The sequence below is a fragment of the Dermacentor silvarum genome, chromosome 6, assembly GCF_013339745.2.
Source record: "Dermacentor silvarum isolate Dsil-2018 chromosome 6, BIME_Dsil_1.4, whole genome shotgun sequence".
In the NCBI taxonomy this organism is placed as follows: Eukaryota; Metazoa; Arthropoda; class Arachnida; order Ixodida; family Ixodidae; genus Dermacentor; species Dermacentor silvarum.
Window position 1 is genome coordinate 119,167,273 of NC_051159.1, and position 144,179 is coordinate 119,311,451.

A 144,179-nucleotide genomic window follows, 5' to 3' on the forward strand; every position below is an offset into this window, starting at 1 on the left:
GACCACCTGGGGTTCTTTAACGTGCACCACAACGCAAGCACACGGGCGTTTTTGCATTTCGCGTCCATCGAAATGCGGCCGCCGCTTCCGGGATTCGTTCCCGCTACCTCGTGCTCAGCAGAGCAACGCCTTAGCTGACTGAGCCACCCCGGCGGGTCAAAGCAATGTTTACACAAGGTTACCGCAAAAAGACATGTCAGCTAATTAGCTTACTTTGATTATGCAAAATATCACATATTCGTTTTAGGCATAAGTTTGATGGGAGAAGTTCTAGAGCGTGCTGAGAAACAACAAATGAAGGTATTTTCCCGAGGTCCTTTTGCGGTTTTCATTTTTCCGGGCTGCGAGAAAAGTCATCCAAATAAATAATAATAATAATAATAATGTCACCGCACACTTGAGCGCTTATAGTCTGCAGCGCTGTCAACCATCTTTTCATCTAACGTAACCCGCATGCCTGTTGTAATAGAAGCCAATGACTGTCTAGATAAGTCATTAGCACCGGCATATCGCTTGTCATTTCAGACCGTTGCAAACTTCTATCTTTAAAACGATGGTGCTGAAGTGGCTACCTGTACGCCACCTCCGATTGCTTCTCACAGCGGACATGCGGCCTCGGTTCTTTAGAAACGCAAGTTAGATCTCAGCAAACAATTGAGAGTTTCAGATTAGGGGGACGAAAGCGTTGGGGTCCCCTAATCTAAAACTCTCTAATACGTGCAACCCAGAAGTGATTTCTATTGTGTATTGCGAAGCATTATTCGCCTCATTCCAGGCACTTAGTTGTAGGTAGGCAGGTAGCTTCCTGTCCCGACTTGTTTTGGACCTCAGTATTAAAACGAGATGCGTGATTGACAGTGGAATGGAACGTCTGCCTTTGAGCCTACGTTCGATTCCACTGTCAATCATTCACTTCGGCTTTGCGATGTTGGAGTGCACCTAAATACAGCAAATTTTAGTTGTGAAGGATGATTCGATATATAAAGAGCATGCTTGACCTAGGAGACAAGGATTGAGATCAAAAACAAATGGTCCCCCCCTTCTTGAGTCCACGATCATTGGGAACGCGCGCCATGTTTTTTTCTGTTCCTTTTTTCAAGTGTAATATGCTAGGAACAGCTTGACAAAGCCTGGTCCTCCTTTGTACAGTTCAACGCACAATGTCTGACATCGGGAAGGCGTGATAAAAGGTGTCCTGGAAAAAATGGTGCCCCTCATTATGTCAGTAAACGTGAATAAAAAAATCGTCCTGCACAACTTATCACTGCGTTCTGCGTTTATGTAAGTCATCAAAGTGACAGAATAAGTTTGATGGACAGACACAACGGTGTAAGAATATTTTGTATTCTTCTGCTTTACTCGAATCAGAATAGTGTAGGAAGAATGAAATATTTTTGGAAATCGGGGATATTATTTATTGAAGGCAAACGTTGCTTTTATCGCTGCGTGCGTTGTCGTGAGCCGCCTAACACGTGGGCAGCTGTAGTGAAGCTAATTGCAACGGTCCCGACCATACAGAATACATGCTGTAGGCTAGTATTCGCAGTATATTGCTGCACCATGCTTACTGAAAATAGCGCCAGGTTTGGCCCTGAAAAAGCAATCTTATTCCTAACTTGAAGAAGAATCACGTAAACACGACGATGCGAAATCTCGCTTATGTAGTCCTCATACACTAAAGAGCGTTGTTTACCAATATTTTTTTTTCAAAGAAGCCTAGAGTGTGACTGAACCATTGCTCTGTCTTCGGGAGAGGGGATCCCATGACAGGCTAAAAGTCTGTCATGCGGTATTAAATATATTTTGCGTTTACGTCATTTATTTGTGATTTGAAACCACACAGCTAACACATGTCTGCAATTTTAAAGGCTGTAGATATTAGAGACATTACAAGCAACAACGCACTACAAAGGTAACAGGCCGTAAAGTGTTTGTTCTTGTGCAGAAAAAATGCGAAACATCTTCGGTAGCGTTATTAAAATATCAAGTATATATTTTTGGCTACTAGGCATCCATGTGAAAGTAGTAAACCATTAGGAGAAAGCCTTTCGTTTACTGAATTGTAGAAATGGAATGGATCAGCGTAGCTGTTCCGGGAGTGGGAATAGAATGGAGCGTCCAACTTCACAACTCCCCTTGATAAACGCAGAACTACACGTTTTCGTGCATGCGCCAACTGTTCTAAGCCACCAATTCTTATGTGACAGAAGAAATACACTTGCAAGGCAAACTAAAATTACCCGTCCTATTGCATAAAAAACAAATAACATGCTATTGATTACGTTAGAGATTCTGTTCTGCAGCGCTATACCATGATTAAAAAAAAGAGTGTTCAGTGTTATCCCCTCTATTGCGACAGATCCGCCATTCCCCCGCATTTCGTTTCTATGACGTGTCCATGCTATAGCTATTTAAGCATACTATCTTAGAAGTACCACGAGCGTGCGTTTAGGTTCAAGAATAGTTAGTTACGCGCACAAAAACGTTCCTTTATGTTGCAGTGCACAAGGATCTCCTGGTCAAAAACGTTCTATAGATGCACGTACCTGTAATTCTGGATTCGCGTTACCTCAGTAGAATGCACGGAAATAGCAGAGCACACACAATAGACTATTTACAATGTGGCAACAGGTGGCAAGTTGGCAGAAATGAGATTACATGCATGGAGAAAAAGAAACCTGCCTCTCTCTCCGTGCTGAGCAGTCAAGTGCGCCCAGACAATATGCCCAAGTGGTCGCTTATTTTACGCGCAAATGGATAGTCGCAGCACATAATACAGCACTAACAGTACCCTTTCGGCACTTAATAAAGCACTTCAAGCAGACTAACAAAACACTTGCTATATGAAAGCAGCATCGTAAATGCCGTTAAGCCTCAGCAGAATAGTTTTCGCAAAGTCAGGAATTATAGTGCCAACACCGCTACTCACCTTTTGATGGCTGTCCAATTTGCAATGGTGGCGTAGATTTGCACATATGCGTTTCATTAGGCAGCTTTGTTGTCTCGGGGCGGATAACGCTTTCACTATCGGTTCCACTGCGTAATTACCAAGGTATCCTATGTTGCAGCCTATACCAAACGTTAGGAACAGCGTACTTCGAGGCTCTGGATAGCACTAAGCACTGCCACAAGCAGGACGGAAGCAAAAGCAAAATGCGACACCTTGCCCAGACATCTTTTGTTTCAGAAAAGGCATGGAGCAGAGTGTCGCTCTTCGTGGCCTCGTTACTAGACCGGCTCTGACAAGACTGCGTCAGTCAAGCATGTGTCACGCGCGCGCAACACGTCAGGCAAGTCACGCCATATGGTCGGGTTAGCAAAAGCCAAAAGAGCGCCGGCGCATGGCCAGCGTAACAGGGGACAACAGGGCCAAGCGCACTGACGTTCTCTTATCTAGATTGAGTTGGTGAACGCAGCTACGTTCGCACACAAAAGGCCAAGACTGTAAGCACAGCAACAATCTATTTCACATTATTTTGTTATCACCAATAGCCCCAAGTGGCCGATCCTGTCAGTAAAGGTGGCATAGTGGCATCGGAGCCATGGACGAAGGGCAAAAAAGAATGACTGGATATAAAATAGGGCAATTGCTCGCATAAAATTTTAGAAGTGTTTAGTGAGCTTTTACAATGCAACGCCCGAGCAACTAAAAGCGATAGAGTGTGGAGACGTCACTCTTGGGCAAATGGTTGTCTTTTCAGGAAGAGTAAGTTGGCTAGTTCAAGTAAAACAGCATGCCTTGCGCAGCGCTCATCACAACATCCGATTGCATTTGCATATTTTAGACTGATATGACGAAACCTGTGGGTTTTTTTCCCTGCAACGAACGTTGTTGCACGCGTGCCGGATTCTTTCCAGTGGGAAAGCCCACAAAAATGCATCTCTTCGGCACCATGCCTTATTCTATGAACAAGAAAGAATCGGAATATGGCGGAAAAACCCTGTTAAGGACAGGGCTCATCAGGCACCCATCCTTCCCCTCTTTTTGAAGAAAAGAAACATGCATTGGGTCAATTTTATGGTTACCTTTCAGAAAAGTAAATGCGAGCTCGACACAATGTACGAGGGTTGATCGAGAAATAAGGTTCCCAAAGAGCTCCAGCTGCAGGGGAAGGTGCGAGGCGAAATACGGCAACACCGCTACGCGCGGCAGTTCCCCCACTCTCTATTCCGCCCGGCCGCGCTACGCTGCGCCGCTCAGTCTTAGCTCAGCAGCCGTAGGGACTTCACCCGTGGATATTCATCGTCAGTTGACAGAGGTGTAAGGGGACAAGTGTATGTCTGTTCAACACGTCCGAAAGTGGTGCAGGGAGTTTAGTGCAGGTGGGAAGGTCGTCCACGATGAAGAACGGAGTGGAAGACCGTCCGTTTCGGAGGCGATTATCGAGATGGTCCAACGCGAAGTACTTCAAAACAGGAGGATCACCGTCCGTGGACTTGTTGCTCGGATTCCTGGGAGTTCTTACGGTAGAGTGAAAAGAGCTTTGACCGAAAAATTGGGGTATCACAAATGTTGTGCTCGATGGGAACCGCGTCTGTTGACAACAGAACACAAAAAGAAACGCCTTGCCTGTGTTAGCCAGTTTCTTCAACACTGTCAAGAAGATAAGGAAGGATTGTTGGACTCCATTGTTGCGGGAGACGAAACGTGGGTGTTTCATTTCACTCCCGAAACGAAAGTCCAAACAATAGCGTCACTCGAGGTCACCAGTCGCAAAGAAGTTCAAACAAACTCCTTCTGCTGGAAATGTAATGGCCAGTGTGTTTTGGGATCGTAAGGGCTGATCAATTTCATGGAACCTGGGACAACAATAAACTGAGAAAACTCAGGCGAGCTATCCAGAACCGCCGTCAAGGACTACTGACAGCCGGTGTAACGCTGCTTCACGACAACGCCCGACCTCAAGTCTCCCGTCAAACCCAGGACCTTTCGACAAACTTTGGGGGTACTGTCATGCCCCACCCACCGTACAGTCCTGACCATGCGCCTAGTGATTATCACTTGCTCGCCAAGTTAACGGAACACTTGAGCGGCCAACGCTTCCGTGGCGACGACGAAGTCAAAGAAGAGGTGAAACGCTCCCTCAACGGGTTGGCGGCGAAGTACTACGACATTGAGATACTGAAGTTGGAGCACCGTCTACAAAAATGCGTACAACAAAGTTCTCCTTTCCAACGATGTACATTGCTATCAGAATATACAATTTTGTCTATTTGTAACATTGATGGGAACCTTATTTCTGGATCAACCCTCGCACTTTGTGGGCATCGAACAATTTTTTTACCAGTGAACGAGAGGGAGTCAGTTCTTCCTGTGTAAATGCGTATTCTTTAAAGGCCAGATGCAACGAAATTTTGGCCGCATAGAAAGCATAATTTAAGGTCATTCAGGTATAAAGGAGCCTGGGTGCAAAACTTTACGTTTGAAAGATGAGCGGTAGCGTCAGGTAAAGCTGTCAAATCGCCGTTTTAAAAGCGGACCTATTTAAGCCGACCGTCAGTCCATTACGCGTTAACAAAAAAACTTGCCTAGCGAAGACGTCGCTGCGCGTTGCCTAGCAACCACCTCGCAGAGCGAGGTGTGCTTTGCCCCGTTTCCGTGCCGTGCACATGTTGCCTTGACATAGGACGTTAAGGAGAGGGAAGGAAAGCATGCGCGCGACGCAGTGCTATGCTCGGGAGAGAGAAAGAAGGAATGAGAGAGAGAGAGAAAATGTAGCAGCACATACGAGGCACTGCGCAGAGCTGCTGCTGACGCCGTCCGCGCAGTGCTGCAGCCGGCGCCTCTGGCGGTGGCTTGGCAGGTTTCGACCAGCCACGCCCCGGCAAGGGGGGAGGTGCAGCTTGGCCGTGTCATGACCGGGGAGATAAAGTTGGAGCCGCCGCGAGGGCGGCAGAACTCTCGTTGACTCTATGGCGAGTATATGTAGCCTTGACATGGGACGACCAAAGAAGATCAGGACACCCGAAGAAGAAGCCGATCATCTTGAAGCGCGTCGCGCGGCCAAGCGAGAATCTGCGCGTCGGCGGCTTGCCGAATCGGAATACCAGTGCCTAGCAGACACTAAGCATTTCCTAGCAAAACTTAGCCAAGCCTAGTAAAACCTGGAAGAAGCTAGGTTGATCATCAGCTCCGCTGTTTACTTCAGCCTTGCACCACTAGTGCAAGATTCCCAAATTTTTTCTGGTATTGAAACTGAAAAAAGATTAAAAAAACGAAAAGCACTGCCATTACTCATGCTCGGTGGAAGTAACGCGTGTCCTAACGCGCGCATCCTCGACAGGACCTTCTGCAATTTCGAAGGTCGCGCTGCTACGTAGGGTATGTACACCGCGGCGGTCACGAAGTGCGGCGACAAGCCCTCACTCCGCTCTCACTGTAGTAGACACTCGGACTCTCGGACTAGCTGTAGTAGACACACTGTGGTTTTCCAAGCGTGGCTAAGCGAGCCAGCGCAAACGCCCCGTGCCCGCGGCTGCCTGCGATGCGCTGAATTCGGACATGACATGCTGGGACTTACCTCATTGCGGCACCGCCAGGTGCACGCATCGTTTCCTTAGGTGCTGTTTGCAGGCTGCTTACAAAGCAAGCACAGAATTACCAGCTCAGCGGATTTGCTAAGACATGTTCAGTGGTATTTACCACGCATTTATAACGAATTTAGCCAAAGTGATACTTCGTTTCAGTTGGCTCTAAATCTGTATTTTTGATAGTTTTACGTAGAAACGTCCTTGAAGCTATTTATTTGTACAATTGATCGACCACTCGAGATTTGAATTTGCAAGAGCTTGCCTAGGGTATCGCACCTGATTAGTATATTCCGTTTGCCTGCAGTGCCCCCCGTCAGCTTTGTTTATTTTTCGGTCTGCAGATTTTTCTCTCGTACTTACGATAGTAGCTTGAAGTTTATTCCTCAAAGGGAGGTGTGCGAACTTCGTTCACTGAGAAAACCACAGCAAATCAGCTTGAAAGGACATCTTGCGATCATAGTATTGGCTTGCCTTTCACTGGTTCTCAAAGGCAATGGTGCGCCTTCCTTCAGCATAGTCGCGAAAGAGTTAACATGACCTCTGTCGGGAGATTGTTCATGTCCATCTTCTAAAACAAAGGAACACGTTTGTAATAGGCACTTATTTGTCGGCGACATTAAAAATTTGTTCAAGAATAAAACCTCTCTCAAGATAGGACATGGACACCACCTATTTCCGTAAAGCCCAATGCTCAATTGTTGAAAAGCCCAAGGTTCAGAAACTAGTGTAAAGCCCAATGTTGAGAGACTGGAATTTCGTCGCAACACAATTGGCCAGTAGGCCATTCACAATCCGAATACGTATCGTTACACATTTGTCTCATAAAAAAAGCCGGCAGATCCCACGCCCTGTGGGAATCGATGTTATGCGAAGCAGTGTGCGGGGAGCCTACCAAGCTAACGAAACGACCATGAGAGCACCAAGACGTAGGCGGCTCTTTCATGACCTACATGACACGCATGTCACGACATTCGCCAACCCATAGCCCAAGTTATCTACCATGCTTGGGCCACTAGGTATGTGCTCGTGTTTGCGATGCCGTCGTGGTCATTGCGTCGTCGTCATTCAGGCTTTGTCATGCGGATATCGTCATGCTGCCATCTTAACGACTATCGTGCTCCCGCCATCGTCGCCACACAGTAGTCGCGCATTAGTTCTCGAACCGCCGTCATGGTGCCGTCATGGTCGTTCTATTGGCGTCATTCTAGCTTCCTCATCAGACTATCGTCATGTCGTCATCTTAACGTCATCGTCATACCATAACTCTAATGCCGCCGCCCTCACGCTGTCATTCCACGATCGTCACCGCTCAAGCAACACCATGCCATTATCATCCTCGTCATGCCGTCTTCATCGTTGTACTGACGTCAGTCATTCTATTGCAATCATAGTGGATTCTATTCTATGCTATTCTATTCTATACTGTGGTCATTCAATCCGGATAGTGCCGCCGATGTCATGTCATTGTCGTCAAACAGTCCCCCTCATGCATCCGCTGTCATATCATCGTCCTCATAAGCTCGCTGTGATCCCACTGTCCTCATGTTGTCCCCGTCACGCTATTTTTATTATACCATCGTCATTATTTTACAATCAAATGGTTGCCGACAAAAACAAATTCGCTGCTGCCATTTATGAAGACGGGAGCTGCGCATCTAAAGCTTCCTCCTAAATGCATCGAAGGTGTAGGTGCGGACGAAAGTAATTAGAACACCGGAGCTGCAGCTGAACTGCAGTCTAATGCCCTCTAGCAGTCGTAAGGCTATCGGAGAGTATTCGAATTGTGCGTCTATGATCGCCAGTCTGCGCGAATGCGCAATCCAATTTCTCGATTACCACTGATTCTGCCAGAGAGCATTGCATTGCATTGTGACCAAAGCTCTCGTGTTCCAATTATTTTTGTCCGCACCTGTACATAATAGTACAGAATAGGTAAGCCTCTCAAGACCAAGCGACAAGGAGCAACAGCGAAACTCCTAACATATTCTTGTCACGCTGTTTAGGCCAGCTATTAGCCACACCGACTTGTTCTTTGTGATAGAACGCACACATCGCTCGCTATCATCGCTATTTTGGCAGTGCCAAATGGCTGCGCCGTTTACATAGAAATATTAGTGTTCTGGTTTGTCTGCAAACTTCTTTTCTCCAGTAGCGCTGTAGACTAAATGTGGTTACGGCAATAGTAGATCTGCGTTAGTCTGGTTGAGCCCTGGGTAACCAGCTGGCGGCACCAACTCGGCTGCTCGCGTATTCGTTTCCGGTAACCCGGAAACTATAGGATAGTAATTCGAGTTTGCGGATAAATTAAAAACTTTTTATTGAACGGACACATTTCCAGGACCACTTGGATCGTTTAGCAGATGCTTTCCTTGCGATCGGCTCTAATTCTAAACACAGAGTGTGAAATTGCGCCAAATTCATGAATTCATACTCGCCTGAGCTGCGCCTCGGCTTGCACGTGATATTCAGTCTTGCATATACCACTTTAATGACAGCCATCTACCACTAGAGAATGAAGATGGAGCTCTGACAGAGCACGCCAACTGAGCCAATTAATTTAGCTTTTCTATGTGTCTCCTTGAATGGGCCAGAATTATTAGAATAAAAACAGCTCACCTCTGGGTTACGTTGAAGTTATGGGGGTTTTATGTGCCGAAACCAAGATCTGATTATGAGGCACGCCGTAGTGGGGAACTCCGGAAATTTGGACCACCTGAGGTTTTTTAACGTGCACCTAAATCTAAGTACACGGGTGTTTTTGCATTTTGCCCCCATCGAAATGCCGCCGCCGTGGACGGGATTCGCGATCCCGCGACCTGGTGCTCAGCAGCCCAACACCATAGTAGCTGAGCAAACACGGCGGGTAAACCTCTGGGTAACGTGGTTGAGAGATACACGGAATCTGCGTCGAAGAAAAATAAAAAGGAAACCCCTGGCTTTCTTTTTTTTTTTTGAATAAACACGAGACAACTCGGAACATTAGCATATCGGTTCATATAATTTATTGTGTTCAACATGAATAGAAACAAAATGAAGGACGTTGAGTTGGGCTCTGTGATAACAGCGTTCCTTTGATAGGCCACTCGTTTTGTTTGCAGACTATGCTATGCAGGGTTGTGTGTGGTGAAATTGTATCGTGAAAGAGCCACTTCATCCAAAAAACATTCATAAGACAGAAGAGGACATACTGTCTGGCTCTTTGTTGTCAATAATGCACCTTATTTTGTGGTGTGATGAACAATTACAAATATTCTTGGATGACTTCCCGAATAAAAAAAACTATAACGTCTACCAGTACCTCCATACCACTAATATTTTATGTTGAAATAGAAGAAAAGTATACACATGAGCAACTGTGCTGTTGATGTGAACGGTCAATGAAAGGTGCATGAAATAATACCACATTAGTCCTCATTCCGTGTTTTAACTGCGGAGTGATACTATTTAAGTGTTTCCTTTTTCTTGATAGAAGTTTTTAATAGTAGCTGTCTGCGTATGCTAACACCAGCAGTCCATTTCTTTCGTACTTTCTTCCATGGAAGTTCCAGCAGCTGCTATCTCAGAATCAAAACATCATGTTCTGCAAAATCAAGAAAAAACGAACAAGGCATCAGGGCACCACAATTAAACCACCTTATTTTACTGTTACCTGTGTATCACTGAGATCGAAGAATAAATTTTTAATTTACGAATTCTGGGAAAAACAATATAATCAAGAAATTAACACAGCAAGTCAAATATGTTTTCAGCACGGAATATCGCTACGTTATAAAATGATTGCTTGTTTTTGTACGCAGCTCATAACTTAGGTTACTTCGTCAAACGACCTGCAAATGAAACAAAAATATGAATAAGTGAATAACCGGACATATAACTTGTTCTGATTGTCAAGTGCATTTTTGAAATTCACGGCTGTCATATGCGTCTCATAAAAATACAGAACATATGGTTCTACAGAAAGCCTGGATGGTAATTCAAATTTCCAGGGCTTTATTAGTCTAAGAACTTTCCATTTTCATAGTCATCACTGTAATCATTGTTCGCAGTACTTTTATGCAATAACACGGATAGCAAATGGAAACACTTTTTGAAGTAGAGTATGCTAACAAGATTGATACTACTGCATTTCTTTGATTAATGTTACATGTCTGAGCATAACATGGAGTAACTGTGATGTTTCTTTTAAAACATTTAGCCAATGAATAATTTCTGGACAGTTTCTGAAAAGTTATATACTTTCGTGATTTTCGTATTGGAAATGGCGCCACAGTCAAAAAAGAAAACATCGCAGACACGAAAGCACAAGATAACACAAGCTACAACTCTCAACTCAGGTTTATTCGCGACAAACAGAAAAATATACAAGACGTGGTTAAACGAAGTGAGAAGAGAGTCGATCAAAAACAATAGTTTCTTCTTATGCAACGAAATTGTAGGAAATCCGATATATGTATCTTTCTCGCGCTATATGTGTCATGCCTGACTCGATCATCTCCCATGCTGTCTTGCTATCCTAGTTAACGACCACATGAACCTGACTAAATCCAGGGGAGCAGTCGCATTTTTCGCAGTGCAACGCATGCGCCACTAACAGTTGACCCATGAAGACTACTCGTGCTCCCTTAACTTTATATTTACACAGCGTGCGGTCTCTCAGATATCGACAGAACCACACTAAAGCGGAAAATTGCGCACTATTTTTGTGGCGCATAGAATTGCTGCTATATTGACTATGTGAGTCCGTGTGGGTTCTTTGCGACTAAAAAGCAAGGACTTACTGAAGAGGTCCGATCAGTAGCCAATGTGTTAGTTTGATTCCCTGTTACCAAAAGTTAGGCGTAAATATCTTGAATTCACTAGTAATCAATCAAGGAGCAGATAACACATATACATTTTATAAGAATATTTGCAATTCGATATCAAAAAGGTTAAGCTAAGAGTACACACGCACAAGTACAATAAAAAAAAAGCTCAGCAGATGAACCACTTTCAAAAGGTAGGAAAGAACGCACACAAAGGTGCTTTCTTTAATTACAATTAGAGTCCTGTTTCCACGTAGATACCTTTCACGTTAGATAAAGGTACGCTGTGCAGACAGACACCTGTAGAGGTAAATGGATCACAACCACACAACCTGGAAAACCTTTCAGAGATCGATGAGTATCTGCGGGCACCTACAGGTGATCCGCCACCCTGAGTTTCCTCTATTCTTTCTTTTTACAGCGTAAGCTATTATGGACTGATTATGGGTTGGTGATGTAGTCTGCCGCCGCCGCTGCCTCCGGTGTTTGTCGCAGCTATTGCAAGGAATGAGAAAGAAAATACCCATTTCCAGCCGCAATCCAACGCAGGCACAGTACGCGGGAGTCAACTGCTCTATCTCTGCTCCACGCCAGCACTTGCTATCTGTTGCGGAACCATGCCCTGTGCACGCGTCCTAGTGCGCGAGGAGTCACGATGATGATGATTTAATGGCATCCCCTTTGAAACGGGGCGGTGACAAATAGTACCTAGCCTGCTTGATTTATTCAGGTATTATATAGATGTCTTTTTATCTAGCATTTTGGCATCATGCTCATCATCAGCCTATATTTATGTCCACTGCAGAACGAAGGCCTCTCCCTGCGCTCTCCAATTACCGCTGTCTTGCGCTAGCTGATTCCGAACTTAGCCCAGCAAATTTCCTAACTTCATCACCCCACCTAGTTTTCTGCCGTCCTCAACTGCGCTTCCCTTCTCTTGGTACTGATTCTGTAACTCTAATGCTCCACCGGTTATCTACCCTACGCATCACATGGCCTGGCCAGCTCCATTCTTTCTCTTAATGTCAGCTAGAATATCGGTTATCCCCGTTTGCTCTCTGATCCACACGGCTCTCTTGATGTCTCTTACCATTAGGCCAGACATTTTTGTTCCATCGCTCTTTGTGCGGTCCTTAACTTGTTCTCGACATTCATTATTAACCTCCAAGTTTCTGCCCCCCTATGTTAGCACCAGTAGAATGCAATGACTGTACACTTTTCTTTTCAACGACAGTGGTAAGCTCCGAGTCAGGATTTGGTAATGTCTGCCGTATGCACTCTAACCCAATTTTATTCTTCTGTAAATTTCCTTAGCATGATCAAGGTCCCCCGTGAGTCATTGACCTAGATAAACGTACTTCTTTACAGACTCTAGAGGCTGACTGACGATCCTGAATTCTTGTTCTCTTGCGAGGCTATTAACCATTACCTTTGTTTTCTGCATGCTAACCTTCAACCCCACTCTTACACTTTCTCGGTTAAGGTCCTCAATCATTTGTTGTAATTCGTCCCCATTATTGCTGGATAGGGCAATGTCATTTGCAAACCGAAGGCATTTTTGTATACGTCACCTAAATCTCTTTTTTTCCCCTTCAAAATCTACCTTGTACCGCTACCTATGACTAAGAGATCCGGTTATACCAATCTCTTCCCTGCTCTTTTTCCACCAATACTCCAAACATCTCTTGCTTATCTCTACTGCTGAGTGGTTGACTTTAAATCAATGCGCCTCTGCAAGGTGTACGCGATGTGAGACGCACCGCGTAACGTCGATACGTGCACATTTCCCACTGCAGTTATATATTACTGTACCATGTGGAACGCCATGTAGCAGTTACTTTATCATCAGCCTATATTTATGTAGACTGCAGGATGAAGGCCTCTCCCTGTGATCTCCAATTATCCCTGTCTTGCGCTAGCTGATTCCTACTTGCGCCTGCACATTTCATAACTTCATCACCCCACCTAGTTTCCTGCCGTCCTCGACTGCGCTTACCTTCTCTCGGTATCCATTCTGTAACTCTAATGGTCCACTGGTTACCCATCCTACGCTTTACATGGCCTGCCCAGCTCCATTTTTTCCGCCTAATGTCAACTAGCATTTATTAGCAGCAGCAGTTACTTAGCTAGCGGTAAATAGACACGATAGACGATAGACAAGACAAGTGAGACAAGGTAGACAAGAAATAGACAAGGCAGGATAGACAAGATTTGAGGAACAAAAAAGATAAGGAGATGAATACAAAAATGCTACAATGAAACAGGTGTATAGCATATCTGAATAAATCAAGCAGGCTAGGTGACTATTTCTTACTGCCCCGTTTCAAAGGGGATGCCGATAAATGAATCATCATCAGCAGCAGTATCCTATCCTGCCACTTGTCACGCGATGTGAGATGCGCGCCGCGTAACATAGATGAGTGCAAACTTTGCATTACAGATGCATTGTATTGCACCAGGGGTCACGACATGTAGCACTTGCATCGTATCGTACAATGTATCAAGGGATGTGACATATGCGCCCCACGTAGTTTCGATACCTCTGTTAACTTTTTGGTACATGTTATGGCGCCTCCTCGCAGGGTACGGACCGCTGCTGACGAAGCGAATCGTAGAGCTATACGCGCGTGGCTGCAACAAGCCAACGCCTGGCTCGGCAGACCGTTGTGCAGAGACCAGCACAGGCCGCAGCTCGCCGTCGACGACGGGTGGATAGTTCAGTTTGTTCTTGTGCAAACGACGCAAGAGACTTTGCCGTGAAGACTCTCTAGTGCGTGCTGTGACTGTGCTGCTTGTGCCGCGCAGGCCTGTGACTTTCTTCCGTTCATTCTTTCATTTCATCCCTTAGGCCCGTTTCCCTAATTAGACTTTACTCCCTCCTAGGTATCTTTCTCCTTTTGTTCAGAGCTTTAGCAACAGGGACGCCTCTGTAAGTAAGACAAGCCATGTACCAGTAAAATTGAAGGATTGTATCAACATCCCTCGCGGTTTCAGAAGTTGGCCTTGTGGAAGGCTTATGTACTTGACATGCCAATGAAGCAAGAAATAATCGAATTCTACGTTTTGTGATTTGGTAGCGGATAATCTAAAATATACAGGAAAAAATTAAGTTTCATTTTTCAGATTTCTCTACAGCCTGATTATGATAGGTTACTTTATGTCAGTTCATGTCACGGTACGTTTTGCGGGACCGACCTCGATATTATGCCAATGATGATGCTGCGTAATTATTACCGCGAAGTCTGTCTCGTCCATGTAGAGTCTAACAATACCGGACGAATGCATTTTTGTGGAGTTTACTTCGCCAAAGAAAAAAGCAACCCTTCTTGTTTCAAGGTGCCCCGTAAATCATACGATGAGCCGGTGCCACTTTACTGTATCGCGTATGCGCAACGAGACAAAATGTGGCGATCGCTCAAAAAAGTCACAGGCCTGCGCGGCACACGCAGCACAGTCACAGCGTAAGCTGGTTGAGCAGCGCAAGAGTAGCTCCAATTTCGGCACCACGCACAACGAGGTCTTCGCGGCAAAGTGTCTTCGCCTCGATTTTGACGAGAAAGATTTGAACTGCCCGGCCGGCGACGACGGCGAGCTGCGGCTTCTAATGCTCTCTGCACAGTAGTCTGCTGAGCCCGATGATGCCTGGTTGTAACCGCGCACGTAGCTCTACGATTCGCTTCTTCAGCAGCGGTTCGTACCTTGCGAGGAGACGCCATAACGTGTACCGAAGAGGTACCCAGAATACGTGGCGCACATCTAACATAGGGATAGCATTGATTGCGCGCCTCGTCTGAATCGCATCTAGTCGCACGCGGCGGTTGCAGGCACATCAACTAGATGGCGCCACCATCCATCGTCTGCGCCTGCGCGCCTGCCTAGGGCGCGTTTATAGGGCCTTTTTCTGACGCTGATAGCAAGCGCTTGCGTGGCTCAGTGGTAAACTATCCGACTCCCACGCAGCGGGCCTGGGTTAGATACCGCCGGAGAGCGGGTGCTTTTTTTCGCGTCCGGCGATAGCGGCTACGGGGCGGCGGCGGCGGCATCATCGCGACCAGAAACGGCTATTGGAATGAATCCATAACAGCTTACGCTGTAAAAGTGACTGCTGATCCCTACACAAGCGATGTGCGATAGTTGGCGCACATCGACTTAGTCGGCCAGCATGACGTTACACAGGCACACAGAGACGCACATCGACGGAGTGGTGTTCTTGTTTTCTTTCTGTGTGCCCGTGCGACGTTACACCGGTCGAATCAGTCGGGTGATACTTCGCCGCGCAAATAGAACAAGAGAAAGGATGGTAGTGGATACCCGCGTTTCCGCTGATGCAGGCACAGTGTTGCCGGGCCGTCGCGGCCCGGTGACATCAATTGAGTTCCGGGACTTGCGCCGGGATCCAGGCCCTTCCTTGGCTCCGGCTGCGGTCCCATTGTCAGACAAGGACCCGTCCACGGAGCTGAGCACGGCGGCGCTCGGAGGTGGCGATCCAGCGTCGGCCATACGATCACCACTGGAGGGACCGAAACGGGCTCTGCGGCGTGGCGAACATACACACGTCGGCGACCCCATTCGCACATAAATTTTCAGGGAGACGATCCCACCATTGAGTATATTTGGTGGAATTTCAACAACTACGGAAGGCGGCATGTAATCGGTCCAGATGGACAGTTCTGTATCATCTCGAAGGTTACACGAAGCCACGAACCTTTGCTAAGCAGGATTCGCTCCGGGCGTTGCCTTAACCCGGAGCTACCTAGGCGCACCTCATAGCCCGGGCGAATGGGCCTGTCTGCGATCACGACTAGACTCCCGAAGCATTGGAACCAATACTAACTGATTGCACAGCATATAAGCGGCAGAGATGGACGCTGAACAGTTTTGCTGAACAGTTCTGCCATCACTGCTGAACTACGCAGTGATGGCAGCCAACCACTGTCGGTGGACGCTGTTCTCGGCCCATAGCCTGACACTATAGCCGCATGGCAGACCACTAATACGTCTCTGAAGCTCTTGCATACCACAGGACTGGACGAGTGGCTATAGCACAGGACCACTATGTAATGTACATATATACGGCTTCTCTACTGCTTCCCTACTCCTTATCATCATCTATCACAATGCTCTCAAGACCCCTTATTCTTCCGCATTGCACAGTAGCAGGATAGAGCACAACAGTTCCGCCCGACCTCTCTGCCTTTCCTGCCAATAAATTATGCACACAATGGCTATTCAAGTAAAATGAGAGTATTCGATTTTTTTGTAAAAAAATGATGCTTATGTATATTTTTATAAATGGAAGTAATCGCGTTTTGGGCAGGACAGCAGCTCAGCGGGGGAGCTTGAAAATGAAAAGCAGTTCCCTTCAGCTATCTGGTGCACTGTGACAATGACAACAATAACACAAACGAACAGCAGGTGAGACGATGCACGTAGTGTGGTATTCGTTCAAGAAGTGAATAGTGGTACTATACAGGGTGTCCCAACTATCATGCACCAAGATTTAAAAATATGCAAATGCCACGTAGCTGGACAGAACCAAGGTAATATCATCTGCTGTCGCTTGGAGATACTCGGATTATATTTTGCATTCCGCCTAATTACACAATTAACCTTAATTTATGAATCAACTTCTCAAACATTATACTTAGATGAAACAGTAGGGCAACATGAAAACATTCTCGATAGAGCTTTCTGTTGCTCAATATGTGCTACATAAAAGCGTTTTTCCGAGCGTGAAAGAAGGCTGCGAATACACGCAAAGTGCCTCGAGCGGCCAGACGCGCGGCAATCTATTATAATAGTCTGAAGCGAATTCGTAGCTCCGGCACACACTGCGCTGCATTTAGATTTATTATCGACCACGCCGCCGCCGCCAACCTTCATCGCCACACGAAAACCGCTGTGGAGCTTCCGTTTAACAGCATGGTTGTGAAATTTGTCAGATTGTCCGAGGCGGCCAAGCATTGAAAGTGATGAGACGCTTGTCTAGCTATACGCGGGGGAGACATGGTGCAATTGACGCACCCTGGCAACGCAACTGCTGCTTCTGGGCAGGACTAATAGCGCCCCGGTAACCACTAAGCGTCTCGCAACGCTGACGCGATGAACAACATTGCCAGTGGGCGTTGCGGGTGTCGCATCTCGATTAAGAGCGAGATGAGACCGATGGAAAATTCTTGGCATTTAGGAAGCGCGCAGTGAAATATTAGATCATCTTATCTCCACTTCAATTCCCCACCCAGACCGAAATTTACCAAATTTTCTTTAAATTTCTTTAATTATTGGCTTTGAGCGATTAATTCACTTTGTTTACAGGAACCTCCCTAAGTAATTTGAAGTCATTAGGACCAGTTTCGACGCGTTTTTACTCTGCGCCGTAGGCCATTTCTGGTACCATCGATCGGTCACGCCACCGACGTCGACGGATTTTCGCATAATGGGCCAAATGATGTTTTTGCATTAAAAAATTGCTGCAGTGGAAATGACGTCTCAAAAGTCAAGCCGGACAGTCGTCATCTTACCGCAGGCACAAAAAGACGTTAGCGAATAGCGGGGATTATACGAAGCGCTTTGTTCCTACTTCATGCTATTTAGGGTGGTTAATTTTAGTAGTTACTCAAGAAAAGAATGGTTGTAAATTAAATATTTAGGATGACTAATTTTAATTTCACCGTACAAATCTTGTTCGACGTCTTTAGTTGTGCCACTAGTTTAAGAATTAGGGAGCCTAAAGGTCTTGTCAAATGTTATGTCATACCGTGACATCAATACCCAGCCAATTAAAGGCAACATGTTAGCAAGAAACTATACGAACTTTTAGTTTCCAGTTAGGCTAAAATTTATTATAACTGAGCTGTGAACGGATTTCAGATGTTGCGGCCCTCTTTCAAGGAAGAAGTATAGGCAAACTCTGGCTTCACCTCTGCTGTTAAGTAGGGAGCCTACATTAAAGCGTTGCATGCAGGCTGCCTACTGTTAAAAAACTGCGGGCGCTGCCACTCCAGGAATTTTAGATGCGAAGCAGCTTATGATCGGGGCTAAGTCACTCCCTCCCTCCATCCGCCGTGCGGCGTCCACACCCGCACTGCGCATGCGCATCCTCCTCGCCCTCCTCTACTACTACTACTGGTGTTTATTATACATAAGAAAGAGGCGCTTAATTCTGCAACCCATCAGGGAGCACGGCGCAGCGTCGTAGGGGAGAGGGGGAGTAGGAGGTAAAGAAAAAAGTTGTCGCAGTTTCACCTGAAAGGCGAAACATCATTTGCGATAGCAAATTTGTAGAGAGCTATACGGAGTAATGATAGTAGCTTTATCAGGTGTATAACCTTGGACATGCAGCAGCACCGGCAACACGCAGAACTGTTGTCGACGCCGTCGGCGTTTTGCCCGCGTTCGCACAAAATGCGTACGGCGTTGGTGACTGTTGCCGGAGCCTCTGATATAATAGGCACTTGATGCCGCAGCTAAACGTCGCCTCCCTTCCCCTCCCCGCCACGGCCTTTCGCGCGTCGGAAGAAGGCGCGTTTGTTCTACATATATGGTGATTGTAAAGGAGGAAAGAGACGCCTACTTCTGCAGCCCTTAAGGGAGCACGGCGCAGAACGCGCGTTTGTTCTTCGCCGTGCGTTCACTCCCCGTGAAAGCGCTCGTCCCTCGCGCCCTTTCAATCGCACATACAGCGTTCGGCGGCGCGCGGCGACGATTTCATCTCCACTGACGTCATACAGAACCTCACGGCAACGGCGACGGCGACGCCGACGCCGACGGCAGAAATCTGCTTTGGAGTGTCCATATAATTGCTATCGCAATAAAAGAGAAGAGATAGTTCAGGCACGGCCGCTGGATAAAAAAAAGTTGTCGCAGTTTCACCTGAAAGGCGAAGCATCAATTGCGATAGCAAATTTGAAGAGAGCTATACGGAGTAATGATAGCAGCTTTATCAGCTGTATAAACTTGGACATGCAGCAGCACCGGCAACACGCAGAACTGTTGTCGACGCCGCCGGCGTTTTGCCCGCGTTCGCTCAAAATGCGTGCGGCGTTGGTGACTGTTGCCGGAGCCTCTGATATAAATAGGCACTTGGTGCCGCAGCTAAACGTCGCCTCCCTTCTCTGCCCCTCCCCCCCCCCTCTCCCACAACCTTTCGCGCGTCGGAAGAAGGTACGTTTACTCTACATATATGGTGATTGTAGAGGAGGAAAGAGACGCCTACTTCTGCAGCCCTTAAGGCAGCACAGCGCAGAACGCGCGTTTCTTCTCCGCCGTGATAAGTGGTTCTTGAGGGAAAGGGAAATGTTGGCGCTATCTTCTGCAGCCCTGCAGCCCAGGAAGCACGGCTCAGCGTCAAATGTGCGTTCACTCCCCGTGAAAGCGCGCGTCCCTAGCGCTCTTTCACTCGCACATACAGCGTTCGGCGGCGCGCGGCGACGATTTCATCTCCATTGACGTCATACGGAACCTCACGGCGACGGCGACGGCGACGGCGACGCCGAAGGCAGAAATCTGCTTTTGAGTGTCCATATAATTGCTATCGCAATAAAAAGTTGCAGTGGCTTAGCTCGGCTATGCCAGGATATACGTAGCGTTAGTAAAGGTTCAGCTGATTATTCATAGCTTTCCTGGTTGTCTAGATTGTCAAGGATTAGTTTGAGAGCAGCATTTGCGCTCTCCTTCTCCATGGCTATACCACGCTGGCAAACGCCAGTCAGAAGCGCAGCGGCTCCAGCGCAGTGTCAGACGGCGACTGCACAGCGAGCGCGCGCCGGCGCCAGTGCGTCTACCACGTCTACGACGTCACTCCTCTGGAATGCGCAGACCGGCGGCGGTGAGTCGCGCGCGGCGGCGGCGGAGTGCGCGAGAGGTGCCGGCTCCGGTGGCTCCGGTGCGCAAGCCGTGTGACATCACTGATCCTTGCGCATGCGCAGCACGGCTCTTGATGTGCCGCGCGAAATGGGCTTGGCTAGGCCAGTGTAGCTAACGCTACAAAAGGTGCCCTTCTTTTATCCAGCGGCCGTGGTTCAGGGGGCTCGTCCGCACATGGGTAGGCAGCAGAGGCGGCAGGGGCCGGCACATCCGCCTCCTCTCGCGTCCACACCCGCACTGCGCATGCGCATCCTCCTCCCCCTCCTCTCCTTGTCTCATCTCCTCTCCTCTCGGCATTCCTCCTCTCCTCTCCGACGCTCGTCTCCTCTCCGGATTGCGCAACGAATGGCAACACCTGCGGTTTCGTGCGATAATGCGAAGCAGCTTAGGTTAGACGCGCGACGGTAGGCGCTGCATACTCTGCTGGGGGCCGCCACAACGCGCATAACTGTTGTCGACGCCGTCGGCGTTTTATTGCGATAGCAATTATATGGACACTTCTACCGGATTTCTGCCGTCGCCGTCGTCGTCGCCGTCGCCGTGAGGTTCCCTATAGATAAAATCTTCGCCGCGCGCCGTATGCCCGAGCGGAAGCGTGCGGGGACGCGCGCTATCTCCCACGCGCAAGCAAGGAAGCGGAAAGCCAGCGCCGGAGGGAGCAGGGGGGGGGGGGGCACTTCTCTGCCAACAACCGTGCTCGTCGCTCGTCCGCACAGTCTCTTATCTCTCCCACGCGCAAGCAAGGAAGCGGGAATCCAGCGCCGGAGGGAGCGCGGGGGGGGGGGGGGGGGTCACTTCTACGCTGCCAACAACCGCGCTCGTCGCTCGTCCGCACCGTCTCTTATCTCCACACGGCTCTGACCTTTCTGCGCCGTGCATTCGCCGCTGAGTTTCCGTTGAAGCGATAGACCGCACGTACCTTCGCCCGCTGCTGCGGCGTATATATGCGCTTGCTGCCAGCGTTTTGACAGTCGTTGTCTGCAGTCATTCAGTGTGATCTATTCATGTTTGTTTGTGCGCGCTCACACCACGCTTGTTCATTCAGTTAGTAACAGTCGGGCCACATTTTCCAAAGCACGCTACACATGCAATGCTGCCCGGATCGGCAGTGTAGCGTTACAGGTGTGTCCCTTCGCACGCGCTGCCCACGGGCCGCGCTTCTCATCAACACCACCGTTTCACACGCGCCTTCTCGTGGTCATCGAGTCTCTCTTCATGTCGGTCTACTTACGCCGCAGCACACCTGCTTACTTAATCAGCTCATGTTTACTACAATTCATATTGCTACCAAAGCCGCTCACCTTACTTCGTATGACATTGCTGTGTTGCTATCGCATTCATTGCTTCGCCCTTAGGGCGAAACTGTGACATTTTATCCGCGTTCGAACCGAACGCGCGTGGCGTTGGTGACTGTTGCCGGGGCCTCTGGGGGCGGCTCGGATGTTTTCGACGAGATCAGCCATTACTCGTCGAGCAGCATCGGAAATATTACCTACGCAACGCCGCGATGAGTGCCATGGACAGCGCCAGCGTCAACGCCAGTGTCAGCGCCGTGGTCGACCCCATGGCTGCTTCGAATACTACTCAGGGTTTCCCTGCAGGAAGATGGTGTAATTATTTTAAGCCTGCTTTGTTTGTAGCAAGGTGGTTTACGCATTTGTTTTATTGCGATCGCAATTATATGGCCACTGCAAGCGGATTTCTGCCGTCGGCTTCACTGTCGCCGTCGCTGTGAGGTTCCGTATGAAGTGAAACGGCGATGAAGTTGTCGCAGCGCACCGTATGCTGTGTGTGCGAGTGAAAGCGCGCGAGGGATGCGCGCTTTCACAGGGAGCGAATGCACGGCGGAGAGCTAATGCGACTTTTTCCGTCGAGCGAAAACCCGTGGGGGGGACGGCAGGGAGGGAGGAAGAGGAGGCGACGTTTATCTGCGGCACCAAATGTGTATTTATGTAAAAAAGTTGTGAGGCAAGAAGGAGGTAAAGACATCCGACGCTGCTCGACGAGTGTCCCGTTCTGATTTCGTCGAAAACCTCCAAGCCGCCGCCAGACGCACTGGCAACAGTCACCAACGCCGCGCGCGTTCAGTGCGAACGCGCGCAGAACGCCACGGCGTCGAGTCGTCGACAACAGTTGTGCGCGTTGCTGGTGCTGCTACACGTCCAAGTTTATACAGCTGATAAAACTACTATCCTTGTTACTCCGTATAGCTCTCTACTAATTTGCTATCGCAATTGATGCTGCACCGTTCGGGTGAAACTGCGACATTTTTAAAACCTTCTTTGATTTGTAGTGCCTCTGCGCACTGCGCTCATCCGAGCAGTGGAAAGCAGCCCGCTCTCCTGGCTCCACCAGCGAGCAAATTGACAAGAGCGTTGGCCGTGCGTGCACTTAGGCTCATTGTTTGCGCACTCAAATGAACTCCGTGTTTCTGAAGACCCTCTACGGTACACGCGTGAGCATAGGATCGCCTTCAATAACCACGACTACGGCCGCTGGATTAGGGAGCCTACATGGAAGTGCTATCATACAGCGCTTGCATGTAGGCTCCCTACGCTGCATACAGCGGCAGTGTCATGACGATGGCAGCAATAGCTGCAACGGGGTAGGGAGCCTACATGCAATGCCGTTTTAGGGTGGTGACAGCCTTCCTAAGGGCACTTGCCGCCGCCAGCTAAATTGGCCGGTTAAATCTGGGGCACAAAATGGCGAAAGACCAGCCGACAGATCACATTTCCCGCAACCCTTGGTGACGTGAAATTAATTAACTTCCTTTAATAAACTTTGGCCTCAGCAGCCACAGACAAATGGCGCGTCCGAGCGCCGTACACGGCACGTCTACGTTTTAGTTAAACACGCTAGTAAGGACAGTCTTTATTACAGCCCACTTCGAAAAGCACCCTTTATATATTATGTACAACTGGAAGGCAACAACAATGCTTAAGACAGTTCACGTTCTTGGCGTGAGATAATGCTACCACGAGGCACGCCATTGTGACTTGTAATATTTACTTTACATGTGTCGCACGACATGCAATAGAAAAGTAAGTGTTAAAATGAAAGGAAAATGCTACTAGTATTTTAAAGACGTATGCAGGTTTCTTGTGCGCATTTACGCAAAACTAAATTTGCGCCAAAAACTAAAAGCGTGACAAAAAGAGGCAGAAAGACTGGGGTCCAAAATGGCTACCCACCAAATTTTGCAGTAAGTAGCGGTCAAAATTTTGGTGTTGTCACCACCCTAAAACGGCGTTGCATGTAGGCTCCCTACAACGGGGGAACGCGCCTCGAGTGTCCCAATAATTGCTTTGCAATAAACACAATGGAAAAAGCACTCACTTGCTGAAGAGCCTGAGGACGAGGCAAAAGAGTGCCATGAACAGCAGTAGCGCCACGATCACGCTCACCATCGTTGTGAGTTCGGTACCATCCAAGACAGCCGGAGCACGCTCTGCAATTGAAAATTGAACTAAAGAGATTCAGTATTCATAAGAAGAATGCAAAGGTTTACCAGAATTGACAATGAAGTCGACAAGAGAATGTTTGAACGCGTGAAACTTACATGAAGAACCCTAGTGGCACTCGGGAGTTAGTTTTAGTACACTTGAATAACCAAGCGGAATCTTCGTACCGTGATGAACGTACAGTAGATTCCAGAATGGTCATAGAAAAATATACTAACTATGTGGTTTTGCACTAAAATTTGCCAGTAAATATGACGGAAGTTTTGGGGCTCCATCAAAAAATTGGAGGACGCCTAAGCTTCGCCTTTAAGAGTGGAATGCGATAGCGTTATCGGGCCCTGTTCACATCACATTTTTCTTTCTGTGGGCTTCACTGCAATACAGAACGGGGGAAAGCCAGCTTACAAAGACTAAGCTTACACCAATCACCTTAAAGTTGGCTTCATTTTTAAACAGAAGTGCATTGCTAGGAAGACGTTTTCCAGGGGCAACATAAGTCGTCTTATATTAAAATGTGAAGGCACCTTTTTTATTTTATTAATTGTTTGCTATTTCCCCGACGCTCGCGCGTGTCCAAAACGCATTAGGCAGGCAAAGTACCAATTTGACCGGCCGAGGATGCGAACGCCATCCGGATATAATTTTTTCATGTACCCTACCTGAGCGCGCCGATGTTGGTATGGTAGAAATACTAAAAAAAGGGGTTTGTGTTTGAGTTTCCCCGTAACAGAATTATGTTTTCTCGTACACTCAAATTACAATCTGACGTCACCATGTCTGTAGGGTGTGGTTGTGGTCAAGTCATACTTTACCGTTTTTCTGACGAATTTCACTCTGAGAAATTCAATTTTTGTTCACCAAAACCTTGCACCACGTGGAGGGCCTGCGCAGTCGGGGTTGTTGGGGATAACTTTCTCCTCCACCGACGCCGACATCCAAGCTGACGCCGGATTTTCTACGACTCGTGGCGCTTAACGCGATCGCGTTAAAATTGGAGGACGCTTAAGCTTCTCCTTCAAGACAGCATTCAAAGATCCCTGACTGCTTCTCACGCTTCCCGGCAACTGCAGTTTATGTAACCGCAGTTGCCGCAGTTGTGTATACCGGGAAACTGTCGGCGAACGCTACGTACGAAGGCGAGCTTTCTGGAAGAAATGCGGCCTCTTGCGTGGACCAATCCCGCAGGTCGTGCACAGCCGTGCCAAAAAATTACATCATTTTGATATTTCTGTTTGTGTTTCCCACTTTTATTATATAAGTCGGAGAATATTTAAAATAATAGGCATGCGCTGTCAGTGTTTTGTTTCATGACATTTGTTTGTGGGCTGCCATTCTCAAAATCGCAAGGAATAACTTTTGTGAAGAATGTAAGACAAGGTATGAGTAACTTTAGTGATAGAATGATGCGGCAATAAAACCCGCATATACCACATGTCTTATAGCACAGCGTGGCATACACATCATCATCATCATCATCATCAATCTATATTTATGTTCACTGCAGGATGAAGGCCTCTTCCTGCGATCTCCAATTAACCATGTCTTGCGCTAGCTAATTCCAATTTGCGCCTGCAAATTTCCTAACTTCATCAACACACCTAGTTTTCTGCCGTCCTCGACTGCGCTAATCTTCTCGTGGTATCCATTCTGTAACTGCAATGGTCCGCCGGTTATCCATCCTACGCATTACATGGCCTGCCCAGGTCCGTTTATTCCGCTTAATGTCAACTAGAATATCGCATATCCCCGTTCGCTCTCTGATCCACACCGCTATGAGAGAAAACGGGGATGGCATACATATATACATAAATAACTACAAAATTTTCGCTCGCGGAACGCCGGACGCCGACACCTCATTTTCTGTGACACGGGGCCCTTAAAGCTATCGCGTCAAAACTGAAATGTGGGAACGTTGTCTACATAGAGCGGTGCGGTCACCAAACCAGTGCGGCGATCTGTCTCCGTTGTATTCACTAGTAATTATTTAAAAAATGAGTTAAATCACGGCCACACTCTTGACCAATATTGGTTTATGCACCCGTGAGATTAGAGAGTTTTAGTATGGCGGAAAATGTTTGGGTTAGCCTTAGCGTGTTACGCACGCTAAATGTTTGCGAAACGCTGTTCGATAGAGTTTTAGTATAGCGGAAGACAACGATGCGCGTTAAGCGCAAAACTTCGCCGCGCCATCGAGCGGCGAGCTAGTCAAAGCAGCAAAATGAGCAGCTCGACAACCAAACTAGCCGTGTGGATCCACGCCAAGCCTTGAAACGAGCCTGCATGGTCAAGCGCTCGGGTACGGAAATTAATTTTTAACAACTTTGAGACCTATCGGACGCTGCCAGTAAGTTCAAAACAATTGAAGCACGTAAGCAATTATTAATAAATAAATTGGGCAACAATAATTTTAAGATTTCTTCGCTCAGTATGACGAGTGTTTACCGGCAGAGTTACGCTTTCGCTGTGCATGTGGAGTGTGCTTAACCTAGAATCGACAGCGAAAAAACGCTGTCTTATCGACCGTAGGCCGTCACCGAAGCCAGAATATCCAGAGTGAAAACCAGTAGCGCCATTTATTTGTAAATCAGCGAGTCCTACAAGGCAGCAGGACGAGACGATTTCTGCGAAGCTGCAGCCGTCAATTCCGAGGGTGCCGCCATGTTTGCAACGCTAAAAACTTAGCGACTGTTTAGCGTCTCCGCTATATTCGAAAAATAGCGGACGAACGCTACGCGCGAAACTGAAATAGCGTTCTGAGAATGCGCAGTCTGACCCCACTATTGTTTCTTGATTTTTTGCGTTTAGCGTGGTGCCAATTACGCAATACTAAAACTGTCTATTAACGCAAGGTGTAAGATATTATATCTTACACCGTGGGTTAACGCAATTCTATGTTATAAATGAGGCATTCAAGCAGGCATATACTTTAGAGCATGAGAGAGAGAGAAAGAGCTGCTCGCTGAAAGTCAGGAAAACATATTCGCCGTTACTATTCTGTAATAAATGGGGAATGGAAGTTAAGATCGAGCACAATGTGACACTCTGGAAGAAATCAAAAACGCATAAGTTTTGAAGTAGGGTGACAGGAATTTATGAATCGTTGCGCATATATACAACTACCGTGCTTGCCAAGCGTCAGCCAGTGCGACGGGCACAGAATCGCAGCCTCCCATTACATACAGTTATTGCCGAGGCGCTTCGAATATGGTGCGACTAAACCTAAACATTGTGTTTTTTGACAGCAAAAGTCATTATGGGCTCCCTTCTCCTAGCCCTTTTCTATATCCGCTAATGTCAGTCCCCTACCAATATGTGAAGATGAAAGACCAGCGAGGTTGTAGGTTTTGTTTAATTAGATTTTGCATTTTTTAAATTTGGTGGTTATGTTAAATGCTTGAAAAGACACAACACATAAATTCGTTGCGGCGCCGCACGCCGTATGCTGTATGTGCGAGTGAAAGCGAGTTTAGGTTACTAGATTCACGCCACCTTGCACCACCAGCCGCAGCACGTTGGGACGCTGCGCGTTCGGATTCTCGTCGCTTTCGCATCCATTCGCTCTGTTGAGCGCACCGGCGCTCCTTGAAGGCGCGCTCTTCCTCTTCGGAGCGACCAACACGGGTCTTACCCATACCGAGTCCAAGGGGCAACTGATGACGTCGCTAGGGAAATGGCAATGTCAAGAGAGAATGAGACACAGCTATTGGTTGGTAGACTACTACGTTTTATCACTGACGTTGCGACACGCATCGTCATAGACTAGCGTTTGGGCAACAGCGTTCATCTCTCCAGCGCATTGTTTTTGTCTCTTTGGGTCCCACGTGTGACAAGGTAGTTCAAGGGCGCATTACAGGTCCCCGAGCCAACAGGGGTATGTGCCATTGAGCTTGGATCCTTTCTGCAATATAACCAGGATCAGCCCACTTTGTTGTTCTACGCGTTGTTTTGTCTGCGGACGCGATCCGCCAGAACCTAACCATATACAGCTTCGCTGTAAAAATAACAGCAACAAAATACTACGAAAATGCAAGGTACACTAGCCAGCGCACGGCACAATGGTCAATGCTCGGTACGCTGGCATTTCTGCATTTAACCACCTTCGGAATGCAGCCGTCACGGCCGGATTACATCCCCAGCTCTCGGGCTTAGCAGCACCACGCCAAAGCCACTACGCCACTACTGTGAGCGAAGGGGACTCTGAACACACACACTCAAATGTAAAGCAAGCAAGTGAGAAGCTCCAATAAAGACAGCCAGTCCGATGGTGATTCTTGAGCTGCATACACACTGTAAACGTACGCAGCATAATACCGAAAGAACGACCATGTGCTTCGCGATGATTCAGCCCGCCTGTCGCACATTCTACTGCGCCAACGACTATGGGCGCCAAGTAACCTAAACATGTCATACGTGGTGGGTAACAGGGATTTGTAAAAGGTATAAAGTGAATTTTGTATGGTGCGACATCTAAATATTCCTTGAGTTCTTGGCACTTCTCCAAAGAGAATGACCAAGGAGTGTATAGCACCTCTATGGTCTGTACAAAAGTGAGCTATCGTTTCACCACGTGGACAGAAACGGCAGTTTGTAGACCATGACACGGCACGGCAGTAGCCGAGGCCAAGCTGGTCTCAGCCGTTCCACCGTTGTTAAAGAAGAGAAAAAAATTCAACTCCAGTTTGCACCTTCGTAATGCGAAGTTGTGTTAGGTTTGGTAGAGAATGCTTCGGATGACTCTGTTCTCGAAAGGTTAAAGTGGCGCTGGTGTGCTTTCTGAACATAGAAAGAAAACGTTGCCGACCCGTCGTAGAGGCTGCTGTGAACATCTGAGGCGTATATTACTACACTGCATGCAGCAGATAATTTACAATCTGCAATTTTGCTGTGTCAAGAAAGTCGCAATTTCGCTCGAAAGGCGAAGCATCGATTGCGGTCACAAATTAGGTGTCAGCTATACGAAGTAAGTATAGTAGGTTGCTTTATCGGTGGTATAAAATTGTATCCATAGGCATACTAACTAAATTACCAAGCATGGTGTCACGCGCAGGCAAGCAAACATGAACATATCTCACATGATGACCGCAGGGACTCGCTGTCGAAACGCTTTAGTGAGGAAGCGTGGCAGCAGTATCGAGCGAATTGACCTTCATGCTGCCGCTCGTATCAACGCCAACTAAGCCGCGAAAACACAGCCCAGGGCGGGTTAAGTCCCCGTCGCAGATGGCTTTGAAGATACAGCAGCCGTCCGGGCCACCGTAGCAGAACGCACCCCGGCTCCCCCTCACTACCCTTCTCCCGGAGCCTTGCGCGCAACGGAAGACGGCGCGCTTCCTTCCCGCTTCCCTCCTTTGCATGCGCGAGATTGAGCTGCGAACGCCGGTTCATTCTCGTACGCTTTCACTCGTTACTACAATATACGGCGCGCGGCGACGATTTGATCGCCCTTGGGCTTAATACGGAATCTCATGGCGACTGCGATGCCAACGGCATAAATGCGCCTGGAGTGTCCATACAATTGAATTCGCAATAAAACAGCCAGAAATCGCTTGCTCTCGCTTCCACAGTGCCGTCATGCCGCATCATGGAAAGCAGCTGTCCCACGACCGCTATTGGCTGATTTTGTAATAACGAGAGCGTTCTCAGTAATGCATAATTACTAATTTTGGTTTAAATAAATAAAAAAATACATGTGTGCGATCACAGAAAGACAGAAAAAAAGTTTTTTCGTGTTGGCACTGTGCGTAGCTAAGTCAACAACGCGTGGCCACCGAAGGCGGGTGCGAGCTGGCAGCGGCGTGCTTCGTAGCGTTCATGATACAACGGCCCGCTGGCCGTGTGGAGTATAGAGCGCGCCCCACACACTCCCCTCGGAGTTTTGGGCGCGACGGAAGACGGCGCGCTTCTTCCCCGCTTTCCTCCATTTTGCACGGGAGATTGAGCCACGATCGTCGGCTTACCCTCGCACGCTTTCACTCGCACATATAGAAACGGCGTGCGGCGACAATTTTCTCCCCCTAGGACTTTGTACGGAACCTCACGGTGATGCCGATGGTAGGAATGCACCTAGAGTGTCCTATGATAAAGAAGTCCGACACGGCTGTGGACGAGACGAATGACGCTGACTGGAAGACGTAACAGCGTAGGCTTAGTCAGTTACAGCAGGAATAACGTCTAGCCCGAGCCCCACATGCGTAGCGCTGGCGATCCGGCTAAATATAAGTCCTGTAGTGAAGACGAATGCCCGGCGCTGCAGCCACATCGCCAGTCATCCGGGAAGCGCGAGCTCGAGATTGCCTGAGCCGCTCTGGTTGAGACACGCTGCCAACGCTGCCCGCTGCTCTCTTGTACTGTGTTCACATTAGATTCTGGTGGAGGTGCTGCGGTTTCCCCCAACCTGGAATTACGCACCCGAACTCTGCCGTCCGTCATGCCTGACGACCCCAGCCCGACATCCCCACCGGTTACTCCAGCCATCGTATGTGCCGGTGCCCAGCGTCAGCGGGATCCTGACATCTTCTGCGGCACCGATGAGAAAGACGTTGAAGATTGGCTGGAATCGTATGAACGCGCCAGCAACACTAACAAATGGGACGACACCCAGAAGCTCAACAACGCGATGTTCTATCTGTCGGGCGTCGCCAAGCTGTGGTTTCGAAACCACGAAGCCGATCTCCGCACATGGGCTCGCTTCAAAACCAGCATTGCAGACGTTTTCGGCCGCCCTGGCGTGCGCAAGCTTCGCGCTGAACAACGCCTGCGCAGCCGATCCCAGCAAACTGGTGAAACGTTCACCAGCTACATAGAGGACATCGTCGACCTCTGCCGGCGTGTCAACCCGTCGATGGCGGAGGGGGACAAGGTACGTCACATCATGAAGGGCATTTCCGACGATGCCTTTCATATGCTGCTGTCAAAAAGCCCTGACACAGTTTCTCAGGTCATTGAGCTTTGCCAGAGTTTCGACGAGCTCTGCAGGCAGCGTCTTCTCACACGGCGCCCACCTGTGTCCGATGAAAGCCTCGCGAGCGTGGCCGTGGCTCCTGACATGGACTCCCTGCTTTGCCAAATTAAAGAGTTCTTCCGTGCTGAGGTCGCTCGCCAGCTTTCGCTGCTGTCCTCAGCCACGTCACCACCCTCGTCTTTGCCGGCCAACCTTCGCCAGGTCATCCAAGAGCAAGTTTGCGCATCTCTCCCTTCTGCCCGCGAGACTCCACCGGTGCCGACTCCCGTTGCTTTTCCCGAGGTGACTGCACCTCTTAGCTATGCCGAGGCTCTCGCACGGCCACCACCTCAGACCTTTGCGCCATTCCCATCAGCCGCGCCACTGCGTCCAGCCCCTCACTTCGTTCAGCCGCGGTACCCACACAGCAGTGGACAATGGCGCACTCCTGACAACCGCCCAATATGTTTTGCATGTGGTCTACCTGGCCACATTGCACGATTTTGCCGTCGCCGCCCAACATCCTACCGCCGTAGCTTCGACACCGAACCATACGGTTCACCATACCCGTCGTCCTCCGTGCCTCAGAACCCTGGCTAGATGTCTTCTTACTCGGACCACCGCCCTCTTGTTGACCGCCGTTCGCCATCGCCCCGACGTCGCTCGCTTTCACCGATGCGTCGTCGTCCTTCTACGCCGGAACGGGAAAACTAATCGCCGCAGTTCCAGAGGCGAGCACTGCGTCACCCACGAACAGACCAAGGCCTCTCCCTTCTCCGACTAATATTATTGATGTATATGTGGACGGCCTCGCTGCACTCGCCCTCGTTGACACTGGTGCCGCAGTTTCGGTTATTAGTGCCACACTTTGCCGTTCGCTCAGGAACGTTACGACGCCACTGTCAAACGTATCCCTTCGTACTGCCAGCGCAGACCGCATCACGCCTGCAGCTGCGTGTACTGCTCGTGTTGTGATCAACGGCCTCCTCTACATCGTCGAATTTTTGGTGCTGTGTTCTTGTTCCCATGATCTTATTTTGGGCTGGGACTTCCTTTCCGCTAATAAGGCCATCATCGACTGTTCTCGTGCTGAGGTGGAATTTCAAACGCTGTGCGACGCCCCGCTCCTTGACGCTCGTGAACCTGACGATAACGTTTTTGTTGACGAAGACGTTACCATTCCACCGCACTCTTCTGCCCTAGCCACGGTGTCATGCAACCTTGTTGCTGATGCCAGCGCACTTTTTACGAAATCCGCCATTTTCGCTCGTCGCAAATGTTCCCCGCTGCCTTTCGCTGTTTTGGACGTTCATGCCGGCATCAGCAGACTGCTCGTCTCCAACCAATTGTCCTGTCCTCTCACTTTGCTTCGTGGGGAATGCGTTGGCCGCGTCCAGTGTGTCGACCCTGCTGCCATCATTGATATGCCAACTGGTTCCACCGCCACTCATGAGGTCGCCGGAATGACCTGTAACCCCGTGCAGGAGCCGACTTCGCCCGATGTTCTCCATAGCTCCATCGCCGACACGTTGACTGTTTCCCAACGCGCCCAGCTTCTACGCCTTCTCGACAAGTTCCGTTCGTCTTTCGACTGCCAGCATGTTCCCTTGGGCCGCACGTCAACTGTTTGTCATCGCATCGACACGGGTACTAGTGCGCCATCGTGTATCCGCGACAGAGCGCCGTGTCATCGATGACCAAGTAGCTGACATGCTGAAGCGCGGCGTCATTCAGCCTTCGGATAGCCCCTGGGCATCTCCCGTTGTTCTTGTTAAGAAGAAGGACGGATCGATTCGATTCTGTGTCGATTACCGTCGTCTTAACAAAATAACTCGTAAAGATGTTTACCCTCTTCCGAGAATTGACGCCGCCCTTGACTGTCTCCAAGGCGCGGAGTTCTTCTCTTCTATCGACTTACGTAGCGGCTATTGGCAAGTCCCCATGGCACCCGAAGACCAACCTAAGACTGCCTTTGTAACACCAGATGGCCTATATGAATTTCGTGTCATGCCTTTCGGGCTTTGCAACGCCCCAGCCACATTTGAGCGTATGATGGACAACCTGTTGCGTGGTCTAAGGGGAAAACGTGCCTGTGCTACTTAGATGATGTGGTTATTTTTTCGCCCGATTTTCCCACCCATCTCTGTCGGCTGGAGGAAGTGTTACAGTGCCTAACTGCCACCGGCCTTCAGCTCAACCTGAAGAAATGCCACTTTGGCGCAAGTCAGCTCACCATCCTTGGCCATGTCGTATCTAAACACGGTATTCTTCCTGACGCCGCCAAGCTCCGTGCAGTTGCCGATTTTCCCAAACCTTCCTCCGTACGAGAACTTCGCAGCTTCCTTGGCCTCTGCTCTTACTTTCGCCGCTTCATTCGGAATTTTGCGTCCATCACTGCTCCCTTGAATCAGCTTCTACGGAGCGACTTGAACAATTACGCCTGGTCCCCTGCCTGTGACGATGCCTTCCAAGAGTTGCGTCGTCTATTAACATCGCCGCCTATACTGCGTCACTTCGACCCGAGTGCTCCGATCGAAGTACACACTGACGCCAGCGGTGTTGGGCTCGGCGCTGTGCTTGCGCAGCGCAAATCTGGGTTCGACGAGTACGTCGTTGCATACGCAAGCCGCACCCTCACCAAAGCAGAGACAAATTATTCCGTTACGGAGAAAGAATGTTTGGCCATAATCTGGGCACTTGGTAAATTTCGACCCTACCTCTATGGCCGCCCCTTTGACGTAATTACAGACCACCATGCACTTTGTTGGCTGTCCACATTGAAGGACCCCTCAGGTCGATTAGCTCGCTGGGCTTTGCGGTTGCAAGATTTCGACGTGCGTGTTGTCTACAGGTCTGGCCGCCGCCACACCGACGCCGACGCGCTTTCCCGTTCGCCCGTGTCAACCGTAAGCGATGCCTGCCTCTCTGCCGTTGACCACGTACTTTCGTTCCCAGTAGGCTGCGACATGGCTTCGGAGCAACGCAAGGATGCCTGGATTAGTGGTCTTATCCGCTTCCTTTCTAACCCGTCGACTGTTCCTCCACCTTCTCGAGCTTTGCGCCGTCAAGCTTCGCACTTCGAAATGCGGGATGGACTTCTCTATCGCCGGAATTACGTCTCCGACGTCCGCAGGTGGTTGCTCGTCATACCGCGACATCTTCGTGGTGAAATATGTTCTGCCTTCCACACTGACCCGCAGTGTGCACACGCGGGTGTCTTCAAGACGTACACCCGGCTTCGCTCCAGGTTTTATTGGCGTGGCATGTACACCTTTGTGTGCAAGTACATTCGGTCGTGCCCTCAGTGCCAACGCCGCAAAGTTCCTTCTCAGCATGTCTCAGGTCCACTACAGCCAATCCCGTGTCCTGCCAGGCCCTTCGATCGCATTGGGATTGACCTGTATGGACCCCTTCCGAGCACGTCTTCCGGAAACCGCTGGATAGTCGTCGCCATCGACCACTTGACGCGATACGCAGAAACAGCCACTCTGCCTGCTGCCACAGCCCGTGATATCGCATCCTTCCTACTGAAAAACTTTATTCTCCGTCACGGTGCACCTCGCGAACTTTTGAGCGATAGAGGACGTGTGTTCCTCTCCGAAGTCGTAAACGCGCTCCTTACTGAATGTCGCATCGTTCATCGCACCATCACCGCCTACCATCCTCAAACTAACGGTCTGACGGAAAGATTTAACCGCACCCTTGGCGACATGCTCTCCAAATACGTCGCCTCTGATCACACTGATTGGGACCTCATTCTGCCATTCATCACGTTCGCCTACAATACTGCACCACAGGCGACCACAAACTTTTCCCCATTCTTCCTCTTGTACGGCCGCGAACCTTCGACTACTCTCGACACCATTCTTCCGTACAGACCCGATTCATCCGAATGTACACCCATCTCTGAAGTTGCCCGCCGCGCCGAGGAATGCCGTCAACTCGCCCGTTCCTTTACAGCCGTCGACCAATGGCAACAAAAATCTCGACGTGACGATGATCACACGCATTGTCACTTTCTTCCGGACTCCCTTGTGTGGCTTTGGGTTCCTGCCGTTCCTGCTGGCCTCTCATCCAAGCATGTATCAAAATATCAAGGACCCTACTGTGTTGTAGCGCAGACATCGCCTGTGAACTATATTGTCGAGCCTGTCACGCCACCTACGGACCAACGCTGTCGTGGTCGTGAAACCGTCCACGTACAACGCCTGAAGCCGTATTACAACCCCTTGATTCTATGTTCACCATGAGTCGCCAGGATGGCTCCTTTTCCGATGGGGGGTGATTGTAGTGAAGACGAATGCCCGGCGCTGCAGCCACATCGCCAGTCATCCGGGAAGCGCGAGCTCGAGATTGCCTGAGCCGCTCTGGTTGAGACACGCTGCCAACGCTGCCCGCTGCTCTCTTGTACTGTGTTCACATTAGAGTCCATATAATTGCTATAGAAATAAAACAGACCCGAAACAAAGGTGCATGCAACCCCTCTCCCACAAATAAATTTTATTGCAATAGCAATTATATGGACACTCCAAGCGGATTTCTGCCGTCGCCGTCGCCGTCGTCGTCACCGTGAGGTTCCGTATATAAGTCCAAGGGCGATTAAATCGTCGCCGCGCGCCGTATGTGCACTTGAAAGCGCGCGAGGGACGCGCGATTTCACGGAGAGCGAACGCACGGCGGAGAGCAAACACGACCATCGCGCGAAAGGCCGTGGGGTAATGGGATGGAAGGAGGGCGACGGTGTGCTGCGGCACCAACGGCGTAAGGGGAACTGGCGACTGAGTCTCGCACGCGAAAGGAGGAAAGTGGGAAGGCAACGCGAGAGGGAGGGGTTGCGCCTTGTAGTCTGCCCGCAACTGCGCACTTGTACTTTGAGCGGCTGCGGCCTGTCGCCCGCGCCGTGTCTTGAAAGCAATCTGCAGATGACTCATAGCTTTGTATGCGCTGTGCTTTCGCCGCTCAGTTTCGGTTGAAGTGATAGACCCCAGGAACCTTCACTCACTGCTGCCACTGCGCTTGCTCACGCCAGCGTTTTGACAGCGGTTGTCTGCGGTCGTCGAGTGGGATCGTCGAGTGTTTCCTTGCGCGAGCTGACACCATGCTTGTTAATTCAGCTAGTAAGCGGATGTGTCCAAGTTTATACAGCCGATAATACTACTATCATTACTTCGTATAGCTCTCTACTAATTTGCTATCGCAATTTATGCTTCGCCTTTCGGGCGAAACAGCGACTTCCTTTTTTTGTAACTAAAGAGTAGAATGTCCCACATGCAGTTGGGTGCCTCGTGGCAATAGCGGGAAACAATGAGAAAACGTTAAGGAAGAGTGCATAAAACGCGAGCAAGGATTGTACAGTAGCCTTGTTCTGACTACATACTATAGATATAACGTGTCTATCTTGAATATGCGGTGCTACGCTTTAGTTCTACAGACTAAGGTGTCAAATGGTAATTAATAAAAGTAAAATGTCTAACAATAAATTTAGGCATTTTTTGCATGTGTTAGCAATCTGTTACTTGAAAGGTATCTATGAAGGACGAAGCCCTAAACAGAAGAGCCTCTCTGTGAACAGCAGCCAGGCTCAGCCTGCCCATTGTACAACTGCAAGGTGACCCACGGATTTCGACTTTCGACGGCCATAATAGAGTTTTCTAAGCCTGCCTTAGCATCGATTATTTGCTTGCTCAGATCAATACCAAGACACAAATCGTGGCAATACAAACAAATGTTTTGACATTCGTTCACTTTTCATAATAGAGCAGGGCATGCGGACCTCCGTAGCGTTTTTAAGGGCACAAAGCCCAGCGTCGTACCGTGCGTAAGGTAGGTGGAGGCTGTGCAACAAGTAAAAAAAGTCAAGGCAAGCGATGTCTCTCAATGTTCACAGAGCTGACGTTCTGTTGTTCCAAGAAATCGCTTCCATTGACACGTGTTGTTACATAGAGTAAAGATAGGAACGCATATTGATTCAAGGTATTTTTTTAATAGCGAAGCTAGTGACATGCAGAATTTGAAATCATGTTTTCTTTGTTGTCGATGAATGCCTGTGTTCCGCCACAGCAAGTTGTTGATTTTACATTCTTCACTTCAAGAAATTTAAAACAGCAGGTTTAAATTTGCGCAATCGGGAGAGCGTAAAATAGCACCCCCAAGGTCTACCCAAGGTTCTGCTGCTATTTCGTGCCGCTGCGCGTTTTATCCTTTTAACATTTCGCTGGTTGTTATGTGCCAAGTTTATCACTCTATATTCTTTTTCCGGATTATATTTGTAGCAACAAATCTTGAATTTCTCTTATACTTATATACGCTGTAAGTCTCTGTAAAATATGCACATATCGACACTGATTGTGCCAATAATTCTCGTAATGTTTTTCAACATCATGTAAAGCAGAATGTGAATTGAAAATAGATCTTGTTCTCATTTTGAATATATATTCGTGTACGGAAGTCAGCGCCGGCCATTCTAACCCCGCTTCCATTTTTACTTCAACCACGCGTTTTATCCAGTGCGCTATACATTTCACATGACGCGTGTTCGCTGAGTTGAGGGCGGGGTGCACCTCTTGCCTGCTTTAACAGTTTGTTGCAAAAGTGCGCTCGCAACACACCTTTTGCAAGAAGACAAATTCCCTGTCAAGGCACACAGATGCCTGCAGCGATCGATTAAGTGGATTGAGCATCACATGGCAACCCATGAGCTATGTGAGCGATGTCGTAGTCTAGTGCCTGGGGTTACGATTCGACATCTTTAGGTTCTTTCTAAATTCTTGCAATAGTCGCTCGAAGGCAGTTTGTGCGCTCCGCCTCCATCTGAATCTGGTCGCCATATCTCAAGATTGAATCCGCTGCTTGACAATTATAGGCAGATTGAACTGAGCCAACGTGTCACGTAGACTGATGCGTTGGTTATTCCTTTAGCAATGGCACTGCTTCACCAATGGTAGGTGTTTCAGTTTTAGCGAGGTACAACGGAGCGTAGTATCAGCAGCATGAGTCCCTCTTGCTCTGTCCCTCCACAAAGTGCAAGAACAAGCTAGTTAAGATGCCTATTGCTCGGTGCTTGGTGTGCCCTTTGAAGGAAAACGAGTAGTGAGTACTTGAACTACATGTATTATCTCCAAATCATCGCTGTTAAGCATGGGGTAGTCAAAAGCACACAAACGCTCTCATTAGGTAATCGCTCGACAGATTTGAATAACATTGTTCTCAGTTAGCAGAGAAAGATATATTGTGCAGAATGCTCGACGCATAACTTTTGTTGAGAATAAGAATTGTTTACGACAGTTTCTAAGCATTGTCCGATATTCACACTAAAAGACGACGTTCATTACTGTGTAACACTGTACAAAACAGAATCATCATTTTACACTGTTTCTTAGCTGAGGTACTGGTCATAGTGTACAAGAAGTTAGCATACACATACATTGACAGGAGGGAAATAACATGGCACATTTCTGTACCACCAACCAAATCTTTATTTACGTTGGACTGAGGACGAGAACGCACAAGAAAAGTGCGTCATATATCTACATTTGCTGTCGTAGTATCAGCAGCATGAGTCCCTTTTGCTCTGTCCCTCCACAAAGTGCAAGAACAAGCTAGTTAAGATGCCTGTTGCTCGGTGCTTGGTGTGCCCTTTGAAGGAAAACGAGTAGTGAATACTTGAACTACATGTATTATCTCCAAATCATCGCTGTTTCGGGTTATATTTGTAGCAACAAATTTTGAATTTCTCTTACAGTTATATACGCTTTAAGATATTTCTTTAAAATATGCACATATCGACCCTGATTGTGTGTCAGGATAACAGGCGGAGCACTGACATAATATTCACCAATTTATTCGATAGTGAACGCTTCATTTTAATATTTATCGTGCCACTTTACATAGGTGTTTACAAATGATACCTGTAATATTAAATTGGGGGCTGCTTACAGATTGTTTGCACTAATATGGCAGGGAAGAACCGCATCTTCACACAGAAACTGGACCTACGCGAGCGCAGATACATGACGCATTTCTTGGTTTGTTTTCATTATCAGTCCTCATATATAACTTTTGGAGGTAATTAAAGGTTTAATTGGCAGTTCGACAATGCGTCGTCTTCCCTCCGTGCTGTCAAAATTAGTGCTTGCTGATTTCGCAAAAGACGTATTACAGTGCAACTGATTCATTTGTTTGCTAGACTTCTGTCAGCGTCCTAATCACCAATTACTCATTTACGTACTCTATATACTCATATAGCATTTCTTTGTACGTCATTTTTGTCCCCCTTATGTATGTAATAGTTGCAGTTCAGAGAATTGCGCTATCGACTGTCTTGTGCATCCGCGTTTATGTGTTTTTTGCGGAATAGCAAACATGTAAGCTTGGCATTTGATTTGCATATGCGAGAATTGTTAGGGTTATTTTACAGCGTAAGCTGTTATGGGCTGATTCCAATAGCCGTTTCGGTTCGCGATGGTGTCCGCCGACGGCGTCGGTGACCATAACCGTTATCGCCAGCAATGCGAAAAAAAATTACCCGGTTCCCGCCGGGATCGAACCTGGGCCCGCAGCGCGGGAGTAAGATACTCTACCACTTAGCCACGCAAACGCTTGCTGTGAGTTCGCAGAAGAATGACCTATAAACGCGCCCTAGGCAGGCGCGCAGGCGCAGACGACGAAATGCGATTCAGACGAGGCGAGAAATCAACGCGATCCCGAGCCTCCGCCAGTATGGTGGCGCTATCTATTTAGGGCACGTGCAAACGCAGTGTGCACGACATGTAGGTTGCATATAGCAGTTACATGCTGCATGTAACTGGACCTGCTTAACACAAGGAGGCTAGGTGACTATTGGTCACCAGCCCGTTTTGAAGATTCGAATAAACAATAATCATCATCATCAACAACAACCACAACCTACCATGCCACGGGTCAATGGATGTGAGATATGCGCCACGTATTCGGGATACCTCTTCGGTACACGTTATGACATCTCCTCGCAACGTACCAACCGCTGCTGAAGAAGCGAATCGTAGAGCTACGTGCGCGGCTACAACCAGACATCATCGAGCTCAGCAGACTGCTGTGCAGAAAGCATTACAAGCCGCAGCTCGCCGTCGACGCCGGGTGGACAGTTCAGATTGTTCTCGTCAAAACGAGGCGAAGAGACTGCCGCGAAGACCCTGTTGTGCGTGGTGCCGAAATTGGAGCTACTATTGAGCCGCTCCCACAGCTTACGCTGTGACTGTGCTGCGTGTGCCATGCAGGCCTGTGACTTTTTTTTTTAGATCTCTTGTGGTTCATAACCTACATCAAATATTGGCTCCCAAGAAACAGTTCATAGATACCTAGCATATTCTACTCAATATATCATATTGAAATTTGTTTAGTGGTTCTCGTGCACAACCACTTCTTCATTCAATAAATTTGGTAGCATCTCTTTAGGTAAAAATTCCTTTCAACACCAACTTGAGGTGCTTGCTCACAACCACGCATGCATCTATCTCTTCCGGTTAAATACGCGAACGCTTAGGTGAATGCTCACTACTCACTTGGCGTGCACTTTTTGGATTCAGTGTCGGGTTCATGACCATCAATGCAGCGGCACTTGTTGCTCTGACAGGACGAGTGGGCCACGTAGTAGACGCACACCTCGTGATATGCGCAGTGGCTGCCCAGAGAAGAAGCTTTGCAAGAAAAAAAAGAAACACAAAATTACGTCAGTTTGAACCTTGTGCTAATGCCATTCTCATTACGTCCCGACACAAATACGAGTGAAGCAGAAGCAGAAAAAGGTAGCACGGTTGAAACAACTCAACTAATAAGATTCATTTGCAGAAGCAAATACATTTGGGTTGCGTGAATAATGACTTGATCAGAAAAACAATTGCGCAATGAACCGTACGTGAGGAAGAAACAGACAAACGGCGATAACAACCGAATGTTTCCTCTTCCAAGCAGCATAAGGGTGTATCCGCTCAACAGGAAAAAAAAAAAAAAAACAGAAAGAAAGAAGACAGCATGCAAGTGATAACTACCCGCCGTGGTTGCTTAGTAGCTATGGCGTTCTGCTGAGCAGCAGGTAATGGGACCAAATCCCGGCCACGGCGGCCGCATCTCCATGGGGGTGAAATACGAAACCACCCTTGTGCTTAGATTTAGGAGCACGTTGTAGAACCCCAGGTGGTCCAAATTATTCCGGAGTCCCCCACAACGGCGTGCCTCAGAGCGTTGTTTTGCCACGTAACACCCCAAATTTAGATACGTAACTTAAAGTGATAACTTTTATAGGAATGATATCTCCTTTGGAAGAAGTGAAATAAATGCACAGCTTGCCGCATGCACCGCTGCTTTTCTGGATGTGGAAGGCTTTTGAGACCAGTCAGGTGCACTAATCATGATAATTTGCGCTTTATTTGATTTCTAGGCTGCAGAAACGGGTCGGTTAGTGTCTGCAAGATATAGCGCGTAATGTGTTTTTGAACTACTATGTAAGAGAACACTATTGTGCCAAGTGAACACGTATTTCGACTAACAATTCGCAGATAATCTGCCTATTGTACACCTAAATCATGCAGAGAAATATGCTTTGTACCTAACAAGCTCCACGTGTGCTGATTGTGCAGTGAAGATGTATGCAAGTACCATTCATTTTCTCTTCAACAAAAGGTGTCGAGCAGCTTAATTTGTAGGTTCAACAGAACTTAACGTTTATAATTTACAACTTTCGTTTGTGTGCCTCCATCACGTGGATTTTCACTGAATACATTTTTTAATGTGTGCCCTGTCTCTGGTTATGGATTAATGTAACCCTGGAATATAAATGTAAACTATGCATGCATTACGCGTGTCCTTGCTTCAGTTAGGATGTCGCGAGTGTAAGTGCATGATATACTTTAACCGAAAAGCCCGATATTGGTCTCTTTGTGGCAAAACACCATTAATTTTCTTGCTGCCAAAGCTATTTGAGTATTACGCCGATGGAATTCTGCCGCGTCTAGTGAGGGCCTCCATTGATTATATAAGTACTGTGAAAGCGTACTGCTTCATCGCCTCTTTCACACCCCATGCCGTCAGAACGCTTGGAAACAACAACGAAAACCGCAGTTTACTGACGAATGCTGCTTTGTTCGAGCAAGTATTTCGACACAGTAAGTACACAGCAAATCATTGCGCGTCAGGATTTCAGCACCACTTAAACTCTCTGGGTAGCTAAAATGAATAGCTTCTGTGATCGTCAGAGACCTTAGACTGGGCAAATGTGCTTATTGAGATTGCCGGCGTAGGAGCATACGTTATAGCGACTCCGTTATAAAGATCAGTACGCCAACAACGTCAAGCGGATCGAATGAAGATTTGACGCGAACCATTCATATAGGTGTCACCTTCGTCCTGAAAGTGCGCAGCTTACTGACCGGGTGTTTATAAAAATGGGACAAAGCTACTCTGAAATACCGGAGCATACATAATTGCCTGTGCAATTTATGTATACCAACGCTGAGAAAGCTAGTTTGCTTAGTAATATGGGTTGGTGGGGTGAGTTGGTACACTTTTTCAGGGTAGAAACGAACCGAATATTTGACCGGGCAGAACGCAAGACATGTGCAAGAACAACGTGTTCTGTGTCCTGCCTCGTTCCCGTCAAATTTGCTGCTCGTTGATACCCTCTGAATTTTATGTTAATGTTTGGACTCGAACATATAGGCTGAAGGCATATTTTTGCAAGTGGAGCAATATTCTGAGTTCGCCATTAGAGAATCCGAGCAGGGCGGCATTGACCTAGACTCGCGGCTGTGAGAATTCCTCACTGTGTTCTTAAAGCTGCGCGGCGGCTAGAAGTCCATCGAGGACAGTTTCCTATTGTCGTAATAGAATTTGCAGGAATGCCCTAAGCGCGTCCTGCAGCATCTAAATTTTTTCCACTCCAGTCCAGTCGATTTCTTGCAGTTGTATTCTACGAACAAAATTTGTACGGATAGAGGTCATGATCCTTCGACACCTCAACAGATTCAGAGACTCATGTAACAATGGCAAGAATTTTTTGTATTCTCGGATACGTTTGACAGCGTTGTAGTTTAATATTAAAAGAGACAACTCTTCATCACCGTCAAACCTTTTATAGAGCGTGGTATTCTTCTAGTAGCACATGTGCCGTGTTAATAAGCTCACAAGATGGCTCACACTTGTCGAAAGCAGATACCATTCGGGCTACCTCTTAGAACAGGCGCCAGTCCTCGACTTCGCCAGCTCCTAAACGTGCAGTTGCAACAGAAAGGTACTCCCCGTAGCACATTACATTGGCACTACACGCCTTGTAGGTGCCTTGCGAGCCCTGGTAAACACCTGGTCAGATGCCTGGTGAGTGCTGGCAACCATCTGGTGAGACACGCCTGGCCAGAAGCCTAGTAAGCGCCTGGTACGGGACACGCCTAGTAAGCGGGCCAACGGAAGTGGCTTGCACACGTGCACCATACTAAACTCCAGACGAGATCCCTTAATAGATAGATAAATTGTGAACCACCTTCTGCGCGTCAGGCGACGCTGGTTGTTTGGCCGCCATTGTACCGGATATACAAGGGCAGGCCCTACTAGCCGGTCACTAGCTGCACCATGTGCTTTTAGGTTTTGAGCTTTCTCTTTAGCGTCTATTCACTGAAATCGGACATGCCAACTTACAGGAGCGTACCCTTATCCAAGCAATGACAATGTGTGCAGTTCCGTCTGATAGGTGCTTAGGTGCGCGAAATTAATTACGACGTTCAGTGCTCAAATTAAACTGCGAACTCGGCCGATTCATTGAAATGCCAACAATGCGCCCATATTTCACACTAATTGTACATTAGGTGCCACGGCTTTGATTCACCGGCCACACAGTGTATTTCATTTAAATGTACACAACCCACACATGGCTAGTAATCTGTTTTTAACACTAATGAGCTACAGCACCATCATGATTGAGCTGCCTAGTTCACTTGAAGCCATTTAGGCGACAGCAATCACGTTTCTTGAGCCAATGATGATATTTTATTTCTTTATTTATTTATTTCGTACTGCCAGCCGGATTACCAGGCCCTAGGCAGGAACGGGTATTACAAAAACTGTCGCAGTTTCACCCGAAAGGTGAAGCATTAATTGCAATAACAAATTAGTAGAGAGCTATACGCAGTAAGGATAGTAGTTTTATCATCTATATAAACTTGCACACATTCGCTAACGAACTGAATTAACAAGCATGATGTCAGGTCGCACAAGCGAACATCAATAGATCACACTCGATGACTGCACACAACCGCTGTGAAAACGCTGGCGTGAGCGAGTGCGCCAGCAGCAGCGAGCGAAAGTTCGTGCGGTCTATCGCTTCAACGGAAACTGAGCGTCGAAAGCACAGCGCATACAAAGGTAGGAGCAGTGTTGCAGATCGCTTTCGAGATACGATGCGCGCGAGCGCCCGCCGCCACGCAAAGTACAAGTTCCTTGCAGAGCACAAGCCGAACGCCCTCCCTCTCACGCTGCCTTCCCGCTTTCCTCCTTTCGCCTGCAAGATTCCAGTTCCCCTTGCGCACGGTCGCAAGACGGGCATTTGGTGCCGCAGCAAAACGTCGCCTCCCCTCCCTCCCTCCCATCCCCCCCACGGCCTTTCGCGCCACGGAAGACGTCGCGTTTGCTCTCCGCCGTGCGCTCGTTCCCCGTGAAAGCGCGCGTCACTCGCGTGCTTTCACGCGCACATATAGCCTACATGCAACGCTGTTTTAGGGTGGTGACAACACCAAAATTTTGACCGCTATTAACCGCCAAAGTTGGTGGGTAGCCATTTAGGTCCCCAGTTTTTCCCTTTTTTGTCACGCTCATGATATACTCATGTTAGCACGCGATCTTTTAAATTTCTTTTTTTAATTTTGCGCCAATGCGCACAAGAAACTTGCACACATTTTTGATATACTAGTTGCCTTTTCCTTTTATTATAACACTTCAAACTTACTTTTCTATTGCATGTCGTGCGACACATATAAAGCAACAAGTTATAAGGCACGATGCCATGCTCGTGGTAATATTATCTCACGCCAAGAATGTGAACTGCATAAATCAGTGTCGTTGCCTTCTAGTTGTACATAATATATAAAGTGTGATTTTCGAAGTGTGCTGTATTTAAGACAATCCTTACTAGTCTGTTTAACTGAAACGTAGACGCGCCGTGTACAGCACTCAGACACACCATTTGTCTATGGCTGTTGAGGCCAAAGCTTATTAAAAGAAGTTAATTTCACGTCACCAAGGGTTGCAGGAAATGCGGTCTGTCGGCTGGTCCCTCACCATTTTGTGCCCCAGATTTAACCCGCCCATTTAGCTGGCGGTGGCAAGTGCCCTAAAACAGCATTGCATGTAGGCTCCCTACGCACATAAAGCAGACAGCACGCGGCGACAATATTATTGCGATAGCAATTATATGGACACTGCAAAGCGGATTTCTGTCGTCGGCGTTGCCGTCGCCGTGAGGTTCCGTTTGACGTCAACGGCGATGAAATCGTCGTCAAGCTCCGGATGCTGTATGTGCGAGTGAAAGGGCGCGAGGGACGCGCGCTTTCACGGGGAGCGAACGCGCGTCGGAGAGCAAACGCGCGTCCTGCGTCGTGCGCCCTGAAGAGCTGCAGAATTAAGCGTCTCTTTCCTCCTTTACAATCACCATATATAGAGAGCAAACGCAACTTCTTCCATCGCGCGAAAGCCCGTGGGGGGACGGGAGGGAGGGAGGGGAGGCGACGTTAAGCTGCGGCACCAAATGCTTATTTATATAAAATCGTTGCGAGGCGAGAAGATGGGTAAAATTTCCGACGCTGCTCGACGAGTGTCCCATTCTGATCTCGTCGAAAACCTCCGAGCCGCCCCCAGAGGCACCGGCAACAGTCACCCACGCCGCGCGCGTTCGGTGCGAACGCGGGAAACACGCCGACGGCGTCGACAACAGTTCTGCGCGTTGCTGGTGCTGCTGCATGTCCAAGTTTATACAGCTGATAAAACTACTATCCTTACTCCGTATAGTTGCTATCGCAATTGATGCTTCGCATTTCGGGTGAAACTTCGACAATTTTTATCACCCTTGGACTTTATACGGAACCTCACTGTGACGGGGACGCCGATGCCGATGGCAGAAATCCGCTTGGAGTGTCCATATAATTGTTATCGCAATAAAATATGTAACGGGTACTGCAAAGGTAGAAAAATAGTGGGTATACAATAAAAAATATGTGGGAGAATAACACTATTTTAAAATTGAGAGAAAGATGTATCTCAAAAAAGAAGGTAGCAGATAGCAAGTAGAAATAACAAAATTCAAAAGGCCAAGCGGAAACAATGACACGGTAGAAAGCATCATGGCATGTATAAGCCCAACGGCCAATAGAAAACAGTGCATCACAAAGGAGCGCTAAAAGCACAGAGCACGAAGAGCGTATTAGGTGATGTACAAATACATGTCTGTAATATTTATTAATATCGTACACGATCTAGTATGTAGCAGATATTCTGGGAAACAGTTAAGCTCATAACTATGCGAGTGCGTGTACGAATGAAGATGAGGTTGAACTATCAAGTACAGTAGGGTTCCGCGAGCGGCCAAAATGAGTCCGACTCAATCCTCCTTTGGTAGAATTTCACATCTGAGTTTTAATAGAACAAATAAAATCACCGCGTACGCAATTCGGTAGTATTCTTGAGGAGGATTCGTTAATCACACCACGCACCAACACAAATGACGCCGTGGATACGCAAACCTGTGCGGAAAAAAAGTCGGGAGGGGGAGGGGGGTTCAGCCGGACTCTGGGTAGCAAGTGTCGTTCCCCAGTGCCTGAACGTTTGGTAACCCCTGCTCTTGGAAACTTTCGCTCTTCCGTGTGGTAGACATTAGAGCACTGCACGGGCTCGGGCTTACCCGAAAGCCTGGGCCCGGCCCGTGGGCCAGGCCGGGCCGGGCCGGGTAGAGCAGTTTTTTTACGGGCTCGGGCGGGCTCGGGCACGGCGTGGGCTTTTTGACCCAGGCCCGGGCCGGGCTCGGGCTTTCTGCGAGTTATTCTCGGGCTTCTGAACTCTGAAAAACATGTATTTTTCGGTCTCGGGCCGGGTTCTGGCCGGTTTCGAGCCGGGCTCGGGCCGGCCTCGGGCTTAAGGTAAAGGGGTGGCGGGCCGGGCCGGGCGGGTAACGTAGATTATTTCCGGGCCCGGGCCGGGCCCGGGTCACGCCATAAAAGTTTTGATCGGGCTCGGGCGGGCCGCCCAATGTAAAAACGTGCCCGGGCCAAGCCCGGGCCACAAAAATCGGCCCGTGCAGTGCTCTAGTAGACATTATTGCGATGCATAATGAAAGAGCTGCAAAGAGCTTTTAGCAACCGGCATATCGAAGCTGACTTCATCGGGTTTGATTTATTTTCTTTCAGAGCCGAAGCATTACAGCGAGGAATGGATGATATGTGAAGAAAGAACAACACATTTTAGCTGCGTGTTAGGGTCACAACAAATTGGGAACAAGGGCTTTCATAATTTAGTTGCCATCGACTTTGAAAACGATGGCAGCGGGAGCATGGTTCCAGTCGGTTCTTATTGTGGGAACTAAAGAATTGAAATGGAGTTTAATAGGGCAACCTGGCACGTCAGCGTTGAACTGAAAATTGTTTACAGAAGTGAAGTCTATTCTTCTTTTCAGGGAAAAGAGGGGACCGGGACAATAGGCAGTAAGGCGTGACGAGGCCCCGGGACCCATACAGTTGGCAGTAATAAAAAAAATGTACATTGAAGGTGCCACAAATATGTGAAAAACAATGCTACAATGCGCACAGTGAAACTTATTTAGGGAAAAAGACAAGCATGTGCAAAGTAATACTCAAGCATACAAATTCATACACGTACAAATACAATGCATACATGACTGGTGAATTAGGACACGAAATATGCGACTACAGTACTTGTCCGCAACAAAGATAGATAGAGAAAAACATGTATATAAGCAAACGGTGGATTACATTTTTTTTACATTTGAATTTGGCCTTCAATCAAAGGTCGTTTCGTGTTTTTATTGAACACATTTTCAGATAAAAAGAAATCATCAGTGAAGGGAAACTTGTTGAGGTCTTTGGGTACTTGAAAATTTAGCTTTTATCTACCATAATTCGTGCGCGTTCGCGGAACTCGTAGCTTTACCTCACGAAGGTTGTAATTTATAATCCTGTCAGCAACAGAGTACAAACGGTTTCGATGAATGTATTGCAAGAGCCGTGAGAAATGTACAGTGGTGGTAACAAAAGAGAGTCGCTTAAAGTTGAATTGCAATGGTAGATATTATTAAATACAGAGATCTTACGTCGAAGTGATGCTCTATAAAAATCAAGACTGGATTTTGTTGAAGTGACGCTCACTCTGCGTGAGTAGTTGAGTAAACATGCGCTACGCAGTTTTGAATGGCTTCTAAGGCAGGAATTATTGAACTTGTTTGAGGATCCCAAAAGGACGATGTATAATAAAGTTTAGACCTTGCTAAAATTAAAAATAAATTAGTGTTTAAAGTTGGTGGGAGGTATATTAAAATTACGCTTTCTCTAAACAAGAGTATTGTTAGCATTACTTGTTCAGTGGTCAAAATGAGTTCGCCAGGAAAGGCTGTGGTAAATAGGTTAAGGTGCCTACAAGTAGAAACCTGGCTAGTGGAACAGTATTAAGATATTAGGTGTGTGGTGCGTCATGAGAAGTTCGACAAGGCACTCTCATTGTATTGTATTTAGCAACATTAGGTTTCATTAATCAAGTCACCCGCTATGCATACACGTTACTTAGGTCTGACTGAAATGCTTTTTGAATGAAGCTAGAGTCTGTGAAAGTATAGCACGTGCTGTCAAGGTGAAGAGACAGCTCCGGATCGCACGTGATACCGCGTGTTCTTCATTTACTACTAGTACACACATAGTGTCAGCAATCTGGCCTACAGTCCAAATTGTTGCCACGCTACCTGCCACGAACACTGCCAGCGCCTAAACGTATTTGTCTTAGAAAATGAAGGGAAACAGCCAGTTTTCGTTCTGCAGCAGCGTCTTTTCACTATCACCGCTGCTTACAGCTGGTCGTTTGAACGCATAAATGGCGAGCGTACCATTTTCGATGATGTATTGCACACATATGTGGCCACACAGCAACGTTTCTTTTTGGAGCTTTTTTGTTGCTTTTCACGACCGTTACGCTCAGGCATCGTATTTGGTACATCTGGAACCTCCCAGTGCTCAACTATGACTGCATACTGAAGGCACTACCCCATAATCAAGACACTACTATTTCACCAATACATTCCAGACGCTATAGGTTTCTCTCATTGTTGGACCTTATTTATTTGGAGGGAAGATTTCAAAGTAGAATATTTATCGACCGGTTTTAAAAAATCAGTCACGACTTTCTAGAACTTTCGACAATAAATTATATTATCGATCGTCCAAGCACAAGTATAACATCTCCATTACGTTCACTTCTATTACATCACGCAATGCTTCAACCGAGTCGTGGAAACAAGAGAACTATTTAATAAATAGTAACTAATGTTTATTCCAACATTCATTCTGCAGTTCTTCAATCCTTTTTGTCTTACAGAGTCTATGTAAAAGTAAAAATAATAAACAGAATCTATGTAAAAGGAAATATTACGTTGTGAAAATGCTGTATAAATTTAAAAAAGTTACATTAGATGCACCGAACGCTTATCAGATATACGTTATTGAATAGATATTGCCGAATTCATTAAAATATAAATTCCATATTGCGCTATCTTGTAGCATTACCTGAATTTGAATACAAGGCCGACGACGTCCAGGGGAACGTCCAAACAGTTCGGATGATTTGAAAGCACCTCAAGTTGCCAAAAGCCCATCCCCGATGACAAAAGCTTCGGTTGGTTGAAACACGGCTTGCCTAGACGGGACGAAACATTTTCTACCTTTGGGGCAATAAGTCTCCGGGAAGGGTTCACAAGCGCATATTTTATTCTGATGGCCATTCCATGCTGCAAAGTGAGCGTGAGTCTAAAGGATCAATGCGAATAATACAAAGAAAGAATGCAGCCGCAACGATTGTGGTCGAGGGTATTTTTGGACCGAAGTTAGCAGTGAAGGACGGCCGTTGGGATTTGGCAACAGGTCATCTCGTAGACTAGCAGCAGACTTTATTACATTTTCAGTTGCGAAGATGGATGGTCACGTTGCTTCTCTCATGTATCGTCTGCTGGTTTCCTACTGAAGCAGCTAACTTTAGTAAGCCACAGGCAAGAAAGTATCTGAGAAGAGTTATAAAAGTACGGCAGCAAATTATATATTCTACACTGTTTATCATCGCAGAAAATTACGTTCAGGTTAAGTCTATGCTTTTTATACACCGCTAAAACATGGTAAAGAATGTCACGCTAAAAGAGGCGCCATGTCTAACCTGTCGCAAGTCGCAAGTCTGGTCTTAACACTGAACTGTACAATGCCGCCGAGATAGCCATTGGTGATACCTCAATTAGAGTTCACCTGCATACAATGTAGTTGTCTTGCATCATACGGATGATGAGTGAAATATCACATTCTTTGTGCTTGCGCCGGCGCCCATTGTCAGAACACCGTCTAATATACGGATGCTTGTTTCACATGCTGCTTTTCACCGACGCGTTTATCCCTTATCTTTCATAGCAATAAATTTTTCAGTTGCTTTCCTAAAGAAAACTGTGTCAAATTTCGACACCAATGCAAGCGACAGAAAAAATGTTTACACATAACATTACGTAGCGAACGTGTACTTGCCCATAGTTCGGTGCTGGAAACACTGAAAAATAAGGCAAGGACAGAGTTCTTAGAAATATCTAATGCTTACAAATAATATTAAGTAGTGCTACTTGCATGTAGTTCACCGTTGGGAAAACTGTCTGTCAAGCTAAAGCAAGGACAGTGCTTTTAGGAAAGTTTTTTTTAGTCAACAAAATGATGTGTTGGTCTGAAATAAAGAGCGAGAGCAAGGCCGGGAGGTCAACCAGATGGGTGTCTGGTTTTCTACGCTACACCAGGGGTAAGTGAAAGGGGGAATATAAAGCCGAAAAGAGGGAGAGAGCGAGAGAGTACTGAGTACACGTGGGACGATCTACAGAGACACTAGAAGCGGTCTGTTAAACCGGTGCACTTCAAGTAGTGTACTATTGCCCGAATCGCTTTTTTCTGCCAGTGACGTGTGTAGCCACCGTCCAAGTATCTTTTACTCAGAGAACGGTCTCGGGTCCAGTCGGTTTAAAGTTTTCCTGAGAGAGAGGCGTTGTATGTCGTAGCGAGGACAGGTACACGACAGGTGCTCGCTGGTTTCCTCGCACCTACAGGAGTCGCACATCAGGCTCTTCGCTATTCCCATACGATATGAGTAAGCGTTCGGTGAACGCCACTCCCAGCCACAAGCGGCACAGCGAGGTTGTTTCGCCTCGGGAAAGGCTAGATGGCAGTTGTAGCCATAGCAAGGGGTCAAACTTATACAATCGACAATGGAATGCACTTGAACTCCAGAAAGCTTGTCACTTTTTGCATGCAAGCAGACGAAGTTCCCTGGCAGTGTCCATCCTCGCCAAAGGTATTGAACGCGTCGAGGTGTCTTCGTGGGCAGACCGGGCCGCCCCGTCAGCAAAATCGTTGCCGACGATGCCACCGGAAGATTATGTTGTGCCCGGTTTCCAGAGCATGGTGGTGTACTTCCCCGATGTCGGATATAATCTACCCGTAAGTTCTGTGATGTAAGGCAGAGTTATTACTGTAAAGAGCTGCCTTATAGTCACAAAATCTGACCCATTTCTGTGCCAGCTCTTCGGTTACGTAGATCACAGCTGCATCAATGGCTGCAAGTTCTGCCGACTTACTTGTAGTCATATCTGCCAATTTGAATTTAACCGTAACCTGCTTGCCTGGAGAGAGAGAGAGAGAGAAACGAGAAGGGAAAGGTAGGGAGGTTAACCAAGGACGTGCCCGGTTGGCTACCCTACGCTTGGGGAGAGGGAAAGGGGAAGAATAGATAAGGAGCGAGAATACGAAAAAAAAAACACATAAAGAGTCAGTTATTCACACAGTCAGTCGCAGAGGAAGGTCCACTGTCACAAGCGCTCATATAGTCCAGTCTCCTTCAAGAACTGAAGAAGAGCTTTTGTGGCCTTTCGCATGCAGGAATGCGTAAGCCATGGTCCCAGAATCTTTTCCTCTGACAGCACTCTGCTATCTAACATGCTGAGTTGAGTTTGAAGAATCCGTCGTTGAGCGTCAAAAGCTGGGCAATGACACAGAAGGTGCTCTAGCGTCTCATCGCAGCCGCACAAATTGCATGCCGCACTGTTAGTCATTCCTATTAGGAATGAATAGGAATTTGTAAATGCGACGCCCAACCACACGCGACACAGTAAAGTTGCTTCACCACGGGAGAGTCCAGGTGGCAGGCGAAGTCGCAATTTAGGGTCGAGAGAATGCAAGCGTGAGTTGCTGAAACCTGGTGAATTCCATCTTTGAAGTGTGATGTGGCGAGCAAGTGATTGAAGTTGCCGCGCAGCGTCCGTTCTTGAGAGTGGTATAGGCACTCGCTGATGTTTTTGATGAGCCGAGCGAGCAGCTTCATCGGCGCTGTCGTTGCCAACAATTCCGCAGTGGCTCGGCAACCACTGAAATACGATGTCGTGTCCTTTCTCAATCGCATGGTGATGAGCTTGTCTTATTTCGTACACTAGCTGTTCGTGTAACCCGTGACGTAGGGCAAACTGCAGAGTTTGTAGGGCTGCTTTCGAATCGCAGAAAATGGCCCAGCGATTTGGTGGTTGCTGGAGCACGTAATGGATTGCACCTTGAAGAGCCGCAAGTTCTGCTGCTGTCGACGTGGTGTTGTGAGAGTACTTAAATTGCAAAGAGACGGCGTCCGATGGAACCACCACTGCTCCGGTTGAACTGTTGGAATTAGTGGAACCGTCCGTGTAAATATGTATTCGGTCAAGATAAGACTCGTGTAGGCAAAGCAGGGACAACTGCTTCAGGGCTAAGGGTGACAGGTCTGATTTCTTAGCAATCCCAGGAACTGAGAGGCACACGCGAATTTGCCGGAGACACCACAATGCCGATGTTGGGCGTTTTGCAGGCTTGAAGCCAGAAGGTATCGACTCGTGTTGTCTCGTCACAATACTACAGTATGTAGCCTGTGGTCGTCGCGCTGGCAAACTGGCTAAATGGTGGGATGGTAGTCGTGAAAGGTGTCGAATGTGCGCTCTTAGCGTCTCTGCGACGATGTGGGTGGTGATCGGATGCTCCTGTGCAATGACAATCGTCGCAGCTGTCGAAGAACATCTCGGGAGGCCAAGACATGTCCGAAGTGCTTGGGCTTGTACGCTCTGTAGTGCAAGGAGATTAGTCTTGCATGTGTTCGACAAGACTGGAAGACTGTAGCGAAGAAATCCGAGAAATAGTGCCGTGTAGAGCTGTAACATAGAGCGCACGGATGGTCCCCACGATTTTCCAGCTATGAACTTAAACATATTCTCAATACAAATAAGTTTTTTCTTCATGTTGGAGACATGGGGACTCCAGGTGAGGTCTCGATCCACAATAACGCCTAAAAACCTGTGAGTTTTCTTATATGCAATTGAGTGGCCCTCGATGCGCACTGGGTAGAAATACATCGGTTTTCGTGTAAATGCCACTAGTGCACATTTTTCCGTAGATATTGTCAGACCTTGTCGGCGAAGGTATGCCACTGTCAGGGTTGCTGCTTTCTGTATTCTAGCGCGCACTTGTGGCCGTGTCACGCCGGACGCCCAGATGCAAATATCATCTGCGTAGAGCGAGACATTGGTGGTCTGTGGTAGCGTTTCGGTAAGCCCCACTAGAACGAGGTTGAAAAGAGTCGGACTCAACACTCCGCCTTGTGGGACACCACGACTGGAAATATATCTATTTGTCGGGCCATCTTCTGTAAGAACAAACACTGATCTCCTTGAGAGATAGCTCCTAATCCATCTAAAAACGTGGCCTCCAAGTTCTGCAGCCTCAAGAGCTTGGAGAATGACTTCGTGGGTTAGGTTGTCGTAGGCACCTTTTACGTCTAAGAAGAGTGCCACAGAGAGACGCTTCATAGCTTTTTGGTGCTGCACGGAGGTCACAAGATCAATGACGTTGTCTATTGAAGACCGTCCACGTCGAAAACCAGCCATAGCATCAGGGTAGATGTTATAGTATTCAAGGTACCACTCCAGACGTGTCAGCAACATCCTCTCCATGACCTTACCGATGCAACTCGCAAGTGCAATCGGTCGGTACGATGTAAGGTCCAGCGGAGACTTTCCAGGCTTCAGTAGAGGCACCAATCGGCTGCACTTCCACTCGTCGAGGACTATGCCGTCATGCCAAGACTTATTGAAGATATCCAGCAAACAGCATTGCGCTGTTGAACCCAAGTGTCTTAAGGCAGCGTAGGTCACCCCATCGGGACCGGGTGATGACGACCGCCTGCACATAGCCAAAGCCGCTTGCATTTCTGCCATAGTAAAAGGCACTTCCATACTTTGATCTCTCGCGACAGGGACATCATGTAGCGAGAGGTCCATCAGTGGAACGATGTCACCAGTAACCTTTGCACAAAAATCACCAGCGACTTCAAGCTCTGGTCGGCTTTGATGTAGAGCGAGTGCTGTGAAGGGACGACGTTGTTGTGGAAGTGATCGAAGACCCTGAAGAGTTCTCCACACGGGGGATAACGGCTTGCGAGGATCCAGGGAATCGCAGAAGCTCTTCCATCGTCGGTCCTGAAGTTTGTTCATCTCACGCTGAATTTTCTTCTGAATGCGTCGGGCTTCCCTCAAGTCATAAATAGACTTAGTACGCCTATATCGTCTCTCGGCCCGCCGGCGTATCGCACGAAGCCTCTCCAGTTCTTTGTCGAAATCTGTGCGTCTTGTCGATGGTGTATACGTCCGCGTAGAAGCCTGCAGCGCTTGTATGATAATGTCTTCAAGGGGCTCGGGATGTTCCTGTCTGCACTTGTCCTCGATCGAAAGTTGGTATGCTTGCCAGTCAGTCTGTCTTGACAGCATAGGCGAACTAGAACTGTCAAAGCCTCTGACATTAATGTAAGTAGGCATATGGTCACTGCCATGAGTTTCAATGTCTGTGAACCATTGAACTTTAGAATGTAAACTATGAGACACTAATGTCAAGTCCAAGCAGCTACTGTAAGTCGCCCCTCGGAGATAAGACGGACTGCCATCGTTCAAAACTCTCAGTCCGTGCTCGGCAGCGAAATCAACTAGACTCGTGCCTCGTTGATTAGTCCTGAAGCTTCCCCAAAGTGGATGATGGGCGTTAAAGTCACCCATGATTATCCAAGGACCTGGAGTTTTCATGAGTATGTCGTTTAGTCTCTGACGATCAAGTCGACGTGATGGTGATAGGTAGGCGCCTATTAGTGTGAAGGAAACCTTCTTCTTTTTGACATGGAGACATACGTAATGATTGTCGTCGTGAGGCTGCACTTTTTGTTGAACATATGTGAGCTCCTTGCGAATATACACAACAACTTGACTTCGTTCAACACATGATGAAGAAACAAATGACTCGTAACCCGACAGTCGAATTGTTCTTGAAAAATGGGGTTCACAAATGATGATAATCGGGAACTTGTTCTCAAAAACATAGTGCCGAAATTCTGACATCCGTGACTGCAGACCTCTGGCATTCCATTGAAGTATGGAAGCGCACTTGACTTGTTCCCGGAAAGGTCGCAGTGGTTGTGGATGGCAAGCCATCTTGTTACTGTAGACCTGCAAGTACTGGTTCGAGGGAGTCCAGGACTTGCAGTGCGCATTTAGCGGATGGTGTTTGCATGGTATTCAGAAGGGAGCGGATAACACTCACCAGGGACCTCAGAACAGCAACGACTTGGACATCTTGGGCAACTTGATTATCTGCTGCCGAATTAGCGCTCGGCGGTAGTCGATGCTGTCGATCCTCTGAGAAGTGTGCCTGGGAAGTGTGCTTGCCTGGAACGACGAATGCGGCGGTTGAGCTGGTAGGTGAGGTCGAACCGTCGGTATATATATATATATATATATATATATATATATATATATATATGTGTGTGTGTGTGTGTGTGTGTGTGTGTGTGTGTGTGTGTGTGTGTGTGTGTGTGTGTGTGTGTGTGTGTGTGTGTGTGTGTGTGTGTGTGTGTGTGTGTGTGTGTGTGTGTGTGTGTGTGTGTGTGTGTGTGTGTGTGTGTGTGTGTGTGTGTGTGTGTGTGTGTGTGTGTGTGTGTGTGTGTGTGTGTGTGTGTGTGTGTGTGTGTCTGTGTGTGTGTGTATGCAGTGATGATATGTGTGGTGCTGCAATAGGAGCGTCACTTGCTTCAGGGCCGGCGACGGATGATTGGCCTTCTTTGCAATTCCGGGAATAGTATGAATGGAACGAACGAATAAAGGGAACGAACGAATGAATGAATGAATGAATGAATGAATGAATGATGAATGAATGAATGAATGAATGAATGAATTTGGCTCGGGGATCATGTAGAGATGGTGAAAGCACGTGCTTCCTGCTAGTCTGTTCTTTTATGCGGGCTAAGGTGCTACGAGTGACAAAAAATAACTGATGCACATGTTGGGCATGTTACATAACATGTTGTCTTTCTAGCGTTCTTAACTTATTATTTGTGCTATATGCGCGAAGGTATAAAAATCTGAAAAAGTAATGTCGAAGTTATATATGCCTTTGCGAAAGCAATGTAAGGTCCTTAATATTTGCGTGATTCTTCGTCTATACATTTAAATGTACTGCCGAAAATACTTTCAATCAACATTGCAAAAAAAAAAAAGAACGCGAACCAAAGAAGATTTACCTCCGCTGATGCACTTGTATGTCTAGAAATATCGACGTAGTTTAAAGCTTCTACACAAACGACGACTCAAAGAGAAAAAAAAAATAAATTCATGGCGCGGCCATGCTAGCTTATGTTTCCGCTACCGTCATATTGCGTGGCTGCTAACACAAAGAACGATCTAAATATAATGCAACACAAATTACTTTTCAAGTGTTTGGTACTCAAGTGCTGTGACGCACTTTATATAATCCTATAAAACTTGTATATGACGCACAAGCTCCACTGATCTCTTCTGCCGAAGGATTTGTACGAGGAACGTTGTTCAATAATAACGTATGAAGACATTGTCGTAACGTAAGTATTTTGATCAATTTCTAAGAAAAACCGAACAGAAAATAAATAACATGCATGCCGGTAGACGAACGGGGATCTCAGCTAAAAAGAGCCGTGCTTGAGAGGTTCAGCAGTCGGGTGAAGAGATTATAGCACCTAGGAACTGCGGATATGTGTGATATAAGACAGAGAACTCCCCCATAAGAAAATTGGGTTGTCAAAAGCCCCGAGATAAGCCTCACCCCGCTATCCTGTAGGTGGTATTATGTCAAAGAACGGAAAAGCTTTGAAAAGATCCTTCGCGCGAAATTTGATCTGACAGAGTTGTTTGCGTCTCAACGACAGGGACAACACAGAATATTTGTGAAGATATTCAGCGGCGATCCTATATTTAAAGAAACGCTCTAAGAACCTGTAAAATTGATTATAGATAGATAGATAGATAGATAGATAGATAGATAGATAGATAGATAGATAGATAGATAGATAGATAGATAGATAGATAGATAGATAGATAGAAAGTGAGCGATCTTCTGCCAGCACAACACATCGCATCATAGCGATTGCAGGGATGGTAGTGGATTATAATAGAGATACGCCGCCTGGGCTCACACTGACAAGAAATTTTCAGTGAGCAGTGACTTCAATAAGAACACAATCACATTGAGTGCGTTGCCTGTGTTTTTGTGGACCATCTTTTGGTTTTTAAGATTGTTTTCGCGGCTTGATTTATATTTTGGAAACATGTGGTCTGGCGAGCGCACAACGCCGATATATCGCACTACCTTTTATTTTGTTTATGAATGTGCGCATTTTATACGTAGAAGTTATGGCGTTAATGATGGCTCTGGAGATAGGTATTTTCACATTAAAACAGCAACTGCTGTCCGAAATGGTGACCGTCACATATACGGTGATTAAAATGCCGCAGAACTTCGAAGCAGAACACGCCCCTTTTAAGTCTGACGGCCAGTGCTCGTTGGACGGAATTCGTGCAGCGACGAATAAATAAAACTTCCTGGCATGGTTTACCAGAATTGAACATAAAATCGGAGCTGAATTGTCATTGTCAGTTGAACCGGAACCCAACCAAAGCGTTACTTTTTTCGTCATCTTGGAACCGAACTCGAACCGGAACCAATTGCGTAGCGCCGCCCAGTCATGACAAGAGCAAGGAGGTTTAAAAGAATCGATCGGGTGGCAGCCCCCGCAGTTTCTTACCATAACAGGTGAAGCCAGTTTCGGTATACTTCTACCCTGAAAGGGGGCAGCGACAGCTGAAGTCTGTTCGCAGCTCACTTAATTTTGCTCAGTTGTTGTAAAGGTTATCCTTATTGGAAAATAAACGGATCGTGGTTTCTGGACAAAGTGTTACCCTAGTATGCGTATTGATATCATGATGCGCCATAAAATATGACAACACGTTTAGGCTTCCTTCTTAAATCTGTGAAAGCAAGAAAGACGTAGAAAAATATTTGTTCGAGCAAATTAACCGTCCTAAATAGCACGGAGAAGGAAGAAAGCGCTTGGTGGAATCCCCGCTATTCGACAACGTTCTTTGGTGCCTATAAGAAAATGACGGCGGTCGAGCTTAACTTTTGAGACGGCGTCTCCATTGCAGCAATTTTTTACGCGTAAGCGTGGATGGCCGGTCTGAAATCGGCGAGATTATATTTGAACCCCGAAGGAAGCAAGAGCCGGAGGAGGAATACACATGGAGGTGGAAAAGAGCATCGCCGCGTTCGCGCCCTTTCTAGTTGTGCTTCCACGCCGCGGTGCTCCCTGTACATGTTTGCGGCATCTCTTCCTTGCATGTGTAACAATATGCTCTTCCCTGTGGCACACCCCGCGTCGCACCATAGAGATCAATATAGCGTCTACAGCCGTGAACGTAGGAAGCATTTCCACAGCATATTGAGTCATATTGGCTTCATTTATTAGCACTGGGAGGTGTTAGGTTAAAGGATAATAAAGAAGACTGAATAGTACTGTCATCAGGTGTTTCTGGTGTGGTTGCCAATAATGCTTTTTACATATGAAGGCTTAACCTCCTGTTTCCCCTGAGCAAGCACGGAGGCTGTTCAGGATAACGTATTGTCGCAATTGCTTGGTACTTCTGTCTCCATCGACACACAGTCTGTAACTGTTCTTTAAGCAGCTGGTGTTACCAGTAGTTCCGTACTAAGCCTCTCAGGTATTACTTCCGCCTCCTAAGTGAATATTATTGCGATAGCAATTATATGGACACTCCAAAGCAGATTTCTGCCGTCGGCGTCGCCGTCGTCGTCGCCATCGCCGTCGCCGTGAGGTTCCGTATGACGTCAATGGAGATGAAATCGTCGCCGCGCGCCGCCGAACGCTCTATGTGCGAGTGAAAGGGCGCGAGGAACGCGCGCTTTCACGGGGAGTGAACCCATGGCGGAGAACAAACGCGCGTTCTGCCCCGTGCTCCCTTAAGGGCTGCAGAAGTAGGCGTCTCTTTCCTCCTTTACAATCACCATATATGTAGAGCAAATGCGCCTTCTTCCGCCGCGCGAAAGGCCTTGGGGGGGGGGGGGGGGGGGGAGGGAAGGGAGGCGACGTGTAGCTGCGGCACCAAGCGCCTATTTATATCAGAGGCTCCGGCAACAGTCACCAACGCCGCACGCATTTTGTGCGAACGCGAGCAAAACCCCGACGGCGTCGACAACAGTTCTGCGTCTTTTCGGTGCTGCTGCATGTCCAAATTTATACAGCTGATAAAGCTGAGCCGTGCTCCATCAAGGGCTGCAGAAGATAGCGCCAACCTTTCCCTTTCCCTCAAGAACCACTTATCAAAGCTACCATCATTACTCCGTATAGCTCTCTACAAATTTGCTATCGCAATTGATGCTTCACCTTTCAGGTGAAACTGCGACAATTTTTTTGGAGCTCAAGCTAGTTGGCGTCCAATGTGCAGAAAATGTTTTACGTATAACCTCCACGACCCGCAACCGATCTCCCCTGTATATACGTCACCGTCTTCAGCATGTGAAGCAATCTTGTCCGGTTTCTAGAGTCTATAAATTTTGTGCGGTTACAGATACGCAGTGTTCTACCACAGTATGTTAGTGTCAGTTTGTAAAACATACTTCGCATTCTTTTTTTTACTTTCTGTGCAACAATTTATGTGTACAGACTGAACCTTTCCTTTTATTGCTTATTTCTCTACTACGCATCAAACTTCGGGAAGTCAGTAATTATTATTGCACTGCTATAATATCTATACGAACCCTCCACCAAGAGGTTTCACAGTTTCACCTCTGAATGAACCATTGACAGCAATAGAAAGGTTCACCCTTGCGTTTCTTCTCCTCCGACTGTGTCGGCGTGAAGCAGCATGCAAGGGAACTCCAGCTGGGAAACAGCGCTCTTGCAGCTACCAGGCGACTCATAACGTTGGCATAATGACGGGCATCACCTGTGACGTTGCAGACATCGGATTTCAATGGTGCACGAGATTATACCGACGGTAAATCGTCGGTGTTAATCAGTGCTCGGTGAAATATAAGATAACGTTAGCATGACGCTTGCTGTCAGCTCCGCTCAGAGCAGTACATTTCCGCAGCAGCTCAGCAGGAACACTATATAGTGTGCTTACAGTCGTTTGTGCACAACTGACTTGCCAGAAGTGGAAGACCGAAAGCTGAGCTGCCAATGTCGTCACCGAGGCAATCGAGCATAGAGTTGACGGTGCGTCCGTCGTTGACGGACGCATAGAGCATAGAGTTGACGGTGCGTACTTCGCTTCGTCGTTTTAGCAGCCAAACAAACTCGGAGTCTCTGGAGACCCTCTAACCCTTCGCGTGCTAGCCGCGCAATACTCCGGTGAGTGGGAGAGCATGACAACAGGGGCTGTGGCGGCGGGGGCGAAGTCGCTGCTGCCGTTATTTCGCCTCGAGCGTGCGTATAATTCCTCTCTAAATAAGAAACAACAGATTCACCGTAAGGGTGAATCAATGAATGTGATAGCAACATGTTAGAAGAATTCACGAAGTGTAGAGGCTGGTAGCTGTAGTGACAGTATCAATTGCAGTTAACGTAAGCTGACTAAGTTAACGTGCATGGTGTAGCATGTGTATCCACAGACAGGGAAAACTAGATAACCGCAAGCAGCATCGGTTAGAACTGCCGGGTCACGTCGGCGTTGTCGCCTTGTGTTGACCTCACATTCCCGTACTGCGGCTTGCATACGCCGGGTACGATTTGTGCGTCGGCTTCGCGCTTTTGAACTGAGGCGTGTTGTCGCCGTTGTCGCTTAGCATCGCCCTCCTGTTCTGCCAGCGCCACGTCTGTGCACCTTTGGGGTTGAGCTTCAGCGTGCACAGCGCACTCAGCAACATATTGTTTCAGCATCTGGACTAACGGAGTGGTCTTTGTGCGTATGCGGGCCCGCCTTGCTTCACTGCGATTAGCTTAAGAATGGAGCTTTTCAGGCGGCATTCTGACAACACGCGGAGGCATGTTTGCGCGATGGGAGGGACCCGGTGCTTCACTGCGGAAACCACGCACCGGCAGGTACTATTCTAGCTACCGTACTTTGGCTACTACCTGGGAGAAAACAATTGCACAAACTGACAGGGTGTGGATGGTCTGCATATATAGTCGGCGTAGGCTGTTTTACAATTCCTTCCAGCAAGCGATGTTGTCTAACATGAGGCGTTAGAATGCAGCTTCTTCTGAGCACCAGTCTCTGCGATTGGGACCCGAATGCGAATTGAAATTAATTCAAGGGTTTTACGTGTCAAAACTACAACTTCATTATGAGGCCCGCCCTAGTGGGGGACTCTGGTATAATTTCTACCACTAGGCGATCTTTAACTTGCCCCCAATACACGGGACACAGGCGTTTTTGTATTTCGCCAACACCAACACGCTTAGCCATCTCTCGCTATCTGGCGTTCGAATTCTGACACACAGTGAAATCGTACAGTTAATGGGTGAAATGGTCTTCAGAAAACATGTTATCACTAAGGAAATGAGTATCTGTTTGTGCCATTAGTGATGGTGGCGAGAAATGGCCTGTTGTGTTGAGAAAACGCTCCTGCATGAAATGCTGCGGGAAATGCTTACTGATGATCTTTTGAAATTACGAGGGAATGCAAATGACCTATATATATATATATATATATATATATATATATATATATATATATATATACCACCATTACTTGCGCTTCGTTCCTCGAAGAAGGGCGTGTGTTTTGAGTGCGCTTCTGAACAGCGCCTTACAATTTCGTGAACGCAGTTTCGATCATGTGTTCGGGATTTCAACGTGTTGCCACGTAATATTAACGCAATTATTTCGCATTTACAGCTTTTATCGCCACGGCATATATCATTTTGTGATCATTCATCATTAGGTTTCATATACAATTTGGGGTTCCAACATGTTGCGCGGCATTTACATTGCATATCGACGCATGCCGGCCTTGGCCACACAAAACCAATTGCGGGATACTCTTCACACCTTTGCTGTCAAATGAACAATGTCCCGAGCATGTAGTCCCGGTATGTCTGTCCTGCTGACTTTTCTCTAGTATTCAGCAGTCAGTCACCATAAAAAATATTGCAGTGGATCGGGCCATATTTAGTAAACTAAGCGCGCTTCGAAAAATGCAAATGAATCATACCACGTCTTTGATGGTCGAATCGCACTTATAGAGAAAGCAGGACCTGGCTCCTATTTTTTTTTTGTCGGCTGTCTTGTAGGGCATTGAGAGCGTGGGACGCACCCCTCCTATGAAGTACCCAAAATACAAAGGTTGGAGTAGAAATCATGGCCACAAGGAAAACGGTTTTGAATTTCAACTGCTCGGTAAATTCATTGATTGAACAACTTTATTGAGAGACATTTATTGAGAAACTGCCACGCATATGGAGCCATAGCGCTTGCGGACGATAGTTAAAAGCAGTTTTTACGAATTTGTGGTAATTAATGTGCTTAAGGCTTGATTATCCTGTCTTTTAAATTATTCTGAATCATGTAAATTTATTTTGAACCAGTTTTGATCAATTCTGCACCTGTTTTGACCCTGTTTTGAGCCCTTGCTTTTCAGCGTGTTCGTGGTAGATCACACGCGACGGACGCCGACGACAGCCCCGGCCCCTGAAGTGCTTCGCATTTAAAATAGGAGTAGCTACAGAAGGACCAAGAGCCAAAGGCGAATGCAGAGCCGGTGAACGCGAAAAAGAGGCGGCTTGCTGCCGGGCGCATGAGACGAAAGGAAAGCCTAAATATAAAAATATTATGCGGCCTCAATGGCGTCTTAGGAGGAAATCAATATATGCAATGTGGGCGCATTTGCGCATTCACGGCGTCGCTGAGGCTGATTAAATGACTAACTCTAATGTGACTACAACACAGCCCCTAACTTAGAACGTTTGTTCGTTTATGTACAGTGTTCAAGAAAAGCAACAACTTCGCGCACCACAAATTTCGTTTGCCACACACACACACACACACACACATATATATATATATATATATATATATATATATATATATATATATATATATATATATTAGTAATGATTCTCGAACCTTATCTTAGCCCGCTTAATACTATTAAGTCGTTGCAGTGCGTTTACTACGAATTTCTGAATATGCGCTTGTTATCAGCATTCCATTCCGAGAACGTAGGCGCACAGTTCTTGAGCTGAAGGGCTCGGAGGCTGCGAGAGAAGTTTGCCTTGAGAGCTGCGCAGGAACTTTTGACACCTACATGTACCCGTTGCGAACGGTGAACTATGTGTCGGGCTAGTTGCGACACAAATGGATTACCGCACGGAAAGCTGTTTAAGCAGAGCACAGCAAACATTTCGTTTTTACATGAGCTTACCGCAGCTTCCACGGAAGGTCCAAGCCGTGACCGATGTTTCCCGAAAGACTAAGCCCCTTGCAGTCCTATAATCCGTCTTCATACTTCGCTAATAATTTTACAGAGGTACATGAAATTGGATCAGCGCACTGTCTATGGCCCACGAGAATTCTCGTTTGATGTTTGTTAATAGGTTGTAACAGGCCTGGCATACCTCACCCTGTGACGGCTTCATCTTATAGCCTCGTACATTGCAAAGACCGGTGCCGTAACCAAACGTTCAAGTAGTGGCAATGTTGATATTGCTTAACTTCTACGAACCGGGCTCACACAACCTCGACTTAAGACTCCACTACACTAGCACGGGATACAAAAGAAAATGCTTCATTTATATACAGGGTTTAGCTAACGTTCTGACAAAATGCAGTGTTGGCGGTTGCTGTAGCAACCACCACCTTGTTGTTATTGTGATAAGCTCAAAGTGTGAGCACTTTGAACGCTACGCCTACAGAGTCCGCCGCCTCTATTCGATTGCTGCGACAGAAGATAATAAATGTTGCAGAGGCTGTCAGGACGAAGTATAGTCTGCCACAAATGTTTGTGACACACAGTAATCACAAAAAAGGTATGAAGTTACGTGGAACCTGTGCAAATAACGCCGAACTCGCAGTTTCAGTTTATATTACTCTTGCTACGCAACCATTGGCCCGTTAACATGAAAGTGACATGCCTTAACCACAACCTACTGTACTCCAAACTTGCCCACAGAGCAGAACGCCAGTGCGCCTGTGGTAGCTCATCTTTCGGTCACTATGAACCGTGTGGGCTTGCTAGCAATCTTATCTACACCGCACTTTTGCTGTCACCTGCTCACGCTAAGACGCAATGTTTGCGCGGCCATGCACTCTGTACGAAGGAAGAAAAAGAGAAGTGCGTTGAGTCAGCTAAATCCACGATAATGGCATGCTTCTATGTAAATCTCGACAAGGTAAGGCTTGTGCGATAAGGTTTATAATCGTTCCCTGTTTACGCATGTGCGTGAAAAATGAATCAAGGCAGTTTCTACAAAAGGTGAGGCTGCCCTAGTGTCATTACACATCCAGAAAACGTAGCTACATGCATTAGAAACTTATACGTAAATGTTGTATGATTAGTAAGATGGATTGATAAATTTAATTTTATTCTGTGGAATTTCCTGAAATCATTTGCCACCGATGTCAAATTTGCATTGCGAGCAAGTTAGGCTAAGGCTGCGCTAAATAGTTTTGTACCAAGAGTTTGGAGCAAATAAGTTGTGCTGGTGCAAAAAAGAAAACAAAGAAAGAAAGAAAGCCGTATTACTGTTTGTATATGGTTTATCGCGCACGCTTTCGTTACTTACTCTTCTCTTTCAACGACCCGACTCGCGACAATTAGCCTCGGCACCTTATGACTGCAGATTGGAAGTGCGGAGCCTTTATTTTACTTCCTATGATTTTAGGCCGGAACTTCAAATTAAAAACTGAAGCCATGATGCAGTGCTTTCAATACATCGATCCATTGTATATTAAGTATAAGTACGGCGCCGGCCGTACTAGGAGCACGCCACAGGTAATCAGCGAGAAGAAAGTTTAGCAGTATCAAAGTAAGCTACACGGTGAAAAATTTTATTCAGTAAATAAGCGGTTTTCGGTGGTATACAATACATTACCCGGTGCCACAAAGCCTGTCAGAAAACGACAGTCCTCGATCGATAGTATACAAACAGATCCACCGTCATTTTTAATGAGTTTGCAAGATTTCGAATTTGATGGTGACTAGACTAGCCCCTGTGCCTTATCGCCGCCTTTCTAATAAGATACGCAGAAGATACAGCGACCTGTAAATGAAGCATGGAAAACATAAATGTTGGTACTACGCTCTACTGGTCATTCGACTGCGGTGATCTTTAACATGGAAAGGCAGGCTGCCCTACCGGAGGAAAAAGCTGTGTACACGCTTGAGGTACACTCTGAGCTTTTTCTGCTATTGTCAAGCAAAGAAGAAAAGAACAACGTAAAAGTAAAGAAAAAGAAAGCTTTCAACTGCTCCAGAAGCGACTGTTAGAAATGGTACCTTCACAGAGGAAGAGCAAATAAAACGGTTCACTAAGCTCGTGCTCGAGAAATCAGACCATTCTTCACTAGCATAGTCACAAAAACAAAGAAATAAATGCGCTGAAAGTATTTTATTGCTGAGGTACCAAATTGGGATGCTGTATTTTGTTTGTAAATAAACCCTTTGAAATGTTGGCTCAAAGGCAGATAAAAATTTTCACTGTCGCGAACATTAAAATACATCAAAATACGAATATAATAAATAAGACGGTCGAGTATAACACTCGTACAGCGCGCGCGGCAGTGCTGTAATCATTCATCCATGGTTGCTTGGGAGGGGTAACACGAGCGCCCCCTTGAGCAGCCTGCGGTCGCTCCGGACCGCAGGCTGCTCCGTAGAACACCGGCAGGTGTGCAGGTCAGTCAGTATATATACAGTAGGTCGTGGCCTTAACCAAACGCAACTTCACAGTTGTGGGAATCCCTCTGCTCAGCTTTTGTGCTCGACTGCACGCGTGCAAAAAACGCTCAAGAGGCATAAGTGTCTTCCAAGGTATTTCATATTTGTACACGTACCCTTGACGCATTGCCTGTTGTTGATGTTGACGGGGTGCTCCGGCCGGCACTCGCACCGTCGAGAAGTGTGGTTGCAGAATACGTGGTGAAGAACACTGCTGCAGGTCTGCTTGCACGGATCGCCGATGTAGAATCCCACACCTGTTCCAGCGACAAGAAAAAGCGTGACCACACTGCATTTCAGGCGGAGGAAATCTCCACGGCACTACTGGGACTCGCCGAACACGTGTGGTTAATCGGTGAGAGTTTGAAGCCTCTATCGCGGAACTACCGCCTTTCCTCAAACAACGGGATTAATGGCGATCTTGCCTTCTAGCCAGAGTAAAGCGTAATTGTAGTGTACGCAGGAGATTTGCTTGTGGCGGCTTGACATGAGCCACTCCGGACGATCAGAAATTAATCCTATTTTCTGTTCGCTGACTCCACCACATGCCTCCAAACTTCACAGTTCCATACCGCCAGCACGATATGCTGCCTTGGGTATTTCTTTCACGTCTATTGGCCCCTATTGTTTCTTTGCTAGACCTTGTATAACACATTACTCCTAATTTCAGCTAGGTTATCAGCTACGCTTGTTTACTTCCTAAGGCAAATTGCGTTTATTTATTTATTTATTTATTTATTTATTTATTTATTTATTTATTTATTTATTTATTATTTATTTATTTATTTATTTATTTATTCATATTACCCCACAGGCTCCAGTGGAGCATTGCGTAGGGAGGGGGGGGGGGGAGGTTACAGAAAAAAGGCAATAAATAAGGCATAAAAAGAACTACATAGTAGGAAAAAAACCAGTAAATTTGTACATTGGAAGGGAAATAGGAACACTGGTAATAATAAAAAAAGGATATATTAATACAGAGTCAAGAGAACATATGAAGTTGCAATTGTTCACAAAATTTGGCAGAATATTTTATTGAAACAATATCATTTGGAAGGTTATTTCATAGTGCGATGGCGCGTGGCAATGCAGAATTATTGAATGACTGTGTGCGGCCAAAAATGCGCCTGAAGCTGAGATGATTATGAAGTCGACTAGATGTGCGAGAAGGAATTTCAAGTGACAAACGGCTGGACCACGAGTTATAGAAGTATTTATGAAAGAGGCATAGAAGGGCAACAGAGGGGCGGGAATCCAAGTCAGGAAGGGAAATATCACGTTTAATTTGGGTAATGCTAGATTGACGACTGTAATTAGAAGTTATAAAGCGGGTAGCACGATTTTGGATGGATTCCAATTTGTTTTGCATAGGAGCTTACGTTGTGCATGCAGAAATCGAAGAACCACGATTCTAGGTAGCACAAATAAACTAATCAAGCACGAGAAGGAGCTTCGAAGGAAATTAGCTATAGTATAGAAGAGACAATAAACACTTCCAAGTAACAGTGAACGTAAGAACAAATATATTCTGAGCCACGAAAATTCCCACTCGGGGTCACCAAATTCGTGCAGAGTGACTCAAGTCACTTCTATTCGTTAAGACCTTTGTCCCAAACAGCTATCTGCACATCCCATTGGTATCAGCATGATCGGCAATGTTTTCCACATCTGTTGTCTTGCCTGTTTGCGAAACACAAAACGAAATTTCGCCATGACTTCCCCGTACAAGGTGGAACAATTTGTCGGAGAACGCTGGTGGCACTGACGTTATCACAGTGCCATGTCTATATATATATATATATATATATATATATATATATATATATATATATATATAGTAACAGGATTTTTCAATGGGCGACGCGTATTTAGGGGAATCAGAAGCACAACTTCGCGGTTATCTTAGGTTTATTATTTACCCAACAGTTTCGGTCGGTGGACCGACCTTTCTATATATATATATATATAAATATATATATATATATATATATATATATATATATATATATATATATATATATATATATATATATATGTTCAGCATTATTATCATCAGCCTATATTTATGTCCACTGCCGGATGAAGGCCTCTCCCTGTGACCTCCAATTTACCCGTCTTGCGCTGGCCGATTCCAACTTGCGCCTGCAAATTTGTCAACTTCATCACCCCACCTAGTTTTCTGCCGTCCTCGAGTGCGCTTCCCTTCTCTTGGTATCCATTCTGTAACTCTAAGGGTCCACCGGTTATCCATGCTACGCATTACATGGCCTTCCCAGCTCCATTTTTTCCACTTAATGTCAACTAGAATATCGGCTATCCCCGTTTGCTCTCTGATCCACACTGCTTTCTTCCTGTCTCCTAACGTTAGGCCTAACAATTTTCATTCCATCGCTCTTTATGCGGTCCTTGACTTGTTCTCGAGCTTCTTTGTTAGCCTCCAAGTATCTGCCCCACATGTCAGCACCGGTAGAATGCAATGAGTGCACACTTTTCTTTTCAACGACAGTGGTACGCTCCCAGTCAGGATTTGGTAATGCGTGCCGTATGCACTTCAACCCAATTTTACCTCCATGCACACCAACCCACTATATATATATATATATATATATATATATATATATACTTGTATGGGAGGCATTGTTATCAACCTTTCTGTAGCTTAAAGCTAAAAAGCAAACCTATACATGTGTTCCAAAAATGAAGCTTCGCAATAAAAGCAACATTCATTCGTATCTATAAATCTACGTGATGCGGTCGGCTGGACGACACTTTCTCTGTTCCAGAACATTCCTCTCTTTGCAGTCTTCCGCAAAGCTGACTTGACACAAACACACACGCACACCCTGACAGACATTATATATATATACTAAGAAGTATAGGCGCACGTAGAAAATCAAAAAAGAAATTAATTTCGACGTTTCGGTAGGGTTCCGGCCTGCATCAATAGTCGATGCAGGTTGGACCCCGGCAGAAACGTCGAAATTAAATGTTCTTGCGTTTCTACGTGCGCCTGCACTTGTTTTAATTTAATAAACACGGGATCCGCAGAAATTATACCTTCACACACACACACACACTCACACACACACACACATATATATATATATATATATAACTGCTAAATGTCAGTCATTAGTGAATGCATGGGAAAGCTAAACTTTTGTATCCTTTGTTCTTGGCCATCTCTTTGTCCCTACAGTGGCGAGAAAATTCGCCTAGGTTTGAGGTCCGCTCAAGTTCGAGTCTACATAATAATATTTTCAGGAAGCTTAGGAAAACAACTATATTTCAGGATCACGGGCAACTCTGAAGTGCTTGAGCTCATTTTCTATGCTTTAGGGATATTTCGTTTCAAGAAGAAGATAGCTAAAGTTCTGTATAGTGCCGCAGCAGCACGAGACGTGCTCTAATAATTTGGGATACATGAGTGGCTAGAATTTATGCCTTAATAACTTAAGCCACTTCCCCCCCTCCCTCACTCCCACCCCCTCTATTTTTTTTATAACGTCCAGCCTGCGCCCCACTGCCTTTGAATGTCTGGGAGGAAAAGCCACCGAGCTGGAAACAACCTTTGCAGCTCAAGAATATTGGGCCCAGAATTCGCAGTAGTAGTAAAAGCAGGCTCAAAAATAAAAGAGAGGTAACCGTGATCTCACGGGAGCACTGCAGCAAAAGTCCGCAGAAGAACGCAGTATTTCAGGCTCGCAAAAACCCTCAAAAAAGAGTGTTTGAGAAGACATGCCTCATATTTATCACTTGCCAGTTCGCAAGCACATGAACAGCAGACAGCGTGCCATCTTACCCGCTCAACAGCGATATGATAAATTCGCGGAAGTGAAAGTGTCCTTTGTGAAAAACCGTGGGGGTCTTTTGTACGTGGACGCGGCGTTCGTTCAAAACTACTAAGGAAAAAGAATAAAAACTGGAATCGCGATAGCGTCTTCTTTTATCGTCTTTTTAAATCTTTTGCTTTATAACGGTGGAAATGGTCCGTTTGGAAGAATGTATAACGGCGTCTGCTTACATACTTTTAGACGAGCCGGGCCATATAACAAACGTCAGAAGTGCACCAAGAACTTGTGTGGATAGATGTTTTAGTACTTGGAAAGCCAGCAAAACCCATAAAGAACGGTGGATATGCAAAGACGATATTGCGCGTGCCTGAACTAGTTTTTGCGCCCGCTCTCTGAAGAAAATAAATGTTGCTGTAAAGCAATGCTAAAACGGATAGAATGAAGGTGCTTTGTCGTAACATACGAGGGTTGCTGGACACATGTGCATAGAAGATGTCACGGATCCCATTGGTGATAATGTATTATACTGGTAGGCACCGTGTCCTTTCATAACGCGAAACGAGAAAAGCGGGACCTCCTAATATTCTTCTGCTGTAAAATGTATTCTTACATTATCCGGTTTGATATCGCGCGCCACACATCTTTAGAGCGTGAGTTGGCGCAAGAGAAGAATGATTTCGGCAGTAAAAGGCTATTGCAATGAGACCCGCCGTCATAGCAATTTTTTTTGCGCAAGCTGAACAGAAAAAAAAATAGCTGGCCTCTACGCGGATAAAATGTACGGAACTTCAAATCCGCTAAAACGTTTGCAGAACCATTTTAATAGTTCATAGGGGAGTCTTGAGCTGCAAGGACTATAACTCTATGGCGGGAGAATCGATAATTATGTTTTTGCTCCAGCTAGATTCGATGCGTGATTAATAGCAAACGTGAAGCACTTGATTGATGGAATGTGATTGAATGAGCATTTCGTACATGACGTAAAATGGCGCCAGCACGTTTTAAATGGCATAGACGGGTTGCGAAGTTTAAACTTTTTGTGTGAAGTCCGACAAAAAAAAAAAGTGGGGAACAAATACGTATGGCGCATTCAACTACGTGTTTGTGAAACCTCATACGCTTGTTTAGTTCAGGATTTTGAAATTAATTTTCTCTCTGATGGCTTCACCTGGATATTTTGTTCTTGAACTTCCGTTCAACTTTGAAACAGGAAAAAAAAAAACATTTACTCACTCGTAGTGCGATGTCTTGCTCCAACTCCTTCATTCTCTGCAAGGAAAACAATGGCTTCTTAGAGAAAGAAAACTTCACAAAGTAGTAACAGAAGCTGACTGTACCGATTCAAGTAATGGTGATGCATATGTATATATAGTAAACGAGTCTTTCAACGTGCACAGTAAATATTAGATACAAACTATTTTAAAAAGAAGGCCGCTTTATTACATTGAATGACTTAGACTAGAAACGTTTGCCTACTTTTTTGACAAGAGCGAGCTTTCTAAGATTAATTTTACGAAAACAAGATGACGCAAATACTTCCTGGAAAAATGGCTGCCTGTGTACGTCGTGAGTACTTCTTTACCAGTTAGCAATTCCTTTTTTCTTCCGCGAAGAAGCCTTCACAAAATACATGATCACGTGTAAAATGGCCTCATATAGCCAATACATGAAGGGCTTTCAAAAAGCAAGAAACATTATATGGTATGAAGTACTATAACTGTGAGCCTACCTTATACCGGAAAAGCAAAGGTTTATAAGATTGTGAATACACTTTCATTCCTAGAGCTTCAGAACATTTTGCAAAAAGGACACTGCGTAATACAACGAAAAAGAAATCATTCGCTCTTCTAACCTCCGTATTCATAAATGCATATTAACTTGAACACCATGCTTGATTTGATCGAAATATGCATAGTGTAAATCCGTCTAGGAAAATGCAACGACCATCTTGGGCTCGTTCATGCCAGACGTCATTTAGATCAAGTAAAGCATGGGCTTCAAGTTAAGATGTCTTTCTGCATACGCGGGTAAGTGTCCAACAAAGTGAGCAGTAAACTGCCTAGAAATACACGAAAATGTATATAAAAGCTGGTTTTGGTGCACAACCGAGGGACCGCACCTAAGCGGTCACATTTTAAAGCGATTCTTCCTTTGCCTGCTTTCCCGGGTTTGTCGTGTCTGCTGCGTGCTGGCAAGCTACGTATCCTGGTTGGTATGTTTGTGGATGTACATCTACAAAGGTTATATACCCACCAAATTCTAGTATGAGCGAACGCGCTTGTGTAACACTTCTACGTCGATCGACAAAGTAGTACAAGTAGGCACTCTTCTGTTCTTCGAAAAAAAAAAAAAAACACGAGGAAAAATAAATTCCCACATAATAACTGAACAAAGAATTTCGGTTCAGAGTTTATACAATGGCGCAAATTATTGAATCCACTGTTTGACTTACTTGATTTTCGTTCAGTTATCAATTCAGTAGGCGCAACTAAGGGCTTGCTCGCTCTTGGCTAATCTTCCAGAATTGGTATGTCCCACTGTTTCCTAAGTACCAACTCGTTAAATGTAGCTAGATATGTGCCGTACTTCTCTGTACCTACATCTGTCATCACCATTCTTGCGTCACCAAGCGTCATACGTCACCTTCGTCGTCATCGTCGTGACATACACTGTAAAGGATTGCTGGCTCTCCCGTAATTGAGAGTAGATGTAAGCATGAAATGCCTACCACATGGCGCCTTTTGCTGCCTGGGGTGCTTTTCCGCTTTTCTTCTTCCAACAGTGCAGCGCGCTCAGCGTCTGTCGCTACATTTTTAGGAGCGAAGCTCCTTAGGCTCTCACGATGTCTGTTGTCGCCGTTGTCGTCGTAGCTCCCCGTCGCGCATGCAGCGCCCATACCGACCGCGCACAGATGTTGCGCTGCGCCGGCGCCGCTCCGAAACCCCTCTCCGAGCAAGCGCACGACGTCATGCGCAGAACCGTTCGCAGAGCGCACGCAGCGCGCATACCGACCACGCGCAGGTGTTGCGCCGGCGCCGCGCCGCTGTCGCTACACTTAGCACTGCAGTATGGAGGAGCGCGAACGTAAGTGCAAACGTCGTGACTCTGATCCGACACTTCGAGAACGAGACGCGGCAACCCAACGGCAACGCAGCGAAGCTAACCCACGTGAAGCAGCAGCACGCCGGCAACGGCAGCAATACCCCCAAGCGAAAGCTCGAGCAGCAGCCGTAATCTTCCAAGGAGCTTCACTCCATCATGAGCATTTACTTCATGGATCGGCTGCCATTTTTTTTCCTTCTTGTCGCGTCGAAGTGGTCGTTGAAAAGAGAACAGGCAACCCTGTCCTCAGCGCCAAAAGATGACAATAAAGTGTAAGGTGCCCTGTATCTGCCTTCTGAACTTCGCTATTGGAAATGATAAATAAAACTGCGGCGTAGTAGAAGTTACAGCTTGAGGGATATTGTGTACAAACACTAGGGAGCGATTGGAAGCAAAGTTTTTTGTAACTTGTTTTGGCTGTAACTCACGTATGCAATGCGGTCCTGTACAAAAAAAAAAGGGGGGGGGGGGAGGGGCAGAGCTCGCATTTCGACTGGTTGCCCGGGTGATCTCGTTTTATGCTAGCGCGGATGCCCGGATGCTCGCGTTTGAGCCTGCTTGAGTGCCCGGATAACGGTTATGGCTTTTGGCTCAAGGTCACTTAAAGGACGTCGACAACGGGATCTAAAAGCATTTAATGCTTAAAACGCCGCAATAATTGGCGGCAAATATCTTGGCAGCTCTATTTCGAAGCATTTAACCGTCAAAATGGCGGCAGGTGGCAATTTTTTTAAGCGTACACGATGAGCTACTGAACGCAGCAAGCAAATAAGTATCGTTATTATCACGAGCAATTTCTTCTGGTTTTTTAACTGGGTATACGTGACTCTCTCTTTCTCTCCTTGTTTACGGCGATGGAAAATTCTTGTCGGAATGATGCTGATGCCTTGTAAAAAATTATAAAGTCTCTGTCATCTTTAAAGTACCGGCTAGTTTTTACAGTGTAGCTGCGTAAACGCCTCCCACAGCGCATCCACCTGATTCGGTGTTTTCATTTCATCGTGCTTGTCAGCGTATTAATAGATAAGCATAAACATTTCACGATGCTTAGGTTATAACCTTTGTCGTCGACAACCATAAACATTGAATGAGGCGACAGGCTACGTGCGATGTGAGTAAACACAATTGCATGCATCACCGTTGTACGGTATTTTGAATAAACCCTTTCGCTAAAGCTTCCCTTCATATGTATTCCAACTGTGTAATCTGGACCTGCATAATTTTTAGCACAATCCACGAGTAAATGGCCATTATCAGAATGACTTTGTGCTCCTGTAATACAGTCGTGGTCGATTTGATGCAGTATGCTCGATCTCCCCACTGGCGGTTTTATTTATTGGAAAATGTAAGCAAACATAAATTATCAGGTTTAATGTCCCGCAGCTGCACAGGCGGTTCTGAGGGACGTCGTATGGAGGAGAGCTCCGCAGTGATTTTGACCACCTAAAGTTCTAAACGTGACATAAAGTACTTTACATGTGCAATTTGAAGACCATGTTCATCGGTATGCGACGACCGTGGCTGGGAAGCGAACTCACGACCTCGTGGTCTGCAGCACTACCCCTAAGCCACTGAGCTGCCGAGGCGGGTAAAGTATAAGGAAGTTTGTGCACTCTCTCGACGGCATTTTGCAAACTTCCCCGTTTGTTTTTGGCACAAGATTTTGTACATAATTTTAGTAGCACAACAGACCACCGATGTGGAAACGTTGGCTCTCGAAATTTGGCCAATCTTCATATGTGGGCCAAGAAGGACTGAATACTTAATGGTGCAGTTTCGAAGCAGAACTTAAACAAAGCCGAAGCTAAAGTCGACCGATGCCAAGCAAATATGATTCACCGGGGTCACCAGGACCTCACGTTCACTCGACGGTACTCTCAACTTCTCCGCCATGCGGACCACCCAAACTGTTAACAATGCCAAGGGTACGAGAATCAGCAAAATTGGTTTGTGACTGGTCTCAGGTCGTCACACAGCGGCAGACGCAGGCTTAGCATAAAGTATAGCAGGCACCAGAAGGCAACCGTTGACAGCGGTTGGCTGCAACGTATGACCACACCGCAACAAAAATCGAGTACGCGAGCTGTTATGGTCTACTGCTTGTGGCACCCGTCTGTCTGAATTTTCGCTGCCATGTCTGTTACATGTCAGCAGCGAAAACTACTACAAGGGCTGTTGTGGTCTTCATAGGAGCACCGGATTCGAATCCAGGATTTAGAGAGACCAACGTGTTAAGTACTGCATATGTACGCATATCTTCTTGCTGACCGCCTCATCACTTTGCATCCCTCTTTTTAATCTCTTTGCGCCTTCCTCTGTTCAGAGTAGCAGACCACAGCATAACAACTGAGGTCCATCTTTCTTGTTTTATAATTATCCTCCATCCTTACATTAGTAAAGTGAAAAGGCCAACACACTAGGCCTTGCTGGTTAGATATAAAAACTGTACGAGACAATGTTCAAGGAGTAAACTCGTGAAGCCACAGATAATTTCTGAAAGAAGCATGAGCTTGACACGGAAGTTGTCACGGGGCGGCTATGAAATATCCGAGTTTGAAGAGACATAACTTTTACAGGCTGCCTGGTGGCACAAACTGCACCGCGGACGTGTTTTCTTTTTCTTTTTTATTGCGATAACAATTATATGGACACTGCAGGCGCATTTCTACCTTCGTCGTCGCCGTCACTAGTGCCGTCGGCATCGCCGTGATGTTCCGTGTAAAGTCCAAGGGCGATAACATCGTCGCCGCACGCCCTATGCTGTATGTACGAGTGAAAGCGTGCGAGAGCGACTCGACGATGGCGGCTCAATCGCGCGCCGCAAGGCACCGGGAGGAGGGGCGGGAGGCGTTCTACTCTGGCGGCTGCTGCGTATGGCACGGTCGTACAGGCACTATCTTGAAAGCAAACTGTGCTGAGTCACAGAGTCCATATGCGAGGACGTCTCAAACGCTTCATGTGCGTTGTGTTCTACACCCTTAGTTCGAGTTGAGACTTTTGTCTCAACTCGAACTGCGACTTTTTTTTTAGTATGCCACTTTAGAGAGGAAATACGTTCGTTGGTAAAACAGGCATCTGTTTGGGTCTCAAGAATATCTGCTGCATTGATTAAACCATAGAAAAAGCTTCTTTCACCAAGAAAACTCTCTGGCTTGCTTACCGTGGGGTTGAAAAATATGGCTTCAGCAAAAAAATGACAGTTTGTCGTCGCTAATGAGAAGAAAAAAGAAAAGAAAACAAGATTACGCGTAGCAGTTGATGGTGCAATGAATTAGTGGAGGAAATCTCCGCAGATTCAAGACAAATTTTTGCGGTATTCGTGCTTATCGCATTTGTCATGTCATATCCACTCGCCCACCACAACTTCATAGAGTTTCTCAATATCTCGTTTGCACATAAAGCTACTTGCGACGTCGGCGGCATATTTTATTCTCTGACGAGTTTCGCTACTAGCCCGACTGCGCACACTTATCCAAACGCTTTAGAACACCGTTAGAGAAGATTGCTTTACTGAGAAATCCTTGCGTTTCATTACACATCGCCCCTGTACAGCCTATCCAAAATAGGAATAAACGGATGAGGCCGAAAAGAACTGGTCACGCAACAGAAAGTAATGTTGAAGCCAGTGTAGTACGCATAAGTATTACATGTATATTCGGTACACCACAGGTGATTATCGCATGGAATGTAGTGTTGCTTCTCTTTTTGCTTTTTCCTTGAGGGTTGACTTGCAAAGCCATTTTCGAGGTATTCTCCTGTTGTTGTAAAGAAACGCATCGCTCTTAAAGATACATTCAAGTAGATCTGGGGTAAGCGGTTTGAATGGTTCTGCGACCTGGCGCAAATAGGCCTCTTTATCTCAGCTAAGTCTTTATCCCAGCTGCCCCTATGCTGCAGATACCATTTGTTTACTAAAGGAAAAGTGTAGCGCACGACCTATAGTCATACAATGTAACGTACTGCGAGTGACTAGCATTTAAGGATGTCGAGAGAGCAAATAATTTTAAGTACTCAAAAAGAGTGTAGCGCTTCTCCATTCGACGCGTACACAGCAACGCAAAAATGTTACAACGCATAGTTATCGTTCATTAAGAATTCGCGCCGTCAGTGTAACGACTCGATCGCGAAGCTAACATATCGGGCAATGATTACCGGAATTGCTCACTGTCTATGAGCGTGTACAGTCATTCACTGCAAAGCAATCGGCACCGGCAATAATGCGACGCACCCTTCAAGTGCGACTAGAATCCTTAGTAAACCACGGTGAAGCTAAACGAGTTCTAGCCGTTTTGAGTATGCTGTAGTGCCACGTGAACAATGCTAGCAGCACGCCCTCTAAGCCATTCCTGCTCCCGCTAAGTCATCGCTGCTGTAATGTATCTATGCAATGTAGGCGCATGGAGAACAAAAAAAGAAAACTCAAACTGTTACGATAAGTATGAGGCAAGATTAAAGTAACGTTGCTTGAAGTGATAAAATATTCTGATGTGGATTTATCTTACAAATTAGTATTCCTTGATCTAAACTACTAGATGAGGCGGCCATTACTTACACGTGAAATCAAAACTTCTAATTGAGTAATTAACATAATTACTCTAAATACCTTTTTAATTAATTATATTACGGCACTTATTTCAATGAACGAATTATAGTCGCTGAGTTCGCAAGGCGTATCCACTTGGAACGAATTCTCAGGACTGAACGAGTTTCGAGATAATAATTGGTAACGTGTCCGACGAAAGGCATGGGCGTTCCAGTTAACTTTGTGCTTCAATGCATAAAACAGCGTTTTCCTCAAAAAGTTAACTGTAACACCCATGCATTTTGTCGGACACTTAGAAAATTAATATCTCGAAACTGGTTCGGTCCTGAGAATTTGTTACAAGTGAATACGCCTTGCGAACTCAGCGGCTATACTTCATATATTGAAATATGTGGCGTAATGCATTTAATTAAACAGTTATTTAGCGTAATTACGTTAATTATTCAATGAGGCGTTTTGATTTCACATGTAAATAATGGCCTCCTCATCGAGTAGTTTAGATCAAGGATTATAATTGTGCTATCTGCCACAGGCAATTTTTATTAATTTGATGCAGCTAAAATGAAACACCCTGTATACGACTCTCGTAGAGAATCTGCGAAAAAAGGACCTTCCGCATGACTGACTAAAGCGCCTTGTGTTTCCCGAAGGATCAGTTATACCCCGTGGAGAAACTTCACGTCTCCTTATCACATTCTTAAGAGAGACTGGTCGATGGACATCTGGGGAAACACCACAATGATATTATAAGATACGCTCGGGTGGAGCAATTGCCGGTCTTGTTCGCCAGGATAAACCCGCTCGTTGCTACAACCCACCACCACCACCACCATCATCACCATCAAGTATACATACCTTGTCATTTCAAAATTAATAAAACAAACTGAAAAAAAGTCACAGAAAAAGGTGGACTAGGGAATATATACTTTCTTTCGTTGGCTCCCAGGTAAAAAATGGTATTAAGAGAGGCTTCTAATTGATATTTTTATATAATCAATGATGGTAACAACATAGAAAAGAGTTGGCATCTATTTTTTGTATATGCACTCAAAATTTCAACGTTCCATTTATTCTATTCTTGGTGTCCCTAATGTGGGTCCAAAGAGGCATGGCTGCCTGAGTAGTTTAGGGGGCCTTGGTCATGAGGCCCCCAGTCACGAGGAAAATCAAGAAAACTTCTTGTCTTTCAAGTATCTTCTCTGGTGAATGGTGGACTTGAATGTGCGGGAGTATGTTTGAACCCTTAGGGAGGAAAGAAATGCAGTTCAACGCAGAGGATGCCCGATGCCAAACTTTGGATCGTTAGCTTCAGCTCGCTCAGCGAATTTGTAACTTTACGCGTTTTAAGTGAATATAATGTACAAACCGACGTAGGCGGACGTCATTGCTTTTATACGATAATACGCTGCCTTGTATCCACAGTTTTCTTGAAGTACTTTTCATACGACTAATTAAATCACACTCTTCTTGAATGATTGAGAGAGACCAAAACGGTGACGTTGTGGCCGCTGTAGTGGCACAGACAGTTTCAACAACCACTCCATCTCGATCATCGACTGTTTAATTTCTTCCTGCTACTGTCTGCGTGCTTTTGCTCGTTAATTTATGTAAATAATATAGAGTAGAAATCTACCGGTTGTTTTTTCTTTTGGTCTATGCGATATTCCGACTTTTCCGGACCAGCGTCAAGCTGTTGCATGACATTGCGCAAAATAGATGGAAAGGACGGCAACAACGAACTGCAGTTGCTAGAAAATTCACACCCTCTACCTTTCAGAAGATCAACTTATGTTGGTTGTCGAGTGAAATTGGGGATAAAATGTTTGGCCCTCCTTTAAGCCCTTAGTTCACAGCACGCCTATAAAAAGGTGAGGAGGTTCCAGCAAACCGCGTCCAATGAGCCATCTTGGCTGAACTTCGCTAATTGGAGTAGAACAGTGTGCGTTCCCCATATCACGTCGAAACCACTGAGCGTGCCCAATTAGCTTGGGTTGGTCATGGAGGCTACTCCGCAAGATGCATGCTGTGCGAATGACGTCGCGCTCCGCAACAGGTTTCAGAGGTATCCAATTTTTTTCTCTTCACAACTTCGGAAAATATTGCGGTGGTGCCTACCTGCACTCTTGCTTTCTAAAAGTTCCAATTTTAGCTAAAAGCGAAGAAATGGTACAGTAAAATTGTGAGGACCAGCCACAAACTCACTACACGTTCTACGTTCTTACAAAGGAAGGAAAACTTTAGCCAAGAGTCGACGCAATGACTACGCTAAAATATACGCTTAGTGCTTGCGCCAGAAGTCCTACTAAGTAGCAGAAAGAGGATAGTTTGGGAAAATATGTGCAGTTCGAAGCACCTATAGATCATTGATAGAGAACAACTCCCCCTACGCAGTGTGCAGTGATACCACATCAGTGAATAATGAATGCCGAGACATTCTCGGCGGACAGTAATGTGGCAAACCAATTGCGATCACGACCTTCTGAAGGGTGGGTTTCATTGGAAGACATTACGAGGCCTTCGCCCCCCGGCAACTGCGGCTACGCTTTCTTCTTTCGATTCTCTTCTATCACATATCTGTCTTTTTATAGCTGTCTCATGCTTCGCGAAGTGAACCAATAAGGGTGCAATCATAATAAATGCAACGCACTGTATACGTCCATGTCATTAAACTTTCAAACTTTTCTCCTTGCGGAAAAATTTCGCATTTAGGTACGAAGTCGTTCTACAAGAGAGCGCATTAGATATATTAACGTACTATTTATTACATGACCCAGAAGCACAATTAACAATTAAGAGCAATCGCATTGTGTATTGATATATCACGCTATTGGCTTCAACGTGCGGCTTTGTTGCTCCTGAGCTGCAATGCCGGAGGTGCACATTAGCGTTCGTGGTATATACAACTTCAGCATGACGGCACTTTCCCTTAGGATATAGCTTTTAAGCCATACTCGAAATAGTTCTATGCGTCAGCGGGATAACAATAACAGAAACCGGCAAATTAAGTATTAAACCAATTTGATAACGTAAGAGCACAATTTTACTCGCATAACTAAACCAGAACATACCAGTGAACGTTAATAAAGGAATGTGTGTCCAGAGTGCTCCGCATAAGTCCCATGGGCACTAGATGGCGACGATAAAGTGCAGGACCAAAAAGCTTCTTCGTCGATGTCGTTCAGCAGGAAGCGAGCAGCGGAATTTAGTGGTTTTTCAAGCCTGGGCTGTCACATCTTGTGTTGAAGAACTTTTGAGTATTCCCAGGTTCGGCAAAATTTTGAATCGCCGAGGCATGATATTATGGACATAATAATGTTTTCCAGGCCTGTGCCTTAATCTGTGTCTAAAACTTTTCGTTTTCGTCGAAAACTCACAATGCGCCTTGCGTGTCCACAGATAAAGAAAAAGCAAATATACCCAAACACAATAAAACAGTACCATCCCTGGAACAGGGAGATAACGGAATTGCTCCAAGCTTTTACCCGCCGCCTGCTCACCGCAATCGTAAATTGTATAGCACTGAACGCGCTGTATATCACGGCCTTCGCAAACAAGAAACGGGCGGAATTCTAAGCGTACTCTGGCATCAGAACACACTGCCGTGCTTCTCTCTTAAACAAAAGAGCGCAAACGACGTCGGAAACCAGTAAATGCCACAGGAGACACAAAAAAATGAAGTGCAATAAACTTGAATTGCACCCAAGCTGACACTTTTTGCTTTTTCGGCCTATTGCTTGGCGAGCATCTGACAATGCTGGCAAAGATTGGGGAAAGGAGATCGATTTGGCAAAAATTATATTTGCACTGGACTAACACAGCGCGATGATCGGGGCCAGCCACCTGTGCATCAAAAAGTGATCTTACACTAACAAGCGTTCTAGGCCGGCTCAATTTTTCTGTATTGATAAATCAAGCCAATAAAGCTGCATATTATGCGTGTTGTGAGGTCACTCATTTGAAAAAAAAGAAATTATGAAGATCCCACCTACTCTGAGAATCGATGTATGTAAAGTTCATTTGCAAGCGACTGTCCAGCATCCTTTGGCGTTCTTCAAAGAGTTACTGTAGATAGATGAACGTGTTTGTTTGAAACAACCAATTGCTAGTTATGTGATACGGTGTGTGACGTACTAAACAAGCCAGACGCTGATTAACCCGTGGTAAGTAGCTAGCGCGGGTCTCGCTAGCACTTTCGGGAGCTGCCGTCCAGGGATGCTATGTAGGAAGGCCCCCGAGTGTGGCAAACTTCGGGATTTCCGCGAGCTCTGGCGGCGCCCTCAGGTGAATGAAGTAATCTGATCAAGACATGAAATTCAACCCTCGGGATGCATTTAGTTTCATTGGCTTATCTAGATTCACACTTGGGTTATCATTTGAGCGTTACATTATTGGGTGGTCAATAAGGAAGCCGTCACATAGTAAAACCGTCGTTGCCTTATAAATGCGAAGCATTTCTTGCCGGCGGCTCTGTCTGTTGTACCGCGTCCCACACCCCCACAGCGCATGCGCGTCCCCTCCCGGTCTCTCTTCTCTCATACGCTCCCCCCTTTCTCTCCTCTAGGAATCCGCAGCGGCGCGCTCGACAGGTGGTGCGCCAGCTGCATACTCCCCTGGGGGCGCCACGGTAGTTCCGCAGGTATGAAAATGACGGAGCGCGTGCTCCTCATTCTCTCTCCTGTGCAGGCACTGCGATGAGCGCTCGGGCCGCTGCCGCGAAACCATCTCCCGCTCAAGCTAACCATCTCCCCGCTGCTTCACATCCACACATGGTTCCCTTTAGCGGGAGATGGAGTAATTTTTTTCTTTTGCTTATTGTTCCACCCAATACATTCTATACCTGTCCAAGGCAGGTATAGAAAAAAGGTATCTTTTAATGCATTTGAATGAAAGGGTTGGCGGTACAATTCACCACATCTGCCCTGTTCGCATTGGACGGCGGATAGAAAGATGATGTCCGAAAGCGGCGAAACTGCAATGACGCGTCACGGAAAGGCCAGTGGCAGGTGGTTTACGCCGAGTGTGTAGATATAGGTAGCAGGACAGTCACAGTATTGCGATGCTGTGATACTGGGTTGATAACACGAAACGGCGCTGGTGCGTGACATGGCCCAGTGTCACAAAATAGCGCATATTCTAAGCACGCGTCATGTGTCACGCAAGCCAGCGGAATAAGCACGCCGACCCCGCAGCAGCTTCAACAGAGGGGGAGAGCGCCTACGCCTGAAACAGCCCACGCGACCAACGGAGGCTAGAAGAGTCGACCAGTTACGCGAAGGCGACGGTAACCAGAGACAGAGAGGGCGCGCCACAACACCCTCTCAGACCGCGAACTGAGAGAGAGAGAGAGAGCGAGGAAGCCCGAGCGCGCGCCAACAGGATGAGTCACAAACCCCCTCGACGACGCTCCGACGGCGGCGGTCGAAGATGTGAGAATTGACTAGAAGATTCCCAGGCTTTGGCCATGCTACGGGATCCCAACTTTACCCGAAGGTTCCAGAACCCCCGGTGAAAGCTTTAAAAGCGCCGTACGGGAATCAGAAGGGGGATCAGATCGCGCCGGTGAAGAGATGTAACGTGAAGACTGACCGTTTGCGGAAGAAGCGGATTCCCCGCCCAGCTAGTCAACGATTTCATCGAGCGTCTGCATTTCCGGAAGAACTTCCTTCTTCGAGATTTGCCTCGACTTACGCCGATATCGTCAGGCTCAAGACCAGCACGGGTGAGTGTGATTGGACACTTCGTGTTCCTATTCATTTTGTACTTTACGTGTTGGACTCTTAGTGCTTGTCGTGAGTTATTTTCCTGTGTTTTGTGAATACCCATCTGAATTGTATTGTGACGTGTCTAGCCTAAGTGTGCACGTGTGTGTGTGCCTTGTCTGAAAAATAAATTTTATTGTGTTTTGACGACCCTGGGCTCTGACTCGGTCTTTGGACAGCAACTGGCGTTCACTGGCGCACCAGAGAGCCCCTTACTAATTGTCTTGCTTTCGTGGGTATAGTTTCATTGGAATTTGGTCCGGCGTTGGCGCCTCGTTCACGGGGTGTGTGACAGCCAGTCTCCTGTGCTTCAAACGAGGAAGCAGCGTGGGCAGTGTGCGCTGCGTGGTGACATACGCAGCTGTATCTGTATATTTCGTTGTCTGCTGCGTTCACGCATTCTGTGCTTTCTTTGTTCACTGACTGCCGTCAAGCAAACTCAAGCGAGCGAAAACTCAAGACATCCTGCATTGCGCCCGAGGTTGACGTTCGGCTGAGACCGGTCAGTAGGCGGCGAACAAAAAATTTTAAAAAGACGGAAAAGAAAATGACGGTGGTGACGTCATGGCTAAAGTTTTGTTTTTTACTGGCAGAGAAACGTTACAACATGTTCCGTTACGAACTCGGTTGATGCCGAAGTCGGTACAATGTCGCCCAGCGGCTTCGTAGCGTTATCTGCTACGAGAAAAGTACCGGGCAATGTGGGCCGATCCCTAATGCCGGGGTGCAGAATGCACGCTCGTGACGACCGGAAAAGATGGCAACGGTCGGACGTGCTCTCGCTCGTCCAATGCGACGTAAGGCGTGTGTCCGTCATCTCAAAAAGCTGGTTGCCGTTGGCACGAACGAAATATGCGTGCGATTGTGGCCCAACGGTTGTTCTGAGAGTCATAAGATCGATCACATTATCGAATACCTAAAGTAATAAATTAAAATTAAATTATGGGGTTTTACGTGCCAAAACCACGATCTGATTATGAGGCACGCCGTAGTGGGGGACTCCGGAAATTTGGACCACCTGGGGTTCTTTAACCTGCTCCTAAATCTAAGTACACGGGTGTTTTCCCATTTCGCCCCATCGAAATGCGGCCGCCGTGGCCGGGATTCGATCCCGCGACCTGGGTCAGACGAGATGCGGCGCGCTAGTTTTTGATAGACCTGTTCGCTATCATCGGACCAAATGAAAGAAACATCCATTTTTTGTCAGCTCGGTCAGGCACTTTGTCATATTTGAAAAATCCTTAATGAGAGCCCTGAAGTTGCCTGCTAGTCCAAGGAAAACTCGTAGCGAATGAAGGTCATGCGGCTTCGTAAGTGTGGAAATCCGACGTACAGACTCTTGTTTGGTACTTTTGGTAGCACCGTCGAACACTCTACCGACAAAAATGACCTTCGGCTGAATTAAATCACTCGCTTTTTCATTTATCTTCAGATCGGCATTGCTGAGTGCTAGTAAGGCCTTCGCCAGGTGTTTGGCGTGCTCCTGCTCAGACCTCGAATACAGAATGATGTTATCGATGTAAACATTGCAAAAAATTCCAATATATGGCTTTAGAACATTGTTCATCATCTTCTGAAACCATGCGGGTGAGTTGTTCCAGCCAAAAGGTAGTCGGTTATATTCGTATATGTCGAATGACGTCACGACGGCGGAAAACGTTTTAGTCTCCTCTTTCAGTGGCACTTGCCAGAAGCCCTAGAGCAGATCCAAGCGAGAAAAGACCTTACAGCCCCTGGTTTCATTGATGATTTCGTCGATAAGTCGCATTGGAAATGGAAATAGAGAGAGAGAGAGAGAGGTTTATTTGAAGAAAGGCAGAGAGGTCGGCTTGAGCGTTAGTTTTCTCTGGCCTGCTACTCTATACAGGGGAAGGGAGGCGGGATAAAAAGAGCGATGAATGACGATATGATAAGGAGGTGCGTATATACATGTCCATCACGTTGAGGTCATACTAGAGTCGTGCATCGAGTCCAGTGGCTTGAAGGAAGTCTACAGTCGCTTCGATGACCACAGCTGCATTGTTGGCGTCAGGTCAAGAACATAATACAATCTCGTCAGATATTGGACTTTTAGTCACTCGTTGAATGGTAGAAATGAGGCTCTGCCGTTCTCGCGCGTACCCTGGGCATGAGCAAAATATGTGCTCAAGTGTTTCGGCACTTGGCAGTGATCGCAGTTGGGACAAGTGTCACTGCATCCGATGATATGCGTATAACGCCGCGTGAGTGCAACACCAAGACGAATCCGGTGTAACATACTTGTTATGCTCCTCTTCAGTTTATGAGGCATGCGGAACTTGTGTCGTCGATCGCCTGTGTCGTCGATCAGGATTGGTCCAGTACTCAAGTGTAGAGTTCCGCATAACGCACCGAAGCAGGGCATTCGTGTCTGTTTGTGAGAACGCAATGCTTACTTCTGGCACATTATTTACAGCTATTTTAGCTTCAGCGTCTACTTGTTCATTTCCTATCACGCCACAGTGTGCAGGTATCCACTGAAAGGTGACGTGGTGGCCGCTTTTGGTCGCAATTTTGAGAAGCTCTGCGATTTCTAGAGCTACAATATAATAAGGGCCTTGTCTCATAACGCTTCTCAATGGCTTGAAGAGCGGGTTTGGCATCCCAAAATAAAGTCATATGCGTGGAGGCTCTCTTGCAAGGAATCGTATTGCCTCACGGATAGCAACAAGTTCGGCGGCAGTTGAAGTGGACTTGTGGTCTAATTTAAACCGTCGATCGATGGACATTTGCGGGATGACAAAGGCTGCGGCGGAGGCACATGGGGTAACAGAGCCATCGGTATACACGTGTGAAGTACCACTGTATGCTGTAAAAATGTGCGATAGGGTAAATTGCTTAAGGCCAATGGATGAAACACAGGACTTCCTCGTAATCCCAGGGATTTGAAGTGTAACAAGCGGTTTAGGCAGGACCCACGGAAGTGCTCTAGGAATGCATGGGGAAGAGAATCTAAACGGCAGAATGTTCTCATGACGCACTATAGTTCTTGAAAAACTGCAGTTTGGGTTTGTGACAGGGAGTGCTGATAGGGGATGTTGCATATCTCGGGTCAACAAGCGTAGGTGCACTCAAAGAGGTTCGCAGAGCACATATACGTTGATGGGACAAGCCCGAGCTTCCACGATGGCTCCATTGGTTGAGGTGCAGCGTGGTAGGCCCAAGCACGTGAGCAATCCTTGAGCTTGTATGCTCTCTAACGTCCGCACACAGCTGGGTCTCATGTTCGACAGCACCGGCATGCTGTATCTTATATAGCCTACGAACAGGGCTTGGTACAATTGAAGAAAAGACGATTCCAACGGGCCCCATCTTGTTCCTACCACCACCCAAAGCACAAGGACAAAACTCTTCAGTTTTGACTTCAGTGCAGTGACGTGCCTTGACCAGGATACTTCACGGTCGATGGTTACACCAAGGAACTTGTGGTGTGTTACATAAGGTATCGATGTTCCTTTAACGACTATCGGGTATTTAGTCATTTGTTTACGCGTGAAGGCAAGCACTGCACATTTTTCAATTGAGAGTGTGAGGCCTTGACGTCGTAACTACGTGGCTGTAATTGTCACTGCACGTTGCAGACGCGCACGCAGTTGTGGACGCGTAGCTCCAGATGCCCATATGCATATGTCGTCGGCATATGCGCTAATCTTTACTGTGTTGGGAAGCTCAGACGCAAGTCCAATCAATGTCGCATTGAAGAGTGTCGCACTGAGAACTCCTCCTTGGGGAACACCGCGGTGAATATTATATTGACCGGTGTCTCCATCGCTTGTCGACATATATACGGTACGGCCATTGAGATAACTAACGATCAAATTATATAGTCGGCCACCAATGCCTAAATCATCTAGCGCATCAAGGATCGCGTAATGCAGAACATTGTCATAGGCGCCCTTAATGCCAAGGAATACTGCCCCCACTAATCTGCGTCGACTTCTTTCTTGTTCAACATCGGCGATAAAGTTGACCACACCGCCAATGACAGATCGGCCTCTTCTAAACCCATGCATAAATTGGGGAAAGCAGTTATTGCTTTCTAAGAACCACTCTATTCTAGACAGTACCATCCTTTCCAGTACTTTGCCGACGCAGCTGGCTAAGGTGATCGGCCTGTAGGAGGAAAGTTCATTAGGGCACTTCCCTGGTTGGAGCAGTGCAATAATTCGGCTGCATTTCTAATTGGCAGGAACATTTCCCGATTCCCACGAGATGTTATAGTAGGACAACAGGATATGTCGTGCTTCTGGGCCAGGATGACGGAGGGCAGCGTACGTGATTCCGTCTGAACCTGGAGCCGATGAGCGTCGGGAGACAGAAATTGCAGCGTCAAGTTCTTGCGTCGTAAAAGGCACCTCGAGACGCTCATCAGGTGACGGGGGTGTAATGGTGGTAAGAGCTTCCATTTCGGTATTAGAGGTAGCCACCACAAGTTTGCAGTAATCATTGGCCACCTCCAATTCTTTCCGGCCTTGATGTAGATACACGGCACGGAATGGGTGGCTTTGTTGTAGACTCGTCTGCAGACTTCGTACTACCCGCCAGATCTTAGATAAAGGCTGTCTTGGGACCAGAGAGCCGCGGAACGTTCGCCACCGCTGCCTGTCAAGCTTGTCGAGATGCCTATAAGAACGTGTCGTTGCCCTCGGCGACTGGCTGAAAGGTCTGAGGGAGACTTCGTTTTTCTGTATTGTCGTTCTGCGCGGCGGCGGATTGCACGAAGGGCCTCGTATTGTGAATCGATCGCTGATCTGTGCATCGGTAGGTTAACGTGTCTCGTTGTGTCACGCAGAGAAGTAGCAATGATGTCCTCAATCTCGGATGGTGTAGGCGTGCACTGACATCTGGTTTTGATAGCTGCCTTAAATTTTAAGGAAATAAGTCAGTCTGTTTGTTGACCTGCCCGTAATTAGTGCCGAAACGAAATGTGCCATCTGCTTTAGGAGCAATGGTGATCGTCGAACCGAAGGCGGAGGCTCATGGGCGGATTACACCGGCGTCAAGCATCTTCTGTATTTCTTCCTTCAAGGAATGTTTCTTCTCTCGCGACATAATATAGGCCTTGAGCTTCATTACAGTCTTGTCGCGAAGTTCAAACGGCACTTAAAACGTTGATGTGGCCTTTGGATAGCCCCCGACACATATTAACTCTGGATACAGCTTGATAACGTCCGCCGCTGTAATGGGCTTCCGTTGAAGTTCATCAAGTGAAACGAAAGACATTTGGCGGTCATCCCGAGTGGTGACTTTCCCTTCCGAGTAGAGGTTAAGTCGTAGCTGTTGCATGACTGGGCGAGACAAGAGCAACTGATATTTTACTATATCGAGTACGAGATCCTTAGTTAAGGTGCTTGTTCCTTTGCACATGATTAACACTTCCGCTTACTCATTATACGTCTGTTTCGTGCCGTCGTAACCATAGACCATCACAGGACAATCTTTCACGATGCTTAGGTCCGGAATTTCGCTCTTGTTTACAACTGTTATCCAAGCTCCACTATCTACTAAAGCCTTGACGTCCTTCCCATTTGCTTGCACAGAAATGTACACAAGCTTGGCACGATCGGTAAGGAAGATGGTCTCTTGAAGTGAGAAAGGGTGAACTCCCGATGTGAACTTGGTCACAGTTTTACACTGCAATCTGTGATCTTCATTAGATGAATTACTGTAGACGTTATAAGCACGTTATTGATGCTGCAGAGTACATAAGTCTTTCACATTTTTAAGAACGTCATCCACAGTATGCGGCATTCGTAGTTTGGCATCGTGCTACATGTTCTTAGGAAGTCCTAAAATAATCAGAGGTATGAGCGACGAGTCCGATAACGTACAGTCAGCAACATGTAGCAGCCTTTTCCCCAAAAAATATTCTACCAGGAGAAGGAGGAATAAACTTTTATTTTAGAACCAGCACTTTATGATGGCCGGGCCTAAGCCTCCCATGAGGGGACGTCGAGGGCTTGTCTCGCCCCCGCCTCACGGGCGCGCTGGGTCGCCCAGGTTTGGTCGTCGAGGGCGGAGCTCCGCAAAATCTCACGCAACCTCGACGAGAGGGTCATGGTGTTAATTTGTGCGTAATGTGCTGGGCACTCCCACAGCATATGCGGAAGCGTAGCCGGGTGAGTGCCACAGCACCGGCAGTTGGGCGTACTGTAAACTTCAGGGAATATAAGGTGGAGGCGGGCAGGTGAAGGGTACGTATTTGTTTGTAGCAGACGCAGGGTGGTAGCCTGCGCCCGGCTGAACTTGGGGTGATGTGGGGGGAAGGTTCGGCGACTGAGGTAAAATGCCTCAACGAAATCGTTATAAGTGGTGTCGAACTTGTTTCCAGTGTCTCCGGGGCGCTTGACTAGGCCTCGCGCAATGGAGTGGGTGACCTCGTTGAGGTTGGGAAGGTGTGGGTGGACAGGGCCTGCATGGGCCGGGAACCATGTCAGGGAGATCATGCTGTCTTCCGAGTGTGGTGCTTGGCAGAGGATACGAAGAGCTTGAGGATGGCGGGAATTATATTTGAAGGCTATAGGTATATCCCAACTATGGAGCTTACCCTCGGAGTAAGACGTCAAGAAACTGTCTTTCCACTGAGCCCACGGCCGGTGCCCTCTTTCCGTGATTCTTAAGTCATGGCAGGTTTTCGCTATGCCTCGTAGGTACAAGTGCATATTAATAACCATGCCAAGATCTTGTCGCCAACCATTTTGGTTGCACGCGTACTCATAAAAGCTCAGCCAGGCTTGAGCGTTTGCAGATTATGAACCTTCATAAACATCCGGTTTTACCATTTCCAACGACGGCCTCCGAGAATGCTGGAGGACGTTTTTCGTTGCTGGTGTTGTTTGTTGCTGGTGTTCACTGTTTTTCTGCTCGAATTACATTACATGATGAAAAATGTCTTCCTCAATCTCATATTTCCGGCCTTGTTCCCTCATGCTGGTCGTACACAGTCACGTACTTCCACCAATAGCAAAAGGTCGTGTTCGTCAGTGCACCAAACAAGGGATCAGTGCTGACCCGTAACAGCGAACTGTCTTCCGTGGAAAAAGCTTGCCACAATCGCGTGCCTGTCACCATCCGTGCAGATATCGGTGACCTTTGGTGCGAGAAAACAATAGGGACAATGCATTCGAATTTGAATGTCAAGTAATTTAATTAATGTCTCGTGAGTATGCAGGCTTTCGCCTTCATCCTCTTTACCTTTGGCTAAAGCGACTGTCAACGTTTTATTGAGGCCTGACAAAGGCCAGATAAGAACCTGCCTAGCTATACTAACCGCTAAGTGGCTGAGATGAGTAAAAAATGCTTCGGTTAAAACAATGTGGCCCGTAATTATGATGAACAACCTTTTTTTGGGGCATTTTGCAAAACATTTACCAGTCCTTCTCCTGTCGAGAAAATGGGGATAAGCGAACCTTGTCGTGTGTGTATCTGACCTTCGTCCGGATAACGTAAAGTTCACGACATGTCACGGTAATAAAACATAAACATTTATTAAATTTATGCATCGAGGGAAGGAAACGTACAACGCAACGGAAGGAAAAGTTGCACGAAAGGGAACGAAAAGTAGTAGGAAAGGGAAGGGAAAGTAGTACGTCAAGTACACGCACGACAACCTTCGCTTGCACACATTTTCTCAACAGGGAAAGGGCTGGTAATTTTCTTCCTTTTTCTCTTTCTCTATTTTTCTGTTGGTCTCTTTTTCTCTCTCTCTCTCTCTTTATTTCTCTTTCTTTCTCTCTTTCTTTTTGTCTCTGGTATGTGCCATTGAGCTTGGAACCTTTCTGCACTATCACCAGGATGGGCCCACTTTTCAGCATGACACCACCAACACCACCACCACCGCCACCGAAACTTGTGAGCCTATAAAGCTTCTCTTAAAATGTGGCCGCCACATGGCTTATTAGAAGGTCATAATTGTGCTGTCTGTGAGGCGTACTGGGTGTGCCGTTGCGCATTTGCGATTTCTGTGAATTCTACTGTTGCAGTTTATGTAATTTCCTATTCACGTGGCAAGACCTACATTGGGCCCCATGTACATTGTGCTCCCTTTCATTGCCGCATGTGGCTGTGCGGCGCATTGTTCGATAATACTTAGAATAAATATAGGTTGAAGTCTCAGATTGCGAGAGAAATGATTGAAATACATTTTACACCAGTCCATGTTACTGAATTAACTTTTAATTGTGTTACCGCACTTGTGTTACCGTATTCTATTCATTTATTCGTGTTTCTTGTGCTATTTTGTCATGTCAATGAGTCGCATCAATTAGCCCAGCACTTCGTCCTTATGTTGTGATGACAATGGTCTGTTGTTACGCACCACTGCAGTGTTCGTCCTTCTCCGTCATGAAACGAGATCAGCGCTGAGAGAGCACCAAAGACGCATTTGTCCCGGCTGAGGTGTCAGTATAATAAACATGCTCCCTTGAAAATCTTGTGCGCCACGTGTTCTTTAACAGTCAGATGGTACTATTTCTCTACGTGAATTTTTATAGTGAGCATCTTTTACTTCACTCACTCACTCATTCACTAAGAATAGAATGGAATTGTAGTTGATTCGTACATTTACGAAAATGTCCAGGGGCACCGGGTATAAAAGGCACATAGCTTCGCCAGATGATGCGACGGGCGCCTTCGATGAGCTCATGCAGTTAATAATACGAGCAAATGACTTTTGACGTTTTCTCATATTCTTAATAAGATCGTTGCTATTGACTTTGCTACTTCTTCGTTGCCTTTTATTCAATGTAGCACTCGAATCACTGGTCCAGCCAATTAGGTCTTCTCCCTTGAAACGTGTGCATTGCTGAATCTACGATGATATTTTATCTTATCTCTATGAGGGCCAGGCAACAGCCTAACCAAAGAAAGCTCGAGCTTGATCGCTATCAGCTTCTAGAGGTTACGGGGAAATAGAGTAATATTCAATGAGGTGCCTTTCGCAACAATAAAACCTAAACAGAATCAAATTTCAATATGTGCGAATTACGCTAATGAATGTTTAGATAACTGACTGCTAAGTTAATATTACAATATATATACTGCGTTCTAACGGCGACGCAAAAATATCGCCTTAGCTACGAACTCAAAATGCAGGGGCACTATATTAAATATTAAAGAGCACTATCTCTTCGCATTCCGCATTATTTTTCTTTCGCAAGCTCGAAAGGGTTGAATACATAAATCAGGCATAAATGGAATTGCCATAGATTCAGGATCAAAATGAAAGTGATTTAAAACCATGCACACACATACTGGTTCCAGAAGGTGGTTTTATAAGTTCGTCTAAGAAAGTGAGTTTATCTGCACTCTTACGTTTTATAGCGCACTGAATAACGCGCATAATCCAACACACTTAGGTAATCTTGTAAAAGTTTATGCTTCATCTAAAGCACCATCACCAAGACTGCCGGCTGTGATGCACTTCCGCAATAGCAGCAAGACTGATTGTCAAGAATTCTTCAAGGGCCGTTATATGTTCCCGCGAAGGCTGAAAATTTCATAGGAGGATCGTTTGAAAAGATTTTACAGAAGTACAAGTACAAACATAAAACGTGCGCTCAATATTAAAGAAATTAGTCTCGACAAAACATTTAAGGCATTTCGAAACACACACACACACACACACACACACACACACACACACACACACACACACACACACACACACACACACACACACGCACACCACACGCACACGCACACCACACACACACACACACACACACACACACGCACGCACGCACGCACGCACGCACAAAAACTGCATAGAGGCACAGTGAGTTATATAGCTACCCCGATGTTTCCGTGCGCTCTAAATAACTCTGCCTGTAATGATGGCTGCCAAAGTTGTTATGGTTTGCGAGTACGTTTGTTACACCTAGCCAGGCGTAAAGTGGCGTATAAAAATTTGATTAATAGTGTTTACAGAAATGCAGATAATGCTGGTTATTTGTAATCTGGAAACTTGGCATCGGTATAACCTGGAATCTGCGTAAGTTAGAAAAATTGCGGAAGTATCGTGAATGGCAAAAAATAAACAGTGTAATGACAAAACGCGTCATGTCAAAATACAGGAACTATTACCCGAACCATCGTCATTGCCTTTCATATCGGCAAATTTTCATTGCTTCTTTTTTCCCGACGTCTGAGGTGTGTAAACATTGAATATTGCATGATGCCCAATAACTACACAGGGTTATACCTAAAATTCAGCGAGACCTTTCTCCCAACACATTATTCGATTCGATAAGTGCCTAGAAACTTGAGTGCGGCTGACTTTTCAGAGCTCGAAGAACACTCCAGTAATGTGGATACTTGGGCTTCTGCTTTCCGCGCTCAAGCAAGCATTGTTTCAGGGTATCTTTGGCGTCATCATAAGGCCGTGCCTCTTTACATTTCTCTCCCTTTTTTTTTTGTAAACACAATAAACCAAGAACATGTTCACGCTATACGCTACATTTTCCAAGAAAAAAAAACAATAAAGAGAAACAGTGAACGCGAAGTTCTTACTGCCTCTCCAAGCCATACTCTTGCACTAATCTTATGGAGGACTGTAAATTACGCACTCCCTGTTTTTCTACGCCGACGCGTAAAAAAGAATATATAGATTATTTTCAACAAAAGGTCTAAGCAGCACTTCATGCTCCGTGTGCTCTCCAGTGCGTCATTTTTTTTATCTCTGCGTCCCAATAGACATAAGAACGAGAGGGTCCGGTGGTTCCTTCTCCATGTGGAAAGTGAAGTGCTTAAGCACATGAAATGAGACACGGGGGCAACATATTACCTATTTTTATCGGGAATACCATTCTTAGGATACTTTTCGATAGGTGTGACCGCGTCAGTTTATTCGTTTTCCCTGTCCGTCCACTAAATGTACCACCATTATCGCCGTTGCCGGGCGGAATCGATCCCGCTTTCACACGGATTCCGCAAGGGCTTTAACGCGACAGCGTTAAGGGCCCCGTGTCGAAGAAAATCTGGCGTCGATGTCGGCGTAAGCGCAGGCGTCGTGGGCGTAGCTAATCATGCCGAACCACAACATCCCGAATCACCCGGACAGAGGAGGCCTTTCGCGTAGCGCAAGGCGTTAATGAACAAAAAAAAAAAATTGAATTTCTCAATGGTAAAATCTCAGCAAAAAAAGACAGAACTTGCCGTTAAACCGACTTGAGTGCAATGAAGCCAATGTTCGTTGCAGGTAAAAAAAAATGTGTTCGAATAATTTTTTCTTTGTAACACAAACTGTTACATTGGTCTGGTTTTATGCTAAAACAAGGTTTTTCTTTTCGGTTTTCACCATTCTCAAAGCCATAAAACAGATCTGCCTAACCTGGTAAATCAACCTTCAGCGCCAAACGTTGATGGAAATCGAAATCGTTTGATCGAAATGAAATGTTGAACGAAATATTTCAACTACACGTAAATTCTGTGCAAACATATATTTGGTATACCGAGATGTGCATTTTATTTTCATGCAAGCGCAAGGAACTATTGAAGTTATCTTCCCATCGTGGGAAAATTTGCGTTGTTTGAGTCGCGGCATGTGTTCTGCACCGCGTTTTGCAGTGTAGGGAATATGCCTGCCGGGCAGGATGGCAAGACGTGCGTCGCTCCACAACGCGACCCACGTGATGCACTCGACGTGACGCACGTAACACTGCCACCGGGACCCGCCCAGTTTTCGTTACACTTTCTCTGGGATTGGCCCATTCTACATATTGAGAAGCCGGTCGAGCAGACAGGCCACACCCCAATGTGAAGGTAAAGAAACCTTCGCTTTAAAAAGTTGTCGCAGTTTCACCTGAAAGGCGAAGCATCAATTGCGATAGCAAATTTGTAGAGAGCTATATGGAGTAATGATATTAGCTTTATCAGCTGTATAAACTTGGACATGCAGCAGCACCGGCAACACGCAGAACTGTTGTCGACGCCGTCGGTTTTGCCCGTATTGCCGCGCAGAACGCGCGTTTGTTCTCCGCCGTGCGTTCACTCCCCGTGAGAGCGCGCGCCCCTCGCGCCCTTTCACTCGCACATACAGCGTTCGGCGCGTGGCGACGATTTCATCTCCATTGACGTCATACGGAACCTCACGGCGACGGCGACGGCGACGGCAGAAATCTGCTTTTGAGTGTCCATATAATTGCTATCGCAATAAAAAATCACCGCATATCCACGACGTGAATGATGATGAATGGGCGAAGCACCGGGGGATCCTTCGGGTAAATCAGAGCTACGGACGAGAGAGAAAGAGAGCGCGCGTCGGGAACGAACGCTCTTGCAGGGTGCCTCGATGCCAGCGCCGCCGTTGGCATCGAGGCACCCTACGCTCTTGTGCACCGCAGCGCCCCTACCTACGGATGAGAGAGAGAGACAGCGCGCGTCGGGAATGAACGCCGTTGTGCACCGCAGCGCCCCTAGCTACGGATGAGAGAGAGAGAGAGCGCCTCGGGAACGAACGCCCTTGTGCACCGCAGCGCGCCTAGCTACGAACGAGAGAGAGAGAGAGCGTCGGGAACGATAGAGAAAAAGAAAGTAAAGCAGAGAAAGAGCACAGCTGCGCCTCTAGCGGGAGCGGCGAGTACTAGCGTGACTACGACGGCGCGACGCGCGACAAGGCTCGACGCAAAGGAGCTTCGCCCCTAAAATCGTAAAGTAAAGCTTAACCGTAACCTGCAGACGTGATAGCGTCACATTGTAATTTGAATATACGAGAAAAACGCCTGATAAGCAACTAGGGATCTTTGAATGCTATCGCGTTCCAGTCTTATAGGCAAAGCTTAAGCGTCCTCTAAATTTATTTATGTTGTATGAGGTGTACGAAGGTGTACAGGATGTGGTCTGTGATGGCACTGTGGAGCTTGCGTGTTATAATACGATTAGTTTTTCTTAGCCTACTTCCCCCTCTACCGATTGCAAATCAAGGTGCATCCAGCAATACTGTTTCTCGATACAGTGCTTCAATGCTAGTCGCACTAGCGTCGGCAGTCATCTTGAGATAGGTTCTGCCGGAATATTTTTTTGCGATGATATTCGATCTTGAAACTGCAGGCCTCTGTTTTTCTTTCTACCGCTCATGAATTAAATGCTGCTTTAAATTAAATTCTCGGGGGGAAAAAGAGGCTGAAACGGAGCACTGTTGCCTGCCAGCCAGTTCCACCGAGCTGTTGAAAGGGCATCAGCTTACATTTGAAGCAAACAAGTGTTCTGAGCAGAGAAGTCTGCAATGGCTAAACTTGAAGCCAAAGGGGGGCGGTGTATTTTCTTCACAAGCAGCAACTAATTTTACGCAGAGGGAGGGAAAGTGAGATTTCAATATTATGAAAATGCGTCATGGACACCGTCATGGCTTCGCACATTAAGAACCAATTCTGGCACAAAACACTTATGAAGGACTAAAATAACAACTTTTGTAGTAAACATAAACGTATATTGTAGTCTCTTTGGTTAGAGGCGCGACGATTTACATGAAAGTGAGAGAAATAACAGGGAAGAACGCTGACGCAGAACAGTTTTTAGTGCGCACATAAACCAGGCTTAAATACCACGCTATGGCACAACAGGAAGTATACAGATGGGTGACAAGTGTTCGGAACTTTGCTTTAAACAAACGACATACAAATCATGTGTCTAAATATTGCACCTTATCGCACAGTGACAATGAAGGGGCACGTACACAGTGCTCTCCAGACTCGTGAATATCAAGCGCTCCAATAATTTGACTAGTTTCGTTGCTTTTGTGGCGACTGATAATTTGTTTGCCTTCGAATATGCGTCTGCAATGGTGGTCTCAGCAACGGTTGCCCAGAGGACCAGAAACTGAATTAAAAACGTGATTGTTGTATTCCTTTAACCGTACATTGAGACAGCCAAGTTTGGCCAATTTATTCCCAGGCGCAGGAAAGGGAATGTTGTAAACAACACCTACTACGCAGGCGACAAAGCGGTTCTTATGGTTGGTTATGCTGCTATTTTTTTTTCTTTTTGATTGCAGTTGACGTGCCTGAATAAACGCGACAACTTATCTGGTGCCGGAAACACGACATCGATGCCAGCACTCCGACCAATTTTCTTAAAATTATGGGACAATGTGTGGGTGTAAGCGCTGACGATGACTCTCTTTCTGAGAGTGGAAGAATCGGGGTCGATGAATGAACGGTTAAAGGAGCAAAACAATCATGTGTTTAACTCCGTTTCTGGTGATCTCGGCAACCATTGCTGAGACCACCATTGCAGACTCATATTCGAAGGCACAGAAATTATCAGTCGCGAGTCTGGAGTCTGGAGAGCACTGTGCAAGTTCACGAGTCTGGAGAGCACAGTGCAACTGCCCCTTCATTGTCACTGGACGATAAAGAAGTGCAATATTTAAACAAATGATCGGTATGTCGTTTGTTGGAAGCAAAGTTTGGAACACATGTCACCCATCAGTACTTTCTGTTATGCCATAGCGTGGTACTTAAGCCATGGTTTACGTGCGTAATAAAAATTGGTCATGTTTCATACATGTTTGGATTCCTAGCACTGCCTTTAGTTCCTTCAATGAGCGCTACACTGTGCATCTAATAATGTGCTGCTCTTTTATTTCACTTCAGTAAGAGTCATAATTCACGAAATACAATCCCCTTTTTTTTCTTTGATTTAATATTTGTCAATTGAAATGACATCTAATTAGTGACGCGTTAGTTGTATAAAATAACGTAAATAAACTTCGGACTTTAAGTGACCTTTATATTTTTCTCCGTTTATAAATAGGAAATATTTGTTATTTGACTCGGTATTACGAGGTCGCCAATATTCGTACCAGATGCCATTAAAAAATATTGCTATTCGAAACTCGAACACGCCTACCTAATTCCGAAGTTAGCATTCCATACAAGAACAACAGCGAAGCTTCAGAACAGCGCGTGCGCAGTGTGAAGCATGCAACGCTAACGCAAGCAGAAAGTCTACGCATTTTTCTTGCGGGCCAAAAGTTTTTGAGGTGCGTCAGGGAAATAACATTGGGAGTGAGAAACACTGCATGTATTAAGCTACAACGGATGCCGCTAGTAACAAAATTATTAGTAGTACGACACTTGAAAACACGTCAAAATATTTAAAAAGATGTTACAGTTTTGTCGCTTTTGCCCAAGCAAATAAAGATATGGACCTATAAAATTTGTCCTACTGTTCATGCTGTAAAGCTACAAGTCTACTACAAAGCAGGCGAAGTTCACCCAATCTGCACAGAAACTGCTCACATTGCACACCTTCAAAAAGTACCCAACATCTAGAAGAAAAAATCACAGCATATCCACGAAGTGAATGATGATGAGTGGCCGAAGCACCGGGGGATCATTCGGGTAAACCACAGCTACGGACGAGAGATAAAGAGAGCGCGTGTCGGGAACGAACGCCCTTGTGCAATGCAGCGCCCCTAGCTACGAACGAGAAAGAGAGCGCGCGTCAGGAACGAAGGCCCTTGTGCACCGCAGCGCCCCTAGCTACGGACGAGAAAGAAAGAGAGCGCGCATCGGTAATGAGAGAAAGAGAACGCGCGTCGGGAACGAACGCCCTTGTGCACCGCAGCGCACCTAGCTACGGACGAGAGAGAAAAACGCCGGAAGCGTTCTCCGGAAGCCGGAAGCTGGCTTCCAGAACCGGAAGTGGAAACGGAAGCGGAACCAGAAGCGGAAACGGAAGTGGACACGGAAGCGGAAGTCGGCTTCCGGTTATACTATACCTATACATATATATGTATATATGCGTATACATACATACATAGCGGTCGCCATGCCAACCAGAGCTACGGACTTACGCCATCTAGTGAACACTTTATAAAACTACAGGTGGCTACATACGGAGGAAGGACAGACCCACGCCCTAAGGAGCTTCGCCCCTAAAAAAGAAGCGTACTAGACTCATTTACTGAGAGTCACAGAGCCCGCAGCTTATACACTTGCCCAGGTTGGGATTTCTGCCATATTTACACTGATATTCTTCTTTTAGCTGCAAGTGGGGAAAATATTTCAGGCAACTTCGATAACAGGTTAATGTGTGCAATACACGGAGCCCTTCGAGTTTCCGTTGATGTTGGAAAAACACCTCGTCTTCCTTTTAAACGTTTCGAGTCGGTATTTATTCGCATGCCGCATTGATGTCTGCCATTCTGGGTAAAACAACAAAGCTGTACGACTCGTTAATTTGGACATCCTATAGCGGCTGCGAAACATCACCTTTATATCTTAGCTTCCCATTCCTAAAATAGCGGAGCTCCGATCATTTCTCATGCTTAACCATTCGCGTATTTTTCTATGGCGAGGAAAATAACAAAATGTAGAGCGCGCACTAATGGAATATTGGGTAAAACTGAGCTATTGCGTCATGAAAGTCGGGACAGGCAACTGCTCATGGAAAGAGTGCTCTTAGTAAGAGACTATAGCAGCTTAACTTTAGTCTTCTTCCATTATGGTAATGAAGAGAACATCTGCCCCAAGGCTTTATTTATGAGCACTCTTTGGGAGAGCTACGGCAGGATATAGGTAACACTCCCCGCTACAGTAGCTGCCCGTGCATTACAGCGCCATTAGTGTCTCGTTCCCTAGCGAGACGCGCACGTTGTTTCTAAACGCAGTGCTTGGTTGTCGTCTGCGCTGCGGGTAGGCGGCGGATATGCGAAGGTTTAGGTCTCCGCCATATGAATATTGACGGCCGTGGCGCGTCGTGTTTTTCACAAGGCCCACTTGCCCACGCAATAACCCCTTGCGGAATACCGCCGCATGCAGCAGCATACGCGCAGGTTTTAGCTCCTCATTCGTGTATGCATCAACCCACTGTACTACAGTAAGAAACCCGAAAACCAATCCGGAGCTTACCAACTTCGTATAGGTCAAGGAAATCATTGTCACCATTGATAGCGTAAACTCATGGTCCTTTCCGCCTGCAAGTTCCTGGAAACTATACATCTCGTACCATTAGTTTCGCCTATGATTGATGACACTAATGCCACCACCGTGTGTTGGAATGGTTCCAGTTCAATGCACTCAAAATATTAGAGTGCATATAGAACTAGAGCAAGTAAATATACGAATAGAGCAATCTTCTCTGCTGACGTGCTTGGTGCCCGAAAGATTTGCAACCTGCGTTGACGTTCTCGCTATCTTGTCAAGAATGGTCCTCTGGCGGTCAGTGAAACAAAAAGGTACAGGCCGACGCCTCAATATAACTATGCGAAGTCATGCCGCATGCTCGGTCCATGCGGTACAGAATAAAGTGAGGTCGAACGCACAAAGGGCTTTGTTCGTAAATGCTCTTTGTTATTTGTTGGCCGCCATCGCAAATCCGTCGAGTATAAGGATTGGTTAGAATTTACTCCTAGGAAAAATCAAAGCGTAAGAGCTTTTTCTGATCACGGGTCCAGTTCGGTAATCCACAGCTACCGCTATGGGTAGCCGCGGTGCACGCGAGTGCAGTCCGCCGCCGGCCACTCTAGATAAATTTAGTTCTCAGTGTACATCTAATTATTTCTTTCGAGGCTGATCCCATAGCACGTGTCATCAAGTTTAGTTTAATCGTAAAACACATGCACTTTACATTCGCTAAACGTTAATCACACTTTCAGTTGTGCCTCGCTGGTTCATTATGCAGCATGTATTATCGCGCATCTGTATACTCATGCATAATTACGCATATCCCGCATATTTTGCTATGATAAGTTTTTTTTTTTTCATATGTGGCCTCTGGCCACGCATGGGCAGATGCATAAAACCGAAGTGCTAATGTATTTTTCAGGTGTTTTGGCCTTTGACAAGCAGTGCCACGTCTGCGCTCAGTGTAAAGTGATGCTGACAGTGCCCTCGGATGCAGTGCATAACAACAATGGAAATATGGTTGCTGACATCTCATTGTAGTGGTGCGTGGTCTGTTCCTAGCTGCATGCACAAACTTTACATGCGTTCTAAGTCAGCCGCTGTCTATGGAGTCATTTTGAAAGCGGTATCCTCTTACGACTGGTTGTAAATTACTGAAAATGCGTGTTTTGCTCGGTCGGAGGCGGCGCGGTCTCTTATTAAGTTGTCAGTAAGTTCCACATCAAAATAGAGGGCTCTGCTTCTTTGCACTGAAACTGACAAAACACCCCCGACCATCCCGCAAATCACTGAAGACCTGCGGCCGCTGCTGCCTCGCTCAAGTACACCTGTGGTGAGAACATCTGTGGTAATCATGCATGGAACAGACGGTCTCCTGGCTATGCTCCAGTAGCCTCGACCTCACTCCACCAAGGTGAATACGCCGTGCAGTGTCCACGTGCGTGTTCCACAGAAACAGTAGAACTGTGCAGCAGCCCTCATCATCGCCTTCCTCATATCACCTTCATCCTTCTACCCTGTCCCTGTAGTTACCAGCGTGCCTCTTCCTAAACGTACATTTGCAGGATATAGCCAAGTCACTCAGGCCCAGTTATCCACATTTCTCTCATTCAAGTTTCTATCTCTCTTTATCCCGACACTTATCTCAGTAGTTCTTGCAGGCACTGCAATGACTTCGCTAGCCTAGACCATATGCTCTGGCGTTGCCCCTCGTTGCGAGGCACGGAACAAATCAATGAGGACAAGTGGCTCTCCGCTATCAAGAGCCGCGATGACGGGGCGCAACTACGGGCTATCCAGAGGGTCCACGATGCGGCGGTCGGGCATGACCTGACTGTCCCAACGCGGGAGCAGCCCGCTGCGCGCTGAGTCGCATACCTGAGGACTTTCATTAAAGTTTTGCATCCATCCATCCATCCATCTCTCTCTCTCACTCAGCTAACTGTGAAAAACATTTTTGGAAGCAATAAAATGAGCACCAAGACTACAAAATGTTTCGACAACTTTTCTGTTATTGATAGACCGCGCACGAGGCTATGCCCTTACGCCCATAGTAGGGCTACCTCCCTTTAAGCAGGGGACCTTTAACAGAATGAAGATGCTCTTTTGGTGTTTCTCACCTCGCGTGAATGCCTTCGCGGTAGATGTCCCTAAGCTCAAATGAATGTGAGTGCTCGTGTGTAACAGGTAACAGACACAAGGCACTCTGTCATCGTTGTTCACCATATATAATTATAGCGCCAATGCAAGACACGGACACTAGACAAGAATACACTTAGCTCTCCCTGACGTACGTCAAGGGAGAAACTGCTTTGTCTTGTGTGGTAGACAAGAGAATCATCGATCAATTAACCCCACAATATGTTTTGCTCGAGTGGGCTCACACCGTTAGCTTTTGAACATCTGTATAGCGCTGCAAAGTCCACACTACATAATCGGAATTTTTTTATTCTCCTCTCTACTCCTATATTTGGGACGTTCAAACCATTTTAATCATATTTTTTATTAGACTCAGCTTTGATGAGTAGCTATCTGGTGTCAACCTACGGTGTATTGTGCAGTACCCCAGTTATTTTTTATGCAGGCAAATACGCATTCATAATGTTAAGAGACCCTTGAATTATATGAAATCTGCTGTTACCTGCTCAGCAAAATTATAATGTGCATACAAATTATCACGTTTCTTGCGAAAGCGGGGAGTCTGCACATATTAACCAGGGGGAAAATTCACAAAGCCTGTCACAGTTAACACCGCTTTGTCATTCTCGGCCGACCTTCGCAAATAATTTATCTGACCTCACGCTGGCTAAGTTTCGCTTGCTCATCTTGTAACGAACACATCTGTAACGTAAGAACAGTTTTGTGAACACGGTCCTACAGAAGAGATGAAGACGAAGCAAGGTTTTTATCTCATTTTTATGATAGGGATATCTGCTGTGGCAGATATATCAACTGGGAAACACTTCTGAAGATATTCAAAAAATAATGTTCGGTACTATCTGCTAGGGCCAGCTACCACACCAGAAAGCAAATGTGGGAGAGATCTCCAGAAGAGGGCCTGCAATGTTCATACATGTAAAAATACCTGGGGTGGCTATATTCCGCAGCCCTATTGCACGTTTTGGCCGGAGAGGAATTTTGGCACTTTTATAGAGTATGTTGGCAGCAATACGAGCATCCTCCAGCATTTCATTGCTACTGCTTGCTCTTGTCGTGATACGTTTCCTGAGTAAAATCAACCAACTAGTGCTATATCACCAAGCAAAAAGGAGCAAGCATGGAATCCATATACCGGTGAAGAGAGCGTTCATTTCATTTTTTTTCTTTATTATTGTTCTTCGCTGGCTAAGTTTGGACCATTTCCTCGCCTGGGTTATCGACCGCACCTGGCTCCTCCCTTGGGATGCTGCGACGAAATATTCCAGACCACCGAACGCAAGGAAACAACGCAACGGGCAAAAGTGCATAAATAAATGCATATTCTCGAGGCAAATTTGAAACGACAAAAAAGAGAAAGAAATTTATAAAATAACAGCATTGTCGCTTCATGGGAGCAATTTCGTAGCGTTGAACACATGAGGTAGAAAATGTTCTTCAACATCGCAGAGTTCAGAAACCTCATGTTCTCATGGGAAATGACGGAGAGCACTTTTACTACAAACTGCACTTCTCATTCAAGAAAACAAAACCTAATTTGTAACTGCGTGTTTTCCTGCTTCATGACATACCGTTTTCAACTGGCATGTTCGAATCGCACTACATGAAGTATAGAATGAAGCAGACAAAAATAAACAAAATTCATTAGCGTGAAAACTACGTCGACTAAATAAAAAAATAAGAGGCTAACACTGTGAAGTGTTTTGAAGCCAATATTGTACAAAAGGAGTGGTCTTAAGTGCTTCTATAAAATATGACATCTGCAGATACAACATTAAGCGATCTTACAACACATGGAAACACTGGCATGATGTCGTCACTTATTTCTAGTCAGTCTGCTCGGCATTTCATACTACCAGCAGACACACAAAATTCAGCTGCCCCTATGTTTTTAATGGCCCCAATCGCACGTTCGCTAATTTTCACGAAGTTGAACCATGTTAATACAGCGCATCAAGTACTCGTCCTGCTGCCTAGTGATAACATTCGTCTGGCAGTGACAATCTCTTTAGGTGTGTGCGGCTTTGAAGCTTGACAGCACCTATTTTTCTTATCCGTGCAGACGGAGGAGCAATTTCTAAATTGAAATGTGCTGGTGGTATTAAATAACGAACTGCCAAAGTGGTGTAGTATGCAAATTTACGTTGAAAGTAGTAATGGATAACTCTCCCCATAAGATTTTCTGCAGAAAAGCTGAGGGAATTGGGTCGGTGATAATTGTTGCGATGTGGTTCGCCTATTTTGGTTAAGGTGGTTAACGTGGCTGACATCCACTCCTTGGGCAGTACGCCAAATCGCCAGTGGGAATTCTTGAGTTCAAGTACGTGCCCGTAAAATTGGTCTGCGGTGTAGCGGAGCTTGTGACCTATATTTACTTGTTGACGTCAAGTGGCTCATATCTCACACAGGAACGCCGATCAGTGAAAGGGATAATCCACACGGGCGGCTATCCTTTCTTCGGGCGCCTGACAGCCCAAGGTTAACAGAAATGAGCTTCCACGCCCTTACATTCAGCCGAATAGCCCCCATGAGCCCCCGCACGGGTTTTTCGACGTGCACCAACAGATCACACGACACGAAGGAATCATCAAGCTCAATTAGGACTTGTAGAAGTGTCATTGAAACTTGAGGCAGTCTAATTGGTGGGCTTGAGTGATTCAATGGAATGCGAAGCTGGACGCCACGTCGTGACGTATCAACAATTGCCGGCACGTATATATGGGCACTATTGCATACGTTATTTGCCAATGTTCCTTACTTAGCTGAGAAGCAATAAATCATTCATGGCTAACCCGATTACACGCGAGAAGAGACTCAGTCGTCTTCTCTATGGCTTAGCAAGGCTTCCTACCAAGTTTTATATTATTTCATGCAAGGCGTGCTACTATTTCTAGTGGCTTGACTATGTTACAATCTGTTCTTGAGAGCTTGCTGAGGCACTAAAGAAAACTGAACGCTTAAAGTAATGATGTGGTCTAGAGAGGACCCGCCGGGGTGGCTCAGTCAGCTAAGGCGTTGCGCTGCTGAGCACGAGGTCGCGGGATCGAATCCCGGCCCCGGCGGCCGCATTTAGATGGAGGCGAAATGCAAAAACGCCCGTGTGCTTGCGTTGTAGGGCACGTTAAAGAACCCCAGGTGGTCAAAATTAATCCGGAGCCCTCCACTACGGCGTGCCTCATAATCAGAACTGGTTTTGGCACGTAAAACCCCAGAAAGAAGAAGGTCTAGACAGAATCCGCCGTACCTGAATAAAGCAGGCAGAAAATTTGAGCTTCTGAAAGGAAAGATGACAAGAAACCAAACCGTTAATATCTACCTTGAGAAACATCGCGTTGTCGTTCTGCGACGTTGTCATAATCGCACTAACTGAATGCATATGCACAGCTTTGGCCCCGCTTTTTACTGCACGGTATAGTGGCAAGAACAAGTGTAACAAGGAAGTGGGACGTCAAGAAATTTTGTGCATCGTCTTGCTCATAATTAACAATCGTTCATTTACTCTTATTTGGAGAAAACATAAGCTTCCGACGTTAGAGGAAAAATTTGGGAGTGCGAAAACCAGGCCGTGCTTAAAGGAAGCGCGTGTGCTGTCTCTTTGCTTAGTGAGTGAGTGAGTGATATAACTTTTATTCAAGGTCCGGCGAGGATGCGAGCTCGTCGCGCATCCAGCTAGTCCCACGTCGGGACCGGCAGGTCTAGCCCACCGGCCCGGGCGGGGGCACGCCGGACAGCCAGGATTTGCTTGTCTAGAGCGGGGCTACGCAGAAGCGAGTCCCACCCCTGCTTGCTGAACTTGGCGCATCTCGACCCGCACTCCCAGAGCATGTGTGCTAGAGTGGAGGTCTGCCCGCAAGACGGGCAGGCGTCGTCGGGATATACGTCAGGGTAAACTTCGTGTAGAACGGTCAGACACGGATATGTGCCGGTGTGTAAAAGTCTTAGAGAAACAGCTTGCGTCCTATTCAATTTGGGATGAGGGGTTGAAAGACCCTTGTATACATGTAGAAGAATTTTGTAACCTCGTTGTGAGTATATAGCGGGAGCATCCCTGTGGCCGTAGGGGGGAGGGGTGTCGGCTCTCCTTACAGAGGAAGCGTGGTCGCTGAGCTTAGTAAATGACCCAAGGCTATCTGTTTACATCATATTTGCTCTCTTTTCCCTCCCTGTCGGGTAGCTGCAGCGTGTGCGTAACAGAGGCTCTTCAGAGTAAGAAAAGATGGCGTTGTGTTTATTACGCCAATCCAAACCCTAATGACACCTTTACTCTACAGGAAATTGCTGACTATTCCATCCATAAGCATATAAATCTACGTGCCATTATGCAAGTGAGTCTACATGCCGTGGTGCTATCGAACCGCAGTAATTATTATTGCGACTTCATTAGACGACACTTTGCATGACTGAGTGTTACTTTAACGGCAAGGTGGTACATGAAATAATAGGTGCATTTTGCACTGCAAAGGAGACTGCAGGCTTTGTAACACGAATGCACGACTCCAAATGCGACAAATAGAGTATGTGGAAATCAATGATCCAAAGAAAACAAAAATGAAGGAGCGCGCTGCTTAAAAATTCTGCTTTTTTCAGGACCGAGAACTCATTTTCAATTTCATAGGCTCGGTGATGGCGGAAGACTAATGTATGCATTTGCGTTTTGACAAACTCATTACATAAAGCCCAAACCCTTTGATCGAAGTCAAGAAACAAAGCCTCTAAGCTTTCTTAGATCACGCGGTTTATGAGCGTTAAGTGGACGATGATTGCCACTTGTAACGAAAGCGTGGCGTTGGCCGAGACTACAATTATTCGAGAGCAGGAGACCGTAAAAGCGTAATCCTCTGCCACTGCTCGCACTAAGCGAATTACTAGGACATTTATCTCTGTGGCAAAGGCAAGCCATTGTATATACACCAGTTTACGCGCCTACTGTAAGTACACTACGTCTACGCGTGCAAGCCTTACTCTCACTAGCGAGTGAGAGTAAGACTAGGTAAAGCAAGTTATCTCGTACGTGAAAGCGCGTTCATCCAAATGTATTACCGTTCCCAACCAGGGTATTAAACTTGCTCAATAGTCATAAGTGATAGCAATCGAGCACGCTGTTTCCGTTATGGCCTATATGAATGAACCGTCGAAGTAATCTCATATTATATTCTTTTTGGAATAAGTCAGAGAAAGAAAGTAACCCTTACCGCACGGAAGACCCTTCCCGCTGAGCTCGCCGTGCGGACACTTCCAAAAAAAAAAAAAAAAAAACGAAGAGCCGAACTCGTTCGTCGCACTTTTACTTCTGAGGCCGCCCTCAATACAATTTGAACTGGTCCTCTGCTCTGTGGTTGCTGTAAACAACACCAAATGGCGTAGGGTGCCTGTTGAAAGCTGAAATTGTGAACAAATACATTTTTTGCTTTGTTATTTGTCGCCGGCTGCCTATTTCAAAACGGCATCCTCCTTGAGACAAGTGAATGCTTCGACTATGGTTGAAAAGAAAAGAAAGCGTGTTGAATCGGAGAGCTAACCTACTTTGAGGGATCGTGCGATACATTGAGTTGTGCGAAACTTATAAATAAGAAAAGACAGAACTTGCCGTGAAACCGACTTGAGTGCAATGAAGCCAATGTTCGTTGCAGGTAAAAAAAATGTGTTCGAGTAATTTTTTCTTTGTAACACAAACTGTTACATTGGTCTGGCTTTATGCTAAAACAAGGTTTTTCTTTTCGGTTTTCACCATTCTCAAAGGCATAAAACAGATCTGCCTAACCTGGTAAATCAACCTTCAGCGCCAAACGTTGATCGAAATCGAAATCGTTTGATCGAAATGAAATGTTGAACGAAATATTTCAACTACACGTAAATTCTGTGCAAACATATATTTGGTATACCGAGATGTGCATTTTATTTCCATGCAAGCGCAAGGAACTATTGAAGTTATCCTCCCATCGTGGGAAAATTTGCATTGTTTGAGTCGCGGCATGTGTTCTGCACCGCGTTTTGCAGTGTAGGGAATATGCCTGCCGGGCAGGATGGCAAGACGTGCGTCGCTCCACAACGCGACCCACGTGACGCACTCGACGTGACGCACGTAACACTGCCACCGGGACCCACCCAGTTTTCGTTACACTATCTCTGGGATTGGCCCATTCTACATATTTAGAAGCCGGTCGAGCAGACAGGCCACACCCCAATGTGAAGTTAAAGAAAGCTTCGCTTTAATAAAGCAATTATACTATTGAGAGCCTATATTTGTTGCAGTGGGAATATTTCAGCACAGTATGTAGTTTCATTGCGTAATTCATCTACGAACAAGGTCACTCAGCGGCATAATAGTAGGGACAATACACCGCGGCTATACAGACCCATTCATTATATATGCGCTCGCCAGTGTCGATCTATTCGGCAGGACTCTCGAATCTCGAAGGAATCGCGAAGAAAATGTTGCTTTAAAAAGACGAAATATGGTTTTATTTCGCGTTTATACTCTTCGTATTGTACCGTATTCTTTAAATGTACCGCATGCTTTGAATTGAAGACAAAATATTTCCTATGTGAAGCAGTACTGCGAGGAATAGAACTCTATCTTATGTTTGGATTGGAGGTTTTACTCAAATAACACATACACAACAAGAAGCAACGTTGCACTAAAATGCGCGACATTATTTTTGCGTATTTTCTAGAGTGCATAAATTACAGGCATATTCACGCCTAAAATGTATAATTTTGCCATACCGTAGCTCCAACCGATCTGGTGCGCACTGCCCAACTGCAGAAGTTGCAGGCATGCGTGCAATAATCATGCTGCTTCCATGCCCAAACTGGACACCTTATTTAGGTATTTCATATGATGATTTCGTTCATATTGTTCTCAGCCAACCGATGTCTTGTTTCACCAAAAGCAGGACTATTCCTTGTTCCTATTGCGATTCTTTTCACACCTAAAAATATTGCTGTTTAATCGTGCTACCCACATGGCAGTCAGATTACAGTGGTTTTTGCCACATCCACAACCCCGTTCTATAATCTCATGCTGCAATGCCATAACCATCGGTCGATGAATAATACCTTACCTAATGCCAAAACAAAATTGCAACGCAAGATTATGACATCTGCCATTTCTCATGCAACAGATACTGGACACTGAAGTATGAAGGTTGTAGCTTTTTGAGACATAATAACCCCAGAGAAAAACAGCATAGCTACGCAAAATTACAGAAAGCTACAGAAAGTAAAATCATTTTTGTGTAAGAGAAAGCAGAGAGATTTGTAAATGTTGGTAAAATGTACTAAAAGCATATAATTTTATTGCAAGACACTGCTTCATATATTTCCAATGTTTTCACATTTGCTGCAATAGCATTCGCCGAAACAGCGCTGCCAAACTTGAAGGAAGTATTTTACCGAATTCATCGACAAAATAATGGGTATAACAGACCTGTTTCTTGGAGACTAAAGGCACATATTTAATCTTATTGACCACCTAGTGTGTCAATCTGTATTGCCCATTCCTTATTCAAAAAAAAAAAAACACCTTGCACAGCTGTTAATAAAAAACCTACACCTCCATACGCGGCATTCGCCTACGCACCAACTTCTCGTTGAAATGCGTAATAATATAATTAAAAACAACAGGATTCTAACTAATAAATAATCGGTTGTCAAATTAAACAACCACCACCATTAAAATATTGAAAAGCACCAGTTTTCAAATGAATGAAGTTTCCCACAACTTATGTACCATGTACAGTGCTCAGCGATTTAAACAGGATACTCTGCCGCATGGCGGCCGGTTCTTTTTGCGCCGCCGGAGACGGCTGGGTGTTTGCTGGGGGACGAAATGAATGAGTCACAATGCGCCGCCAAGGATTTCGCCTTCATCGTGCAGGCCACAATTAATCAGCTTCGTGTCCCCAACGCTTAGCAGCGGCTCAAAAAGCGCCGGCAGCCACGGGCTCCGAGTATCGCGTTTCAATCACTGAGCGCTGTACATTTACCAGCAAGTGCTTTATGGCTAAAGTTCGTGCATTTAGGAACCTGCGTTGGGTGTTACTTTCACCAACAAGGAAAGCGCAATCTAGAAAGCTGGAACTTCCTCTCAGTTAATATTTTGAGAACTGAATTGGCAGAAACCTGAGAGATCACTTTTTGAGTATCGAAACAAATGAAAACATCTAAGAAACAATTATTGCCTCTTTCTTTTTAAAATTCTGTTGTCTTGCATGACGGTAACGAACATACTTCTAAAGCTGAATTACTTGCTAATTAATATAACTCAAGCAAATGTTTTTACACCATACATTTCTTTTCAGTAGGGTATACCGTGCTGACCTTTTTTTTTTTCGATCAACGTTCACGTTGACTTTTCCTGCCAGTCACAGCGAAAGTTGATTTAAAATGACGGCGTTCAGATTCTCAGCTCAAGTTTACCGTATTTCGCTCATGCTGCTGGAGATATTTATTTCAATCGTAGCAATAGAAAGCAATAGAAGTTGGGAAAGCACGGCCATATTTCTGAACCATTCTGCTTCCCTGTTATAACTTCACTTCTATTTTTTAGCCAGGAATGGTGCGGTTGACTCTGGCCTTCTGGTCTCTAGCAAAATTAAGAAGACATGGTTTTTCACTGGACTCCATAAAAAACTCTACAAACGACGGTAGTCCTTTCTGAAACTCGATCGAAGTTGACTCATAAACGAACTGGTAGCGAACTCGGAGTTCGTGCACTTCAGCTTACTTTTCAGCTTAATAGGAAGCTTTACATCAAGAGCTGTTTTATAATTCATGGGAAAACGGCAATTATTTGGCCCATTATTCACCGTGCAGACGTTGACGACGTTTGTTATGTTTAAACGAAAATCTTTAGGTCTACCGACTGCAGGAGATTTTTTTGCATTAAGCAGATCATGTTTTCTTTTCTTTCTACAAATATTCTTGGTGATTGCAAAACTTAACATTCCTTCATGATGTGTGTCAACACGACCACTGATATTACAAATACAGTGAAGTTGTGCAAGTTCTTACATACTTCGAAATTACCAGGATTTTCCTGGCTCACGTACTCGCACTAACGCAGATGCTGAGTTGCAGCACTGCGGTGTCAGCTTTCATTGCTGCAGCTGCACAAAACGCTAGCTAACCTTCAAAGTGGAGCAGGTATAATGTGACGTTAAAAACAAAAACATTACGAATCACTGGTTTCCAAAGCCGCGCGTATGAGAAGGAGATATACGCGAGGTCACGTTTATTTTAAAATGATTGATCATGCGTGTCAGCTTATATTCTGGACTCGCACACACATTGTCTTGCATTTGCATTTGATATCAACCACGCCATGGCACGACGGCCTTCGGATAGGAGATACAATTGCGGAACTCCCTTAAAATCTTCGCTTTAAAAACAATAAAGCATCAAGTGAACAGCTCTAACTCAGTTACTCTATTCAGTAGATGGGACCTATTGAGACATTTAAAGGGGACAGAATTTCTGTACTATACACCGTTGTGAAATACCGGGTGTTTCAGTGAACACATTCAGAAAGTTTTGAAACAGGGCAAGCCCAAATAGCCCACATTACGTTGGAAAATTGTCGGATGGACTTACAGCCCTACCAAGCACCGAAAATGCCGAACAAATCTTACTGTAACGTAAGAATTTAAAACAATAGCATTGCATCAAAACAGGTTTCCAGGAAATGTGAATACAGAAGTGTATGAGTAGTTCTCTTCCGTTGTAGTAATAGCCCTTCACATGTTCTAATAGTGCATTATAGGCACTGCGCTTCACTTATGGTACATCAAGTGCGAGTTTGTCATTTATTGAGTACTGTAATAACCACTTCTATCTTGGTCCTATACAGGACGGATGGTAACAATATGTAAATAAATAAATAAATGAATAAATTATTAAACCGTCCTACGGTTGGTGACATTATTGTGAATGTACAATGTTCTATCTTTGATGATATTGTTGCCATCGTCACGCTGAATGCTCTGCAGCATATTCAGACCCTAAGTGCCGTTGTGAGGACAAAGTAATAAAAAAAATGGCACGACATGCCTGTCTGGCATAATGGATATAAAAACGGGCCGTGGGCAGCAAATGAAAGCGGAAGAAAACTCGGTACATTGTTTTTATCGTAACCTTGACGCGTGCTCGCGTACTGAAACTCTTAGCACACAGACTGATCAAAAGGTAAAGTAATGATGCCAACTATAAAGGCCATGCTTCATAAACATTCCTCCGTTGCTCAGTACATGGTTATCTTCTGTTGCAGAGTATCTATAGATGTTACAGGCAAGACTTACCGTCCCTACGGGTCCTGAAGAGCAAGCTTGCCGTGTGAGTCTGAGGGAGCAGCGACAATGCCGAGGCGCACGATGGCTGTTGCGGCGGAAGTATTGCCAGCAGCGACAGCAGTGACACTGCCACGAGCACGAAGGAATGTCCGGTCCTATGGAGCATGCATGTGCTCATATTTGTGCCCTTTTTGTCGCTGGTCATCGTTGATAACGTCTACATTGACACCACTCCAAAGTGATCACGTCAGCCGGCTTCAATCGATGATGCTTGAAGCGTGAACCCGATTTCTTCAGAGCTTCTACCAACATACATGACACTACACTGTCCTCTAACCTATGCTAAAGCAGCGCTTTTGATATCGATGACATTTTTTTTCTGGCTGGTGTTCAAATCATCGGCACAAGCCAGTCGTCCCGTACATTGCAGCACCCAAATTTTTCTGCTTAATAAAAGTGACGTACAAACAAGCATCTTAAGTTCCTATCCTTGCACTTCATAAGCGCTGTGATCGCAAAATATGCTAGGAGAATCTTGAGAATAAACATTGGGATTCTTTAAAAATCAATTACAATTAAATTTTTGACGACACCATTAAATATCAGTGTAAGAAATCAGTTTCTCGTCAACGGCTTCTTTCAATGAACAAACATTCTACTTGGGATATCTGAACGACAAAGATAAAATTAGGCAAACATGAAGAGCAAGTGACATAGCCTCCGGCGGGATTTACTTACAAATGACTCGGAACTCCCGCTAAATAAAGGGCAGTGATTGCGCCTGGCCGACCACATCGTTCTGAGAGAAGTCCGATGTTTATGACTATGGCTCTAATTTTGACATCATTTTCGCTCTTTTCTGTATTTTATAGCATAGAAATACAACTATTTCATGTAACTCTAACATAAATTTTCCCGAAGGATTTAAGGCAAGTATATAAAAGCAGTTAGCTAAAATTTCAACTAATTTCCAAAAGCCGGAACGTGAACGATGTTTGATTGATAGAAAACGCGTCAACATTCATCACCCGAAAAAGCAGTGAAAGTCGCCGTAAGACTCAGACATATATCGGCAATATTGCTAGCTGCAACGTTACAAATGAAATAATAAAAAAAACATGTATAGGATCTCATCAACAAGAATTCTTTTGCTTTTGCATTAGACGCGCATGTTTACTCACAAGATGTTTCTACAAAAGAACAAGGGTCAACCACTACCGCATATATCAGCACATAAAATACGCGCCGTAAATCTTTGCCGTCATATGTTTCTGCAGTTTCACGTGAATTATGAGGCACTCCCGAACATATATACTGCTAAAGATATTTTTTGAGAGCACCGGGTTCGTACACAGTTTACAGTTGGCCTTCGCGCAGCTTGCTGCGCCGACGTCCTACAAGATAGATCTCCGAATTCCACTTGAAGTCGGCGCCAGCGTCGAACACGTATCACACCACCACCACAAGAGATCCACGGAATCGCATTCCCAGCAATCGTCACATTGCTTGTGTAGAATGATGACAGTACTCGTCGTGCAAGACTCCGAACAAAGCAGAGCGCTAGTTTCCCTCGTCGTCCTTTGAGCAGCAGCGAACGGCTTCAGAGCGCGGTCGCACTTGATGGCAGCGTGTCGAATACCGACCAACGTGCAACACTCCCTGTCTTACCCACTGACGTGCGGAGGCTTTTTTTTTTTTCACCCTCCGGGCCTGAGCGCAAAACGGCAGCACCAATTTCGGGAGCGGATGAGGGAAACGTCACGCCACGGGAGCCACCGAAGGCTCAGTGAGGAAGAGCAAGAATAGTGCCGTCTCTCTCTCTCCCTCCCTCTACGACGCCCTTGCCTTAGCTGTTCGCGATGACGGGTCACCGTAGCCCGCGTTGGAGATCTTCCCTCTCGCCCTCGGAAAAGGGAGACGGTGGCCGAGAGGATGGGATCGAGCGGGAAGTCAGCGGGACAAGAAGGGTGCAGAGCATGCGCACTGAGGCGAAAAGCAAGCGGCCCCTATTCTCGCCGTCACCGCGAGGTTCGAGCCGCCTGCCTGAACCCCCTCCTACAGACACACTTCTCCCCGTGTGATAGCCGATGTGTTCGCTTTACCTGCTGCTTGCTGGTAGTTTTGGCGTTTTCCTCATTTGTGACTTATTCGCTTTATATATAAATTTCGTGAGGTAGGAACTCAGTCAGTTGAAAGTGTGAGCGGAAAAAAGTCGAAACTGGCGTGACGTGGTGGGGCACGCTTCGAATTTCGCCGGGTGATTTTAATTCATTTACTTGGTGTATTTGATGAGTGGCGCTCCTAAAAATTAAATGGAGGAACGCGTGCTTGGTTTTTTAATTTGTTTTGTACAACCATACAACATATTTAAATTTACAACGGTCATTTTTGTGTTGTTTGTTTTACGGAACGGTCGGGGAAGCTATTGAACGGAAAACAAGAAATGCGCGCTTGCTTGAGTATCTGGCTAGTTATTAAGGTTTTCCCTAATTTTCTCCACCGTCACCTGAATTGACGCCTATCAGCCAGGGGCATGTGTCGGCTCTGCGGAACGATAAGGAGTCTGTAGAAGTCCCACTTGGAATAGAGATCATGTACGGCAATATCTATTCAACAGGTTGCCTGTACTCTTCGAGGAAATGGGACTAACTGCATGCCCTACGTGCTTAGGATGTCTCTGTAGTACAGCGTCGAGATTAACAGTGATAAATTGATCAATTCCCCATTTCCTTACTTTAAGCAAGTCATAAATTGACAGAACAGGACTTTTCGTCATTCTGCCATATAAACCTGACTTTATCATTGCCATTCTGAAAGATTCCAGGTTGTAGTAGTTGCCATTAAAATAATGCTGTAATAGTTAGTGTAAAAACAGCCATCATTTTCAGTTCAAGTCCCGAAACTATATTTTATAACAGATCTTGGCGTACAGTAAATAATATGGAGCATTACTTCATTTATGTCTGAGATATTTTGGCTTGTTCTTCCCTGATAGCATACTTCGGTCACTACTTAGGCAAAAGATATTGATATGTTTTCGTCATATGTTCATATACATATATATTTAGAGCAGGTAGCGATATATTTCAAGTCATAGGAGTGACTTGAAAATTTGTAACTCTGTCGCTTACAAAGACGAGGCAGTCACGGACAAAAAAAAAGTGACGCCGTAGTCAAAAGTGTCTTTTTTCTTTCAATTTGACCTTTTTTAACAAATTGTTACGAAGAGTTGTGAAGAAATGGTTTTATTTACAGGAGATGGACGATGGTAGGAGCCTGATCGTAGCACAGTACGGCCTCTCAAGCTCTTCGTTGTCTTCGTCTTCTCTTCCCTCTTTTTGTGCCTGCCTTTCGTATCCGTTACATTTCCCCGCAAGCAGACGAAGCCCGCGGGGCGAGTCAGGATGGACAAGCAGGGTAGAAAAGCTTCAGGCGAGCAATATGAATCAGCTGAGTTCTTATTGGTCGCTGACCATTGAACAGGAGGCGAGCTATTACGTGAGTTCGCTCAGGCGGTCCACAACTACAAATGGGCCTGAATATTGTGACAAAAGCTTTTGGCACAAGTCACGCTTGCGTTGCGGTGTCCAAAGAAGGACCAAGTCACTTTTTTCGAACGATACTTGTACGTGACGGTCATCGTATCGCTCTTTTGAACGACATTGTGAGGCCAGAGTACGAAGACGAGCTATTCGACGGGCTTCCTCGGCGACACACAAAGTCTTCGATACAGAATCGTCACTGTGCAGAACGAAGGGTAAGAAAGTGCCCAGAGGGCTTCGCGGTAACCTTGCATACAAGAGATAACATCGGCTATAGTTCGTGGTTTCATGTTTCGCCGTGTTGTATGCGTAAGTGATGAAGGGTAGCGCGTCGTTCCCGTTCTTATGATTGGAAGAGACGTACATGGCAAGCATGTTGGTCGGCGTTCTGGTTGTCCTTTCAACGAGGCCATTGGTCTGTGGATGATACGGCGTGGAATGACGGAACTATGAACTATGAAGTGCACAAACGAAGTAACTCTTCAATGACATCAACAGTGAACTGGCGACCATGGTCGCTGATGATGACACGTGGTGGGCCATGACGAAAGACCACGGAACGCAGCAAGAAGACCGCCACGCAAGCAGCGGTGGAAGAGGGTATGGCTGCAGTTTCTGCATACCGTGTAAGATGGTCTACGCAGACAATTACCCAACGGTTCTTGTTGTTGGATAACGGGAATGGACCCAAAAGGCCAATGCCTACTTGCTCGAATGGCGTACTAGGCGGTGTCAATGGCTGAAGGGGACCCGGGGCTGCGGTGGTCGGTCGCTTGTGACGTTGGCTTGTTTCACAACTAGCGACATAGCGCTTGGTTGTTTCGTACATCTTGGGCCAGTAAAAGCGCTCCTGCGTGCGGTGTAGCGTTCGTACGAAGCCGAAATGTCCGGATGTAGCATCTTCATGAATGGCACGTAGAACGGCAGAGCGGAGGCTCTCGGGGACAACAAGCAGACAATGCGCTCCATGCCCGCAGTAATTAGTTTTGAAGAGCAACTCATCACGGACAGTAAAGCGACCGCTGCCTTGAGAAGTACGGGCGGCAACAATAAGCGGATCGAGGGTAAGATCATTCCGTTGTTCTCGCTGAAAGTCTGCCGCGTCAGGGAACGTACAAGTAACAGTAGCGAGACAGTCGTCAAAATTCTCAGCATCACAGTCGGTAGTTGCAAGAGGAATCCGAGAGAGGCAGTCTGCATCAGCATGACGACGGCAACTTTTGTACGATACCACAAAGTCGTATTCCTGGAGGCGCAGCGCCACCGTGCGAGGCGACCAGAGGCATCACGCAAACCGACCAGCCAGCATAAAGAATGATGGTCGGTGATAATCTTGAATGGTCTACTGTAAAGATAACACCGAAACTTCTGCACAGCGAAAACAGCTGCCAGGCATTCTTGTTCCGTAACCGTATAATTGCATTCAGATTTGCTCAGGCAACGGCTGGCATATGCGACAACATGTTCTGCACCACTGTGACGTTGTGCAAGCACCGCTCCTACCACGACTCCACTAGCATCAGTGTGAACTTCAGTCAGGCAAGATGGAGCGAAGTGACGCAAGAGGGGTGCTGACGTTAGTATAAACTTCAATTGAGAGAAGGAAGCGTCACACTCTGGTGTGCAATTGAAGGCCGCATCTTGTCGCAAAATAATTGTCAATGGGTAAACGATGTCGGCAAACCGGGGAACAAAACGACGGAAATACGAACATAGGCCAATGAATCAGCGAAGTTCTCGTGCTTACTGCTGCGGCTTGAAGGAGCTCACCGCTTCAATCTTTCGAGGATCGGGTCTGACGCCATCCTTGCCGACTAAGTGTCCCAGGACCACTGTTTGGCGCTCGCCAAACCATTTTTTTGAGTTTAGAACCAGTCCAGCTTTTTCGATGCAGTCGAGAACAAGGCTGAGGCGTTCGTTATGTTCTTCAAATGTGCGGCCAAATATTACATCTTCGAGGCAACACATGCATATCTCCCACTTTAGACCACGTAATACTGTGTCCATGAATCTTTCGAAGGTGGCTGGACCATTGCAAAGGCCAAAAGGCATACCATTAAATTCGAATAGGCCATCTGGAGTCACGAAAGCGGTCTTTTCCTTGTCGGCAGGGTCCATAGGTATTTGCCAGTACCCCGATCGCAAATCAAGTGTTGAGAAGTACGAAGCAGCGTGTAAGCAATCAATGACGTCATCGATTCGTGGTAGCGGATAGACATCCTTCTTTGTCACTGCGTTCAGACGTCTGTAATTCACGCAGAATCTCCAGGAGCCATCTTTTTTTCGGACCAGGATTACTGGGGCTGCCCATGGACTAGACGACTCTTGAACGACACCTTTGTTCATCATCTCCTTGACTTGCTCTAAAATAAGTTTGCGCTAGAAGGATGACACTCGGTAGGGCTTCAGGCGGCTGGGGTGTGCTGAGCCGGTATATATTCGGTGACGAGCGCGGGACGACGGTAAATGAAGGGGTGCCTCTCCATCCGTGAAGTCGAATGCAGCCTCATGCCTGGCAAGGACCTGTACCAGTGCTTGCCGTTCCGATGTACAGAGAGCCTTGCTGATCATGCCAAGCATTAGCTCTTCAGAATGGCGATTATCGCAAGGAGAGCAAGCTGTAGAGACGTCCGCAGTTAGTGCCGCTATTGAGCTACATGCGGCTTCATCGAAGAGAGCGATTTTCATACCGCGTGCAAGGACCACCGGCGTGGATGAACAGTTCAGTGCCCGCAATGTGGCGACTCCTTTCGTCATGCACACGACTGAGCAGGGAACAAGTTACTTTTTTTAGCACATTTTATGCGGAGGGGCCTAACTACAAGGCTAACACAATCAGCGTAACAGTAGTTACAAAAACACGAACGGGCGTCAGGCACCACGATGGTGCAATCACTTCATCAAGAACATTGTGTGTGTCTCTGTCCCTGTCTTCGCCACGCGAGCTTTGTTCGGGATGTGCTGATATAAATAACTTGTTCAACTATATTTCGCCACAACCACAGTCCACGGAAGCACTGCATTATTTAAGAAAATCGATACCAAGAATAACATCGTGCGAACAACGAGAAAGAACAAGGAATTTCCGACACAAACACTTTCCCAGTCAACAAAACACTCACAGCACAAACACCAAGGGGATGAAGCCACTCGCCGCCTACTCCACGAAAGGTAATACCGTCGTTCCAAGAAAACATAACTTGTGGCCTAGACGGTTTTTGAAAGCGAGGCTCATCACAGACACAGTTGTTCCAGTATCAACTAATGCCATGGTCGGTATTTCTGTCAATCAACACATTCACTTTGTTTTTGTGCATTACAACAGGCAGAGGTATTTCTTGCAAAGACCGTCCGGCGACCTCACCTCCACTCGCCGCGGATGCTAGTTTCCCGGCGGTGGTGAGGAAGAATGGCGCCGAGGGGACGGAGAGCGACGGGGACGGTGACTCGACGGGACGGTTATTGGGTGGCGTCAAACTGCGCTCAGATCCTGGCGAGTCGCTACATCTGGTCGCGTGTGAGAAGCGGTCCCTTGGAAGCACATCGGTTGTCCGCAAGTCATATGAAGTACGGGTTCCGGGTGGCGAGAACATCGGTGGTGCCCTTCGTGATTGACGGCCTTGGCGACAATACCGAGCTATATGTCCTGTGGAACCGCAGTTGTAGCACACAGGAGGGTCGCGGTTGACAGCATCTTCCTCGAAGCGAATGCTAGCCTGCTGCGGGCGGCGAGAAAGTTCGTTGTCATGTGGATAATGTGTCTCTGCTGCTCGCTGAAATCCGTTATATCGGTTATAAGCCACGTCGTGGTAGTAGGATCGGTGCTGTTTTTGGCGCGGCCTCACAGAAATCACAGGGCCTTGGGGGTAAAAACTCGGCTGTTCTCGTTGTGGCTGAGCGTCATAAGTATAGGGTCTCTGTCGTAGAGACGTGGCTGCTGTCGGGGCGCGAGTTCATAATCCTCAATTCCCTTCGCCGCAGGATACGGGGAGAAGGATGCCACGTTTGGCTCAAAATCTGGTGGTATAGGCGGAAGCTATGAGTGCCTGAGTGTGTCACTTGCCCGTGCAGACTGAGTTCTTCCCGAACTATTTGTCGGATCGTTGATGCAAGATTGAGGGGCTGGTTGCTCTCTACGCTTGCAACTGTCGTCACATTGGCTAGCCTGCCAAACTTCGGCGTGATGCGCCTCGTCTTCAGTTGCTCGAAAGTGCGACAGTGCCGAATGATGTTGGCGACGGAAGCCAGGGTGTCTTTTTCGATGAGGAAACTGTAAACATCCTCAGCAATTCCTTTTAGGATGTGCCCGACTTTGTCCTTCCTCAGACATTCCAGAATCTACCATCCTACACAGTTTTATTACTGCCTCAATGTAGGTCGCGCAGGTTTCGCCTGGCACTTGCGCGCGTTGCAGTAGCGTCTGTTCTGCCCTTCTCTTTTTCGTCGCGGAGTCGCCGAATAGCTCTTTGATTTCCGAAACAAATCTGCCCCATGTTGGTATTGTTTCCTCGTGATTGTCGAACCACACCAACGCAGTATCCGTTAGAAAGAACACGACGTTCGAAAGCTGGGTAGCGCTGTTCCACTTGTTGGCGGCACTCACTCGGTGATAATGGATGAGCCATTCCTCGACGTCTTCGTACGGTTTTCCGGCGAAGGGACCCGCATGTCTCAGTTGCTGAACGGAACTGGTCGACGCAGCAGTTGGAATGGGCCAATGTTCGTCTGCGTCGTAGGAAATGTTCAACTCCGGTATATTCGGTGGGAGTCCAGCAAGGCGACGGCTCCGTCGAAGAACTTGTGGTTCAGCCTCCGTCTTCGGGTGTCGATAACCCAGCACCTTCCACCACAACTGTTACGAAGAGTTGTGAAGAAATGGTTTTATTTGCAGGAGATGGAAGATGATCGGAGCGTGATCGTAGCGCAGTCCGGCCTCTCAAGCTCTTCGTTCTCTTCGTCTTCTCTTTTCTCTTTTTGTGCCTGCCTTTCGTATCCATTACAATATCTTGCTTGAAGAATGTTGATAAAAGGTATTCTGTACGACCGGCGCAAACTATCCTTTTGATGAACAACTCAAAATACACATCGTGCAGTGGTTGGCTATGTACTTATTCAATACAAATGTTTCGACAATATTTTCGTGAAAAAGCATGAGTAAAATTTCAAAATGTTTTTTTTCTTATTTCAGTTTCACTCCATTGTGCCTGATAGGATAATCTAATAAATTCGGAATAGATTTCAGTTGAAACTGCTCGTCAACGTCTGCGCTGAAACCCTTGACAGCCTCCTTTCAGCATATTCTTTCTACCACATCGATCGCCTTACGGTGCTTCAAAAAAAAAAAAGGCAACCCTACTGTTCAAACAGAAGCAATGCGAAAGCCGGAAGCAACTCGTCATTCAATGCGTTTCTGATCCGCTTGAGTTTGCCTAAGGGCGTGACACTAGTGCGCACAGTGCGATTGGTTTTCTAAGCCCTATTTTTAAGCGAAAGGCCACGTCACTCGTGAGTAGGCGGCCCTGTGTGCTTGACGACGAAGAATGTTGAGTCTTACGCATCAAAGCCACGGTTTTCGATATTAGAATTCCTGGAAATATTACTGCTTTATCTCGGCGTATGGTATTTTCATCCAGTGTACAAGTTGTAATGTGCTCTTGGCGTTGACGTACCATCGTATTCGAAGACTTCCTGGATTATACAAAATCTCGCAATCATGGCCACTTTTTTGGGGGGTGGAGAAGATAGATATAAAAGTAAAAGATAATGTGGCTAACAAGAATGTATCTCCAGTTAGCTGACCTTTTCAGGGAAAGTGGAAGAGGTTAACGAAATATGAGAGAAAAGGAAAGGAAAAATGATCAATATAGAACTGTCTGTGTGAGCGCTGTCACACAGTCTGTAAACGAGCCACATTGTCATACACATTGTCAATGCCCTCATGAGACATACGACGTCTCGCATCGTACATGTGTCACATAGTTTCTTGCGCACTCGGGTATATTCGGGGTAACACAGCAGCGCGTTTATAGCGGCTCGAGCTTCATGTCTGTGTGGGCCTGCGTCAAAAAATTTACTTTGTATCAGTAAGCGCTCGTCTAGCTGGTCTGTTGTCTATGAAGAGAGAAAGAATCAAGAAATGGAAGGATGGAAAGTCAATCAGACTTATGTATGGTTCCGCTGCAGTACACTGGTGCTAAGGAAAAATTGAGTGGAAAGATAAGAAAAGGGAGGGAGCGAGCAACACGCGCAAGCAAGGAAATCTACAGAACTATAAATGGCCGTTGAGGTCGGTACGCAATAAATATTGAAGAAATGCATGAAGGACTCTTTCTTTTGCACGGGCGGTGGATGTTGCTATGCTCCACGATGTGACCCTGAGATATTGTTCTGGAATCTACTCGGTTTAACGCAGCAGGTAGAGAGATGCATTGGACGTCTGTTGAGCACAGGTGCTTAGCGGAAGCTCGATGTTATGTAGCGAAAGCTACATTACGCCATGTTTTTGCCTCTTCGGCATCGCCGCACTTTGAGCCGTGGCCGCACTGTGACGTCACACCAGGGCCCTCGATTTTCCAGCAACTCGGCTCGTCGTGGTCGCCACGCGGCCACCGCTCCTGCCATTGGGCGCTCGCCTCGCCCTCTGTGTGACGTCACACGACGGGCTTCGTCGCCGTCGCCGCGCGGCCACCGCTCCTACAGGCGCCCGTCCGCCGTTGCCTGGCAACCGCCACAGCTGGGGCGCTCGCCGCGCCCTCTGTGGGACGTCACACCACGGGCCTTGATTCACCGGCAACTCGGCTCGTCGCAGTCACCGCGTGGCCACCGCTCCTGCCATTGGGGGCTTTAGCCATTGGGCGCTCACTGTGCCCTCTGCATGACGTCCCACCCCGCGCTCCGCAGCTGTGATGACCGGGAGTATAGAAGGGGAGAGCTCGCGTCGCCGCAGATATAGTCAAGGCCGCAGTATGGATGGTGAGAAGTCGGCCAGCCTGAAGGAGGCCAGGGATCGCCGTAGAAATGAAGCGGAGACTGCGCGCTGCCATTGACGATGTCGCAACAAAAGCCTATTACTTTACGGATCATAGAAGCGCATTGATTGGTGTGAAAAATACAGTTTTACCCGTTGGTTGATCCACAACGTCTCTCCTTTCTTACTCTAGTGCGAAACCACTAAGTTTATTAACAACATGTCTAACTAGAAGCGAAGTCTAAGCGCAGCCGGGGGTCTATAGCGATCGCTACTCGATAAGGTCTAACCAGAGCTAAACCACAGCCATTTTTTTAACATTTGCAAGAATCAGGCTTCAGTAGATCGGCTTTTAACATGCGGAAATAATAAGCGTTTGTCGATGTTAGTGCCAGCTATAGCTAATGGGGCATTGTTGCATTGCAGTGGCAGAGGCTAGCTGGCAATTCCAGCCCTAACAAACGTTGGCAGAAGCTTTCATAAAATAAAGGTGCAGGGGCTGCTTTACGCTTCTATGCTCAGTCCAGCTACTTTCCAGACCTTTCCTCAACGTAAGAAAATAAAATACTACACTACAACTTTCCTGAAATAAAGCAGTAATGGACCAAATATTAATATTTAATTTTTTATGACACTCAGTAAAGTGACCCTGCAGAAGCTCACAAACTAGCTCTAGTTGAAGGTAACTTCCCGTGTGATATGTCTAGCGATAATGTGTTCGGCATACGTGTCTGGTGAGAACTACCGGTACATCGGCCTTCGGTAATCACTGATGTGCTTATCTTTTCATTTGAAATCAGGAGATTTAATTGCGCTCCGGGATGTTGTCGGTAGTATTGTAAGGCAATTAACCGATTCCACGTCTGCTTAGTAAAGCGTCGTCGTCCCGTCCTCCTTTGGTTTTATATATCAGTTTCTTTGTCGCTCGCCACTTAAAAACATCAGAAAGGCGATCAGAAGGAAAGATAAAGTATGTGTAAAATTGCAGGGAGGTTAACAAAAGACAGGTCTGGCTGGCCATACCGCACGGTGGCATGAGCAAGGTGATATAAAGACAAAGAGAAAAGAGCACAGACAACATAAACGACGTACACAGGGAAACGGTATCAACAGTAATAGGCAGCGGTGACAAAGTCTACTATGTAGGTCATGGAGTTTCAGCAACACATATACGTATATCTACCCTGCTCGGAGTTCCCCTGAGAGCACTGGACAAGCATTTATTATTCTAATAGTGGATAATTTTTCAGTCTTCCAAGAGCTGCATACATCACTTACTCTTCGGCACTGTAGTGCTGGCAGATCAAAAGGAAGTTTATGAATGTCTCGTCCCAGCTGCATGTGTCGCAGGTAGGGCTGTCAGCCATTACAATGAGGAAGGCGTAGGAGTAGAGGCGACGCCGAACTACAAACAGTAGAACATGCTGTGTTCCCGTTGTGGTAACCCAGACGGTAGAGACTTATTCCTACGTTAGGAGGATGGCACTCTGCACTAAAGGCTGCACTTTGGTACTTATTGAATGAAACTCGTGCTTTCTTGTGTGTTGTTTTACGTGCGCTCGTGCATTGCGGCAATGCATTATCTGTAATACGCTTAGGCATTTTCTTGGAGGAGACGGCACAGAGAGCTTTCAATAGAGCAAAACAAGAGAGCACAAGCGTCTGTATCAAACCAGTGCACCATTGCGGAAATGTACCTGCATTTCGTGGAATTATGCTGTGCAGCTGTGTTTAACACAACCTACTGCATAGTGCATGTAATTCGGCAGATTTGTGTGAGCCTCGTTGTCTGAGCCAAGAGAATTGCACAATTGCCGCACCACTGGCCGCTCGAGGCACTTTGCGTGTATTCGCGGGCTTATTTCATGCTCGGAAAAACACTTTTATGTAGCACGTATTGAGCAACAGACAGCTGTATCAGAAGTTTTTCATGTTGCTCTACAACTTTCTCGTTGACACTTTGATAATTAGGAGAGCACTTCTCGAGTTAGATAATTATATACAATTAATTAGGTAAATCTCAGTAACGAAAAAAATACTGGCGGCTACTCCACTGTACCGGAAACAATACGCACTAGGTTTAATTCGCGTAACGCCGTTCCTCTTTTTTAAAATCGTGCTGCGTGATAGCTAGTACACCCTGTATAATTCCATCAAAAGCTCTGACAGAACCACTCTCTTTTGATACAGCTGTTACAAGAACATTTCCGGCTTTAAACTAAAAACCATAAATAAAATTTTAACGAGGCACCAATTACGCAAAGATGATTCACTAGTTAACTAGGCGCGTCATAATATGTCCGTGATAAAGCAGCACAAAAGACGGCCACAGAAGAGAAAAGGACGCCTAACAGAGGCACGGCCTTTCAACTGAAGGTTTAATGAAAACATGTACCCAGATATATACGAAGCTGAACGCGCCCCAAAAAAGACATGAGGAAAGTAACCAAAGCCGTGGCACAAACGTGTATATACACTCAAACACGTGGGTTCAGGATGCTTAAGATACGAACGCTTAAGCCTTGTTAGGAAAATGTAAGGCTAATTTAGGCACAACTGTGCGTACTTTATGAGTGTCACAAGTTTCCGCTATCTGGTGTATGTACTTACCTGTATTCCTGTGACTCATGCATGACAATGGCTGCATCGGCAAAATATTTTGTGGAACCGCCTCAACCATACAATACTAGTAGCCACAAGCACATGAAATTGTTAATTAATATGAGTGGACCGAAAACACCGGGTAAGTATTGTTATTAGTTATTCACCAATAAAAGTATCATAGTGATGCGCTAGAGGCGAGATCTATTCAGGGATAATATAACTCTATTCTAATGCTATTGCTTTTGGCGCTTCATCACTGACGCGACTGGGTTACCACCACAATCGGCCGGTCATGAATGGTGGGCGATCAGAAAGGAATAGAATCATATGAAAATAAATTTATATTACACCAGCCCTGATGCACTGTCCGAGTGATGTCGGAGGTGTCCGTGATAATTTGGTTCTGCCTGACTTTGGCCTGTGGTAATGACGGCATTGTTATTAATTTCATTAACAAATACGTATATTTTGGCGAGGTTCCAGTGATGTGTCCACTTGCAGTTGAAACGTAATATTTAGCACTGAGACCTCTGTATATGCACAATATCTAAAACTATGTATTATACGTGATTCATAATTTTGTTGCACTTCGCATATGTTTGAATAAGTGATCAAAGGGCTGGGAGCACCATCTTTCGCAATCAATGAGTCCAGTGATGCGGCTCACATCTGGACCCTTGTCACAATGGCTCCAGTGATGGTCATCAGAGATTAGGCACTAGTGACCTTAATATTTAGAGAGCGTCTAGTACAACTATCACAAGCTTTCATACAACGAGTGTCCATCGATAAAGTCAGTAGCACGCAAAACGCCATTACAAAAACGAACACATAAAAATGCAGGCAACTTTGTGCAATATTATTTTACAGATTCGTTGGGTGTGTGGGAAGACAGAGACAAACTTTATCAGAGAAAGGTGGAGAGGTCGGCTTGACTGACGTGTCTCTCGCCTGCTATATATGTATACTCTGCGCTGAGTAAGGGGTTTGTGCGAACGACAGTAGCATGGTGGGAAGAAGTAGGTGGTAAGTAGAAGATGTAGATCAGGGCTGCTGCACAGTTTCTACTGTTTTTGTGCAACACAAACGTGGGCGCTACATGGCATATCCACTTTGGAGGAGAGGGGCTAAGGCTAGAGACCATCTATGGCATACATACTTTCAATGCTGTTCATGCCACAGGCGTATTTGAGCGAGACAGCCGCTGCTTCTGGGCGTAAATTATTTGCCGCAATATTGTATGGATGACTAAGTCTAATTCGGTCGTCTTAAAGCATTCTTGTCTTCGATATTCGGGAGCCCGCGGTCGTAAGCGTGGCCACGTATTCGTTCCCAGGGTCGAGCTGTTGACTTTACACATCGCCTCTGGAAGTTCACCGGACGTCGCCTTAGACAATTCCTGCTACCCGTTTTTGGACGGAGCCAAGCAGCTCTGGCTTTCATTTTGAATTCGCAGACGACGCGATCGCTTCCTCCGCTTGCGAATTGACACTACCGCATCACCCTACAATACTGGAACACATGCTCATGTGTTGCAGTATTGTGATCTCCGTTTGGATCTTGGAACAATCTTTATAGTTTGCCTCATGGAGACCATCGCAATTTGAGCATATCGTTGCCTTGTCGCTACAGAAAGATTGCTCTTGGCTGCCTGCAGAGCAGAGGCATGTCGTCTGGCCAGTGCAGACAACGGTGACCTGATCCTACTTTAAAAACCTGCGGCACTGCAGTGGTCGGGGCGCATGAGAGCGTGCCGGATGTCTCGGATAGCGCACCTTGAAGTGGGACGGTAAGGTGTCTCCCTCGAATAGCAGCTTAACGCTCGTCGAGCGGCTGAAGTGATGTCAATAAACAATATTGATTGTTGAAGACGTCTTTTTGGTCCTTGATGTCCATGACGACGTGAAAGGACGACTCCTGCCCTATTCCTATAACCATGGACAGTAAATGAACGGACTTCTGGACACGGTTTTTAGTGTTTCTGAGGCGGCTTGTTTCGCTACTACAACTGTTCCTACATTCTTTGTGGTATTGAACCGAACTTAATTTATCCGTTGAGGTACCACTTTTCCAAGGTAGGCAGAGGGAATCTGCCTGCTTGTGGAATTGAAATTCTTTCCCGTGGCGTGAAGCACGTAGGCCATCGCGTGTATCACAGGAAGCGATCCGGTGGAGACTTGCTCGATCACGTCTTTAGTAGTCCGGCAATGTTTTTTTCTTTTTCAGTCATTTGCCTTTCACGACCGTGAAGTCACTGTCGAAGTCCATGGCCTCATTGCTGGAGAAGCAGGAGGTTCGAAATATTTTCATAAAGACGTGCCCGATCACGACACTCCAATAGAGGAGTTGATGTTAGAAGAGATGGGCTTTACGCCAGAGGTGGCGTGCGCTCCGTCATCGCCTCAGACGGTTTCCTGTCCTAAAAATGCAAGTAGACCCCTGCTACAATGCAAACTGTCGCTACAACACGAGAAGCTACGTTGCCTCACTTCGTCTTTGTCTCAGGTTATTGTAAATAATAGTTTAGAAATCGATGGGGAACGTGATTGCGTGACTGAGACGTTGAAGGAAAAAAAAGTAACCTTGCTGGTATGGACCTGCAGGTAAGCCCAGCGCGAGAAAGTAACTTGCTGTTCTGGCTAATCATCAGCACAGCCGAATGTAGGGGAAATTTTGGATAACGAATATTTAAAAATATTAAGTAAAATCTTAAGTCCTTCGCCGAATGAACCTGAACTCTTGATTCAAAATGAATAAGATCGATGGGGTACGCGGGTGGTTCTTCATGAAATTAGCTGTCAGGAGCAGGAGGTTGCAAGAGATGAATGAGCAGTGCAGCATATCAATCTCGAACAACCTCCTGCTCCCTTAGCGGTAGCTGGAAGCCGCGTCCTTCCGAGAATATGTTAGCTGGCCTTAGACACAGCCTACAAGCAGATAAATGTTTGTGCATACCGTTTGTACTCGCACCTTGACCGCACCACTATTTTAAGCCAACCCCTAAAATACGGATGGCCACAAAAAGAACAGGAGCTCTTTTCAAATGTGCGCCTAACAATAAAAGGCATCTCCGTTTGCGAATGGAATACTCATTTTATTACGGTTTCCGGCGCTCCTCCGAAGCATGTGGTACGTTCACTCGTGGTAGTCATTATCGACATCACAGTCTTTTTTATAACAAATCTGTTTCGTCTAGCGTGTTCGACATGCTGAACATCCAAAATGCTCGCATTGCCAGCTCGACCGGGATTACATACCATGCGGCCGCGATCCAGGTCGCTACCTGCACAAAGTGAAGTAGACATGTCAAAAGTATGACGAAGTAGACAGGCGTCCCAACTTATACCGAGCGATGCCTCGAATGTTTGCGACCTCTTTCGCTTTCGCCTGTAAAATCTCCGTCGATTACGGTCATTCCCATTTTCATTGGTGTCCTTAAAATCGGCAAACATCTTTTTTTCACCTCACACTATCGAGCTTTCTTTGGTCGAGAGTATCTTGCGGTTGTGGCCCCCAAACAGCTTCTTCTTATCCCGAGTTTCACCGACCCCGGACTTTCGTAAATTATTTTATTTAGCCAAGTACCGGGCTACATGAGAATAAATACGCTATTTATTTTACCTATATGCCTTAGACTTCACGGTTTCGCTTGAATCTATGAAAATGGAAAATTTAAAGGCGCAAATATTTTATGTTTTCAGATATGATTCACATACATTAAAGTTATTGCTCCCAAGAAATGTTGCCACAAAATATACTTTTTTTCACCATACCTCAACATTCCCTTCCATTCGATGCTTGGAATATAGTGAAATAAATGACATTCCCCACCTTTGACCGTTTTACTCTTGAAAGGTGCAAATATTTTATGTTTTCGGATATGATTCAGCATACATAAAGTTATTGCTCCCAAGAAATGTTGCCACAAAATATACTTTTTTTCACCATACCTCAACATTCCCTTCCATTAGATGCTTGGAATATAGTGAAATAAATGACATTCTCTACCTTTGACCGTTTTACTCTTGCAATAACTCGTGTGTTAATAATTATTGGTTTCCACTGACTATTTAGAAATCCCTCTGCTCTGCTGTATCAGTAGAGCCGGTTTGTTTATAGCCTTTTTGTCTTTCTTTTTCAGCAGAAATGTTCGCCGACAACCTACCTATTTCGTGTCCACTGGCATGTCTGTGTTGCGTAGCAGCGCCTGTTCATGTTTGCAAATACGAATAGGGATCAAACTATGTAGACAGAAACGTCCGAAGGCAGGACAGAAATAATGTGTCTCTTAAGGAAGCATTCAATATAAGTTTTCAATTTCCGCATGTACTTGCCGCGTCTTGGCAGCCTAAACTGCACGTTTTCCTTGTATAATGTAGGGATACCGATATTATTAAACTATTGCGGCAAATATTGAAGCGCACTATCACGCTTTCTATAAGCTACAACGCGCGTCGAAGATGCCACGTGCTTGAGCGCTGTAGCTCGTGCGGAGCGCGATAGTATGTGTAAAGAACCCATGATGTCATGTACAGCAAGTTAATGTCACAAAGCGGCCTTATCCCTACGAAATATTTAAGAACGGCTTGTGTACTAGACATCTTAACTGTATCCAGCCCTGGCGGGTGCACATAATAGACGCGCAGTAGCGGCCAGAAATGGGCATTTTTGTATCCCTTTCTTCAGCGCCTTCAGAAGAGAAAATATATTGGTACCATGTACGCGGTCGTTATGCGCAGAGAAAAACAGTAGAGCACTACTGCACATTTGAAGAAGGAGTGACCTGTATGACCTCCTCTAATTACACAGTGATCGCTGTTGTTTATGCGCGCCTATCTATGTCATATGCAGTTTTTTTTTCTTGGCTCTTCCCCCTTCCAGGGCAGGGCAGCAAACCAGGTGCAACCTGGTTAAGCTCCTTTCCTATGTTGTTCCCTCTCGCTCGTGGCGTAAAGCTTTGTTAGGAATCTAATGAAGAAATCTTAGAATTCTAGTTTTCTAGGTGAAGTATAGCGAATGCTTGGTGGAGAATTCCAAGTTAATGAACACTTTCATTTCATTTACACAGTTGTCGTTCCGTATTAGAAGCTAACCTGCAATATAAACGCAGTAACGCACCGACCTTAGACCAATTCTAGGTGAAAGTTTCAGTATTCGAAGCTGACATTGTTGTTTAAGCAGATATTTTTTCCCCAGGGAGGTGTAGGTTCCAGTATGTCCGCAATTTTCAATAAGTACTTACTGTGGAATATAAATTTCAACGGCCAAGCTAAAATTTTTCATTTATTCGAAGTTCACGTAGTTCCAGTTCGTGACTGTTATTCTTAACAGTTGTGAAATTGCAACGCTAATATTGCTGTGACGTCTCACCCCTTAGGATTATGTTTAGATTGGAATAAATTATTATATATTTTCTAAAACATAAAACCTCAGAACACTCGAAGCCAGGTACTACAGGTTTTCCCAAGTTCTCAAATACACTGAAGGTTCCTGTCGTAGCAGTTACGTGTCGACGAGTACAGAATACGTTTTGTCCTAAAGAACAGGTGATAGTTCTAAAATGCTATACAGCGCCGAGAAAATCCGCATACCCATGTTCATTGTTATATGAATAAGATCTATTTTTTTATTACGTTATAATACAAATGTGCGTATCGGTGTACGGATTCCTGGTGCTATTACTAGTGAATTCTTCAGCGCTTGAAGCTCAACAAATCTCTCTTCAGCTGGTAATTCTATAACTTCGCAAGATTATACCAACATATATGTTCTTTCCTAACAGCACGCTTTTCTTGTTTAGCCATATCTAAAGCATCACCACAAGGAAGGTGATTGTACTGTATTTTATGTTTCATGTTCCAAACCTGTGACATAAAAGAATATTAAAGTATCTGTTGCATCTCTCGGGAGTTCATATAAGTGCAAGGATCGGAGCATGCGACTTCCCGGACGCCAATAGCATTTGCATTGGTGATTTTTCACGCACAGACAGAGTTTATTTGTTATTTATTTATGCTACCATCAGGCTACAGAGTATATTTCAGAGGGAAGGGCAATTCACAACAATAAAAGAAGAGGAAGCATGTTTCATACAATAATATAAAAACAATAGGGGATAAAGAATATTAATGTTAACAATTTTCTTACACCAACGTTATAAATCAATTGAAGAATAATTATATTAGGCAAGAAACAAGACAAGATACTAAAATCAGTTAATGAACAAAACACAATGGCGGTAATTAGGTAATCAGCGTCGTAAGGACCTTTTTAAGTTGAATGGTATCAGTGAGGCTTGTCAGTGATGCGGGTAGGGAATTCCATTCTTTACAAGTTCTTGGAAAATATATTCTGTATTATTTTGTTGCATATTGCTTATGCGTCAGTCTGGGTGCAGAAAGCGACAAGACCTTCAGTGCGTGCGTTGTCGTCATACATGGTTAGAGCATGGCATTGCAATTACTTTTGCAAACTAAGTGTCTGCTCTGTGGCTGAAAACTTAATTTTGGCACCAAACAGCGTGTTTGTTTATAACCGATAGGTGCATTTCCGCTTGTTTCCACGAAGTGAGCCCTCAAGCTCTCTACCAAATGCATAGCTTAGGAGAATCATGAGCATAAAGGGATAGGTATAATGTTATACCGTGAATAAAATGAATGACTACTTGCAAGATAGGTAGAGATCCTATGCACGACCAGAACGTAGCTATCACTTATTTTAGTGCTTAAATAATATGAAATTATGAGCGAATTGACAAACAAGACACGTGTTTGCTGAAATCATTTACAAATTTTATTCCTACACAAATTATACAAACACTTCTGGTGTGTTTGCGTCATCGCCGTTGACGCCACCGTCGGTGCTGCCGTAGGCGTGGTCGTAATGCCACGGTATCGACGTACATGCTCAGTTCTTAGAGCACAGAGGACTAGAAGGTCTTGAGAAACGCGTAGTCTGTTTGACTGCAAAGGGGACGAAGCCTTCTGGGTGCACCATCAGGCGTCACTCAATCAGTTCTGCCGGAGCCGGCGCAGCGTTCTAGCTTCCAATACTGGTATGAGTGCTATCGCACTCACATTAGCGTTCTTGCTGAGAAGCCACGCGCAAACAACACCATGGTGCATACACTGGTATGAGGGGAACGGATGGTTAACATCACGGTAAATATATCAACAGTTTTTCTTTCTTTTTTTGCCACTGACGAACACCCCATGGTTTTCCATTCGGTCTCATCTCGCGCACTATCGAGATGCCACAACTGCAACGCAAATCGCGCGGTCCCCCATAATGCCAACTTTCTGAGACGCCTTCATCGTAACGGTAAACTTTGCTATTGCTTTCAAAGCATCATCTTCCTGGCAAACCGTTAATTTTAATCTGATAACAATTATACGGATGCTCGTAGTGTGTTTGCGCCATCGTAGTTATCTTGCATGCGCCATTGATGTGCCTCGCCTGCAGCGCCACTCGTGGCGCTGCTCACCTCGCCAACGTTGTGAGACGCCTGGTACTGGTGAGGGCACTGTTTCTTCTGGCCTGCGTTAGGCGATTTGCATGCTGCGCCAATTAAGCAAACATGTCGCACCTGCGTATAGTTAAAACACAGTCGAAGGTGTTCAAGCACTAAGTGAAACCTTGCTATCGCTTTCAATGCTTCATTCTTCGGGCGAAACTGTCATATTTTTCATGCGAAGCACTGTTTGCCTCATTTCAGGCACCTTGGGGAAGGTAAGTAGGTAGGTAGGTAGGTATGTAGCTTCCTGTTAGCCTCATTTTGGGCCTCTGCAATAAAACGACTGCATGAACGACATTGCAATCGAACCCCCGCCTTCGAGCACAGCAGCCCTATTCTCAAATTGCTAGGCCATATCATCGCAAGTATACTCCTGTCGCGCCAAAGCTGACCACCTCTTTGAGACATTTGGCGCACATGTCTCGTGTCAGTATCTCGTGTTCATTCCTCTTGTGTCATGTTGTGTAAATACTGTCTATTTTGTACGTGCACTCGTTGCATAAGTCTTTCTGTCATCTCGAAGGAAGGGCGGGTTTGTTCATTAGGCTCTCACTTATCTGAAATATTCAAGAACACAAAATGTGCCAACAATATTAGCGACATAACTCTGACTGGTCTCATTTTGTTAATCGTCTCCCACAAGAATAGTTTTACGCTTACGGCAATCTTTTTGTAGAAAATAATACTATTACGAACGTGTGGTGTCATTAAAAATTAGGGATAAATACCATAGCTGCAACACGGCCTCACCATTCTACGATTCTAACTCCATCATGCAAGCAGACGCATTTGTCCTGAAGTCTTATATAAACTTATATATGGTTCCTCATGAAAAATGTGATGACGTGGAAATATTTTGGGTCCTCCAGTTCCTCGAATCCTTTCTGGCCGGAATGAGTTTTCGAGGCTTCGTAACACCTGCGTAAGATGGTAAGTGAGACTGAGAAAAAAAAACACGTTTTTAAGTTCTAAACGCTCTACAGGCTGCGCCATGTGAGCCTCTGTGCTCTTACATGCACACGCTAAGGCAACTGGAGACAGTGTTTACAAAGGGCATTCGCAAGTTGTTGTTTTTCAGTGAAACGGACGCAAACTACTCTGCCGGACCATCCAAGATTCGGGTGGTTCTAGAGTGGCAAATTTTCTCATCTTTGCTACTGCTCGTTTCTTTTTCTTTTGCTGTAGCGTTAAATGATGCCGGTTTTTATGTATTCGTTTTTATGCTCTGAAAGAAGGCCTTGCTAAGCTTTACGGCCAACGAAATACAGCATACATTTTTAGGAAAGCGCTGCTGGAATGCTCTATTGCGCAACCCACAGGAACATTCCCCTGGGAAGAGCTTCCGGTGATAACTATAGGGTCTGCGGAACGCCACCATATGCCTGGAGGCTTCGTGATGTACTGAAAAAACCGAGCTCCGACATTCCGCGACAGCTTGCCGGTTTCCTTGCTTCCACGCTTCCCGCCGTTGTCATTTTCTCCTGAAAGCTGATTTCCCGGAGACATTAGACGCCGTTCCGACAGCACAGAAAGTTTAAATGAAGAAGGGAGATTGCGCAGAAAATAGCCGTATCCACCGGTCTGTGAGCATATGTGTGTTTTCGCAGGCCTGTTACTATATTCGTTCGGGGCAAAGTTTTGCTACATACATGCATTACACCTAACCTAATAGCAACTGAACCTTTAGTTCCGCGCTCCTCAACTTAGACAACGGAATATAAAAATTGAATAGTACTAAAATGTTCGCGCCAAAATGTAGACTGGTACATTCCTCATTCGACACGGCGAAATAGTGTAAAAAAGTGCTCTGTGATTTTCACAAGTGCACAAAGTTCGTTGCTAAACTGATATCACAATGGATCCACACAACATTTGAGAGGGAATGTTGAGATACTGTGTCTGTAACTTCATACGTAGTAGAAGCAACAATATGTGTACCATACATGAATTACAAGATTTTGCGCTACTTATGTTGTCGTTGCTGTTGATGATAATGGTGGTGGAAGCAACACTATAGGGTTGAACGCCGAGAAAGAAGAACGCATCACAAGCATTCCCTGGGATGAGCTCCCCAGGTGCCTGTTTCTCGGCCTCGGGACGTTTATCAGCATAGAAATACACACAGCAGAGAAATACGCACGCGGTATGTCACGAGGCAATGATTCGTCCTTGATGTCTAGGTTTTTTTTCATGTTGACATGTTTACAGTGTTGTCTAAAGAATGTATATAGTTCGCCCCAAATATTTCTAGATTAAGTTTGTGAAAGTGAAATCCAAAATACAGACTCCTTCTAGAAAGGTGGTACATCACATTTCGCACCACCTCTTTAATACAGGAGCACCAGGCCCATTGCGGCCCATTTGCAAACCGCATTGCGAAACAAGGCGAGCCGGCTACCCCATTTTGAAACGAAAACAAGAAAAAGCCGAAGTACTCAAAAATGTACATTTCCGAATGGCACCTATTACGAATATTAAAAAAAAGTACCCTTAAATACAAAATCAAACACGGAATATTTTCTATTGCCGAACTAAAGTAGAATAAAATGCTTCTATTGCATCAATAGTGCTAAAAATTATTTCCATAATTTGATACATGCGCGTAATACCGTTACCAAATGAATGTTAACATCATGGTATATATACCTACTGTTTTTTTTTCTTTTTTTGCCGCTGACGAACACCGCAAGTTTTCCTTCGGTCTCATCTCGCGCACTATCGAGATGCAACAACTGCAACGCAAATCGCGCGGTCCTCCGTAATTCCAGCTTTCTGAGACGCCTTCATCGCAACGGTAAACTTTGCTATCGCTTTCAAAGCATCATCTTCCTAGGAAACAGTTAAATTTAATCTGATAGCAATTATACGGAAGCTCGTAGTGTGTTTGCGCCGTCGTAGTTACCTTGCATGCGCCATTGATGTACCACACCTGCAGCGTTTAAATGTTTAAATGTGATGCAAATGTGGCGCGACTAGAAATTAATAGCTTGTGTTGCCTACATTGCGCCAATGCATTTGTAGGCTTCATAAAGGCGAGGTGTTCTTATTGGACCACTGGAAATCATTCAGCCAGAGTTGTCTGCCTCATTGCTTATGTTCACCACCTTCTGCGTCAAAAGCGTAAAAAAAATAAGCACCTGCCTCGGCATTTTCCCCTTGAAGCTCCCAAAAGTGGCGTTATTAATTAATTAAAATGCGGTAGCTTCCAATGGCGAATTCTAGGAACGATTATGAATGAAACAGTAAAGTATATTTCGTAAGCTTTCATATTACGAATATTTAAACACTGCTAAAAAAGCCAGCAGGCTTTTCTAGTGAAGACCTCCATGCTATTTTTACTTGCCTGCCGTTTCCTCATATAACTGTGCTCAAACACTATAGTTGAACAGATAAGAAGCCAGTGGTTACAGGACTTTCGGCTGAGGTAGGGAATGGGTGCGGTCTTAGAGTTTAATGCACTGACTGCATTTTTCAAATCCTAACTTAAAGTAAGAATTTGAAGAAAGAATGACATGTTTAATACAATATTTAAATGATATTTATTAGTACCGTGTTATAAAAAAAGAAAAGTGTTGTTTAATAAAGTACGTAAATTCTGACTTCCTTTCTCAAAGTATTTTGTAAAATTCGAAATACATGGAGATACCTTAGCCCTCTCAGACTCCCCATATGTAAGTCAGCGTCGATAATTAGGAGCATATATATAGCTTTATTGAACCTCATGTTCGCAGCTGTTTGGACAAAGGCTTAATATTTGATTCAGACAATCATATGTATTCTGTTTATTTTAGTTTCTTGTGTAAGTTATCGTGGTGAGGTTAACCTATGGTCTGTATGATAACTTGAGATCTTCGGTTTCCGTCAATAATATGGGCAACAAACAAGCACAAAACAGCCGGACGTGCCAGCAGCGTGAGATAACCTTTAAATACGAATTTCCTTTGCATAATTTTTTTCAATTCACTGTTTGTGTAAATCAACGTTTACGCCACCGGTGATGAGGCACTTGTGTTAAAGGCGTGTTGCTTTTCAGGCTCGATGAGCCGTTTTTAAGGCAGCAGCTGGGGATTTATCAACTCTGAGGGCAAAGTTTCCACTGCTATTCTCATGAGCGAAATTATGCGCTGCCAGATTTGAGCGAAGTCTCTTCTTAATGTATATTTGCAGTTCCGCTATATCGGGCACTAGGGGGCTGTAAATGCTGTGACGTTGTTGGTACAGAAGCCATCGATGCTTTATTCGTTGATTTCCGTCAGCCGCCTGATCCTGGGCGCATTTTGAGTATGCGCCATCTTTGAGATGTATCATACTTGTTGTAATATATGCCTCCTTCCTGTCCCCGACCCTGTTTTCAAGAGCAGAACCAAAGAATTGCGCACCAACGTACCACCTATCTTGTCGTGGAGAATTTCTATTGCGATGGTTATATTGTTATCCTCGTACGAATAGTTATTGCTTGCTTTGGCCTCCGAAATACATGTGCACACGGTACTGCTCCTAGCCTGTGTTAAAAACAAAGCCTCAGTGTAATCACCTCGCGGTGTTTTTGTGCGGTAGCTCCGTGGTTCGCACGCTCAATTCCCAAATTAACATCGCTGCCTTAACAAAGGTATGAACCGCCTATAATAGTGGATGGGGACGCCTTCTTATTTTTCTTCGGCCTATGAGGACTGTGAAGCTGGCGATAACCAGACGGCCTGACGGAGGCAAAAAAAATAAAAAAAAAATAAGCAGAGACACTTTAGTCTGCTTACGTGTGAGATTGCGAAAGCGTTATAATCGCTTAGGTGAAATGTTCTGGATTGATGTTTTCGACATGCATTAAAGTTCTTTCTGCTGAATCGGTGTGCGTGTTTGCGTATAAGTTGCCCACAGACCGGAAATACTGGGACCATATTGCTGCAGAACGATGAATTTATTTGTGTTCCTTTGTTTCGTTTTCTGAGGCGTGCTTCCGTGGGCGACCACGTTTCACAGCTGCCGCTAAGCTGCACGTGCCACAGACAATCCAAGTAGACACTGCACCGATGAAATCCGAAGAACCAGTGACACGTGGGAGGCAGTGACGGAAGCAGTGAAGTGACGTGCGCAATGAAGCACGCACTAGGCACAATTTTAGTGAACCATAACCGTGGAGCCGTTGTGGCTACGGGGAAGCGTGCTCCGCCCCTGGTTTTATTCCCACCCAGACCGAAATGTACCAAATTCTCTTTTTTTTCAATTCCATTATTTGACTTTATTTGTAGAGACCTGCCTGACAAATTTGACGTCAATCCGGACATTTATTGCGTGTTTTCTTTACTATTCGCACCATCGGCCATTTTTGGTACCATCTTTCGGTCACATCGCCGCCGACAAGACTAGATTTTCGCGAAATGGGGCATATAATGCTTTCACATTGAAACCAGTCGATGGCGATCACGGTCGTCATCCGCGTAACGGAATGCACGGACGAATGGAGTGATGAAGGCAGGCCAACGGCACAAAACTTCCCATTCTCATTCGCTACAATACTACTGAGATGCGTCCATTGAAGAAGGCCAAAACATTTTTGACCCAATGAAGACGGCCTGCAACCGACATGCGCACAAGCTTTTAGCTCAACAATGTCTCGTCGATGTCGCAATGCGTTTCTTAAGTATACGTCGTAAAAAACGTAATTATAAATTTTAGGTAATTAGTAGAGAGGGTATGGGAGAGCTTAGAAGAGCTTATATATCGAGCACTTCAACGGTAACCCCGTAAGCTCCAAACGGTAAGAACTATGCGGAGAAGCTAAAACTCTCTAAAAGAGTTCGTGCTGCTCAAGAAAATTATAGGCGCTCAGGTGAGCCCGAGAAAAGAACGGGGACCTTTTAGGATTAGTAAGGGCTTCGCAGCCCAAGTCAGTATTATTAAAGACATTTTATTTGCCACATCAACGGGATCAAGTCGGTCTGTGGCTACTAGTACGCCACTTTCAAGAGTGGTGCGAAATTTTCAGACGTAACATTAGTTTGATTTCTGCTTAATAATAGCAGGAACCTGAACCACTCTTCTATCCGTCTAATGATTCAGATTTTACGGTAACACAAAGCACGAACAAATATTATCTAAAAATGAACACTTCAACCGGTGCCCCGCATGTGGGAGCTTGAAACACCACGTTTCAATCAGCATCTTGAGTGCACCATTACTTTCTCATATTCAACACTGTCATAAAGCTGCAATTATGTGTACGAGTAAACATGCATTGCAACGGCAGACCAACAGGCCTCCTGCACTTATCGCCCCTTAATCATCCATAAACACAATGTCCATTGTGACTGTTTTTGAAGATTGTACTAATTTTCGAAGTCTGCAAAAAAAGACCATGCAGTCGTGAAATGCCGTTTCGATGCTACAAGAGTTGTAAAAACTACCGGAAACGTGCTTTTATTAAACTAATAATATTTTTAACACCGGTTTATAAAGTTTGTGTAGCAAAATAGCATCCCCGTTTAGCATGAGTCTAAAACCCTGCCAAAATGTCTTGCTCGATTCCACAACGTACCGACACCCCACAGAAAGGCGTAGCTTCATATCTTTGTTATTGTGCCCACGGTTAGTAGCACTTCGATATGTAAACCCGGAGCCGCAAAGATATGCCACTCTTCCATATCCTACGAGTAAACAGGCAGCAGTGCTGTTTTAGTTTTCCGTCCTCTTGACGTTACAAACAACGCAGCGCTAGCTCCGCCCTTGCATATTATTCAATCGTGCAATGATTGAATCATTGCAATTAATTTCAATCATTGCAATTCATTGAATGAATGAATCAATTAATCAATTAATCAATCAAAGAATCAATTTTAAGATATGTATTCAAATACGTGGATAGGTGAATATACAATATTCTCAAGAAGGCACCATCACACAAAGCTTTCTGTATAACTCCCATCGCTGAATGCAAATACTTACTATAAGATTATGACGCAACCGCACAGCATCATCATCATCGTGATCATCAGCCTATTTTTCTGTACACTGCTGGCCGAAAACCTCTCCCTGCGATCTCCAATTACCCCTGTCTTGCGCTAGCTAATTCCAATTTCCACCTGCAAATTTCCCCAATTTCATCAACCCACCGAGTTTTCTGCCGACGTCGACAGCGCTTCCCTTCTCTTGGTACCCATTCTGTAACTCGAATGGTCCACCTGCACTATGCATTATATGGGCGGCCTATCTTCATTTCTTTCTCTTAATGTCAACTAGAATATCCGCTATGTCCGTTTGCTCTCTGATCCACAGTGCTGTCCTTCTGTCTCTTAACATTACGCATAACATTTTCCCCTCAATTTCTCTTTGTGAGGTCCTTAACTTGTTCTCGAGTTTCTATGTTAACCTTCAAGTTTTTGCCCCATATGTTAGCACCGGCAGAATGCAACGATTGTACACTTTTCAACGACAGTTTGCTTTTCAGCCCCCAGTCAGGATTTGGCAATGCTTGCTGTATGCACTGCAACCCATCTTTATTCTTTTGTAAATTTCCTTCTCGTGATCAGGGGACCCTGTGAGTAATTGACCTGGATAAACATACTCCTGTACAGACTCTACAAACTGACTAGCGATCCTGAATTCTTGTTCTGTTGCCAGTCTATTGAACATTATCTTTGTCTTCTGCATATAGTAACCGCACAACATAGTAATCAGATAAACTTATGATGAAATACGACATAAAAATGTGCAAGTAATTGAGGGATCAGTGTGCAAAGGTAATGGCGATCGAAGCGAAAAGCGATGATATCACTTTGATTACGAAACGTTTCAGACGTTAGTTGATAGAAAAAAAAAACGTTTTTAGATGAACTGTGATAATAATAATGAGTACCTAATAACTAAATTTATTTTATTCCAAAACTCGATCCCTCCAGACTATATGTTTACATAGGCAATGTTTACTATAGCCAATGTTTTTGGCCCTGCCCGAATATGCCATCAGAATGGCTGCATTTGCTTTCTCATTTTCCTGGCGAATGTGGATCTACAGCTGTTTATGATCGTCAACTACAGACGGACCAACGGTCCTGTATTCGTTACTTTCGTTCCCTTGACACGAGCAGGCGCTTCCTGATGCGAAGCATCCGATGCTCATTTCCCCGCCCTTCTGGTATAAGCAGCACCAAGTCACAATTTCCTGCCAGGCTAACATCTCCAGCATGTCAGTAAAGCTTGTATCACTCTCTTTCTAATCTCTTGTGCCGGACGTTTCTTGGCACCACTCCAGAACGCAGGAGGAGGAAGAAAAAGAAAGATATATGTACTGTATTCCAAATCAAGGTATTTCGTTGCCTAACAAGGTCCGCTAGAGGAGAAAACTTTTATCTCTCTGTCGTCATGTCTGCACTGGTGCACTTTCGCAGTTTCGTGTGGATGATCGCAGATATCGCGATGCCGAAAGCGGTGTGGGTGCATCACCGAAGGAATATTTTGCAGACTTAGTTTGATAGATCTCGCAGGGTAAATTAATATTTCTAACCAGGCTTCATTAGGGCCCGTTTTTTTCCTTGATTACAGTGGTCTCACTTGCATTAACCTCCGAATGAATATTTGATTGCACTGCCGAAGCCAGGTCAAGATGCGTAAAAAATGTCAGCGATAAATGTGTATTGTACTGGTTTTGGCGACTTAGTGGCGCTCTGTGAAGGTAGGCTTCTTCGCATAAAGTAGAGGACGAAGACAGGAGACTTGACAAGCATAAGTGCAAACTTTCAACTGAATTTTACGGGCGAGAAGGGTGCAGTTTTATACACATACGATGTGTGACGTGCATCTGGTTCGCAAAAATACGAAAATGAAAAAAAAACAAGAAGTGAATAAATTAAAAAGTGTAATCTGAAAACGGTAACACCGGCGGTCCGAACCGAAGGACCTATCTATATGCGCAACGTGGCATAGGATTGCTAATTTTTCAGCCGCGGACCTTGCCACAGAGACCGCAGCTCTTCTTTCGAGAACCCTATCAAAGCATCACTGACGCATTTCACACCCACGTAGTTAACTCTTGCCGCGTCAATGAGTTCTCTTGTCATCTGCTTGAGGTGCTTGGCAATCACCAGGCAGACTTTGAAAAAAGGCTGACAACCTTGATGCCGGCAAAAAATTATAAGTTTGAACTCGTGCTTGTCGAGTCTCGATCCAGTACTCGTCCTCTGGTTTTTGCTACAAAAGCCTATCATGAAAGACGTTAAAATTGCCTCATATGGAGGAGGAGAGGAGGAGGAAGTGAAGGATTGTGGCCTACTGCAGGCGGACTTACATATGTACTCTGCAACGAACCTTGGCTCGAACCCATTCCTTGACTACAGGGAGTTGAGCACAGCGCCGCTGCTTTATTGAAGACGCTACGCTTCTCAAGCATTGTCATGAAGTGTCAATGAAGCGCTGTGACCACATTCGTCGAGGGACGACACTGCTATCCGCTGTCCTGAGTCCAGGTGGGGTTACGGGGGTTATCCTTGCAATGGTTGCCAGAAGTTGCTCAAATCGAGGACCGCTTATCATGTGCGGTAGGTTGTGAAACCCGTCACATTACATCCGGTGGCATAAGGGCGTATGATAACAAAAGAGAATTTTAATTGCGACGACGTATTTCAGGCTGGGAGCAACAGGTTGCCACGGCATGTTTTCGATGTTGACCAACACGGCTAATCATACACTTTTTATTACTCGCCGTGGTTGCTCAGTGGATATGGTGTTGGGCTGCTGAGCACATGGTCGCGGGATCGAATCCCGGCCACGGCGGCCGCATTTCGATGGGGGCGAAATGCGAAAACATCTATGTACTTAGATTTAGGTGCACGGTAAAGAACCCCAGGTGGTCCAAATTTCCGGAGTCCCCCAATACGGCGTGCCTCATAATCAGAACTGGTTTTGGCGCGTTAAACCCCACAATTTATTTTTATTTATTACACTTTTCAACTCTGTCACACACGGTAAATTAGAGGAGCTGAAATGCCCCTCTATTAAATATCAATTGTCCTTGCAGAAACAAAATTTCACTAGCACTTGTGTGTGGCTCAGACTGCGCTTCAGTCCTTCTATAACACTTTGACGTTCAGTGTCAAATGCAGGACACCAAGAAATAGTGGTCGATGTCACCAAGAGCTTGACGGTGCACACGTAACGACAACGCACTTAGTCGTGCTCACCATGGCCATGTCTCTGCCTAACTCTTCGTCTGGAGTTTGCCTTATCTCTGTGAGGATGCCATGGAGGAGGGCGGCGTCGGTTCTGTGAAGTCCCTTATTCATACAAAGTTGGTGTGGTAGCCTGCTTCATCACAGTTTTTGGAGCCTGAGGAGCCTTCTGCGTAGGCACTAAGTGCTGTGCTTTATGCGTAAAACTATGAAGGGTCTCCTCACCTGCTTCGCCAATTTGTGATGGTAGGCATTGAAGAATGACGATACAGCCAGGGTGTGTGTGTGTGTGTGTTTGTGTGAGGGGTGTGTGTGTGTGTGGGGGGGGGGGGTTGTAGAAGCAGTTGTATTTTATATTTTCGTATTTGAATGTTTTCACGGCTGTTTCAATCTTCCCGTGTATTTGTTTCCTCTGTCCTATCCACGATGTGTAACGAAGTAACCAAATATCAACTGAGAGGGAGATAGTAAAGAGTGCTCTCTGCAAGGAAGCACAAAAATCCTCACGCATTGCTTTCACTTTTGCGAAGATTGTAAGAATTTTTGCTTTTCTGACCAATAAAAGTCTGAAGTTTCATTTTCCATCAATAACAAATGCCGGCCTTGTTCATGGTAAAAAATAGAAAGCACATAAAACGAGCTGCAAGTTACCAAATGGTTAGTGCGTGCAATGAGCAATATTTATATATAACTCCTACCACGTAGTCCGAGGCTTAGA

The 144,179-nt window shown here is 46.0% G+C and overlaps 1 protein-coding gene across 1 annotated transcript; it reads right to left on the reverse strand.

Annotated features, from left to right (window-relative positions):
* Positions 1–9,549: 9,549 nt before the first annotated feature.
* LOC119456853 (uncharacterized) lies at positions 9,550–113,048 on the reverse strand. Its single transcript, XM_049669428.1, has 7 exons — positions 112,688–113,048; positions 71,197–71,232; positions 66,286–66,426; positions 40,142–40,276; positions 23,538–23,649; positions 15,645–15,864; positions 9,550–10,111 (listed from the first exon to the last, which is right to left on the reverse strand). Exons 1-7 carry the CDS (start codon positions 112,881–112,883, stop codon positions 10,097–10,099), a joined length of 855 nt encoding a protein of 284 aa, XP_049525385.1. The 5' UTR covers positions 112,884–113,048; the 3' UTR covers positions 9,550–10,096.
* Between the last annotated feature and the right edge of the window lie 31,131 nt (positions 113,049–144,179).

Bases quoted from the DNA above. Each gene is read 5' to 3' on its own strand.
- LOC119456853 (XM_049669428.1), bottom strand. From the start codon at position 112,883: ATGACCAGCGACAAAAAGGGCACAAATATGAGCACATGCATGCTCCAT. The intron at 71,233-112,687 runs GTAAGTCTTGCC...TTTTCCTTGCAG, and splicing joins CTTCAGGACCCGTAGGGACG to AGAATGAAGGAGTTGGAGCA. The intron at 15,865-23,537 runs GTGAGTGCTTTT...GCCACGCCGCAG, and splicing joins GTCCTCAGGCTCTTCAGCAA to AGCCCGTTTCGGTCCCTCCA.